Source organism: Siniperca chuatsi, linkage group LG3 (assembly GCF_020085105.1).
Source record: "Siniperca chuatsi isolate FFG_IHB_CAS linkage group LG3, ASM2008510v1, whole genome shotgun sequence".
In the NCBI taxonomy this organism is placed as follows: domain Eukaryota; kingdom Metazoa; phylum Chordata; class Actinopteri; order Centrarchiformes; family Sinipercidae; genus Siniperca; species Siniperca chuatsi.
This window is the reverse complement of record NC_058044.1, coordinates 22,338,352-22,482,530: the sequence shown is the minus strand read 5'-3', so window position 1 is coordinate 22,482,530 and position 144,179 is coordinate 22,338,352. Positions and strand designations below refer to the sequence as shown.

Here is a 144,179-nt window from a genome sequence, read left to right as displayed (position 1 = left end):
CAACTAATTGTTTCAGCTCTACTATAGCTCTACTTCATCCCACAGGATGTGTTCTTCTATTTTGTTGTGGTTCTTTTATAATCTTGTGCAATTGTTTTGTTTTGTGTTTATTCATATTTACCCTGACACACTTTGTGAAAATACTGTGTTAGACACAGTCACAACAGAGTCTTAATAGCTGGCCAGCTGACTACAGGACTCTGTGCAAGCAGGATTGTGGCTGGTTTAAAAGTTGCTTGCCTGCTTCCTAAATATATTATACTACAGAGCCACTGATATACTGAAGCAATCCTGTTAGAGAGATGTGTATGAGCTCAAACCATTGATGTGAGAAGGAGGGAGGAGAGGGAGGGAAGGAAAGAGTCCAGAAGAGAGCCAAAGAGAGAAAGAAAAAGAGGAAGAGAGGGGAGATACGCAGAGGAAACAGAAATAAAAGACTGGAGTGAAAAGCTAGTTGAATACATACCTTGTCTATCTGGCTCGTCTGGGTCTACTGTTGTTATTTACAGCTGACACTAACAAACCCCATAATGAAATGAGGGCTCAGAAACGGATGGGCCTCCCCGCTCATCAGCCATGATGTCACAAGCCCAGATTAGACTGGACCATATGGCACGCTGCCTGCTGTCCCTCTAATCCTCAGCCACCATCCAGGCATCTCTCCACCCAACCCCAATCCATCCCATTCATCTTACAGTGCATCTATCTATCTGTATTTCTATTCATTCTACCACTCACTCATTCATCATTCATTCAACTGCCTCTCTTTTTTTCAGCCAATCACAGACCGGCAGCCAGCCAGGCATAACGCCACATGCAAAATCCTTTCTCCACTACTGAATGAGACTGTCATGGCCGCAAGGGCTATCTATTGTTTTGTTTGTTATTGTTTTGTTTTTTGTCTGGTGTCTGTCCTTCTGTGTCTGTCACTGGAACTGTCACTGCGTCTGTCTCGCTGTCTGTCCATTTGTCACATTTCTGTTGTTCAGTGCCTCGCTGTGCTCCTGTAATCATTCCCACGCATTCATGCAGCAGACACAACATGATGTAACACATATTTGTTGGATTCATTTGACCAAAGAGGCTTTCAGTGCCTCTTGTTTACACTATGTATAGTCTACATTTTAAGCGTGGCTCTGCTCTTGAACCTTGAGCTTTGGTCACACTTTGGTGGGAAACTCGACCTATAAAACAAAAATAATTTCAATACATACAGTATGTGATGGGTCAGAGATTCAGATTAACAGTCAAATCAAATTGCCTGGCAACTGCTCCCAGCCAAGAAATAGTGTGAGACATAACCATAGACTGTATAAAACATAACCCCATGTAAAATGGCAAATAATCATTTTCACACTTTGGATTTTACTTATTAAACAAATTAGATATAAAGTGTTAATTAGTGAGCTTTAGAGGTGCTAGTAGGCTAATTTTTGTTACCTTTGGACAGAGCAAGGCTAGCTGTTTCCCCCTGTTTTCAGTCTTTGTGCTAAGCTAAGCTAACCAGCTGCTGGCTGTAGCGTCATATTTATCATACAGAAATGAGAGCGGTATCAGTCTTCTCATCTAAAACCTGGCAAAAAAGCAAAAAAGAGTATTTCCCAAAATGTCAAACTCAAAATTAGGATTCTCTCCAGATTAATGAGAATATTTGGTTTATAATGTGCTTTTTGGTTGAGAACCTATGAAATGAATAACAACTGCTGTGTACACAACAGTAGGACATGACTGTGCTCGTTCTCTTTTGAGTAGCATTCTTCTCCAGGTAGACATACTGTAAACTCAAAATGGTTTCAGGTGGATTAAGCGCTACAGTTACATATTTAAATCCAAACACACACACATGCAAACAAAATCCAAACACAGTCCGGATCTGCATGTTAGGATTGATTGCACGTCATGTGAGTGCCCGCAGTGTGACGTTTAAACCTGTTAATTCATTTGGGGGATTAGGCTTACATACTGAGGGATATAAGGCAGGTTCACTGGGCTATACATGGGACCAGGCGGAAGTTAGAGGTTGCTTTTGTCAGCTACATGAACAAGATTATTCATATTAGCCTTAACAAAAAAATCACCTTTGGGGATTTACAGTACAGTGGGTGTGTTACCAACTGATGAGTTTATAGTATGTGAACATAAGATATTATAGGCCTATGACATTTTTCATTTGCTAATCTATCACTGTAAATGTTACTTTTTTGAAGACCTGCATTGTCACGTCATGCTCTATGTGTTATAAATTTCCTGTAATATCACTTTAATATTTTTCTGTAATGTTCCCCCCACAAGTGTGTGTATTTATACGTGTTTGTTTGTGTGTCAGTGTACAGTGTGGTTGTGCTTGTGGCGCACAATAATGAGTTCATGTATACAGTATGTCACCATACCCACCTTTTTTGTATTATAGGGCCCGAACAATTAGTTGATTAACTGATTGGTTGACTGACAGAAAATTAATCTGCAACTATTCTAAAAATTAATTAAATGTTTAGGTCATTTTTTTAAATCAAAAATGCCAAACATTCCTTAGTTTCCAGCTTCTTAACTGGGAGGATTTGTAGCTTTTCTCTGTTTTATATCATTGAAAACTGGTCAGTGGGATTTATGGTACTGTTAGATTTTTTTTTAGATTTTTTTTAGAGTTCACTGAACTCAAACTGGAAACTGAAAATGAAAGGACAGGTGTGGGTGCTGGTAGAGCACACACAGTCATAGTAACATGAAGCACACTGCAGAAGCAGGGTTTTTATTTACCAGGACCGGGGGCGGAGTCACAGGCTAGTCATAGATGTGGGCGTGTTTTTGCTGCGATCACACCTCGCCGGTGTCCATATATGGTTCATGACGTCACGCGCCGGAGGTCCCATTCAGATAAAACTGATCGGCCGGAATCCCCTTGGAGGACATGTAGGCACAGACGCGCACGGGACTCCTCGCTCGCCCGTATCCGCCGTTTAGGAGTCATCCAATTGAATTTTTAGGCAATAATAACAACTCCTAGGCGACAAAATGAAAGTCAACAGCATAGACTGCCGGCGTCTGAGGAAAATCATCAGGAAGGAGAGTGGGAGCTGCCTTATTGTGGACTGCCGACCTTATTTCTCATTCACGAACTCCAATATCAAAGGCTCCGTCAATGTCAATCTCAACTCAGTGGTGGTCCGGAGGTCTCGAGGAGGGCCGGTGCCACTGCAGTTTGTCATCCCGGATGAGAGAGCTCTGTTTCGGCTTCGGGAGGGGAGCGTATCGGCAATCGTAGCTCTGGATGACCGGACGTCCCACTGGCAAAAACTGAAAAAGGACAGCGTAGCACAAATAGTAATAAACACTCTGTCACATCTAGCGAGCGGGGCAAACATCTGTTTCCTGAAAGGTGAGAGCTTTGGGAAAGTAAAGACTGTTTTAATCCAGAAAGCAAAAAATAAAGAGAATCTATCAGTTTGTCTAGTTGTTGTTTATAAGGATGGCGCGCTTTCAAAACAAACTGCAAGGAAGCCAGCACGGCGATTTACAGCCTCACTATTTCACATTTCAGCAATCTTTTATAGAAGAGCGCCTTTTAATCAAACAGTCTTGTTCTGGGATTAAACTTCAGTTATTTTAGCCTCGGTCTCCTCTGTATTTTCTGTTCCACAAATTTAAAAGGTATGCTGCTCTAGTAGCCTAGAATATTAATACTGCATTAAACTGTGGTCAGTGGGGTATAAAGAAATGATTGTCCACTTATTTGTCAGAGCTTTTCTGTCCTCGTCGGTCCCTATTTTTAAGGACTAACCCATTTGTTTTTTATTGGCTATAGCCTATTATTTTACTTTTCCTAATAATCCATAATCTTTCTCTCATTATCCTTCTGGCCTGTGTTGAGAGCAGCCTACATTTTTCTCTCACTTCTTGGAGAAATAAATGTCCTGCATGCGTCAACGGAGCGGATGAGTCAGTGCGCGAGAAAGGCAGGCAAATTGGTGGTGCAATGAGTTTCAGTGATAAAAAGAAAGAAAATTGAATCCCCTCCTAACTATTTCTTTTAGCAAAATAAATCCATCGGGGCTGTGATAATGTGTTGAAACACATCCATTTCCGTCCGGCTCCTCTGCGTCCTCAGGATGTTGCCCTAAAAGGATTACAGCTCCTTCAACTGCGGGCTCCTTAATTAATTACGCGCTTATAATCAGGTTATAAAGGTTATAATCCGGTGCTGAGACTGTTTCATAAACGCTGCAATTTCATAAGATGTGTGTGTGTCTGTGTGTGTGTTGGGGGGTAAAGGTAGAATTATTCTAAGCTTATTTAGCCTATGTGTTCGTGATTTCCCCTTTCTCTCAGGAGGATACGAGAACTTCCACTCTCAATACCCTGAACTTTGCACTGAGGTGAAAACCATCGACCAGAGCGGAACTGAAACCGATAAAAGAGTCAACAGCGAGAAGCTTTCTCACCACAAACCAGATTATGATCAGGTAGGCTATGGAAACACCCTTTACAGCAATATGCTTCTTCTCACTCTTCCACGCAGGGCACACATCCCCTGGCAGTTTTTATTTTTAACCTTATCCAAAAATGAAAACAAACCCAAGTCCTGCTGACATCAGAGAGATTTATATTTGGCATCAGCTCATTGAAACATTTTCTCATCATACATATGATATTCTCTGACCTTCACTGCTCCCCAGCCATCTCATATGTGGCTCATAAAAAGGGAGAGGCCACTCATTGATGCCCAGCTGACATCAGAACACCTCATAGAGAAAAATGCTCTTTCATCTCTGACCTTTCCTCCATCTCCTCCACTGCCCAGATAGAAAGCATTTGGCTGCTTCACATCTCAGAGAACATTGTGTCTGTGGTTGACATAGTGTGGGTTATTTCACTTAATGGTTTACTGAATAGGGGAAATCCATCCCTCCAGCTGCACACATTCATGTGCGTTTTGTCTGCAGATGAACGTAATGTTCTGCTCTGCAGCAAAGTGGGCTGACAGGTGTTTGGATGTTGTGGCTTGGACCACGGGTGCATTTGCATCAAGATCTGGGGTCCAGTGTTGTGTCTCATGAGGTGGCCATGAAATCCCACCGTGTTATGTATTCTAGTCCTTATCTACATGAACTCACGTCTCTTTTTCTTCTCTCCCTCTCAGGGTAAACCTGTAGAGATCCTGCCTTTCCTCTACCTCGGTAGTGCCTACCACGCCTCCAGACAGGACTATCTCAGCGACCTTCACATCACGGCCTTGCTCAACGTGTCGCGCAGGGACCTGCAGCCGGCCAATGGCCACTACGACTACAAGTGGATCCCAGTAGAGGACAGCCACATGGCCGACATCAGCTCCCACTTCCAGGAGGCCATAGAGTTTATTGGTGAGTTGAAGGGAATGGCCGTCATGCCTGGCTCTCCTTTTATGAGGTGCAGCTCTTTAACAATTTTCTGATTGACAGGGGTGGCACTCAAAGGTTTGTGTCTGAATCTGAATTGTAAAAAGTCACAGCAGGATGGAGTTTTTCTGTTTTGTTATTTATTTTATGAAGATAGTTCAGTCACCCAAACTAGCTAGGAAGGGAAATAAATAGTACACCACCACCAAGATGGAGTCTTTTCCTGGAATAACATCAGCTTCACGGCTGTATATTTATAGTGCAACATCTCCTCAAGGAGTCTCAAAACTACTGAGTTAGAGAGCCACCTATACATGGGTGTGTTTATTTTTGTCTTCAAATAAGCCCCCTTTGTCGCTGCCTCTCACCTGCTACCATTCACAAATAGAGAGCTATAAGAAACCCAGCAGTAATCAGTTTAACTCGATCGCCTGCCTTCAATCCCCCACCAACATATCCAGCCAGTCTGCTTTCATTCAGGATTTGCTCACTTCCCCTGTGCCCTTCCTACCCCCCCCGTCTTAACTTGAAAAAGACGCTCCCGTGCCGTCATCGCCTCCAAGGCCTAATCTCAGTAGCTTACTGTGCCGGGTGTGGCCAGTCACTGTGACAACTGGGTGAGCTGTCCGTGTTTAGTAATGGCCGGGTGGAGGAGGTTGGGGGCTGACTGACACACACACACAGACTCAAACACAGTTGTTTATGATGGTTGGGTGGAGGATTAAAGCTAGCTGACTGACACACAATGAGAAAGCACAGTTGTTGGTTACTCGCAGGTGGGAACCACTGATGGACTTGGATGGACACTAATGTGTTACAGAGGAAGAGAGAGTGTGTGGGAGAGGAGAGAGGTGCTGGATAATAGCAGCAGCAGCAAAAGATGTAGGCTACACAATGTGCTGGTGGCTATTTATAGGCAGATATAACCAAGGACAAAGCTCACCCACGAGCAGTATTGGGTGGCTGCTATTGTTGGTATTGTGCATTGTTTGGGGATGCAGCCTACATTTAGGGTGTCTGTGTGTAAACCTGTCTGTTATTACATAAGGCCGAAAATTGTGGGAGGGGCAGGTTTAGCCTACATTCAGAGAGGGCCTCCAAAATTCATCAACCATGCCAAGTGATTAGAAATGCGGTGGGTGCACGCAAATCCTCACCGAGCTGCAGCTGGTCCCCAAACGGAAATCAATCACCAATCAGAAACCCTTCTGACCTGGTTAAAGATGTACATTCAGGGAGGAGATAATAAACATTATTGACCTCCTGGATGAAATCAGCTGCTTGAAGCGTGTCATGACAACACCAGCCAATGAGGGCGCATCACTCGAGGATGGTCATTAAAACACCCGCTGCTGCTTTTCCACCCCTCTTCCCTCTCTTGTTGCATCATCCACTCCAGATGGGAAGTTCATGATTCATTCATGCGGTTTATTGAAGATCAGAGCTGTCAGAAATCATCGTTGTTGCCCCCACAGTGGCTCTCAGAACCAGACAGAAGTGGCCCTCAATGTTTCTATTTAATAGAAAGAGTGAGAGAGATATATATGTGTATGGGTCTGTAGGTAAATCAAACTCTAACGAGACAGACAGAAGAGGAGAAATGTAGGTGTATGCAGTACTTCTAAGAATGAACAAAATCTTGAAATGTGTCATGTGCGGCACTTATACCGATGACGAAAGTAGATTTGTGTGTAGGCATTAGAAAAGTGCATAGGCGTACTGCATCTCTAAATTAGAACACACACACACACATACACACACACACACACACACACACATCTCTGTACCACTCTGCAGCAGCACCCAGCCCCCCACAGCAGTGTAGGAGAGAGATAGTCTCATGTACAGCTGCGCTCTGTGACTCAGACAAGCCTCACAAGTGTCTGCGTGTGCACAACTGAAACTGGTATAGGATGTGTGTACATTTCTGTGTCCCTACAAATGAGGTCTACTGACAAGGTTGATGTTCCTGTTTTTCCATAATATCCTGCAGCTGTGTGTCTGTGTGTGTGTGAGAGAGAGAGAGAAAGAGAGAGAGAAAGAGAGAGAGAGAGAGAGAGAGAGAGAGAGAGAGAGAAACTAGATGGATGTGCAGAAAAGTGTTCGCATTAATTAGTGAGTGGGAGTAAGGAGTAGGCAATGATTACACAGTTAAACTGTGATTTTTAGCCTATTTCTTATTATTATCCATTTAAAACTCCCTGTTGATTGATTGTAACTCTCCACCACACAACTTGACTTTAAAAAATATCCATTACATACACACACACACACAAACAAAACATAAAACCTGACACAACACCATGGCCTATATTTTGAAATGGACAAATTATGTTTTAATAATTAAATGGATGCAAGGTTTGATTCTGTGCAACAATTTTGCTGATGATCACAGAAGGAAGTAAAAATTGTGCCCCCATCTCACCCCGATCAATAACGTTGGCTTGTCCCTTTCTTCTTCTTCTCCTTACAGATCACGTGAAGCAATCAGGGGGAAAGGTCCTGGTCCACTGCGAAGCAGGCATCTCACGCTCACCTACCATCTGCATGGCCTACATCATGAGGACGCAGCAGCTGCGGCTGGATGCAGCCTTCGACATCATCAAGCAGCGGCGGGCAGTCATTTCACCCAACTTCAGTTTCATGGGTCAGCTGCTGCAGTTTGAGTCAGAGGTCCTCTCCACGGCCCCGGCTCATGCTGCCACACCTGAACCGGCCACGCCCTGTACCCCGGAGTCCGCCTCCTTTTTTGCCAACGACTTCACCACCACCACCTTCAACACCAAAAACTTTGAGCCATCTGTGTTCACCCTCCCTACCTCTTGCCTGCAGTCCCCGGTCCACCAGTTCAAATTGAGCCCAATAACTGCACTGCCTTAAAATGAACTGTGACTGCTTGTAGTCTTAGCCTACTTGAAAAAATAAAAAAAATGATGCTCTCTGTGTGCCTGTTACTGAAACCAGCAGAGTAGATAGACTGGAAACAGAGAAGAATCAAGATAATAGTATCCAGTTCATGGGACTTGAGGCCTATGAAACACAGGGGCTACAGACATCAAAGCTGTTTTCATGTCTTCTGAACTGCAGTGATGAAACAACACAGCACAGTTATAAACTGCAATATACATGCCTTAGGTTGATATTGTGATTTATTTGCCTATTCACAAATCCAGTCAGGCATTTAAACCTAATTTATTTGAAAATTACAGTCTGTCTGATTTTTTCAATAATGTGGATGTTAATGTGTGTTTAATAAATGTTTTCACCACAAAGTTGTTGTCATGTAATCATTGCAGCATTGTGTTTGTAATGGTAGTTGATGGGTCTATAACTGAGAAGTCAAATGGGATCACAATTGGTCTTTTTCAAGTTACTGCAGGCCCGCAAAGCAGAGGAAAAATCAATACTTTAAGACTTTGCATTTAGTGTACAAATTCAGGACAGGCCCAAATACAGCAGGAGAGGCAACAGTGACACCTGCAGTGACTGAGTTGGCCTCCATCAGCAGATTTAGATAAGCATAGTTATAGACAGACTGCATATGCCTAGTACTTGGTCATCAAGTTGCATATGCCTAGATACTTGGTCATCAGTGTAAACCCCGTGTAATCTAAGCAAACTATGAATGACAACTTGCATGTTGCATTAGATTTTGGAAAACCAGCCACAGGTAAAGAATTTCAGTCGAAATTCACATTAGAAACAGAGTAATGTTGTGCTTTCTAAAGAATAAAGCATATCGTTCGTTAATTATTAGCCTTTTTCGATTAACAATTATCAATAAACAGCATCCTTTTTCGATTAACAAATTTGGTTTCGACTTGACTTCAGCTCATACTCAATGCTATCGAATACAGACCATGGACTGTAGACTCTTTTCTGTCTTTGGCGCCTTGAAGACAGACAGCTAGACTGTACCAACTGTACAAATAGGGAGGTAAAGAAATAGCACACGTGTTAAACTTGCTGTTTACGTACAAATATATAGTGACCAAAGATTGAACATACTGTACTTAAAAGTATGGCATTTTCGCCATAAATCCCGTCTAATCTATTTCACTACCACACATTATTTAGTATATGTTTATTGCTACAACCCTGTTTTCACATAGTGGTATGGTCCATTCTATCCCGCCCCCGCCGCCATTTTCCATGTTATTCTCTTTTGCCACACAGTGTTACACCGATTTTGAATGCATCAATTTTTAACATTTTGCTAAGTTTGGGTTATTAAATTCCCGGCTTCTCCAGTTTAGTGGAGGGGGTGATCTTATCTCCAAATTCAGCAGAGGAGACGCCCTGCTAAGACAGCCATGTACATCAAACAGGTAAGCTAACAGCACCAGACTTGAACGTGTTGCCGACTAACGTTATCACTGGCCTAACGTTAATTTTCTTAACGCTATTCCACTGAATGATTGTGCTCGGGATACCGAGGTTTTCCACAACGTCTAACGTTAATTGGATCGCAGAGCTAAGCGAAATCACACCAAAGGCAGCCATAGCTAGCTTGCTAATGCTAGCAAGGGCTACCTGGATTAATCTTGAATTGAATTGCCCGTCCCCCTTCCCAGTATGCTAAGCTAACGCTAGGCTAACGTTAGGTTAGCGGATTTGTCGCTTTTCTATTAATGTTGTGCAATACCATATTACAGTCGATTTCATCATATGTAAATATGAGCTTTGATACCATTTTGGTTATCTAATTTATGGTTTATCTTGTTAGCAAGCATGCAAACTCGTTAACGTCCTGAATGAAAACTGGCCCATACAGTGGTCGAGGCCCTGTTGGAAATTGTGCCCCGTTTATGATACATTTGATGCTGCGCTTAGCACACAGGTTGAGTCTTAACTTATATTGGATGGCCGATGTAGTAATATTGCTGCATTCATTAATAATCCCTGCCTTGCTACTGAAGTCTCTTCACATAACCTCGTCTAGCTACAGTATGTGGTTAATTGTATTCTGAATAGCAGGGTGTTATGGACTGTGTGCTTACGGTGGTGTCTGGGTTCTTGTGCAGGTCATCATCCAGGGGTTCCGAAGTTACAGGGACCAAACTGTGGTAGACCCGTTTAGTCCAAAGCACAATGTCATTGGTGAGTATGTGCTCACCTCAACTTTTCACTCATGCTTATGTATTACACTGCATTTATTTTTTGTGTAAGTGGGATGTACTTTGAGTACTAAATTAGTGTGCCAAAGACTTGTGTCATGTGGGTTGCTGTGAACATATGTCACCATGTCCTCATTTAGAATTTTTTGTTGTTGCAGTTGGAAGAAACGGGTCAGGAAAAAGTAACTTTTTCTATGGTATGTGAGCCTCAATTAATTTTACCATCCAGCAGTCAAACATTTTTCCCTTCTATGTAGTTATTTTTCGCTGTCTAAAACTGGCTCCACTCTGTTTTCTTAGCCATCCAGTTTGTGCTCAGTGATGAGTTCAGTCACCTGCGACCTGAACAGCGCCTGGCCCTGCTCCATGTAAGTACAGGCAAATGTGAGGCACACTACAGATCCCAGCTACTGTTTTAATAATTCCTCTTTGGTTGTGTAGAAATTTCTTGTTAGACATGCTTACACTGACAAACGCTTGTGTAACTTCCTAACAACTGGTAGATGACAAAAGTCTTTATAGAATTAGATGCAAGTTTGTGTTATAGGAGATTGAAACACAATGAGAAACATTCTAAAAATGTAAAAACATTTAAAGTGTTAATATGTTTTTCCTCTCCTGTCACTGTAGGAGGGAACTGGTCCTCGTGTCATTTCGGCTTTTGTGGAGATTATATTTGACAATTCTGACAACCGGCTGCCGGTAGGAATGACCAACATTTCATATTGATCCTATTACTGTAATCGCAGACACACTAATTGATTCTTTGCAACTTTCAGTAAGCCTCTCAAATAATATCCTGTCTTCTCTGTGTATATGTAATAAGTACTTGGTTGTCGTCTGGATTGGCCGATGTAAGCCTAAATGTCCATATTTTTATATGACCAATTAAACTTTTTACTACTGATGATTGGCTGATAGTGGAATTGGCACTTTTGTGTCCAGCACTTGTGCCAAATGAACCATAGCCTAAAAGTACAACACTTAACTTCCAAATTAGCCACAGGGAAAAAAAAAAAAAGGTTTTTAGGATAGGCAACTTACCCCATTTTACACCAGCATTTGTACCAAGACTGGTACTGGTCCCCAAATGCACATCAATACATGTGGCAAAGCACCAGATATGGCATCACCTTTTTAAAACAAGTTTTCGCAGCATCCTTAGTCCAGGCTGTGAGTGATAGTTACAATGTCATCACTATATTATTTTGTTCAGTTCTTATTGAACTGTTTCCCTAAATTGCTGGCGACTGCTATGACCACTGATTGTAGTCACACTGCCTCCTGTACACACAGTGGTTATTATTCTGATAATGAAGGCTGGATGTTTGCACCACTCTAGAAATCCAAAGATTTTTAGTCATTAACTGGGTGTAAAACTGTAATCATGCAGCCTGGTAATACTGTGACATAACCAGCCAAATCTGCTGCTGTGTGTGTGATTCTCTACTTGACCAGTGATAAATATCTCTCCCTGCAGATCGACAAAGAGGAAGTCTCTCTTCGCCGTGTCATTGGTGCAAAGAAGGACCAGTACTTCTTAGACAAGAAGATGGTGACGTAAGTATTACTGTGGATAAACTGTCCGTAGAATCACAGGAAATAACAACTCTGTGAATTCATGTAATCACTTGTTTGATGGCATCTGTGATTGTTGCAGTAAGAATGATGTCATGAACCTTCTGGAGAGTGCCGGCTTCTCCCGCAGTAACCCCTACTACATCGTCAAGCAGGGAAAGGTGAGAAAGGAGTGGGCGCCACCCTCACACTTGTTTAACACATAATAGTTTATTTTCCAGTGCTGTGTAATTGATTGCAGTATTTAAGTAGGGCTGTAAAAAGAGTGCTAACTGTCCCGAGCTGGATATCTTGGTCTGTTATGTGAAAATCATAACCTGTACAATATCAGCTGATTTAAGGATTAGTGTTAATTTATAAAATCAGAAATTAACATTGGCTAAATTTTATATAAAATGTGTCATTTTTCAGGCAGGAAAATTAAACTACATTGGACAGCAGGGTATTCCATCTCACATGTTATTTCAATGTTTCATGCAGATCAACCAAATGGCCACAGCACCCGACTCCCAGCGCCTGAAGCTGCTGAGAGAGGTGGCAGGGACACGGGTGTATGATGAGCGCAAAGAGGAGAGTATTTCTCTCATGAAGGAGACAGGTATGTTATGTTGGAATTAAAACAAAAATATTTTTGAAAAGGTTTTACAATGTTCATCAATATGTACTTAGTAAGTTTCATGAGCCTTAGGCCAAGTATGTACGGTGCACACTGCACAGAAACAAAAAACATGCGGTTGTTAATTTGGAAAATAAAGTTGTAAATATGACTGTTTTCATCTAGTAGCAGCAATAAGTCTTAATCATGACATTTTAAGTTAGATAATTATGCTATATAACATACCAATAAACGTATATGTACGTGACATTGAACAACATACAATTCCTGCTACACAGCGTTCGCCATTAACTTATCACTTGTATCAAAAACAAAATGCCAGTCCCGGTGTGAAGTTATTAGTGATTTACATTTTTAAAAAACAACCTGATGTGTGTGTTCCTTAGAGGGGAAGCGAGAGAAGATCAATGAGCTGTTGAAGTATATTGAGGAGCGTCTGCACACCCTGGAGGATGAGAAGGAGGAGCTGGCTCAGTACCAGAAGTGGGACAAAATGAGAAGAGCCCTGGAGTACACCATCTACAACCAGGAGCTGAATGAAACCCGCGCCAAACTGGATGAGGTAACAAACTCAAGAAGAAGAAAAAGATGTACTGTGTATACAGAGTAAAAGACATGTTAGACTTTGTAATTGACATCTGTTTTGGTGCCAGGGTGGGAAATTATCACTACCCATAATTCAGAATATTATATAGACAATATGACACAAAACTTTATCTTAATTTGGCTGTGACTAGTTAAACACAATTTTTGATCGCAGATATACGGCAATTTGAAAATTAGAAAGGTAGAAACATTTGTGATCCTTGTTTAAAATACAAATGAATGCAAATAACGACCAGTCACTGTGGCCTGTGTACTATTAATTTTGTTTCCTCCTCTGTTGTGTGTAGCTTCAATACTAAAACTTGATTATTTTGTTTTTTCCAGCTGTCCTCCAAGAGAGAGACCTGTGGAGACAAATCCAGACAGCTGCGTGATGCTCAGCAAGATGCCCGAGACAAAGTAGAGGTAAAGAATTCCACCTTGCAGAAGAAATATTAATATCTGGGATAGGGCTGAACAGTATGCAAAAAACAAAACATATTGCAATTATTTTGATATTGTGATATGAATCACAATTTTAGTGGGAATGGTGGGAATTTTTGCATTTCAACTTCACTGAAAAAATATAAAAAATGATGTGATTTTTGCTGGGGTCTGTACCAAACAAGCATGTTCCTTTATGTCTGGAGAAGATGAGTTGTAGTCCGTTGTATAATATTTAGTGCTTTATTCAAAATCACATGGTAAAATTTCAAATGTTTAGTGTTTGTGTTCAGCAAATCAAACCAAATAGTTAAAAGGTGATTTATTTATTTTAAATTCAGAATTGTCAAATTTTTAAAACAAGATTATTCTTAACTATTTCGCACAGTGACAGATTTGAGTAAGATTGAATTTACTCATCATGCAAGCATGATTTGTGAATCACAGTGTCACTGTAGGAATTTTGTCAGGATGTGGTTGTAAAGAGAGATGATAAATGATGTCACTGAACTTTAATCTAGCCCTTATCTGTGTCACAAAACCTAAACAGAAATAGAATACAGGAACTACTTTTGAATAACATTAGCTTTTCGTCATATGTCATCATGGTATTGCTTATTGTAAGCAGGCTACCTGCTTCTGTCTGTCCACGTATTTAATGAGTACATGAAAACAGATACAAATAAATACATACATAATTAATTGAACATAGAACATATTTAGAGGGCTAATATATTCAACTCCCCTGACAGTATGTGGCCTTGGTAAATAAATGGACAGTCAATTAATCACTGAAGAGGAAGTAAGTTGTTGTATTTACACTTTGCATTTGTCTTTATTTTGGCCCCCTTTCTGTAGGAGACGGAGCGTGTTGTGCGAGAGCTAAAGTCCAAGATCTCTGCCATGAAGGAGGAGAAAGAGCAGCTATCGGCCGAGCGCCAGGAGCAAATCAAGCAGAGGACCAAGCTCGAGCTGAAGGCCAAGGACCTGCAGGACGAGCTGGCAGGCAACAGCGAACAGAGGGTACGGAAGCCTCCCATCTGCGTCACTCTGCACACGTGATGCTGCACCATCAACACTCCCCCTCCCCGTTCCCCTGCACCATCAGTGTATGTAGAGAAGGATGGTAGTTTCTCTTTTCACCCACTCTACTCACCCCTGTTACTAATCGATCAGAGGATGGCAAGTTGTTTTTACTTGATAAATGATTAATTTACAAAATTGTCACTGATGAATTTCCTGTTGATTGACATCAACTAATCAAAAAGCACTGATCCAAATAAAACAGTGATTAAGTCTCATTCCCCACTAAACCAATCAGTTTGGCCTAATGTATAGAGTTGACAGTTTTAGTGCTGAATCTCTCAGTAGAACGTTTGCTGGTCCAACGGGGGGATGAATTGAGAACCAAAACAGAGGAAGCACCAGCCTGTGTATCAGACTCTTTGCCATCAGCTCCGCTATACATCATTCCTGGCACGAGGTTGTGTGTACAGAGCTGGCACGGATCACTCCGTATGGCCTTGTGTTCATTGTGTGTTTGTGTGCACGTGTGAGTATGAAGACGGTAATCATACATAACGGCTTTATTGGCTCAGTCTGTGAGTGAGCCATGATGGGTCCCAGGCAGCATGCTGGCTGTTGGTTGGATTAAGCCCACCTGGCTACGGCTGGCACAGCATCAGCCAAAAGTTATTGGAGCAAAATGAAAAGCAATGGGAGCAGAACTGCGTCACTAGCTGCTGATGGTTCTGATTTGAGTTGGCCTTGACACGAGGGGGAAAGTAGAGGTTTTCGTACCTCTGCTGGTGGGGAGATCCAGGTGAAAACTAAGATTCCTAATGAAGTTGGAGGATAAATGTTTAAGAATGATTTTTAAATCTTGACACAAAGGAGGCATGAATTTTTCAGAATGGGTTTACTTTACACGTTTTTTTGTTTTGTTTTTACTATTACTTACCCTCTACATTTGCTGCATGTTCCCTGGATGCACAGCCTATTAATACTTTTTGAGTGTTGCATGTGTCCAAACTAGGATGTAGTTTCCCTGTAGTATCCCAGTTTATTTACATTTTTGAATAGTAATTACCCCAGTATGAATATGGCATCCGTGCAGCATAGGATATTATTTTCAGCTTATCCAGTTTCCCGCATTCAACTTTCTCTTTTTTCTTCCCCTTCTCATTTCGAAGTTCTACATTTTGAGGATTTTTTTGTAAAATTGCCTGTTCTTGCTCTTCCAGAAACGCCTGCTGAAGGAGCGTCAGAAGCTGTTGGAGAAAATCGAGGAGAAGCAAAAAGAGCTGCAGGAGACTGAACCCAAATTCAACATGGTGAAGGAAAAAGAGGAGCGGGGCATATCCAGGTAGGGATGACTCATTCTCATTTACGGTCCCTCGAGCAGCTGGTAACCAGGCATAACTCGATGAGTCAGTCATCACATTTTGAATACATTTTGATAGCGAGAGATCAAGAGGTGAATGCACATGAAATATTTGTGGATTCTCCTACAAAGTAGTTTGATGCAGGTGTGCTACAAACATTTGGAATCCTAAATTGCAGGAAAGTGATCCTGAGAAAACAGCTTTCAGTCCTTTCTTAATGTTCCTTTGAAGGACCCAAATAAATCACACATGTTCTTCCTTTCAAAACTCTGAAATGAGGAATTGTAAATATATAAATATAAATGTTTAACTGTGCACATGTCTGCATGCACAGTTTGTGGGAAATAAATAGAATCAAGATTGCTCAAAGATGTGGCCTCCTGTGTGAACTTGTGATTTAGTTCAAAAAACTCCTTCTGTGGTTACACCTCCTTCCAGACTGGCCCAGGCAACACAGGAGAGGACAGACCTGTATGCCAAGCAGGGCCGTGGCAGCCAGTTCACCTCCAAGGAGGAAAGGGACAAGTGGATTAAAAAAGAGCTGAAGTCTCTGGACCAGGCCATCAATGATAAAAAGAGGCAGATCGCAGCCATCCACAAAGACCTGGAGGACACAGAGACTAATAAGGAGAAGAACCTCGAGCAGTACAATGTAAGACGACTCAAAACTGTTATACTACTACTGCAGTTCTCCATGAAGAAGATTTGTAGTTCAGTGGGGAGTCTGGTTTTCAGACCCATTTCCAAGATCAGTTTAAGAGGGATTCACAGTTTAAGAATGGTACCTTTTTGTAGCTGTGGTGGAAAATCACTAGTTGTGGGGTGCAATTGAAGCTGAAGGAATGAAAATGCTTCTGTTACTATTAGTACTACTATATTGTGATAATAATAATACTTGTATGTGATGTAATTTTGTTTGTGCTAAAAGTGCTAACCTATTCAGTTCTTTTTAAAAATTACATCCGGTTGCTATTGTGTGTGGGTTTTTTTTTTTTTTTTTAGCTCGATAATTTACTGAAGTTAATTCACATTGTCTGCATTGCAACTGTAAATACTTGGTTTATTTATAGGAACTTTTAAATGCTACTGTATGATGTATTTGTCATTAAATTTCTGTAAAAGCTTTCTGCAGTTTTAATCTAACCTCTTGACAGGTGAGTGTATCTGACCCACTTTCAACTTGTCTCTTTAGAAACTTGATCAAGATCTAAATGAGGTCAAGACCCGCGTTGAGGAACTGGACAAAAAGTATTATGAAGTGAAGAACAGGAAAGATGAGCTGCAGAGTGAAAGAAAGTAAGAACCTTATGTTTCCCTCTAACCTTCCCTCTGACCTCACATCTGGGACTTAATTTAATTTACAGTTCAGCCTTGGCTTGTGCTCATGCTTTGTATTTATGTTGTGTGTTGTTTCACACAGTATAGCATTGTTTGCTTTAGATAAATCTTTGCATGAGTCATGCCTGCATCTTGCATTAAGCTGAAAGGTTGAATTGTTCACCCTTCCTTTAAGGCAATATGCTGTTTCCGCTTGGCAACCTTTAGTTACATACCAGAGTATTGTCTGCTGTGAATGTCACCGGGCCTTCTCTGTCCTCTTAAACAATGAGGTTTATTTATATAACCGAGAGGATGATGCCTCAGGCCTCTTCTGCCAGACACCCTTTTGCTTTTAAAAGGTCCTCCGGGCTGGATGAATTGTGTTAGTGGTTAGTGGTGAACATCTAGTCAAGACAGCTGTTTCCCTGCCTCTTGAAACACAACAAACGGAGAATCACCATTCAAGTCTTCCCAACTGTTAGTTGAGATGACACGCTCAAGGCAAAATGTGTTTTTTTTTTTTTTTTTTTTCATTTAAAATTGAAATTAAAATCCATTAAATTCAGTAACAGGCGCTCATTACCATCACTAAATGAAACAAATGTCATGAATATGTTCGTGTTTGTCTGATATTGAATCCATCGTGCACCCTCCAGTTCACTGATCCATTGTTTAGGTGCAGCGGGTGAAAAGGCAGCATAATGACAGCTTTGATAGAAGGAACATAACAACCAGACCCCACAGCTGCAAGCTATTAGTAGTGTATGATCTAAAAATATGAATAAATTACAAAAAAAAAATAGCCTAATGGTGGAAACAAGAGGGAGACTGTTTGGGCCATTTTATGGTTTTAATTATTTTAATTTCATTATTTAACAAGAATTAAGCAAATCTATGTTTCACTTGAGGATGACAGCAAATAGGACAAAAAAATCAATTATTTGATATAATGTGAAAATCAAGGGAGTGAATACTTTTGTAATTCACTTAATATTGCATGCATATAGTGAAGTTACTATGTGTCTCTCAACTTGAGTTTTTCTTTCTTATAAGAAGTTTGTATTAATTCATAAATTATTTACATCAAAAAGATGTATGAAAGACATAACCATTTTAGTACAGTGTCTAGTTTTGGGGTGTTTTTATCACTGACTGACTTATTTTTCAGTGAGTATCATGGCTGCAGTTTGGTGTTGATTTTTCTGGTGACATAAGTGTAACAGTGTGTGATTCTCTGTGTCTGTCCAGCTACCTGTGGCGTGAGGAGAACGCAGAGCAGCAGGCCCTGGCAGCCAAACGAGAGGACCTGGAGAAGAAACAGCAGCTCCTTCGAGCGGCCACCGGCAAGGTCCGTGTCACTGTGTATGACTGCAGAATTATTGACTTGCTTAACGCAACTACAGGGTACCTTATACTTTCGTCTGGGCACAAGTGAAAGATGTCTGTGAGCACAGAAATGGAAATTCCTTTTCAGAGGATTGAAATTTATGGTACCACATTAATCGTTGTACTTGCATGTGCACACACATTTACCTCCCTTTTTTCTCAGGATGACACTTGTAAGCCAGAGGTAGAACTGCCATGACACACATCTATTAAACCTTTACACATGCACTTACTTGCTGAAGTACTGTGAGAGAGGAAATGGACCGCTCTCTCCAAATAAGCCCACCTGAATACTGCGAAGGACTCACTTTGTGACTCAGCCAGTTGTCAGGATAGGTATATCAAATGGAATCATTCATCTGCCTCGCTACTGGCACCTTATCATAGCTAGCTAAATTTACATATGACTCACTCCTGTCTTCCCTATCCAGTAGCTGACAGTCGTTTCTTCTGGGCAGATACATCAATCAAATATCACTTCTGAATAATGTCTGCTGAGATGAAAGGAGCCTGTTTTGTGACTTCATGGACAAATGTCCTGCATTTATTTTTCTTTCATGAGTCCAGGCTGACTCATCCTGTCTCCGGCCTTTGATGGACTTTATCTATCCTCTCTCACATTTTATATTTATAGTGTACAGTTCATAGTGTTGCACAATATTGACAAAATGCTCTTTCTGGTTTTGTCTATACCTCACAACATGAGCTACAGTATATTTGAAGGTGGCACACAGAAATACATTTCATTGCGGTTTTCTCCAGCATACAACACACATTCTACACAGCACAGAATTTTATCTGTTATGAAATCATTCTGTAACAATGTTCTACTTTAGAAGAGATCATGGCTGCTTTAGTAATTAAAAATGAGATGAGAACATTATAATAAGGATTTGGTATGGTTTTAGGTCTGTTATACTGCTATACGTTATTTTCTACTCTTAAAGGTCCAGTATGTAACATTTAGGAGGAGCTATTGGCAGAAATGGAATATAATATTCACAAGTATGTTTTCATTAGTGCATAATCGCCTGAAAATAAGAATTGTTGTGTTTTCATCACCTTTAGAATAAGCCGTTTTTATCTACATAGGAAGCGGGTCCCCTTCCACGGAGGTCGCCATGTTGTTACCGCCATGTTTCTACAGTAGCCCAGAACAGACAAACAAATCACTGGCTTTAGATAGGGCCTTTCGCGACCACCATAGTTTCTCCTGTATGGTCGGAACGGGAGGATGATCCAAGCAGTATTCATATGGTTGCAAACTATAATTTCAACGATTTCAAATGATTGATTAGTATTTTTTTTTCTCCTTTTTTTGTAATTTATGTGTGACTCATTATTCCTCTTCTTTCTCTTGTGGTCCTCCAGGCTATTCTGAACGGCATTGACAGCATCAACAAAGTCCTTGAGCATTTCCGTCGGAAGGGCATCAACCAGCACGTCATCAATGGTTACCACGGCATCGTCATGAACAACTTTGAGTGTGAGCCCGCCTTTTACACCTGTGTAGAGGTGACTGCTGGTACCAGGTGAGGGCTGCTTTGTACATTTTCACTGCTAGCTCCTTGTGTTGTTTTCAATGAAAATGTCACTACCAAACGTTTGTGATGGTTTGGAAAGTTTTGCAACAAAACACACGTAGTCTGATTTAAAAGCAACTGTGGCTCCACCTCCTGCGTGCTGATACAAATGTGTCCTGTGGATATAAGGAGCAGGGTGTTGCTCTCTGTTGCATGGGAAGCCAACAGACCAGTTAAAATATTCAGAGTGCTTGAAATATTGTGTAGATGTTGTGTATATATATTTTGTACAGTGAATGTTTTCACAGATATTTGTCGGTTGTTTACAATGATTAATTTGTAGTTAGTGACAATGTTGCAAACCCATCCACTCTGTCTGCCTACCTGCTCTCATGTTTTCCAGACTGTTCTACCACATTGTGGAGACTGACGAAGTCAGCACAAAAATACTAATGGAGTTCAACAAAATGAACCTGCCTGGAGAAGTCACATTCCTACCCCTGAGCAAGCTGGACGTCAGGGACACTGCCTACCCAGAGACCAACGTAAGGAACATGCATAAATTGCATCTGAAACTTTGTAGATAGTAAATTTAGACCCTTACAGCAAATGGGTGTAACTAACTCTGGAACAGTTAACATAAAATATACTGTATTCATGTATGTTGATTTTGCTACCTTGAGGTGTAACTACCATGGCGTGTAGTATTTGCCACTGTGTTCATACCAGCATGTTTTTGCCCCATAAGGATGCTATCCCCATGATCAGCAAGCTGCGCTACAGCAACAACTTTGACAAGGCCTTCAAGCATGTGTTTGGAAAGACCCTGATTTGTCGCAGCATGGAAGTGTCCACCCAGCTGGCCAGAGCTTTCACCATGGACTGTATAACTCTGGAAGGTAAGCTGACCCTGGATACAGAATACAGTATATACCATTAACACAAGAACATAAAAGGAAGGTGGCAGCTCTCACAAAAAAACATAGCGTTTTAGACTGAAAGTGAGTCAGCAATCATCTGTTGAAACAAAAATATGTATGAAAAGCATCCATTGTCAGAAAAAGTAGCTAATACTTCAATTTGTACTGTGTAATGGACAATTCTATTAGGTAAAACCTATTTTCTAGAGGGCCCAAATCTAAATACAGGCTGTGGAACAAGTGTTATTTGAACTATCCACCCTGTCTGAATCATACTCTCAGTTAAACTATCTGCCCCTTAGTAGATGTTAAGAGGTTTGGCAGTGTCTTCTGACGGCACACTAAATCAGGATCTTTGACTCGCCTTTGTAATGCTAAACTGGATGCTTGTTCATTTTTTAGCATGTTTGTAGCATGAATTACATTTTTAGGACTATGTGTCACAGTAATTCCAGTACTGTAGTACTGTACTCCAAAAGCCTTTTATCTCATTTATGCAGTGCATTGTGTTGTGACCTCCTAGGTGACCAGGTGAGCCATCGTGGAGCTCTGACAGGAGGCTACTACGATACCAGAAAGTCTCGTCTGGAGCTGCAGAAGGACATGAGGAAGGCTGAGGAGGAACTGGGCGAGCTAGAGGCCAAGCTCAATGAGAACCTGCGCAGGAACATTGAACATATCCTTTCTATTAAAACATATAATGGACATTTTTTGTTCCATGTGCTCTCCATTGGGAAGTCAGAACCCATAATTGAAATAATTTTCATTGTGAGATTTGTATTAGTTTTAAAAAGTGCCTGTAGGCTAACTGTGCTGCAGTATTACTGACAATGAAAATCTGTGGACATTTCAATGTAGGTCTTACTCATTCTCTCTCTGTTGGATGATGGGCTGAGTTTGGGCTTATTTTACTCAGGAGTGAGTCATGCAGTTTCTTTAAAAGCTTCACCAAATGATCACTTCATCAGAGAGACAACCCCCCCCCGTAAGATATATTGATGTGTGAAATGTGTTGAGTCACATGAATACCAAACAGTTATTATGTCATCCCACTGAGTATACAGGAAGGAGGACATGACATGAAAATGGTTGTACATTTGAAAATGAGTTATTTACCTTTTTAATTCAACTAAACAGACTTCATCCCCAATTAGTTTTATGATATTCAGAAACATTGGATAACAGTCAGAAGTCAGTTTCTCATAACAGTTCCAGGAGTGTGTTTCAGTTTTCGCCTATTTTTCTGAAATGTTAAAGGTGGGGTATGCGATTCTGGAGAAATTCAATACCATGGCAAATACCATAATATAGAGTGAACAACGACACAGCAAGTAATATAACTAACGTTAACTAGGTTGTGGGTTAGCAAACTGCCCCTACAGTTGCTGCTGCGAAGCTAACAGCCAGAGAGGATGAAACAGTTTCCCAGAGCCAGCAAACCAGCTCCAGTTCAAACTAGTTTTTCCAAATTAGTTTTCCCGTTGACATATTTTAAAATTTTCATAAAATGACATATTTACATATATTTTATGGACAGCAGGCAGAACAAGGCAAGTTGTAGCTTGCTGGTGTCTATAGAGTATACTGAAATAAAACAGCAGGTGTGATAAACTATAGGCACTTGTGATATTGGCATCCTGGAGAAACGGAGGAGGAAACATCATGGTCATGTGCAGTCAATATTTTGGTATTTTCAATTTCCACTCGGTAACAGTCTAAAAAGACAACCTTCGCACCATCAGCTCCTGTTGATATAAACATATTTTAATTAATATGCCGCAGTGCATAGGAGACTTTCCTCTGTCTAGGAACTCTATTGAAAGAAGTTATAACACCCTTGCGTGCAGCCCTCACTCAATTACAGTGTGATGTCACATGGCTGAGCCTGTATTTTTAATGTGGATTAAATCCATCTCGGTTATGTAGCTACCTCAGCCAGCAGGATGTTGACTCGAATGTAATGAGAGGGTCTAATCAGGTCAAGAAGGATTAGTGTATGTTAGGTCATATCGGCCAGAGCCATGACTAACTGTTGGACAGCCCATGAAGGCAAATCAGGCGGATCAGAGAGGATTTGTGTTTGCGTGTACAGTATGTTTATGGATATGGTCACTTCCGCCCAGGTATGATTATCTGTGTGTTTGCACACCTGTATGATTGTGTGCGGCTTCTCAAAGTCAGTACTGTGTATGTGGGTTAATATGTGCACTTGGCGGTTACGTATATGTGTGAGTAGGCAGGGGAAACAGATGACTGAGCCTATGACATGGCGCTCGTCCTTCACTCCTGCAGCGGTGAGTCAGAGGAACAGATCAATTATTTAAACACCTCTTGTTGTTCACTCTCCACCTCTGTCCTGTCGATAAGCATGACAGTTTTTCTGTTTTAAGCTGCTGTCTATTTTTTTTTTTTGCCACCAGCACCACATTGCTGTGGAAGTATTGCGGTCAAGCAGTTAAGTGCACTTGCATTGTGACTGCTCATAACTGCTACAACTCTTATTGACTTGGTTATGTGAAATGCACCTGACTTATATTTATTCAGAAGAGTTGAAGTTGTCATCACAGAGATTAATGCAGGTTTCTTTTTTTTAATCATTTAATTCAGGGCAGTTAGTAGCCTGATGTCAGCTGTTCCCATTCAAGAAAAGTATCGGATGGTCTTAAACCATCTATTTTCTCCATCTGCTCTGGGCAACAGTCAGGGCAGTCCTCTAACTTTGAGTAGCCCTTTCTAAATCAGCTGATTGATTGGCTTCAGTGTATATTGAGTCCTGTTAAACCTCAAAGGCCTGAAGGAGTGTTGTAGTCCTGGAAGATCAATAAGCCTGTCTGTTAAATTAGCTTAATGATGAGTATGTGCAGCCCTCCTTAATCCTCCGCCTTAATATTAATGATGACACAGTCTTCCCTTGGAGGCCCAATCACATTACTGGAGCACTCTGAGTTGCACTAAAAAGCCTACAAGCTGTCCAGTGACCTTTTTATTTGCTAATGAGAACAGCCTCTACAAATGATCTCTTCTGTTTTTTGTTCATTAGTGTATAATGCTTTTTTGTCCTACACTATACTGAGGGGAAAGACAGTATGCAGTTTCAGCAGTGCGAGTCTTGCATAAGGTGAATGCAATGTGCCCTCACACTACTAGGCAGTACAACAGAGGTAATATGGACAGCTGTAGACACTGGGTACACCGAGTACATGAGAGAGAATGAAAATGCTCATCCGTAATAAACACTGGTTTATACGTCCTTAATCGCTGCCTCCACGCATCAACAATGAGATCGACCAACTGATGAACCAGATGCAGCAGATCGAGACACAACAGAGGAAGTTTAAGGCATCCAGAGACAGTATTCTGTCAGAGATGAAGATGCTGAAGGAGAAGAGGCAGCAGTCAGAGAAGACGTTCATGCCCAAGGTGATCATATACTGACTTTATCACAATATCATAATTTAAACTTGTGTACAAGCCCAGAGTTCAAGGTCACTAAGACCTAACTGAATTGAACATTTTTCATGGTTTTGCATGATCTATGACTGGAGTTCTGCTGTTCCCAGCTCACAGTCTGTTTGTACTATCCACTGATATCCTCTCCAGCAACGCAGTCTCCAAAGTCTGGAGGCCAGCCTCCATGCCATGGAGTCCACCAGGGAGTCACTGAAGGCCGAGCTGGGTACAGATCTGCTCTCTCAGCTCAGCTTGGAGGACCAGAGGCGTGTCGATGACCTCAACGATGAGATCCGTCAACTCCAGCAGGTCAGCAAGAGGATTGGACAGAGACATGTGATGCAGTGACTAACTGCTCACAGAAGTCCTTGGACCATTCATTTTAAAACCAACCTCAAAAACCTTTTGAGTAGGATTAGTCTTGATCAATACTTTCACATGCTGCTTGCACAGTTGATATATTTTTACATTTATTTCTGAGATAAATTATCCACTATGATAAAACATTGTAGATTCACAGTACAGATCTCTTTTTTTATTTTTTATTTTAGGCTCCTCGTTTGGATTTATTCTGAACTAAGTTGTCCACACCTTTGTTATATTTATGATATTAAGAAACAGTGCTACTCCTTTATTCATGTTTGCAAAATTGACAAAAATCCGGATTTGTCGTGAATGTTTTTATCACAGATTTATGTTTTGTTTTTGATTTTGATTGACTTTTTCTTTTAATCACTTTCTAGATTTGAAAACTTACATGAAAAAAAAATTTGATAATTTGAATTTTATGACATTTCAATTATATGGCGCAATGTTTGATTTTAATTCAGCTATTTGAATGATGGATCTGTCTTTTCTATTAGTTCCCCCACAGATTGAATCAGACACCTTTTGGAATAGCACTGTTAAGCTGAAATAGTGCATGCATACGCATCCCTCCACCTGCTTATATGTAGTTCAGAGTATACGCCTGGTTTCTCTTTTTCCCCTCCCTCACCGCCTCCTGCTAGTGTATTCAAATGACCTGACTGAGGTGAGAGTAGCAGGCAGCAGCTGTGTGTGGGATGTTCCTGTGATCCAGCGTTGCCTCCTTTCTCTTTCACTGCCAGCTGCTCTCAGCTCTCACCTAAATGAACTATCAGCCACTTCCTGATATCGCTGCGCAACAACTCTGCCCCCACAACACAGAGCTTTTCATGTATGGTTCTGCAGTGTTGGCGGTTGTCAAATGATATTGCTTGCGACATAACACGCGATGCCACAAGATGCCAAAGGAAGATATTATTCAAAATTGACTTTTAGATATATTATTGCTAACATTACTCACATTTCTAGCACTCTGATGGCATTATTCTATGCATCAGATTTCTTTCATCTGATACACAGAGCAAGAGAAAACTGTTAAGAGCTTTTAGATATTGAGTTGCTGTGAATGTAGTATTGTCTTGTTTGTCTGCACTTTGCAAAGATCTAACAAGAGTTACTGTTTGTGTGTTGATCCCTCTATCCATCCAAAGGACAACAGACAGTTGTTGAATGAGAGGATCAAGCTGGAGGGCATCATGACCAGAGTGGAAACATATCTAAACGAGAACTTAAGGAAGCGTCTCGACCAAGTGGAGCAGGTACGCTGTCCCTTTAAACTCCCTAGAAAGCTGTCATAAGTCTCATTGTACGGCTCTGCATACAGAATATTTTTCTATAACTTAAAGTAAGATTTATATATAACTGCTGCTTTGTTCTGTTTTGTTATTCTTAAAGTAAATTATACATCATTACTTGCATAACCAGAAAGTTCAAGGTTTTTGTTTGCAGCTGTCATATGATTCAATTAATGTAATGTGTTGAAATTATGTGCTGTTGTAAATGGAGAGTCTTGGATTCAATGCTTTCATTCATACAAGTCTGAAGAGGGGTGATTGAATTTGCATGACCCTCTTTTTTTGATGTGGCCTAATTTGCATTGACACAGGAGCTAAACGAGCTGCGAGAGACTGAGGGAGGCACAGTGCTCACAGCCACAACATCTGAGCTGGACGGCATCAACAAACGTGTCAAAGACACTTTGGCTCGATCAGAAGGTACACATTGTACTAAAGACACAACACTGGGATGGTGGTGGTAGCCTAACGTTTAGAGAAGCCAGTTCGTAACCACAGGGTGAACTGTCAAAGTCCACACAAGCTGGAAAGCGATTTAAAAAAACAAAACAAAAAAAAACAACAACACTTTTCTCTCAGAGCCCTTAAACAAAACATAAACCCCAGTTCCCAGCTGATCAGAAGCCAGCATTGGTTTATTGTTGGTGATGGTTCCCATTCAAAATTGTATGCCTCAGTTAAATGTGAATATGTATCTTCAAGACATAAAGTTGGTTTAAAAAAACAAACAAAAAAACAAACACTGCTGAAACAGTGGGTGACACCAAACATATTTGGAGTTGTCCATTTAAACTAATATATATATATATATATATATATATATATATATATATATATATATATTAAATTCAACATTTCCCACTATGGTTTGTAGCAAAGACCAACAATGATACAGTGAAAGATTAGAACGTCGTCTGACCAATATCGTCGTGTACCAGTATTTTTAGCTGTTTTTTTTTTTTTTTTTTTTCTGATAAGATCATCACATACATACACATAACATCTTTGGGGAAAATGTATTTGACGTGTTCTTTATATACCTTCTTTGAAATCACTACATGTGAGTTGAAAAGGAATGTTTTTTTCTAAATAACTTAGACATCATATTAAAATATTCTGATGATACAAAGTTGGTACATTTCGTTTATTTCGGAAGATATTATACTGGTTATAAAAAAAAATATATTAAAAAATCAGAGGGTGTCAATAATGTTGACCAGAGGTAAATGTTCTGGTGGTGCAATGACTCAGACGAGGTTGATAGAAAGCACTTGTTCCTGAATAGAATTAATTTGCATGGATTCATATTTAATCAGTCACTAATTTATTGAAGACAAATTTACAGCATGGCCTTATTCTTAAGTAGTCATTATATTCAATCCTTTGTTCTAAACTCTTTGCATGTCAATTTTCCATTTATGATTCAGTGAACAATCGGATTTTCTTTTGTCCCTCTTTGTGGGAGAAATAGCCTCCACATTGGTAGGTTGTTGATGAAGGCTGTAAAGCTAAATGGAGTAATTGTAGCTGCTGAATGACGATGAAACTCATACATGTGGGGGTATATTTGTCTGTTGAATATATTATATAGGCTTATAATATTTGAAAGAATATATTACCCTATTTCTAGTAGGTTATTACTTATTTCACCATTTTATTTCTACTTAATTCTCCACCTTATTTTAGTGTTTACTCACACATATACACACACACACCTACACCTGTCCTGTCTCACCGGCTTTCCCTGCCTCCCTCTTTCTGTTTCTCTCTCCTTGTATGTGTTAGCCCTGTTCACTTTCTTCGTCAGCAGTTTTATGAAGTCACCCAAAAAACACAACTCACGTTTTGCTTTTTTTTCACCTGCAGTTCCGTTTTCACAACAGCAGGTGAGTCGCCTGTGGAGGAGGCTTGTTATTATCAAAACGATCAAAACCAACTTGGTACCGAACAACATCGGCACCAACAGGTGCACTTACAAGCTTTTACAAAACAACGGCATAACAAGAGTCTCTCTCTAGTCTAAAAATATATATACTAAAATGCGTTAATATCTACAAGGCAAAAATGTATTGAATAAAAAAACTTCACTCGCTCTCTGCTCGTACATCTTGGCTCCCGTGGCAGCTTGACTTCCTCTCCTCACCTCTTGCCGTCGCTTTCTCTCGTTTGTGTGTATGTGTGTAGATCAATGGATGAGCAGAGGCAGTTGTTGAGGTCGAGAAATATTCAGAGATGTGTGGTCTTTCTGCACCATTTGTGTGAGGGGTGGCACTTGATGCGCCACGGTGGCGAGTGTTTTCTCCACTTAACTATGCACTAATGTCTCATCTGGAATGAAACCCATCACTTCTGCTGCACCACCCTTACCATGCCCTCCCATGTCTTTCCCAGATCTGGATTCTCTGGTTGACAAGACAGAGGGGGAGATCAAGGACCACATAAAGAGCATGGAGCGCTGGAAGAACATTGAGAAGGAGCAGAATGACGCCATCAACCACGACACCAAGGAGCTGGAGAAGATGACCAACAGGCAGGGCATGCTGCTCAAGAAGAAAGAGGAGTGCATGAAGAAGATCAGAGAGCTTGGCTCACTGCCTCAGGAGGCCTTTGAGAAGTACCAGACCCTCACACTCAAACAGGTACACACACAAACACACGTTTGTTTCACTGTCCCCATGGAGACAGTTGTTGCCATAATGCCCTCCCTAACCCTAACCGTAGCCTAATTGTAACCTGTACCCTAAAACCACGGTGACTCAAGTCCCCATGTCCTCTTAAAGGTAAGTATGTCTTAAAGGTGCCCCTATGAACATTGCAACATGATTTGCTTGCTAGAATCATTCCTCCTGTTTAAAGAGCCGTTAAACCAAAACAATGAGCTGAAAGATGCTGAAATGCTCCGTAGAGCTGAGGGGAAACTGCAGAGGGGTGATAATTCTCTGTGGGATCGTTACATTACACATAATCATTTGAGCAATTGTTGATATAATAAAAATTAGGGCAGCTTTAAGGTGTTAGGTGCTATGAAGGAGAAAGATTAGAGTGCCAGAAGTTTAGAAAGCCAGTCCTGGCTTCCGCTTTGTAGTCCAAAAGTTGTAGTCCCCTTAACCCTCTTGTTACCACAGCAACATGAACGTTGATAATCTGTTTGACTTCACATTGACACTAAAGCCATAACAACAGCAACACTAACAATAACTAAGTAGGTCTACTGAAGGCCATTTTTTCTGTGCAGCCTATCTTACTCCCTGAGCCAAACGTATGTGTGCACATATACACACACAGATAGATCCAGGTCTCATAAGGAATATGGCCTGAGGCCATCACATTCCACCTACTCACCAGTGACTCAGACACTAGTTAGTGCTCTGTCTCTGTGCTCCCAGAGGCAGCTGGCTGAAAAATCAGACTGAGTTGAGCGGACTTGGTTGCATCTTTCATAAGTGTCTGAGTATGTACAGAGTGTGTGTGTCATCTCCCCTCCTCGACAGTGCTGAAAATAGCCTCACACTTTCGCATAAACACTCCACATAGTTAATCTTTCGCCACAGGACTCTGCTCGGGGGCAAGATGGTGCCATTGATTGCAGAAGTGGATGAGAGGGCCAAGTAATAATGGCACTTGCTCATGTTCCTTCGGTCATTAGTGATTCAGATGGATGAATTTATAGTTTGAGAGTTTGGAGAGTGCATGTCACTTTTGAGCCAGACTAAGCTTCTTCTTAATTAATTAGGTCATGTCATCTTCAGACATGAATAGAACCTGGCAAAGCACTTTTACAGACTTGTTCTGAGATGCATAATTGATCTGATTTTATGTCCCTGTTTAAGTCAACAAGTGGTATCAATAGACACGCTTACTAACAGGGATTCGAAACTTTAGATGGGAATCTTTAAATCAAGCGTGCATGTTTTTTCCCTATACCAATCCCTCTCCATGTGTATATCTTAAAACATTATATAATTAAGGATGATAATGATGATGATTTTAGTTTTTTATAGTGTATTTTAAAACCTCTTTACCAGGGAAAAATGAACAAATTATGTAGAGCAACCCAAACAAAATACATAACAGTCTTACAAATATAGATAAGAATGGAATAAATACTAATTAAATCATTAATATACTTTAAAGCCTCATTATAGACACGACTCTGAAAACAAGTGTCTTTTGAGAAGTATTTTTAAAGATACTGACAGACTGCCAGCCTGACTTCACCCAGAGCTAATGGTGATTTTAATCTTTCCTTTTTTCCTCTTCAACAGTTGTTTCGAAAACTCGAGCAGTGCAACACAGAGCTGAAGAAGTACAGTCATGTCAACAAGAAAGCTCTGGACCAGTTTGTCAACTTCTCTGAGCAGAAGGAAAAGCTAATCAAGCGTCAGGATGAGTTGGACCGTGGCTACAAATCCATCATGGAGCTCATGAACGTCCTGGAGCTGCGCAAGTATGAGGCCATCCAGCTCACCTTCAAACAGGTACGTGGCACGTCAGACCCTGTTCAAAGTGTCCAGACATACATGCATCCATCCATTGACATCAGTGTAATATATCAGTCAGCTAATGAGTATTGGGTACTCCTTGCTTGACGAGATCAGTCTGGTTTTGTCACAGCAATTTTTTTGTGATTGGTACCAGACTTTCTGTGTCTGTAAACTGGGTTCCTGAAGATGCCTTATTGAATATTTCTTACACATGCAAGTTTTTTTTTTAATCCCCTTGGCTGTGGACTACAGTGGCACTCTGGCATAAGATATAAGAGTCGGTGCAATCCCGTATTGCCTGAAAATATGACCAGTAGGGTTAAAATTGGGCAATATCATACCAGTGTAAAAGAGAATTAGTGGCGGCCAGTTTTCAGTTTGCCAGTCAGCATCTTATATGGAAGCTTTCAATGATCCAGCTGTTGCAGAACATAATGCCATACTGTTTAGCAGTAACACAGGTACTACTAAAACTGTGATTTTTTTTTTTTTTTTTTTTTTTTTTGAAATCTGCATTTGCACTTAGCTGCACAGTTAATAATATAAAAGGGAAACTCTACAGGTGGAAACTACTACTTTGTGTTTTACAAGCTATCAGCCTTTCTTTAGATCAATACCCATCCATCCATCCATTTTCTACCGCTTGGTCCCGTTAGGGGGTCACGGGTGACTGGAGCCTATCCCAGTGACTTTGGGCCTTAGGCAGGGTACACCCTGGACAGTGGCCAACCTGCATGCAGGGCTAACACAGACACAGACAAGGACAGACAACCATTCACTCTCACTCAGGCAATTTTAGAGTTATCAATTAACCTACACATGCATGTCTTTGGACGGTGGGAGGAAGCCGGAGAACCCGGAGAGAACCCACAGTAACACGGGGAGGACATGCAGACTCCACCCAGAGAGATTGTGTGATGTTGGTCTGGTCCGGGAATCGATCCCACGAACCCACGATCTCCTTATTGGGAGGCAGGAGCTTTAGCCGCTCTGCCACCGTGCACCCCTAGATCAATACCATTATAAAAATTTGAAGTAATTGTTTATTAGTCGAAAAAAATTACTTCTTTCTTTTAGTTGTGCTTTTAGAAATCAGTAATATTTTTCTTCAGCTTCACATTAGATGCACATTTTCTAATGTGACTAATGTTCACTCCTTTTCTTGACACATTTTCTGCCCCTCAGGTGTCAAAGAACTTCAGTGAAGTTTTCCAGAAGCTGGTGCCGGGTGGCAAAGCTACATTGGTGATGAAGAAGGGAGATGCTGAAGGCAGCCAGTCTCAAGATGAGGGTGAGGGCGGTGCAGACAGTGAGAGGGGCTCCGGTTCACAGAGCAGCGTTCCCTCAGTGGACCAGTTCACTGGAGTCGGCATCAGGGTGAGAGTCTTTTTCAGTAGTTCATTTTATCCCTTTTGACTGAGAATGCTTTCCCTTTTCCAATAGTTAAACAATGTAATTTCTTAAGCTATATATTTTATTATTTATTATCAAAGGTGTTGACGTTAAGTTTTTAAACTCAATATATTATAGTTTAATCTAATGTAAAAGATTAAGAAAATGCAGTGAGCAAAAACTCTCATGCATTTCTAGAATTATTCACATTATATAATCCACACTCAGCTATGATGAGCATTACAATGATCTCCTTCTAGTTTTTTTGTGTCACCATGTGCCCTTAGTGTATGAGAGCTCCCTTGAGTTTTTGTCTGGAAACATGTGAATGTGTATTTCTGGGTACGTATCCTTGGATAACTGGTCCATCCTCACAAAGCAGAACCACGGTGAAGTTGGTCATGTAATACCCGATTCTCTTCACTCTAAATGTATCTGTATCATTATCAAAGCTTTCTTAACAGCACAGAAGCATTCTGGTCATCTGTTGGATCATCTGTCTTCCCAAAACAAAGACTCTAATAATAATTAACCATCAAGTGAAAATAACAGATTTCTCTGTGTTTCTGCCTCGGGTCTAATACACAACCTCCCCTGTGCTGTGTAGGTGTCGTTCACAGGGAAGCAGGGTGAGATGAGAGAGATGCAGCAGCTGTCTGGAGGTCAGAAGTCTCTGGTGGCTCTGGCCCTGATATTTGCCATCCAAAAGTGCGACCCTGCTCCTTTTTACCTGTTTGATGAGATCGACCAGGCCCTCGATGCCCAGCACAGGAAGGCTGTCTCAGGTAAAGTGCTACTATAAATATAGGTAGAGAGGGACTTAAGTGAATCCCATACATGAATTAATTTCACTGAGTAGCAAGAAAAATAGAAACTTCTGTACAGTTTTATACAATCTATATCATATACTACAGTAAATATTATCTTCATGAATCTTAAAATGATCAGTGTTGTCATTGTGTCAGACCTATGTTGATTTGAAATGTATGGCTGCAGTTTGTGGTGGAGTTGTATTGGATACATATTTTTTATTTTAATAAAAATCACTAATGATCGTAATGGTTTCCATTCTTTGTGAGAAAATTAGGACTCATCCTTCAATCTTTCAGCCTTAGCAAATGCAAGAAAGTCATAATCACCATCTTTGTTTGCGTGTCCATTTCAGACATGATCGTCGAGCTGGCAGGCCACGCCCAGTTCATCACCACCACCTTCAGGCCTGAGCTGCTCGAGTCCGCTGACAAGTTCTACGGTGTCAAATTCAGAAACAAGGTGAGTCTTCTGTCAAAAGGGCAGGATTTGTCCACAAGGATCATTCAAGTTTAAATTAATCTGAAGAGGTTTTCTCACAGACAGGCTGTGGGGGATCTTATTTTGCAGATTGTGCTGTTTTTAAGATTTAACAAGCAATATACAATAAGCAATAGTTTAGGAGAACCAGCTCAACAGTGCATGTGCAGCAGAAAATATCCAACTGAACATGAAAATCTCTTATTGATTTGCAAAGCAAAATGTAATGGTAGTTAACAATACTGTATGTTGTAAATATCACATTTATCCTGCATAACACTAAAATAAATGTCCATTAGTGCTGTTCTCTGACTTCTGAGATTTGGGGCATGTAACGAGCGAAAGATAACTTCATTATTAGGGACATGGATCGACAGGGACTCGTTGTCATGATCCGGACAGACTGCCGTCATTTTATCTTTTTCATGATATCAACAACGAATTTAACCTGCTGAAGTGTTGTCTGTGTAACCACAGCCTGATACACGTTGTGCTTCTGTGCCATGTTAACTCCACTTTTGTCCAAAAACCATTAAAAACCATATTGTTACGTTAGCTGACATAATCTGTACCTGCTTCTAAGCATGAGATCGAACATGCAGCTGCAGAGCTCTTTGGGTTAATGCTGAATTATGCTGGGAAGTTTAATTTCTAACATAATGATGTGTTTCAAAAAGATCAGATCAGTAGTGTCTGTGATGGGCAAGTCAAAATGTGTGTGTAGTGAGAGTTGCGTAGTGTGGCAAACAAAAACAGCTGACTTTACTACCAAATTAATTCCAAAATAGCACCAGACCCTGAATTTAAAAAGGTTCTACTCCAGTCAGCCAGTGAATCATCATCATCATCATCATCATCGTTGTCGTCCTTCTTGAGTCTTGATGTCAAAAGAGAAATGTCAAATTAATTGTGATATATAACAGAAACAAAGCAAGTTCTCCACAGTTCTGTTGTCACAGAAACAAGCATCTTCACAGGAAGGTCATTATTTCCTTCGGCAGTGAACAGACCGGCTCCCACAACTTTCCAGGCGAAGTGGTGGCTGGTGTTAATTTCTCTTGTTGCTGTTACTGATTCTGCTTTAAGTCCACTGTTTTCTGTTGACTCCTTCACACTTTCCCCCTGTAGACCAGGTTTGTTTTCTGCTGAGCTGCCTTAGTGAAAACAAAATATTTCCTCTTTATTTTTTGAGGTTTCATAACATAAATGATTACTGCTTAGTCAGAGCAGCTAAAATGAAGGCATTGATTGGTCATTAACTGTGTGTGTGTGTGTGTGTGTGTGTGTGTGTGCGCGCACATGTGTGTGTGCACATGTGTGTGTTTTTAGGTGAGTCACATTGATGTGATCACAGCGGAGCAGGCCAAAGACTTTGTGGAGGATGACACCACCCATGGTTAATGGTCTTCGGCTCTTCATCATCCTCCTCCCCCCCTCTACAGTGCACTGCGTAGGTTGAAGCCTTCCACAACAGGGCCCAAAGACAGAAATATCTCAATCCACCAGCCTTTTTTAGTCCTTCTGTTAGAAATAAACAGTGCAGCAAGTCAAAACTCTGAAGTAATTATTTGTAAGAAATTGAATTGGATATGTTGTTTTGGTAACACATTTACTGTTTACTTTTGACATCATTTTAGGCTGATAAAATTTGAAAAAAAATGTGGTTTTAATTCAAATCTGCGAGCAGAGGACATTTTTGTTTTGTCACATTTTCCTGCTTTGCCGTGTATCGGCCGCACTGGATCCGACAACTTACAAAAGTGTAGCTCTTACACACTGAAAGAAATCCTCGTTTTGTCTGAAGAGAGCACTTGTTACCTTTTGTGTTAATGTTGAATTTTTCCAACAAACAATAGTTTTGAGCTGAGTTTTGGTAATTTGTCATTTGAAATGGGAAGTGCTAGAGACACTCTTAAAGGTAACAAACCTTCAGGACCTTTTCAGGAAGCAAATCATCTTGTGTACATTTGAGTTTTGATATGACTTAGATGAAGATTGTTAAATTGAAACCTTTAAAGCTCAGTGGAGATGGGAGGGTCTTAAACTGATCTGGATGTTTGTTTTTGTTGCCACCCTTTGTTCACTCTGCGGTTTCTGTAATGTATACTCTTTGTACTAACTTGTATCTGTCATAACCAGCCACGTGGCTTAAAATGTTTGAAGGTTGTGGTTCCTTTTTATGGTTGTTACTGTACTGTGTAATTTACTTTTTTTTTTTTAAGTCATTTAAGTATATGAAGTTTAATTCTAAAACACCAGATATCCATTTTGGAAATCAACACAGCTCCCTGAATTTGATCAGTTGATATTTAAAAAACACAAGTGATTCAGTGGTAGATTACCATATCTATTTGGGTCCTGAAATGACTCATAACTTCAGAAGTAAGCCAAATTGCGCTTTTGGGGAATGACAAGTTCTATTGTTTATCTTTTGTTTATTTCCTTACTGGATTTATTGTTTGGGATTGAGCTTCTCATATGTTGTACCTAGTTTAAAGTATACTTTATAAATGTTTTGGTTCCTTTTTATGTAATTAGAAAACTTACAAAAAATAATAAAAGATTTAAAAATACAAACTGTATGACAGTGTCAGTGTTCATCCCACTTAATAAGACCACTAGGTGGTGCTGTGTCACTGATACCTGACATCCTCACATGGTTGAAGCAGTATTTATACAGAGAAAAGGTCTGTCTTAAGGTGGAAACGAGTATTGTAGTGTTACATGATTGAGTTACTTTTATGTTACATTATGTTTCTCAACATTTTATCCAAAGTACAGCAATTTGTGAGAAGTTGAAGCCAAATTTACTGCATAATTATTAGTTAATCTAAAATTGTGTTGCTGGGAATTTTCTTTTATTCATACGTAGTGAAAATGTTCTGAATTCTAACCCTATTTTAACTTGTATTTACATATAACATTTTTAAAACAACTGATACTTTTTAGAAAAATATTTTAATCCACAAACAGTAATCCACATATTTACCAAAGAGTTTGAAATATCAACATATGTTCTCATGTTCCATGATTTTATTCTATCATATTGGTTTTTAAATATCTGTATTTCTGTTGCCTATACTTTTTGTATTTAATCCTTCAATTTCACCACCAAATTAAGCACTGGGTCAATTATAATTCATCTTGAAATATCTAGGGAAGGAAACTTCATCATGCAACTTTAGATGCAGTGTCAAGGCACAGGTGACACAAGGTCAGCGATGTCTGGCATCAAGGTCACAGTACACAGCCCTCACACCTTGTTTTTTGTTTTTGATATCAGTGATCCTGTTGAATTACAGCGTGCCAGGGGAGATCCCACATGTCACACATACCTGGCTGTCATTCTAGTGTAACATCACCTTGCACTGACAGCGTATCTGAAAGGTCGTGACCTCCTGTGATGGATTCGTAGACCCCTGTTGTAATACCGCAGACTTTCAGAGCATCTCGGTCTGGTGCATTCGCCAGGACCCACATGGTACCTTACGTCAGAGGTTTGTAACCTTTGAAAATAGAGTACCCACAACTGGATATTCATAAGCATTGAACTCTACACTTTATTACACCAGTTTTATTGTTACCTAAAGCAGAAATACATTTCTAGCCTGAGTTAACCGGTAAGATTGTAGTCAGTTTCTACAAGATGAAGCAAAACAATCAGATATTTTGCTTAATACTCCCTGGGCCTATTTTATCTTGGTAACCACTGCTTCACATCACGCTTTCTCTGCTGTACTGTACTGTTCTCCTCCTACAGCTTCCTCCACAACTAATTCACACTTCTGAAGTGAAAAATAGAAATAACAACTCCCCCCATCTCACTCCTCAGCTGCTATTCCTCCTCTACCATACACATTATTCTAGTATATAAGGGACTTTTATTTACATTTTTTCACATCAGGGTGTGAGGAACACTAATTTACAAGTTAATATGGCACCTTTCTATTCCTGTTTGATTGTCAGACGTTTATAACACAATGACAATGATTCTCAGTTGTTCTGGATTTTTTGTGCCACTATATACAAAATAACAAGATTATTTTTATACAGTAGAGTGATGACGTATGTTAGAAACTAACTAATGTAGAACAGATTTCGTTGTTTGAATTAATGACAGTGAATGTTAGTATCCTTTTTGTAACCTGTCACATTTTTATGTCATTGCACCCACTAGCAGAAATTGAAAAAAAACAACAACTATTGACACATTAAAAATCAGAAGGAAATAATACATTATGTACAGTATGTAGCTATATAGTACACTATGTGTTATGTGACTTTAGTTGTCTTTTGTCTTTTGTCTTGTGACTTTTACATTTGACACATATCACACATGTTATCTGCAGCATTTCTGATTCCATCATCAGAGCCTGGTGTGATACTGACAGCACACCTCATCCTTCTGTGTCTGGGCCTGCCAGCAGAGAGCAGATCTGTTGCTCTGGCTGCCAGATATTAACAACCCTGCAGCTATCTGTCACCAAGTCAGCTGACAGATGAGGAGGATCAGGAAGACCTACGCTTCTGTTCCGCCTTATTCCCAAAACTCATCTCCTACAGATTTCAATTTCCTTCCATACATATATATCAAATTGTCTCCTCTCGTCTGCTAACCTCTCCTCTCTCATAGACTTAAAATGTGTGCACAAGCTCATATTTATGTCTTGCATTTTTTATTATTTGAATAGACAGGAAAGCCATTTTCCATTTGGGGTGGACAATTCATCCCATAAAATCAACAGCTTTCCCCATAGGCCTCATTCACGGCATTGTGACTTGTCATAGCAGAAAAAGCACAGGTGTTACTAATAACATTAACGAGGGCCCTGTTCTATTCAAGTGTCCCAGTAAGCCGTGACAGTGTGACAGGGAGCCAACATCCACAATACCAGGACCTTGAAACTGAAGCAGCTAAATGGAATTCAGCCATCATTAATGTTATTATTTACACCTGTGCTTTTCCTACTGTGACATGTCAAAAAGTCTTCTGGCCAATTGTAGGTCATTTAGAGACAAATGGGTCTTGTCACATTTAAGCTAGCTGGCCTACTTAGCTTTGGCTAGTAAGATAGCTAGTTAGCTATAACCTTCTTGGTAAACTACTTATGCTGTAGCTTTGCTAGTTAGAGGTCACATTTAGAGGAAATGAATGTGTCTTTTGCCCATTATAGCAATACATTTTTTAAATGCCATGGCAGTAACTTTTTTAAATTTAGACAATTGTTACAGCTATATAGCATATATATATATATATATATATATATATATATATTTTTATAGTAATTTGTAAAATATACCAAATAATATTCTGTCATTCATCAATCATTGCTTAGAATCTGTTAATGTAAGTGTGTTTGTAAGTTTTGTTTTTTAATGATGACACCTTCTCTTCTTATCGCCATATCGTGTTTCCTCCACTACCTAATCCACCCCTCCCTCCTTGGCATCCTCTCTTCCCTCCATTCTCAGACAGTAAACACCATATCTTTTCAACCGTCCGCCCGCCTCTCTGCCCTTTGGTATCAGAACAGTAATGAACAGATAATACCAGCTCCCATAATCAAGCTCCTTATCATAAAAACAAGCATAAAGCTGTCCTGGTTTTTACAGTCAACAAGTTAATTTGTTGTCTAACAGGTGCTTATTAACTGTGGCGGAGAGTGGGAGGAGGAGAAGGAGGAGGAGGAAGAGGAGGAGGAGGGTAGTCTGTGAACAGACTGGCTCTGTCCTTGCACTTCATGGTGGTCCATCTGCCATGCAGGCCTGACTGGCTGACTGACTATCTCTCTGCTGCTCCATATCCATCTGTTTTATCTGCCTGTCTGATGATCAGTCTGTCTGTCATCTGTCTGCTTGTCTCACTGCCTATCGCAGACATGTGATCCTGGTCTGTGTTAAAGTTCCTATATAAACATGTTACTGTCCCAAAGCCTGAGCTGGAGCCTGAAAGTGGTGGTGAGGGATGAGTTGCAGACTGCCAAACAAAGAATCACTGATGAGAGTTGTGATTTTATGGGCATGTTTTGCTCTGGGGAAAAATAATCCCATTCATTAAATTAGTAAGTCATGCAGTGGTGGTATGTGTATGTATGTTCGCAGGTGGGGGTGACATTAAAGACCAATCCCCCAAACTCACAACCAAGGGGTGCTGTAATACACTATGGAAGTCCAGGGCGAACATGGGTTTTTTATTTTGTTGTTTGGCCACCTTATGCTAGCTTGTTTCCATGAAAATGTAATCAATAGCATCAGTATATATAATTTATCCCTGACTTAATTAAGAAATACAGGAATTAACAAAAATAAAGTCCAACTGGCACTGGGCTTTTCAAGTCACTCGTGAGAATATTCACAATTGTCCCGATAATGGAAATTTACCACGATCAACATATCTTGGGTGTTTTTATCCTGATCCGCGATAAAATTATATCTCATCCCAACCCTAGTTATTGGTGGTGAGCTGGCATATTATACACCACTTCAGATAAGTTAACAGATAGGAGAAAACAAGGAAATGTCCTTTATGCTCTTATGCAGTATCGTGTTATGTGATAAAATAAAATATGTAATATGCATGAACAGTGAACATGAACGCAGCATCACACTTCTGTCTTGTGAACTGCTGCGAATCTAACGTTAGCATGCCTGATTGCTTCTCTACATGAGGTAACAAACTGAACTCTCCACTTATCATATTTAAATCACTTTAGTGAGAATTTGCCAAATACCCCATTTTGTTCTGATCTCCTAGCTAAATGATTTAAGCTGCATTTTTATTCACGGCACCTCTACTAAACTAGCTAGTTAAGTTACCTTACCTGTTGTAACGGTTGTTACTGCAGCATATTTGCTAGGACAAGTGGGTCACACTGCCATTTAACGTTAGCCAAAAAAACAAATAAAAATGTTATTATTATTGCCATAAATATTCAAATGAAGTGTTTCAAGAGGCAACAGCCAGTCATCCCAAGGAAAGGACTCTCGAGACCAAGAAATTAATTCAAGTCCTGGGTAAGTTGTAGCTGCTAATAACGCTTCTAAAAAAACTCACTTCTAATGGATAACTACACATTTAAATTTCCATTTAACTGCTGCATACATGTTTTGTTAGCTTACCTAAAGTCCATACCATTGTATGACATTAGAAGAGGTCAGTACCATACAGTGGTTCCCAACCAATCCCCAGGCTGCAGTCTGTACCTCAGCTCTGGACCAACTAAAAACTTTTTGGTATTTATTTAAACATTTTCTGCAAGTGGAAGAGCGAGCAACACACTTATGCTTCATCAGGCTTGCTTGTCTAACTGTGAAGAGGACAATTGATTTTCTAATATTTAATTTTTATGCTTTTATAGGCTATTTGTGCTGCATTTTGTATGTGCTGCATCTTTCCTCATCAGTATGTGTTAAGCTCACAACAACAGGATACTGACTTCAACTAACGTAGGTCCTCAGTAGGCCTACATGAGGTCCGTCATCCTCATGTAGCTCCACAATGTGCTGTGTTTCCATAGGCTTTATTCACATTTTGACTTGTCATAGTAGGAAAAGCACAGGTGTTGCTAATAACATTAGCAATGTCTCAGTTCTGTTCAAGTGTCTCAGTTAGCCATGACAGTGAGCAGCACACATGCACAATACCAGGACCCTGAAACTAAAGCAGCAAAATGGAATTCAGTCATAATTAATTTCATTATTTTCACCTGTGCTTTTTTACTATGACAATTCAAAATGTCTTAAGTGAAAAAGGCCTATTACTGTTGCAACTAGCTTGCTAACATGAGTAAAAAGCAAACGCTTTGAGAGTTTGAGAGAGCTTTAGAGTTTCTTCAGAGGAGGTAGGTAAGATAAAATACCTGCTGTATGTATTGTAATATGCAAACAGTTCACCTTTATTTCAGTCATGTTGTGTTAGACCAAATGCAGGTGGCTTTGGTGGCAGATGTGTGTGAAGGATTCAAGTATTTCACACAGCAAGCTGCAAGCTGGTGCTCACTGTGGAGTTTGAAGGTTTGTTATTTCTTGTATTTAACATTTCTTTTTGTCTGTATGGTTCGTCAGCTAAGTTAACCTAGTTAGCCCAGTTAGGTTTTGGTAGTTTGGAGTTAGCATTTAGCCAGACTAGCCACACTAGCCACACTAGCCTATAACTGGCTTAGTAAACAATTTATCTTACCTATGTCCTTCCAAGATTATGCTGGCTAGTATGTTAGCTAGTTAGCCAGACTAGGCTTACTAGCCCATACCAACTCTGTGTCTTGGCTGTTTCTAAAATTCTCAGTAGTTTTGTAGCTTGTAACTCAATCTCTGTGGTTTTGAGTTTAGTGTCACTTACTGTCTAGGTAAGTATGTAGCTAGCCTCGTGGCCCTTCCAAGAGTATGCTGGCTACAGTAGTAAGTTAGCTAGTTAGCCACATTAGTTACATGGGCCTGTAACTGTTTAGGTAATGTATTTACCTAGACTTTTGACCTTCCAAGATTAATCTGATTTCTCAGCATTTTGTCAAAATCTGCTTGAAGCTTAAATATGAATATACCTATAATGGATATGGATAAAAATACAGAGTAGGATTTTAATTAAAAAATAATATTAGTTGACTCCAGGGATCCTCTTAGAATAATGTTTATTTAGCTGATACCAATCTGCCGGACAGGCAGACAGACATTAACCCCTGTTGTCCTGCTGTTGAGCTGTTGGAGCCATGCAGGAGGCCCTGGCTTAGACTCTGTGGTCCAAAGGTCACCGGCCGATCTGGCCCATGATTTCGCTACATGACCCAAGCTGATGGCCTGAGGTATGTGATATGCTCGAGTTAGATCAGTGTTGTTTAAATAGCTTATTCTGTGATTTGCATAACTTTTCAACCTTTTGTAATTTAACCTGAATTGCTGTAAAATGATCCGGGGCTTCTTTGAACAAAAAACACAACTGGATGTATTACAGGAATGTTTTGAATTGGTAATCTTAAAGATTTAGTTTTTCATTTCTATTATTTTCTAGTTCTAAGCAGTCATTGTTGTAGTGTTTTTGCACTTCATTTCCCAGAGATCACTTGTCAATCAAACAACATCAGCAGCATTTGTCATGAAATTTCTTTAGTTCATATTTTAGATTTCGAGTGTGATGCTGTAGTCTGTGCCTGTTCAGTCACGGTGACTATGGCTGCTCACGTTAACTATGAGGTTCCTCGTTCATCTCTGATGATGCAATTTGAAATGGAAAAAAAGGCGGAGTGTCCTGAACATCACAGGATTTTTTAAGGGAAAGACCTACCCCATACCAGGTATTTCATAACAGCAACTGTAAAACCTTTGATAAACTGGGAATAGAGGCTTACATTTCACTGTAAGTGATCTCTCTGTCTGCAAATAATGTTGTGTGGTTTATAAGTAAACAATTAGAAGTACTGTTGTTGTAACTGAGCGGCATTTTCACTACTATAACTATAAACTACTATACTATAAATCTGAATTTCTTCTTTCCTTCGCCTCTCAGTAGGTTTTTTGATTAAGTATTTTACCCATTAACTGAAAGGTGAAATTTACAGAGTAGCCTGTAGTTATGCTCACGACATTGGAGAGCATCTCTGAATTAGTGAGGGATGGTTGACATTGCAATGCTTACAGTCAGGATTCCACTTTGATGGTTTCATAGAAATCACATGTAACTAAGTAAAAGTAACAGAGCTACTTTCTTAACATAATAGCTTTTTACACTTCTTTTAATTGAATTCTGCTCGAGTAATGTCTAAGTAATAGTACTTCTGCTTCAGAATAATGTCCTGATATTCTTTTCATCCCTGACAGGAACCATGACTGAGTAAGCTGTTTTACTCGCTTTTGCCCATCAAAGGATTATTATGGCAATTTTAAGGTAAGTGTGAAGTTGTAAATTCACACTTTAATTTGTAGTTAGACTACCCATTTAATTACAAGAATCTGTACAGCCTCAGTTATTTAGTTGGTGTGGGTGCTGTTCAAGTCTATAAAATGTGAACGTGTTAACAAACTGTGCTTATCTCAGCTGTTTAAAGCTTCTCAGGTCTGGGACTAAATCTCTTTACACAGGATCTGATGCAGGTTCCACTGCTGGTGTTAGTGTTGTTCACGTCTATAAAACCTTAACTGTTTATAAACTCTCTTCCAGTTTTGGATGTTTAAAAGAGGTTTGTCCTCCATAAAGCCAGTAACTTGATTGGATGATAGTGATTCTGTATGCTGTGGCACGGCTGTGTGTCACAGTGTAATTTTAGTTCAACAAAAAAAAAAAAAAAAATGCAACTGCTGTCATTAACAATGGAATTTACAAGCTGCTGTTGTCAGTGATTGCTGGTGCCTCATTCCTTTTTTAAGCTCATTTTATGAGGTCATATGTTCTCTGGATCCTTGGCCAAATGCTGCTAGCTGGTCATAACTTCTCTGAAGTCTGGGTTAGCCGCAAGGGCACCAATGTCTATACTGCAAATGACATTTGCCAACGTCTCTTTTTGTAGTGATTTAGATAAAACATTTTTTAACATTTGTGTCTATGTCTTTCTGGCTGTGTGTGTATGCAAGTGCTTGGGTTGGACAGATCTGTAAGTTGATCAATTGGCCCACATGTGATGTGAGAGAAGTGAAGCTATGTTTTAAGTTGAGCAGCTTCAGGACATAAAAACCTGCAATTAAATCTGCACGCCCTTACAGTAATGAGATAGCAAGAAACCTAAAAACTTTCTTGTCATGAGATTAATGGCCAGTTTTAGTTTTCTGTGATTGTGAAAATGCTCTGTCAGAGGCCTTTTCCACCCTGCAAAGTATACATGTCTGGGAGAAATTTTAAATCCATTGAAATGTTTGTTCTTTTTGACATAAAAATTAGTCATTTAAAAGAAACAATTTATCTTAAACAGCTTCAACCCAAAACCAGATAATAACTATTGTATGTTTGTGTATGTCACTGGTGCTAGCTGGTATGCCTGTTCAAGTGTGCACGCAATAAAAGAGGCCTGCTGAAATAGATACCTTCCTCTCACGCAATGGCCATAACCACATTTGACCTTCAGTGTGTATGTGTGTGTATCTAAGTGTCTCACATGTGTTCGTGAATGAATTTGTGAGCTTTGGCTTGGCACATAGTGTCGCCTGCTCAGTTCTCAACATAGCGGTCTCACTCTAATGAGGCTAAAGGTAGAATATTAGAATGGCTTTAATTAACAGACTAAGCCTGCTTAATGGCTTCACACATGTCAGTTTAAATCCTCTGCAAAATACACATTCCCCTCTTCATGGGAATGCTCAGCTCCAGAGTGGCATTCTCAGCTGCACCGGGAGCATTTTCTGGAAAACTGATTGCCAGGAAAGGGGGTTACTTCTTACTTAGCACAGTCTTCAGCATTTGGCACATGGTATGGATTGTTAAGGTTGTCTTTGTTTCACTGAATTATTGTGTCACAAAACATAATAGTGACACTGATACAGAGAAGTTCTGGTGTCATTACATTTTTCATCCAACTACATTAGCACAAGGGAAAAACCATCTCCTGTTCCCTTTATCCCTGTAAAACTAGAGACACTAGTCTAAATACCTCTTAATTTCCTAATAACTGCATGCATGGTAAGATATACTGTAATGCTTTCAAATTCACACCAACCAATTTGGACACACATACTGTACAGAGAGCTTAAGCACTGACACACATACAAATTCTGGCCTCAAATCTTTAAAGTCAATCATGATGATTTGCCAAAATATTTTCTTAAATAAAATACTTAAATAGTTTCTTTCACACAGACATTTACAATATTTTAGGCAGTTAGATTTCATCATATAAGTGTTAGTCTATATGACCCTAAGTCATTAGACTGGACATTGATCATTACATCTCTGCAATACTTGACAATATTCTGTGTTAATATTCCTGTGCAATATACTCTTTTCAGTTTAAAATTCCCTATTTATTGATATTGTCTCATTATAATCTTAATAAGCTACACTTAACTTGACAGTTCATGCACTATTATTTTATACCGTATTATTATCATCAACCGGTAAACCCACTTTGTACTTCACACTTATTTTGATTTTATACTTATACCCACTTGGTACTTAATTTATTTTCTGACCTGTATTATAGTGTATTATATTTTTTGCTTAGTACTTCTATTCCTGTGTGCACTGACGTGATAGTGAGCTGCTGTAACAAAAGAGTTTCCCCTCGGGGATCAATAAAGTATTTCTGATTCTGATATTTTCAGATGACAGAGCCAACTTCTCCTGTCATGTAAAACCTGCCAGTCTAGCTACTAAGGCTGTACATTACTATTTTTAGTATGTATCAGCAGTGCTAGAGAGGTTGGACGTTAAGTGGCATACACAAATATTCTGTGGCACTGACAAAGCTAAATCCTAAATCTTTAAAAAATTTGGTTTCTTCAAAATATTAATTCTCAGCATACAGAGATCATAATTTCAGCTGTAAAAAACAGACTACCTCAATAAACGCACTGAGTCAAAGACTGAAACAATTTAAAACACATTAACAAACAAATATTGTTGAGTAATAAATATGTTCAGTGATGAATATAGTACAAGAGTCGTAAAGGACAAGCACTTGTTTACTTCCGGTAAATCCTTTTGCAGCTGAGAGCTGGATCAGTAAGACCTGGCTTGCACACTTTATCACTGGTTAGTTCTTTTGCAAGGCCTCTTATTGCCACTCTCAATCATCAAAAAATTACTTTTCATCACTCTGCTTTTCAACCACAGCTGACAGATCACTTCTCAGCGTGTTCTCAGTTCACACAACTGCACTAATGATAGCTGGTGAGGCTGCATTAATGAATTATGGGAAATGTGGTTTGATGGCACACTTTTAGAGTAATGAGAAGACTTTACTGACATTCTGAGTGACTAAAAATACCATAATGATTAGAACTACACAGCGAAGACACACACACACACACACACACACACACACACACACACACACACACACACACAGAGACTCACTCAGATGCATGATTGTGAAGTTCTTTCACATGGGTGTCACTGTGCTAATTTTTTATGGTTGGATTAGCAGCAGTAATGTCTGCTGTGTGTATGTAGGTGTTAGTTTTCAAAAACGTTTTTCCATTCCTTAAATTGCTGCAGCGTAGTGGCTCGTATTTTTTCATTTCCAAGACGATGGTTTGCAGTATGTGACAACGTATGAGTGCCCAAAGCACTTTTTCTATTAACATGAATTTTTAAATGGAGTCCCTTCCATTGTCAAGTCCTGCCACAATATCCTATTTAATGTGGATACCTGTCAGACCAAGGAAGGAAATTACAATCTGCCATTACCTTTTCTTGTCCATCTCCTGATTTTATTTGTAGATTGGTGCACTCTTCTTTGGAAAGCTCTTGAGATAAAATCCATTTGATAAAGCATTTTCTGAATAAATTAAAGAGAGGGGAAGTGTTATGCTGTATGCACAGTATAAGAAACATCCTTTCAGAACATCCATCCATCCATCCATTTTCTACCGCTTGGTCCCCGTTAGGGGGTCGCGGGTGACTGGAGCCTATCCCAGTGACTTCGGGCCTTAGGCAGGGCACACCCTGGACAGTGGCCAACTCGTCGCAGGGCGAACACAGACACAGACAAGGACAGACAACCATTCACTCACACATTCATTCAATACGGGCAATTTAGAGTTATCAATTAACCTACACATGCATGTCTTTGGACGGTGGGAGGAAGCCGGAGAACCCGGAGAGAACCCACGGTAACACGGGGAGGACATGCAGACTCCACCCATTGTATTATAGATGTGGAGTTTGATGGTTTTGAAAGATTGCAGGAGATTCACTGGACAAACAGTTTAATTGTAATTCGCCTCTGTTACTGCCATGCACTACACTGAGTCATCTAGGCATGCACCATTATAGAAACCACTTCATGCTACAGTGGTATCTGCTTTCTCACAGGGCCAAAAATAGGTGGGGGGATTGTTATGTAGAGTTGTCACATGAATATATGCACGTGCTTGCGCACACGCAATGCATAGCGAGAGTTTCCTAGTGGTTGTCAGCAAGGAATCGGTCAGATATTTTTATTATTTTTTTATTATGCCATTTGTCATTCAAGCAGACAATGTGAAGATAGAGAGAATGCCCCCTATCTTGGTTGATTAGGAAAATACCCTCTGTTTTACCATGATTTATAATTCAGGTCCTTGTGCACTGCTGGGAGGGTGGCAGCATGCTTTTGTCTGCAGTCGGCTAGGATTTGAGTTGATCAACAGTGTCCCTCTATAGAAGACAGTAACTGCACAGCGACTGTTTGTGCATTCTGTTTATTAAACAGTGTATCAACAGACGTTAGCTGTAAGCTAGCTAGCAACGTACGCACCAACCATGTGCGTTGTATGTGTGTGTGTGTTTGTGTGAAAGTCCCAGGATAAGTCCAAATGTCTGATTACACCATAAGAATGCTTGAGTTATGTGAACTAAAGCCACTTGTCAGTGTTTTGTTCACATTTGAAAATTCTAAATCCATTCATTGATTTTTACACCACTTTTCTAGGTTAAAGCAAAGTAGCCAAATCTCTTTCTGTTTTGTGAACAACTGGATGTATATAATATACATATAAATATTAAGTCAACAGTCCTTTTTTTAAGCAAATATCTAGTTTCAAATGAGTATGTTATAGTATATTCTACCAATCTGAAGAGGAAATTAAGACTCAGATTCTCAGACTGGTCCTTTGGAAACAGTCTAGGTTCCCAGCCACAATATTAATCCCCCTGCTAAATGACAATTTCCTATGCAGCCAAAATAAATAATTAAAAATCCAACCAGGAAATTCTTTAAACTAGATCTTCCTTTTGAGGTGTGGTGTACCCGTTCAAGGATTGCTGATGTGCTCTTACTCAGTACTATTCCTCCCCTAATCATGATTTATTGCCAAACATACCCTACCTTTTGGCTCACAGATGTGAAACCTCAGACTGCCAGACCATTACAAAATGTGAATAATCTGACACTGTGTTCCAGGACTGGAGACTGGACCCCTCCAATGATTCAGCAGCTAAATTGATCCCGACACCTACTGATTGACTGATGGCATTCCCAGAACCCCAGTGCATCCCTTCATTGGCCAGACTATGTGAGGGTGCATGTGTCTGTGGGTATGTGTTTGTGTGGGACTGTAGAGGTGATAATCAGCAGTGGCAGGAGGGACTTTCTTGTCCCTGTTGTTGTGCCGCATAGAGCTGTCCCGGGCAGGGACTCCCAGTTGGTCCCTTTCAACTCACCCCCCTTCTGCCATCCCCTGAGCCCACCTCTTCTGTTATTCCCTCTTAAACTTCACTCAGTCAACCTCCTGTTTCCCTTTTGAAGAGACTCTGCTCTGATTTCCCCATCTTTTGACACTGGAGAGAAGAGGGGAAGTGAAGGAAAGTCTTGTAAGGGTATAGGGGGTAAAAGAGTTTGAGAGAAGAGGCTAAAGAGGGGCTTTGCTGCCTTTGCTGCTGTCGATCAGGAGTAGCTGAGTGGAAGAGCCCCTGCTGAAGGGCTCAGCAGCCGGTCTTTTCCCGCCTGCTGGCCTTTCTGTCATCTGTCCATTCAGTAAGGGGAGAGAAGAACAGAGCAGGCTAGAGAAAGTTGACTCATCAGGATTTGCTGTCTTTGGACTGTGGTAGTTTATTTTTGAGGGGGGTGTTTGGGGAGGTTAGGGGTGTTAAGGCTGCAGGTGGTGCTAGGGAGTTTGTTTGCCCATGCCAAGCTTGGGATCGGACAAGTAGCACTGAGCGTGTCAAGACAGGCCATACAAAAATGCTGGGAAAAGGACAAAGTGGCGGATACCCCCCTGAGACAACGAGTGAACTCTTGCAGAGGTAAGAGGAAATTATGTCCACCAGAAAAATCAGATGGTATATCAGTATAAGCACATGCCTGTTTCACTGGGACTTGGTGATGGCATTCATGAACACACTGTAATTTACAAAAGTAGCTGTGTTGGTGGGAAGTATTTCTGAAAATGAATTATATCTGTGCTGGAATGTCCGCCCACATGAGATCTCCCGCAGTGTGTCTGGTCTGAATTAGATGTCAATAAAACTATTATCTACAGTCTATCTCAAAACTAAGTATTTGGATATGTCCTATGAAGTAGTGTTAACGTTAGGATTAATTAAACCATATAAAACAACAGATATTTTTTTCTTTTTTAACAAGGTGTTGACTAATTTTGAATGCTTATTCACACTCTCTGAAAGAGACTCAGGGTTGCCTAAAATACAAAAATTATAATAAAAGCATTCTTTTTCACTTAACTGCATTAACTGGTCATTTATGTTATCTAATATTTAGTGGTGTTATATTTTTGAAGTAGTGTTTTTATTTTTAAAAAGAAAATTAAATAAATGTCAAGTTAAACATAACATACAGATGTTTGTGTAAAGACTGGCCTGAGTACTCCTCTATACTCACTGAATCCAATCTTTGGTCGTTTTTACAAAGAGAAGAATTTGGGACAGTTTGCAAAGTTGAATCTTACCATTTTCAGCTGTTCCATGCATTGTGTCCATCAAAGAATAGAATCACAATTGTTTTAAAAAGCTATATAAATGAAAAATGTTACAAGCACATTTTTTGGAACAATTATCAAATAAGCAATGTAACATTTTGTGTGAATGTGTTGGTGGCGATATTTAATTTGATTACTTGCTAAGCGACAAAGTAAAAGGGCACAGCAGGCCATACATGGATTTTCAGTCTGCTGCTTCATCAACAAATTAAGAATGTGCTGCCCCACCTGATATCCAGCAGGGTTGTTTAAGATTTTGTGTTAGCCAATCGGATTTCTTCTGAGAAATATTTTTGTATAAAGGTCCATTAATACACAAATGCTTAAAGCCATATACACTAGGTTACATGTTTATTCCATTATAATTGCAGATAGTGTACATTACCATTTCACTCTAGTTGTTACTGTTGCATATATTGCAATTACTTTAGTTACTCTCAAATGAATTGATTAGCTTTAAGTCAAATTAATTTAATCAAATCAATTTTATTTATATATCCCACAATTTGCCTCAAGGGGGTTTACGATCTGAGCAGCATACAACACCATCTATTCTTTGACCCTACTTAGTTTCAAGATTTTCTAAACTAAACAAATTCCAAAATTAATAGATTACAAATGCAGCTGGGCTTCATGCAAGAAAGGACACATTTGAATTGTTTCACTGTGTAATAGATTGTATGTGTGTGGTTGTTTTTTTTTTCACTTTCTAATTAAGTCAAGTTTATTTTTATAGCCCAATATTATTAGGCCCATGTTAACAATGGTGCCCAGCCTTCTAAAGCAAAACTCCCTAAAAAATAAATAAATAAATAAAAATAAAGCCTTTTGGTAGAGGCTACTCAAACAGATAGCCAGTTGGACAGTTGTGCATGCAATAGGTGTTGTAGGTAGAAAAGGGCAATTACAAAAAAAATAACAACATGAACAGAAAGTTGTAACAATAATTGAAATACAGTCAAACAATAGGATTATAGTAAGTCCAAAAGGGGTAAGATATGGGGTGGGTTGGGCTGGAGTGGATGGGGTAGCTTGGAGGGACCAGCTTTCTTTTTTTAACACTCTTTTACCAATCTCTTGCAGTTTTCTTGAATCCTCTCTAAATGTCCTTTTTTAAGAAAAATCAAGACTCATATGAAATATATATTTCATACATTTTAAATAAATAACAAGGACCTTGTTTGTTTTGTGTGAGTCAGAGTTCTAATGTAGTCATAGTTGCCGTCTCAACACCTGTCAGGGTCTTTTCAGTTATACTGTTACAGGATAGGTTGTGGTTTTAAGTTCTTCTGTTCTGCTCTTAAGTGATATTAAAACTCATTATCTGAACAGGTCATCAAATATTAAAACAGTGTCAGTTGCATTTTATTTCTGTACATATATAACTCTAGAAAGGAACTGATGTGCAGTAAAGAAGAAATCCAGAGTACAAAGCAAAATATGAGATGTACAAAGTGTTGGATAAAAGGAACTTGTTGCATCAGGACTGCTACTACATTATCAAATGTCTCCTATGCAGTCAGTTAGACAAGAGTAAATAAATTAACTTTTCAGTACTATTCAAATATTACTTTATCCAGTTTAAAATGCAGATAATCTAAGGCTAGGGTCAAATACAAGGTAGTCACGTTTGGGCACAACTCTTAAAAGTAGTCCAAACAGGTTAAACTAAGATTATCTAAAAAGACTATCTATGTATCTTTCTTATAGAAAGTACGATGCATTAGCCATTGCCTTAACATGTCTTTGTATACACTTTGCTGACTTTCTGTGACTGTTAGGAACGTGAACCACTGTGTAAACTTGTGCAAAATAATCAGCGAAAGTTGTAAGGTCAAGGCTAGACAAAAAAACAAACTTGTATCATTACAAGTCAATCTACTGGCCTTATAATGCAGGTCCTTATTGTGGACCTGGGCAAGACAGATGTAAAGTATTCAGAGACAAATGGTCAAAGAGATTAGTTAGGCATGGTTAACATGTTTTGTCACATCATTTTCAAATTAGCATTCATTCCTTCCCTCTTTTTCCTATTTCACTTTGCTCATCTTACCGCTCTTTCCCACCTGCTGGCCTATATCACTATAAGTTGTCTAAGCAAATTTGACCTTGTACGACAGTCCCTGCAGCTCTTCATCAGTACACTTCCGTGTGATAATGCCACAGGAAGGGTAAAGAGTTGTGCTTTTCTGTAATTCACCCTGCTTTATTGGGGGGTCACGCTTCATGTGTTTACAGGTTTGATTTTTTTTCTTGAACTGTGGTGCAGCCACAGCTACATTTCATGACATAACCTGAAGGCACCAAATGTTATATTGCTTCTCTGACACTCTACTTTGTAAAAGGTGCCTTTTGCTGCAAAGCAATATAAAATAAATCCTTTCAACATTATGTGGCCTTTTCTTTTTGTGGCTATTTGTAAAAACTGCTAGTTATTTCTCATCACTCCTGTGTCTTATGCCAGTTTCAACAGCATTAGGACAGATACGTAATGGCTAAGCAATGGCCATATTACTGAAAGAATGGAAAGACATTTATTTTCAAATTTTCCATCCCTCCCATATTTATTTACTTTTTACCTAATTTATTTTTTATTTTATTTTCATTTTGTGCAGTTGTATTCTACTCTCTTAAGCCAAAATATTTGTTAGTTAAATCTTGCCCCTTTAGTTTTGTTATCATGAAAAAAGAAAAAATCTGCCTAGAGCAGGAGGTATGAATTATTATTATTTTTAGTTCCATAACTGATCTGTGACCTATCTGCCCATCTACCTTTCAAAATATTAGAACAAATCTTCATAGTGAGAGTTTCAATCCTATCCCACCAAGGTCATTAACAAGAGCTAATTTTGCTGGCTTTCCCACACCTCATGTGGCTCTGCCCAAATGCTTGTCTGGACTTAGTTGTGACGATTGATCAGTGAGCTGGCTTTACAGCTCTGTGACACTGGGGGACTCTTTTGAAATCCATGGCATTTGTTTGAACAAGGCTGAGCAAAATAAATGACGTGAGTATTTCATTTTGTAGTTTCAGAGAAGGACACAGATGTTTGTTTCTTTAAATCCTGCAACTCAGGATGGACTCGGGCAGTGGTTCATAGTTTACTCATACAGGCTAGGTGGTCGTAGGAAAAGGAAAGGCAGTTGCTTCCTATAAAATGTATTCTGAAATACCATTAGGAGGTTGTGATATTAACATAAAATCTTCACTGCCCCAGGGACTTGATGTTATCTCTTCTTCGGCAACAGTTCTTATCAGTACAGCTAACTACGGAGGCAGTAGATTAGTTATGTCCTGGCCTTACTTGTAGGTGAGAAGATTTTTCTGTCTTTGCTTAAAGTAATTGTGTATTTATTGTGCCACCGTCTCTAATCTTACTACCATCTCCCTCCGCCACCACCACTTTAAGCATGTGTTCATTGCTGTGTTGACACATGGCAGCAACTGTGGCTAATCTTGATGTTAAATGGCTGACAGTTGCATGACACCAGGCCGGGGCCTCTGAGGCTTCATAGTTACCATGGCCATGTTGCCGTCTTCTTTCCTGGTGACATAAGTCAAGTCTAGGTGTATCCTGTAATTAGATCATTAAATCAGCATAAGGTTGTTATGTAAAATGATAGCCTAAATTACAACGTGTTGCCATAACGAGAAGAATGTCCCATTCCCTCAAACTTAGACATAGTAAACTTGCCTTTTCCGTCCAAATGAAATTCTTGTTGCAGGTTCGTAAACCTCTCTGAGTATAATTTAAAAGTTACAAAGCATAACAGCAACTTACAACACAGCTCTCTAACACACTTCTATTTGGGAGGGTTGCACTTTGAGTTTGAATGCACGTACTGTAAGTAGCTTTGGACAATAGTGCCGAGTGAATGTAATTTGAGCAAGCACTCTGTCTAGGAAAGCTAACGTATGTTACCCATTGTGATTCATCACTCCCAAATTTTTATTTGCACAAAAAGTGTACACGTATGGCGTTGTAGGTATGGTGGATGGAATAATCTTCTCTACTGTAGCCCCACTTTGTGATTTATGATTACAAGGTACAGTGCTTTGCTTAAGCTCTGCGGCATATTGCTTCATTCAACACACACCGTTTCACACAATGATTCCATTGCCAAAACTATTACACTGTTTTAGCATACAGTATATATAGTAATATATGCTTATTAAGATATGTGGAGACACCCCTAAGATGGTGAGAGAAAATACAAGAGAAGGTTAATTTTTAAATAAAAAATCTTGGCTAATGCAGCTTTAAAGGTGCTGTAACTCTTACTTAGATTGTTTGATTGGTTTCAATTGGTTTGCTGTATTATTGCATACATAGAACAGTTTGAAGTCAGGTTTGTATTTGACATATGGCTTTCTTTTTACTGTTATACTAGAGATTGTGCAACCTTGTGATGTCTGATTTCATCAGTAAACTTATCACCAAATAACCACCAGTACTGTAGATTTTTCCCCTGTGGTTCTAGTCCTGCAGTATACAATATTTTGTCCTAGTGGAAAAGTGTTTACAGGCGTTGAGTTGGTAGACTTAGCAGAGCTAACTGTCTGGAACAACTGAAGTGGACAGAGTTAAAGAGGCTTAAATGTCTCTACACACTCTATCAACATTTAAAAATAGCAATGAGAAAAGAGTGTTGTCAAATATTTCCATCTGTATATATTAACCAGTGAGGTTTGCAGGCTTGAGGGAACACACCAGTTAATCCTGAAATCATCAGTTTCAGGGTTTTATTCTGGGGCTGTGATAAATGAAGCTGCTGTAATGTGACTCAAGTGATGAAATGGTCTTCTGATGTGATACAAAAAATAATTCAGCTTGTACAAAATAATAAAATGAGAAGCTGTGTTATATTTTGTATGGCTTGATTACAATTGCCCAGAGTCATCAGTAACTCACATACAGATGAAACACATGGCTGGTCAGCAATGTATTAATGCTAGTGAACTCCTACAAAACTCTCGTATTCTATCAGCTACACATTGTGTATCCTGCACACTTTTGCTCTTAAAACTGTATTGACTGTAATTCTATAGTACTGTCCTCTGCTCTTTGACTGCTACCACAAAACTGACAAAGATTAGCAGGATTATTAAGTTACACTATTCAGAATGTTACAGTTTTCAGTACAGGGCTCCAAATAGCCAATAGCTTCAATATCTTTCCATAGTGAGTTCGACTTTATTGAATTGAAGTAATTTGTAAGTGCAAGTGTGACATTTTAAGGTGGTGAATAAAATGAATGACTGTAAACATCTTTTCTTTCCATTTACTTTTAGACTGAAAAAGCATAGTTTAAGCAATGGGGACAAAGAGTTAACTATGACATGATTCCCTGGAAGCTTAACCAAGAGTTGACCTTTGCTCAAACTACAGGAGACAATCAATCAAGTCCTTTGGGATCAGCTCTTCATCGCTACCTTCCCAGTCCTTAATGCTTAAATATACGAGCTGGCAGAGTTTAAAGGTATTGGTGTAAACACAATCTAAATTTAAAGGGTTGCTCATATGAAACTAGTGATGTGCACTGCCCCCTGAGAAATAGAAGGTGCAGGCTGCAAGATTCTCTTACTGCAGACTCTATTAAAATGAGACAAATATGCAAGTGCAAATCTTTTTTTTTTTAATTCATGTGTTTGTTTTTGCGTGTTTTCATGTGTTTGTGTGGGTGTGATGTGTGTTTTTATATGTGCATGTATGAACATTCTATACATTTTACACTTAATTTAACAAGAAGTTATTGTACAATTAACTTTCTCTATGTCTAGTATAATATGAGGTCCCAACTGACATTTGTTTTGCATTTGTCATTGCAAGGCCATCCCTTTGGACTCTAATAGTACTAAGGTCAGAAGCATAAGACAAGATCTTATATGGAATAGGTATTCCTCATGCCGCATGCACAACTTCACGCATTGTCAGATTAACGGAAACCAGAAGTTATTCATTCTAATAGAGGGTGAATGACAGACAGTAACAAACTAGTGCCCCTGACATGACTGGAAGCAGGAAAGTTGGTAGAGAGAGAGGGGGGATGACATGCAGCAAAGGGCCGCGGGTTGGAAACAAACCCGGGCCGCTGCGGTAAGGACTCAGCCTTAATGGTACATGCTGTACCAGATAAGTTACCAGGGCGCCTCAAAAGAAAACTAACTTTTTTTTCCACAATGAAAACTTTTTGATTATGGTTTATACTTGTTGTTAATGATGATTTTAATATAATAATGAAATCAAAACTGAGTCCAAGGTTTGTACATGAAGTTCTCCTGTTCATGTAGTCTAGTGTAGTTCTCCCATTCGTCACCAGGAACCTCCCTTTCTTGTTTCTTTTATTCCATATTTATTTGTAAATCATGTATTTGTATGTGTATCCTTACCCTCAAACTGGAAAGGTCAGATCTGTTAGTGAGTTTTGAAAAAATAATGTACACAAATTTAAGGAATGCAAAGGTCTTTTTTGTAGTAAAGTATAAGGATGGAGTAGGTTAATTATATAGGGGAACATTCTCAAAAATGTCTACTTTTCACCGTAAGTTGATCATATACTGTAGCTACTAGGTAGTGTAGGTAGGTTGAGGTCCGTGGGCACCTGAATTCAGCATTATTAATTCCCACCTTTGTTCCATGAGTCATAGGTGAGTCAGGTACTGTTTTAAAATCTTGTCAATACTGCCACTGCTGTGCTGTTTTCCTCTGACACGGCTAATATGAGTAAGAGGCCTCTGCTCCTTTTTGTCAATCAGATGCTTATTGTTTTTTGTTCAAGAGATAGTAAAGGGAGGGAAGAGGAAGGAATAAACACTGCTGCTACTTTGCATGCCACATACAACGTTCCTTTTTTGACACTTCAGACAGTATGCAGAAGCCCATACTGACATTTTTGTCACTTTCCAAAACCAGCTTTTATAAAGGTCACTCCCTAAGCTGCTTCACAGTAAAATCCTTTCCCCTCTTAGGTGATGTTCAGGAATTTTGGTCTGTAGCCAAAATCTTTTTTGTTTACTTCATAGCTGTTGAGTGCACGATATTGACTTTTTTTTCACTGCTATGAACACAAAAGCAAACCACTACTTCAGCCTGGAGTCTGCCTCGCTGTGCAGAGCGTTTTTGTGTACAAGGACGTGTTCCACACATTTTTAGGTGGCGTAGAAGTTCACACAGGTGGCCTGCATGTGCAGATGACACAAAGACAATTTGGGAAATTGGGAAAGACAGTAATATTATGAATAATAGGCCAACCATCAGCCAACCATCCCATCACTGAACCGCCTCGGCTACAAATTTGGAGAATGTACTGAAAGCATGTTGCCCTCCAGGTTTAACAGTAGGAGAGTAAGGGTGTCTAAGTGACACATAAACCCATCCCCTGTTTTAAGTCTCACGCAGCCACTCTGCTCTGCTCTGTTAGGCCGGCACCAACAGCTGAGGCAAGGAGAGATTGTAGCACGTGTGCTCACCCCAAAGGCATCTTGCTTTCGTCCACACGGTGAGAGGAAATCAAATTTACTGTACCTCCGCTAAACACAGGTGCAACACAACACAAAAAAGAAGTGTGCCTTTTTCGGCACAGTTCTCATTATGCCTGTCCTCCAACCCAAGATTATTTTCTTTTGTAATCTGTGTATTTGCTAATACTGACTAATGCTTCAAGCTGTACCTTTTAAAGTATTCCATGAATCATTTGCGGTGGCTCAGAGGGGACAATAGGCAAGGCAAGTTTATGTGTATAGCACATTTCAACAAGGCAATTTTAAAGTGCTTTACATAAAACATAAAAGCAACATAAATATAAAAAAACATTTAAATACAATTTTTAAAAAGAGTTCAATAGAAAATAAAAATATAACAGGATATAACAGGAGGTTACAGTGCAGTGTAAGAAATTAATCATTTGATTTAATAAAAGGCAGTGGTAAACAGAAAAGTCTTCAGCCTTGATTTAGTTTTGACTCTGGTGACAGAAAACTTCATAACATGGCAAAAGATCAGAAATGTACTTTGGCCCAAAACCATTCAGTGCTTTATAAACCAACAGTAGTATTTTTAAATCAATTCTTTGACAGACAGGAAGCCAGTGTAAAGACCTCAGAAGCATGGAAGCATGTAGACGTTAAACAGAACAGGCTCCAGAATGGAGCCTTGGGGAGCTGTAATCTTTGTCCGCTCAGATTACCTATAAACACAAAGTAGATTTTACTTAAAAACGGGAGGTTTGATATGGGCCTATAATTGTTCAGTAGTTATCTACAAGCTCACTGACTGAGACCCAAGAGAGGGCGGGTGTGGAAGAGAAAACCTGAATAAATATTTTGCTGGTGTTTTCCTTGACAATACCGTTTTGTGATTACCTCCATTTGAACATTTGTGTGCACGGAGCACTCCCAAAGAAAACACAGGAATAATCGGGGAGCGCAACAGCAGTCACCACAACCTTAGAAATGTTCAGACCCTTGTAGATGATTAAGTCCAGTCCAAAGTTTAGGTGTATTTAGGTGGCCTGTAGATTTTTTTAAATATTGCTCGAGAAGAGGAGTTCAACTAAAGAACCACATCTTCAAAAGAAGCAATGGGGGGGGGGCAAGTTTGGTTCCAGCAGTGACCAGCTCTCTTATCTGGTTAGTTAACTCCAAGAGGGGGGAGGCGGGACAAAGGGTGACTAGAGATGAGGGTGACACGGATGGGGTTTGGGTGGGTGAAGAAGGTGAATCCTCACCGGTGGTTGTTGGTGAGGGGGGTGAAGACTCTTCCTTTCGGCTCTGATGTCTCTCATGATTAAAGCTCTCTTCAGGCAGGGGATGAATGGCTCTCTTTCAAGGTTTCTGCTGTGCTGTGTTATGTCTTCCTTCTGTTTTGATTCTTCTCGTCTCCTGTCCTTGGCAGAAGGAACAGATGGGTGACGCAGGAAGTAAAATAGGTTAGAGATGAACAATTTTACTCCTGACTTGTTAAGGCAAAGTTCATCTGCCTTAAAAAAGTTGAAATTGTCAAACTGCACTGAATGCCATGTGTTCACTGCCAAAAATCTGCTGAGTCTCTCAACCCCTCTGACTTGTGGTAGAGGGCCACTGATAAACACCTCAGCAATCAGAGAGCTGACTGTGTTCAACAGATCAATCATTGGTCCCTATGTACACAGAGATGTTTTTCACATCAGTAGTCACTTTCACATATAAGTGAGTAAATTAATTACATTTTTAACAAAAAAGCACTCCTTTGCCACTCTATTTTTTTTTTACATTTCATATATATTTTATAAATCTCAGTAGCATTTTTATTTGTGTTTTCCCCGTCAAAGTTGATGATTCGAGTCATCAGTTAAGTAGACTCGCAATTTCAGTCGAATCACTGCACTTTTTCAGCTGCATCATTGTACACAGAGCTATGCAGAAGCAATAGCATGGCAGGCTGTAAACTTTACAAACTGAGTCTTGTCTCAAACTGACCTCACCACAGTGTGTCGACTCTTAGTCATCTATGAAAATCCTGATTCGGACAGCCCTCATTTTTATAGCTTAATTCATCTGTAACAATCAGAAATGCACATATCAGGTTTTTGTTTTAGCTGCGCAGCATAAGTACTACTATCACTATCATAAGAGTATTTTTTCTCCTCACCCTTTTTAAAAAATGTGTGCTACCAGTGATTCATTAAAATACTATATCACGCATAGTGATTCCAGACAGTGTGTGATTATTTAGTTATATATATATTTTTTTACATGTCTATTTTGTGTGTGCAAAGCACTCATGCATTACCAAACAGACTTGTTTGTTGTTTGGGTAGTAAAGCAACATGTGTAGGTTCTAAAACAAGCTTTTACGTGCTTCTTCTTGCTTGTCTTGGGGTCCGCAATGTTCCACAAGGACATAGATGTTCTTTTCCATCAAAGGAAGACCATTGCCACGATTAGTGTTACTCAATCTAATTAACTGCCTCTGTGTTTTCACCAATTATTAAACTATATGTATGAGACTCATTAACATGTAGCAGATGAAGGCTACATTGGCACTGTTCACACTTCTATACGCTTTTGACCATATGTGGTAATGAGTGACAGCTTGAAGAAGCTTGGTGATTTGTGGTGGCATGCAAATACAGTTAGACATGTGATAGGGTTGGCTCATGTTGCTTTTTGAACTGTTCCTATTTCTTTTCCCCCTTCTGAGGCAAAAGGGAAAGCTAGACTGAGGCAGTAGATGGTAGAGGCTGTTCTCAGTCTGGCACATTCAGAACATATCTGGAGGGCACCAGGTGGGCAGTGTATAAATTATCAGACATGCAGACATATCCTCAGTCCTCTGTCCTGTCCCTGCAGCTGAAAAAACACCCCCACAGCATGATGCTACCACCACCATGTTTCACTGTTGGGATTGTATTGGGCAGGTGATGAGCAGTGCCTGGTTTTCTCCACACATACCGCTTAGAATTAATGCCAAAAAGTTCAATCTTAGTCTCATCAGACCAGAAGATCTTATTTCTCATAGTCTGGCAGTCCTTCATGTGTTTTTTGGCAAACTCTATGCGGGCTTTCATATGTCTTGCACTGAGGAGAGGCTTCCGTCGGGCCACTCTGCCATAAAGCCCCAACTGGTGGAGGGCTGCAGGGATAGTTGACTTTCTGAAACTTTCTCCCATCTTCCTACTGCATCTCTGGAGCTCAGCCACAGTGATCTTTGGGTTCTTCTTTACCTCTCTCACCAAGGCTCTTCTCCCACGATTGCTCAGTTTGCTTAAGGATTATGGCGATCACTGTGCTCTTAGGAACCTTGAGTGCTGCAGAAATTCTTTTGTAACCTTGGCCAGAGCCGTGCCTTGCCACAATTCTGTCTCTGAGCTCCTTGGGCAGTTCCTTCGACTTCATGATTCTCATTTGCTCTGACATGCACTGTGAGCTGTAAGGTCTTATATAGACAGGTGTGTGCCTTTCCTAAGCAAGTCCAATTAGTTTAATTAAACACAGCTGGACTCGAATGAAGCAAAGGGTTTGAATACTTATGACAATGTGATTTCAGTTTTTCTTTTTTAATAAATTTGCAAAAATGTCTACATTTCTGTTTTTTTTCTATCAAGATGGGGTGCTGAGTGTACATTAATGAGAAATAAAATGAACCTTTTTGATTTTAGCAAATGGCTGCAATGAAACAAAGAGTGAAAAATTTAAAGGGGTCTGAATACTTTCTGTACCCACTGTATCTATGTACAACTCAGCAATTGCAATTGTAAATACAATCTACACCATTGTTAATGGACAGAAATGTCTGATATCCACTGTGGAGTATTGGGTCTCGATCGTGTGACCACCCTCTGCCAACAGACAAAGCAGGTGAACAGGACTGCTGACATTATGCAGAGTTGTTGACAGTTGAGAACAGGCCGCCTTGTGTCCTGTGTCAAGATAAATGAAGGTTGTTGCTACTTTGGTATGGTAGCTAAATGAGATGTCAGAATGTTTTTTTAAAATAAATAAATAATAAGAATAAATAATAAATCTTTACATGCAGTTCAGTCAAAAAGTATTGGACAGTGATAAAGGTTTTATCTTTTGGATCTACTCCAGCACATTGCATTTGAAATGAAACAATTATGTTTGAGGTCAAAGTGCTGACTTTTAGCTTTAAGGATGTTTGTGGGTATTCACATACATACAAGGTGAGCAAAGTAGGACTCATAGCTGGATTCTAGCCCCCAGTTTTTGGAAAATCCTGGAAGACAATAATCAGATAATCAGAAATATAAATTACATTGTGCTGGAGTACAAAATCAACACAACATGAAATGTGTCACTGTTTTACAATTTTCCAACTATACTGTCTGTTTCTTCATATGGAGTCATTAGCAAATCCATCTCATTTTGCATTTGTCTTTAATTAGATTTACCCCCACTATAAGATTCACTATATTTTGGCCTTGTTTAGTTACAGTTAATGTGGACAGTTTATTATTATTATTATTTTTTTTTTTTTTTACTGTTCAGAGGGGTTAGGGTTAGGCTGTTAAACTGTGACCTGAGTCCTTTGCTGACTAGGATGGTCAAAAGACTAACTTTATTTAATTGCTAGGGCTGTACCAGTCAGATGTTATTAAGACCTTACCAATTATTTGTTTGAGGTTTGCAATTTTACATCTTTTGCAATGAAAGTTAACACCTTTTTTGTTACGCTTTGTAATGTTCAGGACCCAAAAGCAAGACTCAGACAAAGGCTCTTAGATAGTTCAAATGGATTTACTCACAAGGCGGGGAACAGATGAGTTTGAGAGGGCTGGTTCGGAGTCTCACAGTGGAGCAGGGCAGGCAGACAGACAGAGAGGCTGGTAATGGCACTGGAAGAGAGAGGCAGGCGGGCTGGCAGGCAGAGAACACAGGTGAGTGGCAACCTGAGACACAGGGAAAACACAGGTTAGGCCAAATACAACTAGTCACGAGTAAACAACAAGTAGGAGATTTGTCCATGTGTCTGTACCACACTGGCAAACATAACAATCTGGCAAAGATGGGAGAGGAGAGTCGGCATCTTATACTGCAGGAGCTGGATGATTGGATGAGTTGCAGGAGTGAGGTGGAATGACACGCCACAAAGGCACAAGACACAAGGACACGGACACACACACACACACACACACACACAGAACAAACGGGACAAACAGGAAACACAAGGAAGAGGAGAGAACAGCTGGAGACACAAGGAATAAGGGAGAGGCAGAGCCGGACCATGACACCTTTTATTTACATTACATTACTTTTGACTCATTTCCCCCTTATTTGAACAGACATTCCTTTTGATGTGCCGCACGACAATTAACTTTTCATGTTGTGTGATGATAGTGGCTTTTGGCCTCTTTCAGCTTTCCCTCTGTACATGAGTAAATGTACATTTGACTTGTGTAGTTTAAGTCATTTCTGTAGATAAAATGTTGATGTTGTTAGTTGCTGTGGTGAGAGGAGAGTTTTATGTTGCAATTTGTGTCTCCTGGGTCCTGTAAAGAGCAACTTTTGCAATAAAGGAACTCTATTTTGCAGAAACACTGCAGCTACAGTTACACATTAACCAAACCACTCTTTCCTTAAGCTAATTCACACTTTAGCCGCAGATTTGACACCAGTGGGATACCACAGAACTTTGGAACAGATTTACATTTAGGGATTAGATTTAAATGGGCTGAGTAGGATGGCAATAGGAAGAGTGACTCTCATGAGACATCATTGCCACCAGTGAGAACCACTCAATCTGTCACCAAGACCACTTTGCGTTATCTTTCCTGTAATCAAAAACCATGGCACTTTCCCAAACTCTCTGCACCATAATAGTATATGAGTTAATGGCAGTCATTTATGAATATGTTTTACAAACTCAAAAACTATGAACACAAACCAAAGGACGCAAGCCAGACACAGACATTGAAGCTGGGTACACAAAATAAACCAAGCGAGGACACAACTGGGAGAGTATCAAAGTTTGGTCCATGAACTGGTTTCAGTGATATTTCAGGCTGACTGTGGAGCCGTTTGACCGATCTGATTGCCGGAGTGGCCACCACAGCGTGACATCAGGTTGTGTTTCTGAAACCATAGTGCTGTCTATTCATTAGTAAGGAGAGCTAATTGTCGTTGTTGATGTTGGTTGTCTACTTATACATTTTTTTAAACAATGTTTTTAATTCCTATGTCCTGTCCCTTTCTGTTTATTCACGCTAGGTCTTTCTGTTCTTGTCAAAAAAACAAAAACAAACTACTGGTCATAAAAAAGTGCATTTAAAGTAATGTTCTATAATTACCTGTAGCAAAATATAACAACTGCAACTTGAAGATGTTTATTTTTGTCTTTTTGATCAGAGCATTTAGACTGACGGCTCAGTGACAGGACAGGCTCTGTAGTGGGAGAGCACAGAGTTTTTATTTATACTGTGTTTGGATTGTACAAATATTTTACTGCTCTCTCTTGGCTGTTCTCATATATGGAAATGTACTTATTTACTGTAGATTTAGATTCTGATTTCTCCAGCAGAAATATAGCTGAAATCTTTTAACCCCTTAACCTGATAAAGGACACAAAGTTTATCTTCAGATGAAGAAATTGACCACTGACCACTGGATGTTAAATGGCTTTCTCAAGAGCTCCTAAGGTGTGGTGACGAGGAAGGTGCATTCTTCCGCTTTACTGCCCAGATTTATACTGCTGGTCTGGGGATCTTTCAGGCACAAACTTGTTTCTCTAACCTGAAGGCCGCATCATCAACTGTATTTATTCACTGTATCATCATAAACCATATGCAATGATTCTACAAATATTTCAGATTAGCTTTCACAGTAGATACCACACAACTGCACTTAATCTTGGTTGATGACTGTCTAAAGCACCCGCCTAAATTCAAATATTGACCAGTAACAATTCTTGCTGTCAGCACACGGTTTCCACATGACCCATGTAGCCTCGACATACAGATTTCTAAGGATCCTGCACCCTGATGCAGAAGCATACATTTACCTGTAGTCTACAGTCCTCCCTCAATTGCAAGTCTGATCTGTGATGAAGCTCAACCTCCTCTTAAATTTAAGTGCCATTGAGTATCTCAGTGTGGAACGGCAGGGGTTCAAAATGTAGTATATTTTGGGTGTAGTGGTGAGTCATGTAAAGGTTTGTGGGTCTGGAGTGAGTCACTGTCTCTCAGCACAAACCTTACATAACACTAAAAGAGTTACTTTGGAAACCAGGTCAGCATTGTGTTGATGTAACAAGTTTGAAGCTCAAAGTAAATCAGATTTTCTTTTCTGTTGTTAGTGGGGGTAGTGATTATTATTGAAAATGGTTTGAGCTCTTAAGCTTTAATAGCAATGTTATAATTCTCACAGCTCATTGGTCATGAAGGTTAATGGCAAATGAGTGAGTGAAAGCAAAATAATCCTCTTCATTTTATCACTACACTTGACTCATCTCTGTTATGTAACTCTCTGTCTTTTTCAGTCTGTTACACATTGTTCTTTTCCCACCATTATCATCTTTTTTTCTCATTTTCTCTTCCCACATGCATGCACATTTGTGTGCACATGCAAATACTCACCCACACTGGGTTAGATGACTATGTAGAGGTGTGATCACACCTGTTCTTTGGTCCAATTTGTTTTGCTCTGCTTTTGGTTTGAGATTTAACATCCATATATGATTCCAGTCCATCCATGGACTTGTCATATGTTCACCCTCTCTAGTGTTCATACTGGACAAGACAGGTATGTGATCACCTGGTAAAGTGGCAAAGAGTGGTAAAGAGCTCAAACCATGCTTAGTGTTAACATGGAAACAAGAGTTTAATGAGATAACTCCTCTATATCATAAAGACAACGTTGCATTCTTAAACTCCCCATTTCCAACATTAATCCATGGTGCTGGCTTCAAGGTAGAAAGAATATTATGTCAACCTCTATTCCTGGCTTCTGCTATCAGCCTCACTACTACCGCTATCAGGGAGTGTCAGGGACGAATGAAGAGATGTCTGTGTGTCTGGGGAGGCATGGCTAAAGAGAGGAAGAAAGTTGGAAGGCAGAGAGGGTGTAACAGAAAAAGCTTTTAGCAGGAAGAGAGAATGAGAGAGGGGTGTAGATGCATACACAGACAGAAAGAGAAAATGATAGAGCAGCGCTGTCATGCCTGGCAGTTTGTGGAACAGATTAGAAATCAGGCATGCTAATGGGCCACCTAAAATATCCAGTGTGATGAGGGAGGGGGCCTAGAGAGTCTCTGTTTGTCAGCACAAGGTCAAAAGCCATACGAAAGAGCTCCCTGTTGATTAACCTCACAGGTAATCAACTGCACCTCAGGGAGGTTGGAGGGCACAGGGGATGGCTTCTGACTTCCCCTTTGAGATAGCTGTTATTAAGTAATTGACTATAATTGCACTGTTGATATGAATCTGTTCTCTCCCTTCTACTTTTCCACGTTTTTGTGTGTGGTTCTGGAGCAGCTCAGATAAAACTGTCGATGTCTCATCAATGTGAAGATAGCGGGGCAGTGCCTTCCTGCCTCCCTGCAGTGTGTGGATTTGCCAGTTCCCCCTTGCATAGAGTAAACTGAAGATAAAACTTCTCTATCTTAGATTGGTTTTGTAAAAGTGTATTGTCTTGCACAGGCATTAAAAATGCCTCCCCATATAATGCATGAGCACTTTCAGAACAAATAAGTCAAAGATCTTTAGTTCTGACACGCTTGCCCCTCCTCCTGGCAGCTTTGGTTTCCCCAGTCTCAGATGCTGTGTGGAAAAATGCTTATGAATTTTTTGTTTAGTTTAGAATTAAATGTGCATAAAACTGAAGCTAGATTTTGATACTGTAGATTTGTAGCCATAAAACGATAAAACACCAAATGAATAGTCTTATTTTATTGTTTTTATTTTATAAGTGTGTATTATGTCAATGAACAGGCTCCACAGAGAAATCCCTTGGTGGTCATTACTCCAGGGCATGGCCAACCCATTCTGTCCACCGGCTTTGAGGGGGATTTCTCACTTACACTGGAGTTTTGCTGGACGACTTTCTCTTTTTCCTCCCCCCCCCCTTTCGTTCATTTGTCATTTTTGGGGTTCTGCAGAGCAGCTGTTCACTTGCTTTCATTGTTTGTGTAATTTGTACTAATGGCTATTTGAGCAGCCTGTGATGCCAGCAGCTTCCCGGGATGAGACATGTTGAGCCATATGGTCGCAGTGCAGCCCTGTTACTGTCAGACCTGTAGTGTGTCCACCGTGTGTTCATGCGTGATTGGCTGTTTTCCCCTAAATGTTTCATACATACATATATATGTGTATGTAAATATACATTCATAATAATAATAATAATGATAATTATTATTATTATTAATAATAATAATAATAGTAATTATTATAACATCGACAACATTATTATTATTATTATTATTATTATTATTATTTATAATAATGATGGATTACATTTATATAGCGCTGTATCATCAATACTCAACTAATATGCAACTGAAAGGGGGAAACTCACCTCAACGACCACCAGATATAGCTAAAAGCTCATTTTTGTCTGAAGTCCCTGGGCTGAGGCCACTTGTACAGTTACAGAGATAAAAGGTCAGTTGTAGTAAATCAAAACCTTACACTTTGTAAAGAACATTCAATCAATTCAGTGCTGTCTTTACTTTGAACAAGACTTTCATCTTCATTGCTTTACGTTGTAGTGTTCCTATTGATTTATCATGCTAATGGGATACTGTATATCAACATTTCAAGACACTTGAGACAACCGTATTAATCCATTTTCATTGTTATTTAAAGATGACTGAACTATCAAAGACATTTTGGAATCCATCTTAATTGGACAGGTGTTTTGGAATAGCAGAAACGAACATCGGACACACGTAAAAAAGACAGATTCTAAAATATTAGCATTATTGATCTTTTATTTACTCTATGATCCTCATAACCTCTCTACTATGTCAATATTGACCATCTAAATGTGCCAAACTTATTTATAGGAATCAACAATAGGTCATACATTCATCGTATGTCTTTGTCTTTCTGTCTTCTCTGACCTATTTGCATGGTGCCAATATTACCAAGGAACATGCATAAAAATAGTAGACATAGTCCACTATGTCTGTTATTTTAAGTAGAAATTCAGTTCCAATCACTGTATTTTGTTGAACCCGAGGTCCCCTAATAATCTCATGCAAATATACTCACTCAGATATAAACAGTTTTTGTTTTTCTTGATAACTGATTTTGCACCTGTGGCTTCACAAAATTCAATAGCGTCATATTTTAAATTATTGACCATAGGCATCTTGTGTACTGTTTCTTTTCCCCCTCACTCTGAGTTCAGCCTTACCCTCTTTCTAATTGCTTGACAAGTGGCATGACAATTACTGTATTACTATACCTGATTTTTTTTTTAATCATCAGATATATTTTTAAAAAGAGTTTTTCTCCTTCACCCTTCTCTTTCCCATTTCTCTTCTGCTTTTTTCTCTGTCAGATTTTGTGCAGGCACCTTCATGTAGGGAATCCTGTGAATGCTTGCCTTGGTTCGCTATCATTTTCATCACATGCTTGACGTAAAAAGAGAATTGCTAGGGGTGAGTGAGTCCACCCTGAAATTCATACCACAGGTCTTACACTATGGCTCAGGCACATGGATATACTATATAATGTAATTTTGCCATGTTAGGGAATTGGAGTACGTAAGTGTAAGATGGTGGTCATTTTTGAAAATTATTTAAACTACTTTTTCTTACATGTTGTATGTATGTACACTGAGTGAACAGGAAAGCGTGTATTGATTGCTATTGCAGCGATTTTATTGGTGATCTTTCATTTCCTGAACAGTCTCTTGAACCACAGGGCTTCCCTTGGCAATCATGCTCAACCACCTGTCACATTTCTGCTGGGCTTGGACTGTTTGTTTACTCTCAATACATTTCTTGAATCACCAATGCTATATTTTGATTTTCTTTGAAAATGTACACTTCAAATACACAGTATTCTAAAAAATGGGGCAGGAAACCCCAAGGCTAGCCTAAGTACTGCTCAAGGGCAATTAAGTAATTTTAAAAAATGATGGGAGGTGAGAAGGGAGCTGTACTACCATTGGCTAGGAAGTCAGTGAGTAGGATGACGCAGCTGGGTTTGATTGGTATTTGTAAGCATGACAGCAGTGACAGATGGCTAAATTCAATGCTTGCTTTGGACAGAGATGGAGGAGAGTGGGAGTGAGGTAAGAACGGAGAGAGAGGGTGTTAAAGGAAGGAAGGAGAGAAGGGCTGGAGGTGGGGTTGTGGGAATCATGGCTACGTCACCTTGTTCACCAATATAGCTCCGATGTTGCTGACCACTGTCAGGGAAGACTCCAGTTGCGTGTTCCTCACTGTACCCTGCAGCTATTTATGAATAGAATGAATAAGTAAGCCTGTGGAAAATGTATTGGTCCATTTTTTATGTTTATATTTGAAACTGCAGAATGTCATAAAAAAAAAAAAAACATCATAGACTTTTAATGTGTCACTGGACAGCACAGTAGCAGCCAGTGAAAAAGAAATTTACTGTCTACACCCGGGCAGCAGCTATAAATAACCATTTCAGAGCAGCAGGAAAAATGGCTGGTCGGGCTCAGTTGTCAAAGCCAACACAATCCTCCCCCACTCCTCATATTACTTCACCTCTGAGTCCTTTGACGCCTCCTGCTTGAATCCCTACCTGGCAAATATTTCTCTAATCCAATTTAAACTACATTAACTCCCTAATGAAATTCTTTCTTCTTTTAACCTGATTTGGGTTGTAATTCTCCCTCTTATGTAGCTCAGTCAGTTTTTTGACTAACTGGATTATTTAAGGACAAACTGTTTTTTGTCAAACTTGTGGCAACTGTGAGAGGAGCTATAGCTGCTGTAAATTTAGACTTTCCCTTCAGCCTGTGCGATCTCCATCCTTCTTTTTGCCGGCAGCAACTTTGACAAGCCAGAAGGATCTCTGATGTCACTCTGTCAAAAGTCCAAGCAAGCTGTTCGGAGACTAAGTCACCTGGCTCCCAGCTCCCAGCACCCAGTTTGACACTCAATGTCAGCGGATCCCAGGTAACTGGAGGGCTTTTCTTAGCTCTTGTCAGCACTCTCACATCAAAACTCACCACAGAACACCCGATAGATCAGAAAAGAGGGGCAAGTGTTGATAATCTGTCAGAAAAACGGTGGTGTTGGAATTTAAGGTTTACATTTGAAAGCTTTTCTGGGTTTACTTTAGAAAATTGCACAGTGAGCACATTTTTAGTCCAGGCAATAAATCTATAGATTGCGTGTTCTACGTATTGTAAAACATTGTTTCTTTTCATTTTTTAGAGGTCAAGCTTCCAGTGATAGTGGTTACTATGTCAGCAGAGCTCTAAAGACTAATTGTAGTTTTCCTGCTACGGGACATATTTGTTGGAATGCTCTTAAAGTTCCTCAGAGGCAGCTGTCAATTTGGAAGGTTACTTTTGACCTGTATGTTTCTCTGTGACCCCAATAATCCGTGTTACGCTGTCCTAATGGTTGAAACAAGATGATCTACAGCTACCATGTGTATGTGAGAGAGAAGTGGAGGAAAATGTTTCTCCAGCGTAAGCCTCTCAGGATTAAGTTGCTTGTCTCTGGGTCTAACGTGTGTTTGTGTGTGACTCAGTCAGTAACTTAATGTCAGGCATGTGAATTTATAGGCTTATTTGACAGTGATAGGCCAAGGCCGGGTACATGCGATTCTAGTTACCTCACAAACTTTAGTTTACCTTTTGATATTACTTCATAAAACCCTGTGACTGATCCCAAGCATAAATCTAACTGTTTTACAAGCATCATCAGAGAAACATGGTATGAATCAAAGTGATGCCTTACTGTGTACGCGCCGGCCTTATGGTGGTCATGAGGGGCCAGACCCTATGTCTCTGTGGCCAAGATACCTCACCCATTGCTAGTGTGCCATAAATCAGGAACCACCCCCATTTGCAGCTGTGCCAAATGTGGAGCAAGGCAAGCTGACCCTGCTTCCTCACCCATACCTCGCCCCATGAAACCGTCTCTCATGGCATGATGGTGTTGACTATGCAGGCGGTGGCTATGTGTCTGATTTGTTGAAAAGTTAAATTAAGGCTCTGGAATGTCAGTAACTGTTAATGCCATATTGGGAAGAGTAAGTGTTGCATGGTCACTTGATTAGAGTCACTAATGTGTATTTGCATGTATCTGTCCATGTGTTTCTGTCTATGAATGAAGGTGTCTACATTTGCCTGTGTGCATTTGTTGTCTGCAATGAACATTCTGTCTATATGGCTGTAAAGCAAAGTTTTAGCCAACTATGTATAGGGGTTGGAAAAAGTATCTCTTAAACACTTTCATCCTAGTCAGAAGGTGACTAACCAAAGTGACATTACGTTAGTCACAGTATGTAAATCACTACCTGCAAATGTAAACAGCTCAACTCCCATTCTAGCAGGAACTGCTGATCAAAATGAGTACAGTGCCCTCATATGGCAGGCTGATACATCCCTGTCAGACCTCCTGGGGCCAGTTATGGCAATATGTGGCACCACCTAGTGGGCCACGGAAAAAGTGTTTTATAAGACACCTATGCTGTGTCTATTTTTCCCTTTCATATGATCATAAACTCTGTTGTTTCAGCATACATCTGTACAGTGGCAGGAAACAGCAGAATTGCTAAACAACAAATACAAATAAACAAAAACTATACTAAAATAATAAGTGCAATTTCTACAGCTTCATAGAGTGAAATCAGCAAGGAGATCAGTAAAGGTTTAGGTAAATACCAGTACACCATATCTGTGCGTCTAAGATTTCAGGCTTTCAAAACTCTGTTTCCAGCTGTAGTTTTGGATCAAGCATCCCATTGCCAGAGGTGGTAGTTCCTGTGAGTCCACATAAAAAATATCTGCATGTTAGCATAAAACCTGGCCGGGCCTGATTATTGTTATTATTGATGTAACCCAATCCCTTTCTCCATGTTTGAAATTAGTTGCCATAATAATAATAAATATATGCAGGTGATATCTCTTTTGATTATCGCATTGCATGTATGTTATTGGCACAGAATAAAAAGCGGCTTATTCTCTCTTTGCGGTCTGGGTGTGATGCTAACAGACAGCGTGACTGTAAATCTGTCAGGGTGATACCTTCCTGGGAGCTGAATGCTTGTGTGCTTAGATAAAGCGCTTATTTACAGCTGCTAAAAATGTACAGATGGAGCTCTATAGAAGAAGACAGAAAAGAAAAATAATTGATAAAGTAGATGAAATTTTGGGCTTACATGTATTTTGCTGTAAGATCATTTTTATCGTGAGAGACCCGTCTGTTTTACACTGTACACTTTTGTTTTTTGTTTTTTTTTTTTTTTATGCAACAAACTGCAACAAACTGTATTGTGTAGTTCTGAAAAAGGTTGTTTTGCTAATGGTAGTACCATGCCCTAAAATAACAATAGAGAGAAAAAGATAATTAATTTTAATTTAAAGTAAAAGAAAATATAAAAAGTGAAATCCAAACAGCACATTTCTAATATGTTATATAAAAAACAAAAATGAAATGAATGAATTACAAATTTATCCAAACATATTATATTTTTGTAATTGTATTATATTGAATGGGAAATACTTGGTATTCACCTGAAAAGTAAAGAGCCTCATATTATTTTCTACACATAAAAAGGAGGAAATCCTTTGAATGTAAAAATAGACATAAAGAACACAAAAATAAGGTTTGCCACACCCCCGCAGGCAGCATCCTAAATAGAAAGCAGAATTTAGGGATGTATTATTCACAATTGAGTTATTTCAGTAAAGCCAAAATGACTATATATATATATATATATATATATATTCATGTCATTGCATGGTCGTTCGAAATGTGGTTGAACAAAAAGATTTTAATGTGACAATGTCATGCTTTATCTACCTAACAATTTTATAGCTTCATCTTGCCTAATGCGTAGCATGTGGTATTTGTAAATTTTATTTTAAAGTATTTTTCTGTTGAAGGATTTTCTTCCCACTGGCCTGAACTACCATACAAACTACTTTGCTCAACATTCCTATGGACATAGAAATAATAAGTATCTTGTTTAGTCATTCATATGGAATAGTCATCAGTTGGCTTATTGATTTGCCTTTACTGTGAATAATTTATCTTAAAATTCTGCTTAAAAATAGCTTTTTTGTTTGAGGGTATTTGCACCATTTCTGGTTTATCAAACAATCCTTTTTTAAAGGTTTGAATTAGTTTTATTTGTTCAAAAGAAAAATAACTTCTACATACAATTAAATGGAGGGCAGCTTCTGGATACTCTAAAAGTTGATTTGAAATTTTACAAGCACAGCAACGTTCTCATTAACTTATGAAGAGATATCTCACGTAAAATCTTGATCAGTAAAATATATTCAAACACATCAAGTTAATTTCACATTAACTTTGCATGGTAGTTGTTTAAACCTATAAAGAGTAATGCCAGCATAACTTGATAAATTTGTGCCAGTCATCTAGACTCTTCACCTTTACATTTTTCCTTTTGGAATAGTTGGTGATATCAAAGCATTTTTTCCAAAGTACAGAAGAAGCCAATTACAGTATTAACACTTCTACAGAGCAACAAAATCCATTCCCTGAAGCCTTTTCATTATCTAGTTCGCTGTGACTGAGATGAGTGCAGACATTACATTATGCTGTGTCTGTCAATCACCAGGCACACTCAGGAAAAAATTTAAATTTCTGCCATGAAAGAGTCCATCAAAACCATTATGCCTCACCATTTAAATTGGCTTTATCTGTGAGTGGCATATTGTTTGGTGTTTTTTAAAGAACATGCAATTTACACAGCTTTGAGAGGAGGGACAGAATATTTAATTTAATATATTACATATATTACAACAAAAGATGGATGTGCTAGTTTTAGAGGAAGTAGTTATGTGGGCTAAAACTGCTGCCACTGTGGAAGCAGCAGCTTCTGGATTGCACAGCATTACCCCCAAGGGCCTCCTCTGTAAATACTTCCTCCCTTTGTTTTGGTCTGCCCCCTGTCCTTACACACACACTGACCACTTGTGACTTTTAATCACATGCGTCTGCTCTGCCTGTCCAGTGGTCAGTAACACAGGGAAGCAGCGTCACTCACATAGGGTGAAGACCACTAGCAGTCATGTTATGCTAATGTACATGTGGTAGCATTAGTCGTCATGCTAGAGGGTAGAGACATACGTGAGTCTCAGCTGCTGGGCAGAGGTCAGGGTATAGAGAAGCAGTGCGGAGTTTAGTGTCAGAGGTGTAACTTGGACCTCCGCTGCCTGTCTTTTCAAGGTTGGTGTGTTTCTTCAGTACCTCCAGGTGTGCTTTTCAGTATAAGCCTGTTGCAGTGCAGTGTATGTGGTGGTAAGTCTTGTCAGCTGTACTGTGTTTGGGATCCGCATAGAGGCGGGATTTATAGCTGTCTGGTTTGGACGTTGTAGGATTTTTTGCTGGATGTTTCATTGTACTCAGTGGAGGGCTGTTCTGTAGCTGGATTGGACTTAAATCCTTACTCTAATTTGTTTCCTCCTCCAATGAGACTGTGTGACTGAAAATGCCCATGTGGCATTTTGTTTTGACTATGGAGCTGTCTTTGATCTTTGTGAAAGTGCATGTGTTGGGTTTTTTTGCGAGGACAATGTGACTTAGAATTAGACAGTCAAAACAGAATGTGTTTGTTCTCCCAAGCTGACCTGAAACAATACATATTTGATGCATTTTGCTAAAAGTGTCATCATAAATTACATTGTGTTATTAGGCCACTGGGCTTACATTTGTTGAGATGTGTACAGAGAGATGTTGAAAGTTGGGGATGTATCCTAAAAGCTTTTAACACATGATAACAAAGCATTATCCATCAATATCTTTGATGTTTATCACTTGCATTTAGACTGTATTAAATCACAGATGATTTACTTGTTTGCAAAATGAATGATGAATCACGCTTGTCTGTAATAATTGTCAATTGTTGCCAGTCAATGTTCACATTTAATTGTAACCTTTTAGTCTGGAGTTTTATGAAAAATGTTAATACTTACAAGTTGTTTTTCTTAATGTAAACATACTTTGTTTCTTACCTTTTATTAATGCATGGCATTCTGTAGTTTTATCAGTCAGTTGTATTTCACAAGTATTGTATTGTTAAGAGCTGTTTTTTAAATCATTAATTAATATGCAGACATAGCTGTACATCACGATGGTGTGCTTGTACGATACTGTGTTAAACAGCAGCGTTCCTGCTGGACGCTAAGACTATCACATTTTCTTGTCAGACTTTGTACCTGGGGCTCGGCGCTGGATGAGAAAGCCAAGTCTCAGGAGCAGACAGGAGTTAAAAGTCATTTCAGATATCGCAGCCATTTTTCCATTATATATGATTATTTACTTAACAGATTCTGAAAATTTAATTATAGTTGTGTTTTCACAAATTGATCAGTAGACCTACACCTAACAGAGTTCCAATCCAGAAGCTTACACATTACCACTTAGCAGGGTAAAAGTTTACACTTCCCATTGTTCTTTTAGTAGATACTTTGTAAAACCTGGTCAGAGTAAGAAAAAAAAAAGTAGTCTGGGCGGGCAGAAATAGCAACAAAAGAAGTCGCATTGCCGAGCCAGAATGGGTAAAATAAAATGAGACCAATCAGAAAGAATACAATTTCACTCAGGTCTTAGAGATCGGGCTTCTGAATTATCAGTCAAATTTTAGTATTATAAGTCAGCCTGAAGCTTTGTTTTTAAATTTGTTCTACAGATAATTTGACCTATAGTATTTTTCTTTCTAAGCCTCAAGAGCTGCAGGTACAGTACTCTGAACACTATAGATGACTATGACTATAGATGAATGTTGCATGATTTTTTTTTATTTAACCTGTTCTTTATACTTTGTGTACTTAATTACTTTTTAATTGTGAAACAAAATAGAAATACCTTGTTTTACCAATACCAATTTGTTTATGTGCATGAGTTTTTAAATGACCGCATGAAGCTATTCTTAAGACTGAGCTAATACTGTCTGTTGGCAAAGAAGATCTGCTATGACATGGCTTTGACTGTGAGAGGCTTTTTTTGTCCGTCAAAGCTACAGTCCCGAAGAGCAGGGCAATAGTAACACATGAAAAACAGAATGGCATTATATTTGAAAAAGAATAAAAACTGTAAATGACTGTATGTGTCTCTGAACATGTTAAAATAAGTTTGTTTCCTTCCGCATAGTGTATCACTACTGACAGATTCCATTCTTCAATAATTTGTTTTTGTGTGCTACTGAATGCCTAATAGCAGCCCTGGTTTCCAAATATTCTAGAAAGTAAGCTTTCTGGGTCACTCAACAATTGACATGTCAGTAATGACATTTTTAAAAAGCCATTTATATTCCCAGTTGAAGTGTATGGTTAAAAAGAGAAGATGATGCATAAATAACGTGGATACTCGGCTCTCTACCCAAATGCAGAGAGCAAACAATGCTCTTGATTTAGCACATCTTTGTTAGGTTAAAAGAAGAGTCCGTTTTGCCCAGTTTCTGAACCTTGATGTTATCAATGTGTCATTTGCCTTAAAGAGCAACAAAGTATGTACTGGAATATTATCTAATTCATTTTTGTGTTATTAACTAGATATTAGAAGTACTACTCTCTCTGGTACTTGGAGTGCATATATAGTTGCAAATATTCTAACAACACATTTTAACTTGCATTTTTAATTTTATCATAAATTATAAATATAGAATGAAATGTAAATAATAAAAGGTTAATATGTTCTTTCAAAGAGGTCAATATCACTGCAGTTGTAGTGGGGACATGTCCTGGTGGTGTGGCTGTGTGGACTGTTTCAAAATAAGATCATTAAATCACAGTGAGACATCATGAGACTAATTTTCTTCATAATTTCATTAGCAAGCTTTTCTTTCTGTTGACAACATTCTTATTTACAGAATCTCCTGTGTTACTCTTTTAAACTCTTCCCTTTCACACCTGGTTGCAGTTTGACACCTATATTCCCTATCTTCATCACAAGATTGGTCTGAAGTGTCTAGCACACTGTTCCAGCTGCCCAAGAGTCCATATTAGTCTATTAAGGACACTGTGTGTCGGGATGGCAGAGGGCAACTCCAGTATTTATAGCTTTGAGTCATAAGCTGGAATGGTGTAAGTGTATCTCTACATGAGCATGCTTGCTCACTTAAGAGTGTGTACAATTGGCAGTGAAACTAGGGACTGTCAATTGTCCAAAGTGAGTCAATTGTCATAATTACATGTGTAAGTCCAGGTGATATGTGATTTAGCACGTGTATAGGTCTGTTTCATGTTTTTGCTATTGTATGTATTGCAAATACATAATACCTAAACCATGCAGAAACACCTATGTGAACCTTTTATTTTAGTTTTGGCTTTTTTCTAATAATAAATAATAATAAACCTTTTTTTGTAAAAACTTTTTTGAACAAAGTTACAAATTGCTTTACAGGGACAAACATAGCAAACAGTTTTTTTTGTTGTTGTTGTTGTCTAAAACATCTATTAGATGTTTGTTCTAAAACACCTTTTAGAGTTGGGTTTGACTAAAATTGAGTACCCTAAATATATTTGAAATGTAATTTGAAATAGCAGTTTAATGTATTTTTCAGCATACATCTTTTATATCAGTAATATGTTTAGTGATTTGAAGTTGCCCTAAATTAGGTTTCTGTGTTACGTTATCTACTATGTGTGAAATTGGTGGGGCAACAATAAATAAAAGTGATAAAATGGTTAAAAAGGTGTTTTTAGAAAATAAAAAATTAGGTGTAATTTTATATGAAAGCAGTGGCTTCAGTTTATTTAATATCCACTGTTGCCCTAAAATATTTTTAGTATTTAGTCAAGCAAAATTCAAAATTATCTTGTTATATGAAATTGAGTGTATCAGACTTCTGCCAAGTCTTAAGTCAGTTACAATATTTAGGCTTTTCAGTCATCTCAAAATGCTAAACAAACTTACATTGTTTCCTTGAGTTTTAATTTTCTACCTCAGGTGTGATTTCAGGACCATATGTCTACAGCTCAGTAGGAGTATGCGTGATGGTTGTGATATGATGAGTTTATGTCTATTTTATGTTTAAGGACAACCACAACCCGTTTTATAATCCATCTCTCCACATGTGCAGTACAACCTTTTAAGCAGTGTTCGAATTACGTGTCTTTCGGGGTAGCCTTATTTTTCTGGGGTGGGGGGTTGGGAGGGTACCGTACATATGCACGGGCATGCATGAATGCACCCGTCTATGTGCAAAAAATACTATCAATAAATTTCAATTCATACAGAGAATATTGAGCCTGGGACATTGAGGAAAAAAATTATTCACCATTGCAATATTTTTTGGAATCGCTCGCCACCGAGAAACAATAAAAATGCCAATACACAGTGGACAGGCAATGGTTTGCATTACTTTGTTAAACAGACCAGACCTAGGTTGAACATATAAATGTATACAGACAAAAATTATGACATTTTAGAGCTCCCCCTAAATTTCTCAAATGAGGCTTTCTGGGGAGCTCGTGTCTCTTTCTGGGGAGCCTAGCTCCCTGTAGCTCCCCCATATTCCGAACCCTGCTTTTAAGAAGGATCTGTGTAAACATGATCACAAATAACCATACTTCCAGTGCATCAATGTCTTTGCCTACAAAACTTCATGGCTGACAAATCTGTGTCTAGAACAATTTGGGATTTCACCATGTCTAATCTGATTGACCCATCACCTTTCCGCAGGGTTGGTAGGAGCAGTGGCTAGATAGGGCAGTGTCAGGTGCCTAACATAGATGATGTGATGAATAGTTGAGTAGACTAAGTTTAGACAGCATGTGAGAACATCAGAAATTGAAAGGACAGACTAGTCACAGGGTCACAGAACCAGTGGGTGATGGGGTTCTAAGTGGTTCTATTACAGCAGTTTGTGCTGTAGAAAGCTGGTGTACAGGACAGTATAGCAGTATGAAAATGGGTGCTTGGGCAGCTAACCTCTTGATATTTGAAATGTCCCTGTTTTACTTCAACTACTCTCTTTTTATTCAAGAAATTAATATGATGTTACACCACCCGTTCCATGGTAGAGGTGCTGTGACCTTTCTGTGGAAGATGAAATCCATAATTTTCCATATGTTGGTGAGAAGTAACTAATGTTAAACTACAAAAGATTTCTCTTGTTATATCAGATCACAATGTTGTGTGTAAACAGCTGTCTAGCTGGCTGAATGTCCTCGACCTTCCAGGTAGCCAGGTAGGTGTTATAGAGATAAAATTACACACTAGCATGAACTGTTGTAGATTTTGCAAAGTTATTTCCCAATAACTTACATTTGCATTGCCTTTTATGTGATAGCTCTAGTTTGAACAGACTATAGTGACATTGATGTTGGTCTAGGGAGGCTGCTGTGTACTTATCTTTATGGTCTTAAAGAAGAACTTAAAGATGAATAGTCTCTCTAGGAGTTCATTGACCTAGTAGGGGATTTTTCTTGTCAGTAAACTGGACAATCATATCTGTGAAACCAGGAGACAGACCTGGGTTGAGGACCCTAGTATTCAGTATTCTTGAGTCCACAACTTTTGCTACATCATGCCCTCTATATTCACCTCATTCCCAGTTTAGTATACCGAAACCATTGTCCCAGGTTCCACTGCTTGCATATATTAGAGAGTTGCCATGGATAGCCTTCTCACTGTCACTCTGTAGTTCACGCTATACAGCAGAAGCTAACATGTAGCTCATGGGCAGTGGTTGATAGTGACTTACCAAAGAATGTGTTCAAAAAAGAAACTCTGAAATTATAAAATTATTCTTGGCACATTGCCAGTTGTAATAATGAACATTTGCTCTGCTTACCAGCTGACATAATCATCTTTTCTAGCTACTTTGAACCACCAGACAACCAAAGGAAAATGCTTTTGCTGGCTATAACCAAAGACATTGTTAGGTTAGAGAACAGCTTCATCAGTAGCAAACTGCTGTGTAATACTGCTTGGCACTGATTATTTGGTTTATCCTAAACCCAGCAGCACTGACAGCCAGCTGATGGCTGTGCCCAACTGCCAGCCATCTGCTGGTTGATCGCTTTTAAGATTTGCCTCGTGAGGAACACAATCCTGTGAATATGGGGAGCTGAAACTTTCTAACAGCTAATGTAAACAAAAATAAGAAAGCAGTGGAGTACTAAGTAAATGTCTCTTTGTAATACCAGTATTAGATTTTTTTCTGTAGTTCTTTGGTAAATAGCTAATAAAATAGCTAATGTAACATAGCTGCTAGTTTACATAGCTGCTTTTGTAAGAGTATACAATACTTGTATAAAGCATAAACACTTGCTCCAGCCATCACATCTGCGTAACATGTGAAAAATGTATGCAGAGCCACAGTTGTTACATTAGCAGTCAATAATGGTATTGTAGTAATTTATTGAAAACAGTGTGAACTGAACTGTAAGCAGATCAATGTTATTTTGTTTGTTGGATATTAAGATAACATACTTCCGTATCCTGTTCAACCAGTTGTTGTCTTGAAAAACAAATGTCTTTAACATTAATTGCTGGGTTCCAGAATAGACATGCACAGCTTGTATTGTATTGTTGGCACCACCCAACCTCAGTCCGAGTGGTTCCTGCTGGCATTGTCTCTGCATTCATGTTTCCTCCAGTTTACACTGGCTGGATTCATGCAACTGGTTGCTGTGTATCAAAACAGTTTCTCAACTGTTGGAATCCTGTTCGTGATGCCAATTTGTTGAAGAAAAACTTGTACTGAAGAGATATCCTCAATTGATTAAAGGAATAACTTGATGAGCCCCAGTTGGCATTACATGAATATATGTTTATTACAAACAAATCTGTCGACAGAGAAGCAATGTGGCAGCGTGTACACACAGACACAGCCAAAACTTAACCTTTATGTCACCCGAAGTATTTCTCCCACAACTTTTCAGCTATTGTGCCACATTGTGTATTTGTCCTTTGAGATTCCTGAGGTAAGTGATTTTTTTTTTTTCTCTATAGCATCAGTGCGGTGCCTGTCGACAGTGCCGATAAGAAGGACTTCCCGGTTGGGGGCCAGCTGCCAGGTGGTGTGCAGGCGGGGCTTCAACAGCAGAACCAGCAGCTCCTCCTGACCCCAGCCAGCCTCCAGCTCGCTCAGCTCCAGGCACAGCTTACCCTCCATCGCCTCAAACTGGCTCAGGGGGGCAATACAGCCACTGCTGCCACTGTTCTCAATCAGGTCCTTTCCAATGTCGCCATGTCCCAACCCCTGTTCAATCAGCTACGGACTTCGACTATGGTTGGGAACCCTCAGGGTGCCTTCCCCACGGGGGTGCTAGGTTTTCCCTCTTCAAATTCAGCCTTGGGGGCTTTGGTGGGTGGGGGATTCAACCAAAACCCAGGTAATGTGAGACTGAACCATCCTGGTGGAGGGGGAACAGTGGGCCAACAGGGTGCGGAGTATGGTAAAAAGTCAGGGTCAACTTACCCTTTTGATACTGACAGGCGTCTTCAGTACAACGTAGTTGGGGGGACATCTGCAGCATCAGCTACTGCCGGTGATGGACAGTACTCAGTGATTAACACTCAGGCAAAAAACATGAACAATGTTGGTTTTCAGAGAGATTTCTATGGGCATGATATACTGGGGCAACAAGCTGGATTTAGTGTCAATGAGCAGAACATGAATGTTTATAACTCTACTGGGCATAAGGAGCAATGGAAAGGCCCCGCTAACTTGAGTCACACTGGAAAGGTGGATATAGTTTCTAATGCTGCCAATGTGTGGACTGCAGCTGGGAAGCCAATTTGGCCCAGAACGGAACTGTATAACCCAGAGGAGCCAACCCCTGACCCCAAGTTCAATCCCAATAGTGGGGTTTCCTCATTTGGTTCAAGTGGCACGCAGGGGTTTGGGGGCTACCAGCCCCTGCATGGAAGTGAGGAAACCCTATCTTCAGGTGCCAGGACACTTCAGCCTTACCAAGTCAACGATTACCATGCCGTCACACCCACTCAACTGCCACACCAGTGTAGCATCTGTGACAAGAAGGTCTACAACCTCAAGGTCAGTAAACTGATCAGTCAAAACGTAAATGCATGTATTTAAATGTATGAGGAGTTGCTTGTTTTGTAAACATAACTGTAGCTGTAGAACACCTGAAGCTAAACTAAATTATTCACAATTGAGAATGGAACAAGCAGGCAATCCAATCCCCACGTAGTTTGTCTTCAAATAAAACAGGAGGTCGTGTGACGCTCATAAGATTTCACTAACAACCTAAAACCCTAAAATTTGTTAATATCCTGGCTTTGGATGAAAAAATGGGCATTTCAGCCTGAAAATAGCTGATATACTGTAGCTAAATGTTTTGATTTGACAGACAGTCACTAACTAACTGATCCAAGATGTCGTCTCTTTAATTGCTCTCAGCCATGAGGGCAAGCAGTGAACTGTTTGTTTGGATGGTGTGTGGGTGTTTTTAGGACTGGGACCAGCACGTGAAGGGAAAACTACACCTGCAGAACCGAACATTGTATACAAACGAAAGGTGAGTTATGTGCAATTCTAAAATTCATTGGACAGAGTTTAAAGTAGATTGTAAATGCGAAATGTGCTCTCCCATGCATGTCATTTTAAGTGACAATTTAATTGTGTTCACAAAGCTAGTGGCTTCACATGTTTTTTTTCTGGTTTCATTGTTGATTTTAAAACAATGATAAGTAAAAATGTTTGCTTTTATTATTATCCTTAACCATGGCTGGCTCACTTACCAGCTGTGTTTTAAATGTGAATTTATTTTTTTTAGCTATAGCAAAATATTGATCAGTTCAGTGCAAATATCTCTCTTTAGTGTTGGAAGCATTTTATTTTCCTTTTCCTTGCTCTACATACAGCTGTCTTAATGTTTCTATGAATATGACCTCTGTCACAAGATATGAGTGAGCAAGGCAGGGGAGAGGCAGCTAAAATCAGCCTTCTATGATTGTTGCAGCTCCGCAGTGGTATCAGCTGGAGCTGTTCACTACGCTGTCGGCAGGCCTTCTGATGGAGGTCTGAACACCGGTACGACGAACTCCATGGTCTACTCTGCTGCAAGTCAAGGTAGGATAACCCATTAGTCACCACAAGTGTCCCTGTTTGCTAGCAATGTTAGAATGATGTTATTCTGATTGCTGGAATATGTGAAACAGAGTGATAGATGGAGTTCAGGGAGTATTTTTAGAGTTACGTGAGGGTATGAGGCAACATGTTTTTATAACTTGACACTGTGTATTTTGAAATCCAAAATATGGTGGACCACAATACTAACCCAAACCTTAATTTGCTCTTGTTGGGGGTTTATGACTTTTGGTTTACATATTATAACAGCAAACCCACATGATGACATGTGTGTAATGCTTGTCTACACAGAAATAAATTGAGCACCTGTTCTCTATCATGCTGATAGTATCTGTCCATCCTATATCTATATCCCTTTCTATATCCCTTATGTATTCTCTTATGTATAATTACTTTAAGGCAAACCACTAGTGGGTGGCTGCGGACAGCATGAAAGACCCTTTGCGCCTAACCCTCATTAGTCACAATTTTCATGGAACGGTTCTATGAGCAGCCTCAAGTTGGAGAGATAGTCTCTTCACTCAGAGAACCATGGTTACATATGTAACCTTTTGTTGATTCTTCTTCTTTCAGTTAAGTATTCAGTGTTTAGAAATGTTGGTGAACAATGTGTCTTGTGTCTTCTTTTGAGCTATCCAAGACACAGCTGTTGTAATAAGCCAGCACCATATTGAAATCCTGAAGCCATATCATTATAATTACAGCACATTCAACTAACTATAAGTTTAGAAAATAAATCTTTAGACTTTAAATAAACCTTGATTTAACATTCCGATGTATATTATAGAGGTACCCCCAAACTTCCAATTAAAAGGAGTTTTCAAACTGTCCGTTGTAAACACCAACCCATTGCTGGAAAAAAATCATAAGGTATAACTGAGAACCTAAGTATATTGACATCACAGAGTATCACTTCCCAGATGTTAGTTGTTAGCACTGATGCATGTTTTGAGCCCTATTATTCCAACCTAGTGTTTTCAAATTCCATAATTATAAACCAAAGAAACTAATGAAAAGTGAAAAAGCTAATGATTTTGAATTATACACTTTGTAGGTAATATTTATAACACTGAGCCATGAAGTCAACAAATGTAACTTTTTTTCCTCAGTTGGTCTACTGTATGAGGTCTACTGTATCTCTGTATTTTAAATCCAAATTTCAAATTGTTTCCACAGATGTATCCTCAGGAGCCAATACATCATACTTGCCAGCTATAGCCATGAAGACTTATCCCATGTCAGACACAGGATTTGCCTCACACCAGCCAGAGTCAAAGGTCAGACAAATGTATGAGTTATATTCTCAGGATTATTAGAGTTTGCCCTTAAATCAAATTTTGTGACAGGCTATAAAGAATGCTAGTGGTAAAGGACCAGCTGTCATCTTAGAACATGAACCTGGCTATACTTTGATTATATATTGTTTCATGAATTTTTTTAAAAAGTGATTAATAATTAATATTTGACTCATATCAATGACTCCTACAATGATAGACTCGGTGGGCACTGGCCAGTTTTCATTGCTGTTCTTTGGTGCATAGTGTGAGTGTGAGTCTGTAAGGGTGATACGTTATTATATTTAATCTCAATTACGTTGTTGGGAATCTGGTAGGGCAGGTTTGGTTATTAGCAAATATCAAAAATATTTATTAATATCAATACAATTATTAATATCAATACAATTATTAGTAAGAGTTAATAATTACGGGGCACCACCCTGGAATCAGGGACCAATAACCAAACTGTGGATGCAGTCTCAAAAAGGGTTGTTCACTTAAAAATGCCAATATTTAGTCACTATTTTACATAAATAAGGTGAACAGTGAAGGATTGAATTCGAGCACTGACCATCGCAACCAGCTGTTATTACAACACATACATTATTAATCACAGGCAACTGCTATTTAAAGGTACAATAGAGTTTATTTAACTTTAACACACCGATCAATAATCAATAAACTTCAATCAATAAACATCAATGGTCCGTCTATAACTACAACAACAAGCATAAAGCATTCAGTAAGTATGTGGTGCATGCAGGTGTGTGTTAGCCTGACAAATTTGCCGAGCTCATGCTTTATTTGCTCTGGCAGATTCGTCTGGCCCCTCTCCCATTCAAACAGATTTCCAACTGTCCTGGATTCGGTCGGGCCAATCACAGCCATTTATCTAATATGGGGCGGGTTTGATACGATGACTGACAAAGTAGCATTACTGATCCAGATTTGAAGTCACACGTTTCTCTGCTCTGATTGGTTGATACAGCGTAAGGCACCAGGCTTATGAAACTCAGATCAAACTGTCAAACTAGGCAGTGCTGATCAAATATAAATCAAGATTCTGTTACTGCATTGCCTATTTCCTGCCTCAAATGTTTTCAGAAACACATTTTAGTGTACTGTTTAGCTGTAATTTGAGAAAGTTTTTTCCTGCTTGAATACAGACCAAGCACTGTCCCAACTTGCATGTGTCCTTCAGCATGTTTCGTTGCTCTGATTGGTTGTAGGTCTTTGCGGTTGCGTACAGAGGCATTTTGGTCTGTGCCTGTTGATAACTGAGAGGTTCCAGACTAATACGCATTTGCAAATTATTCTGACAATGCCAGGCTAGGTGTGTGTGGGTGTGTGTGAGAAAGCAAGATGGAGGACGTGGCCACGTGTTTGACCACGTCACGCGAGAATTCAAGATGGCGCGCAGGACCACGAAACTCAACAAGGGGATGAGGAGCAATTGGAGGACATATTTTAACTGTCACCAACCACAAAATGGTGTGGAGCAAAGCTGAGTTATGCTATCACGCTATCTGTGTGTTTGAGGTTTGAGGGCATGTAGGTGCATGTGTAGGTTAGTAAAAGAGAGAGAGAGAGAGGAAAAGGCACACAAATCAATGTACAGAAGATCTTAATTGCCGCGGCAAGACGCAATAACTGTCCCTTTATCACTCAGGAACCTGGCAGGCAAACTTTGATTTGACAGCCGTGGCACTGGTCTTGTGCAGTTATTGGTTTCACACGCAATGGCAGAAACACTAACACAAGCAAAGCCCCAACGGCATGGGACCAAGACAAACAATGGAACGTGCTAAGCACAGAAGCTAACAGCAGTACACAGGACACAGCAGTCCATTACTTCCCAACAATAAAGCAAAACTTGCACAACAATAAAGCTTAATTTACAATAACACTGTTATTAACCTATCTCTGCCCAGACAAAAGCTTCTTACTTGGGATCGCTTTTAGTAGCAATTTAAGCGTATTTAGTCTGTCTGGCAAGTCTGGTGGAGTGTCCTCAAGCTTGGATGATGACTGGGCCATGGGAATGCTTTGTCCACGGGTTAAATGGCAGGCTGGTCCTCGTGTGGCAGTGGAGGAAACAGCAAAGTCGCCTTAGTTGAAAGAGAGCAGGCGTAGAAGTTATCCTTCTCTTTCTTGAAGAAAACGGTTGATCTGTGTCTTACTTCTGCAGGCAAAGTGAGATTGCTAGTTGCACAGCGATCTCCTTCAGGATCCAAACGTGTTCGATGAACACAAAACAGTCTGTTGCTCATCCAGTGAGTTGGAGAACGTCACCTAGGTTAATTAGAGAACAACGCTGACTAGCAGTGGAACACCTCCTGTAACTCATGTCGCAGTGGAACGACGAGGCAGAAATGGGTATGCTGTATCTTATATCCTTGGTGACGTCATGGCCACTTCACAGGAATTCCTTGAGTTCCTGTGGGTTTCGTCCAGTGGGAAGCCAGGATTTGGATTCAAACCAAATTTCACACTCAGGTGCGATTTGCAAGGCCTTATGGGGATTTTTTATTTTTCAGGCTTTTGTTTCTACATGTAGGCCTCTCTTTGTTCACCCACATGGTGAGGTCCCAACATTGACGGTTCCTTTTTAGGCAGGGGGACACACATTTCACATTTTTAATTGCGTACTGTAAAAATGTGTTTAGACCGGACACAACTCATCCGTGTTTTTAATTGTCTGCCTTTCAGAACAGAAACAGTTTCATGTTAACTAAAGAAGTTGTCTACACAGGCTCTGCTCAGGCTAATGCTCCTAACTACATCGCTCAAACGCAATGTTCCTGCAGAGCTAACTAAAAGTGTTTATTTGCACTTCAAAAATCTTTTTCTACTCTACTTACACATGTAACCAAGCCATCATGTAATCACTGTGACTGAATACAACTCTTGTGTACACTGATGGAGTATTTGAATAGGCTGCTAAAGGACTGCTGCAGTGACGCTTGAATGACATGACATGGTAAAAATAAATGGATGAAAATGATCAGTACAGCAACAACAAATTACAGGGACATTACAAATAACAAGCATTAGTCCAGAATGTTTTATTCATATTGTAAGCTTATTTCACAAGTATTAAACTATACATTTTTTCTCCTGTTAATTTTTTTGCAAGACCTTACAATCTGCAAACATACTTTAGTTGCTGCCGTATAGTCGGTTTGCCTGTCTAAAAGCGTTGGCTCTTGACTCGGGTTGAAAAACAGCACCTGTTGATAGGCGTCCATCACCGAGGCAGGTCTCTTGAAAAGCACAGTGCAGAGATGATGAGCGAGGTGAAAATTAGCCTCAATAAACCTGAGGAAAGCCTACTTCCTGTATGCATTATGTATTTTAGCTGCAATTTTCTGAACTGACAACAACCCTTACTGTAAATTTTAAAGTTATGTCCAAAAAACATTGCATAATGTGTATCTGTATCTACTTGTTCCAGCTCTTTAATCAAGCCACAGTTTATCACACTTACACTAATACACTATTAAAAGATGCCATTTTTAATGTTGCACAACTGTATTAATTGAAAAACCATAAATGTTTTGTGAATCAATTTATAAATGTTTTTACCTGTATTTCAACCTGATTTGGTATCTTTGGACATTTTGAGGTTTCCACAGGAATGTAAAATGATGTGCAAAAGGATTACACTCAAAGAGAAATAAATAATACTACACACATTTATACAGACAAAATAAGAAAAGGAAAAAGAAAAAATAATAGTAAAAAAAGAAACAACACAGGACAATTTGGGAATGGTAAAGAAATGTGTTTAAAATCTGAGAATACAGAATTGTATGGTCGAGGGATGTTTCAGATTCTGAGGCCATGTTTTTTAAATTATATCCCTTCCTCTGTAAAATCACACAAACAAATGTCCGTGACTCTGCTTTTTTTGTATCAGCCATTTGTTCATTGCCAGGGGAGCCTATTTAACAGGAGCCTGAACTCAGTGATGTGAAAGTCATATGCTTCATTGGTTGGCTATTGACAAAGGGTTTTATTGTATCAGTGGGAAAGTATTTATAGGCTGTGTTACATGAGATAATGTTAGTTGCTATAAACACACACCTGTCTAAGCAGAACAGGTGGGGTTTACTGTTTTTTAAAGCCCTGTGTTGAACAGAGAGCACTACCACAATTGCACATGCACAACCACATGCAGTGATAATTTGTGAACTTATTTTTGATGTATTTGTTTTATTTGTGTGTACACATGAAAATTATAAGGTAAACACTAACATATCATTTGTAGAAACACACTGTAGAAATCAAACTAAAAGATTCCCTTTTAGTAAAGTGAAATTGAACATAAATTTAATTACATCATTATTATTATTATTACATTGATTTTGTGATCAAAATAAAGAATATCATCAATTCCTACATCCTGTATGCAGAAGCACACACACATATGCATAAGCACATACATACAAGCATTCACAAATGCATGCTTGCACATACACAGCAGTCCTTAGTTTGGACTGCAGTGTCCAGCAGCCCAGCTTGAAGTAACACAGTAGCTTCAAGTGATAACAGAACTCTAACGGAGATAAACACAGGATTACAGCTAACTGCTGTTAGGAGCACAGACCTAAGACCCCTGGGTCACACCCCCAGGCAGCGGTGTAAAGTTTCAGACTAGTAAGAGACTGGTAAAGCGATCTGAGGGATTGGCGTGCGAGCGCTCTGCAAAGGAACGTGGGGAGAAACTGTGAAACCAGACTGACCATCTCTCTGTATACTCCAACATGGATCCTGCTTTGCACAAATAAACAGACATGTCATTAGGAGAGATTCCAGCTAATGTCAGTCAGCATGCTGTCAGTGAAAACGGGACAGCAAAGTGTGAAATGGTTGTTATCCTTTACACCATTTGGCCTTAGGTAGGTAGTATTAAGAGTGTGATTTAGAGTTAATTTAGAAAGACAACTAAAATTTAGAAGTGTGATAAAGCCTACGTTATAGAGAAACTTTAATGAACACAGGGGTTTAATTACACAAGGTATATTTCAATCATAGTTGTTTCCTAGATTAATTAAAATATTTTTGACAATTATTTGGGGCTGACCAGGCAAATTGTCCTCAGTATGACTGCAAAATGTATTGTACTGTATTTCTTCCTGTAGATGTGTTTTTTTAATTCTTAGAATCAAGCTATCATCAATGTTAGTACCTAACCTGTTTTGTGTGGGTGATTCAAAACCTAAAACTTTGACATTTTTTAGTTGAGGTGTTGTTTTAACTGAAAATGTCAGTTTTTCCAAAAGTTTTGTTTTTGTTGGTCCATATATTGAAAGTCCCATCTACAGCCATTTAAGGAGGCCCTTTTAGTGTGAGTAGGCAATGACATGGCATAACTCTGCGCTGCTGGTTTGCGGTTAACAGAAACAGCTACTGTTCAAAGCCCGAGCCAATCTTGACAGTGATATCAGTGCTGTGGTCAAACTGTCTGGGCTTTCAGACACAGACGACGTTTTACAGGTCAGACATTAGTGAGTGCAGTGAGCAAGACTTTTGTTCTCTCTAATATTCCAAGGGCATAAACACCTTATTCCTGGATCTGTTTATTGAGCCCATCCTGCATTGACCTTTATGTATTGTGGTGGCAGTGGCACTGGCACGGAGCTGTTAATAGAATTATCACTGATGTCAGATTGCTGGCCAGAAACTATTAAATTGTGGCATAGAAATTCAGTAATCCGGCTCATCCAGATCATCTTTTGATTGGGGTTGTGTGAATAGTAATATAGCCTGAAATAACTGTCCAAAATGTAGACTATCCAATTTGTAAAAGAGTTGTCATTAGCCAAAAGTAGGCTTTTAAAAGAAAGCACGAGACCTCTGTTTATTTACTACTTGACCTTATTTATCTAAAGTTATCAATCAGGTTTTTGTGAGATACAATCACATGTTATTTATGGACTATTTGTGATCAGTGCTTCATGTATGTTTTCAATACTGATAACACGTGAGTCTGATTATGTTTCGACATGCATAGTAAAGTGACTTTGACATTGTAAAAGCTTCCTCCTCCGCCTGTATACATTCTACACTTCACGGCTGTTGGACCCAGTGTGAAGTGTATGTTAGTGTAGGGCTTTCCCTGAACAAATTCCCTGTAAAAACAGAGACCCTGGCTGCTGGTCAGAGGTGGAATTAGGACCCCAGTCTGTCCCACACATGGAACTGTCCGTCAGGTCTGTCAGCCAGAGAAGCAGGAAGAGGAGGAGGGGCACTGGAAAAACTGCAGTTGCAGCACAATGGTTGCAGAAATAAGACTCCGCGATATGGCAAGCTGAATTTACAACTGCTTTCCGCAATGATGCTAAAGGAACATGAGGTGTCAAACGGTATGTCCTCCGGCTAGTTTGATGATGAGTGGTACTTGCCTTTGCGTTTTTAAAGTTGCGATATGTAATAGGTAAATTGTTCAGGGGAACTAATTGGAGGTGAAACAACCACTAAAATGATAGTAATAAATTTTATTTATACAGCAGTTTTCAAAACAAAGTTACGAAGTGTTTTACATGGTTGAACCAGGATAAAAAAACATTTCAGGACTGCAATGAGACAAAAAAAAACTGACAATTAAAATAATACAAAAACAAAATAGAATAAAATACCCAACAATAATAAAAGATAAAAGGAATAATAATAAAATAGATAAGACATGTTGGAAATAAAACAGTGTGTTAGCATTAATAATAAGCTTTTTCTAAAAGATAAGTTTTGAGAAGTGATTTAAAAGATGTCACTGATTCTGCAGCCTCAGATCTTCAGGCAGAGAGTTCCAGAGCTGAGGGGCCTTGACTGCAAAAGCCTGGTCACCTTTAGTCTTGAGACTTTCTAAGGTCTGCTGAATGGGGTATGTAGCTCATCAGAACAGTAAACAGGGTGCATACAATGCATGATGGATGCTAGTCTTCTTCTCCATGTGCCTCTGAACCACAAGATCCAGAATACCTGCTATAGCGGAGCTAGTTCTTTATATTATTTTTGTTAGCTTCTTAGCATGTCTGTTCTCTATATTCTGCTTTGGACAGAGATAGAGGATGAAAAACTTGTGAGTCAAAAGAGGGAAAGTTGGAGGTAAAGACAGATTTGAGGATAAATAGTTTGGCAGGGAGTTGGAACAGAGGGGGGTGTGAAATATTTGCGCTAGGAAAAAGAATGTATGAATAATAAGAAATCTGGGAGACTGTGTTAACATTACCTGCCTTAAAAATAAAGGCTATTTTAAGGCAGATAAATAGATTGTCAGAAATATTGATAATAAAATATCTAAAATCAAAACAGATAAAATTACTTTCACCCTCTCTGTACTGTCTCTCTGCAGCCTACTTACTGCTCATTTTATCCACTCTCCTTTAAGTTAAGAAAGGGGTCAAACAAAGGGATGTTGAGCAATGCAGGCCACTATACTTGGCAGCCTAGAGGGATTTGTGTCAAATGTGTGAAATGTCTGGGGCCAGTCAGCTGACAAGTCTCTAAATCCAAACAAGAAAACTTTGATTATCACTGCTGCACTACTGCCAAGGAACTATTAATAGATGCAATGATGTGGGCTGCATCAGGGAGGGAAAATGACATGACATCCTGTGTGATAGTGTTACATTGATGTTAGACAGACCTCTTTCCTGCAGTATGATTGACTCTGATGTGCTGCACAGATTGTTAAAAATATTACACATTTTTGGTAGTATTCTTTATTGCTGTCAAGCCCACTGTTTGATGACGTCAATATCAATTTAATCTCTGTGTATCCAGTCGAGAGTTACACCTAGCTTCACAGAATTACTGGAAGCAGGGGGGGAACTGCTAGCCTAGCTTTGTCAAAAGTGGAAAGAAAAACTTTGAAACTCCACTTTCGTAGTTACATGTCATCTTGTATATTTACCCATGTAGAAATAGAAAAGGAAACGTTGTGTTTGGAGCAGTTAGCTTAAGCATTGCAACTAGATTCCTTGACCAACACCAGCTGGGTTCAGTGACTACACGCAGCATCTCAGCTGTCCTGTCCTCATTATGGGGTTGGCAGGTTAGTGCACTAAAGTTAACCACGAAACAAAACCAGATGACTACTCCAGTATATACTAGTCATGGTTTTAATGGCATTGTAAGCAGGATGAAGTTATTTTGATTCTGGTTTGGTGCTAGTTTGACTGTTTAAATATTGATATACTGGTATGAAGGTTGTTGACTCAATTCAGCAAGTTGTTTTCAAATGTTCAGTAGATTTTTGCCACTGATCTGTGATATTTAAAACAATATTCACGGTTGCTCAAAGATTGTAATTTTGTTGATTATTTGCAGCCATTCCCACCCAGAAAGGCCACAGCAGGGCGAGTCGTTCACATCTGCAACCTCCCTGAAGGCAGCTGCACAGAGAATGATGTCATCAACCTGGGACTACCCTTTGGCAAAGTCACCAACTATATCCTCATGCGCTCTACCCATCAGGTACAATAACATTATTATTTATCAGTTATTTGTTATTCACGCTTATCAATAAATATTTTCATTTTCATTGACTTTCTTGGTCATTATAAAGGCTTGGCTGACACACAGAGTGACATATATTACATAAGTACAAAAAGATTAAAAAACAATTTTAAAATAAGCACCATATAGCATCCATGGTTACAGTCACTTCTTTATTTTGGCATTTGTGCATGTGTTATCAAAGTAGAGCTGCTTGCCAGCTTTTACAACCAATGGCAGCATCTTTAATTACTACTACTCTAAATCATCTTGTGCGTGTTTGCACAGATTTCTGTCCTGACGAGCTCATAAAAAGGTGTTGATCCTGTGAATATTTCCGCTTGGAAGAAATGTGTCAATATGCAAATCAGCAAATTATCTATATGCATTTTTATGATTATCAACAGCCTTTTTCTGCTGCAGCTGTTATGTGATACCATGTACTTTGTCATAACTTACCGGCTGTTAACCTACCCGTACATGACAGCTAACTCAGGTTCCCAGGTTTCAGTTATCAGAATTTAACTGCAATGTTAATATCACCCCTACCAAATTTAAAGAATTCATACTAAAATCATAGTATTGGTTACAGGGACTAAAGTGACTGTTCTGGTGATTTATTATGGTAATGAAATGTGATACCTTGTGATAATGATTTTCAAAGATTTGCTTGCATCCAGTCTGACATCTGAGATGTGAAATATGTTTGTGCAGATGTCCTGCAAGAAAGACCATGTAACTGTGAGAAGGGGATTATTGTGTACAGCAATTTTCTGTTCTCCCAAAAGGCATTTCTGGAGATGGCGTATGTTGAAGCAGCTCAGGCCATGGTTCAATACTACCAACTTACTCCAGCTATGATTAACAATCAGAAACTTCTTATACGAATGTCTAAGAGGTACAAGGAGCTGCAACTTAAGGTAAGACTGAAGAACAAAGTAAACAGCAAGTTATAAGCTGTGCCAATTACTAAACTTGAATTTCTTTTCTGTATAGAAACCAGGTAAAGATGTTCAATCGATCATCCAGGATATCAGCTCTCAGCGGGAGATGAATGAGATGCAAGAACTTGAACAGTAAGGCAACTTTTCATTCTCCTTTCAGTCTCAAATGCTTGTTTTTGTGTAGCCGAGTTCTTTGAGTCCCTAATCGAGGGAAGCAAAATGCAGGGAGGTGCAAATGTCACTAATGATTATTGCTTAAGTTGAATCAGTGTTTTATTTCTGATCTCAAAAATTACAATACAAAGTACAGCTTCAGAAGATTTCTCCATGTAATCTACCTATCCTCATAATCTACCTCCAGCTACGTGCCAGAGAGAGCACGCTCCCGCAGCCCCATCAGCCGCTCTCTGAGTCCTCATTCCCACAGCCCCAGTTTTACATCATGCAGCTCAGCCCACAGCCCCCAGGGGGCACAATGCAGGGGTCCGGAGAGAGGCAGCAATGGCCTGGGCCCCCGCCAGGGCTCTTGGGATTGGTCATCACACTTAAGAAGGGGTGAGGACGAAAGGGAGAGGGATGACCCATGGAGGAACGGGGGCAGCGCAGATGACGATCGGTCTAATGGACGGGCATCTGACCGTCGGAAGGCTTACCAGAAACCCCTGGATCATATCAGCTTGAGATCTGGAGATGAGCGAGGAGGAGGAGGAGAAGGGATGAGGGGCAACAGAGACTGGCACCCACGAGCCAGCCCTCAAGGCGTGTCCTTTAACTCTTACAGGAACATGGAGGACGACTTCTACATGAAGGAACAAATGTACAAGTCTGACAAGCAACCCAGACCGCCATACCAAAGGCACGATACAAAGCCAAAGCGGAGGGATGGTGGTGACTACCACAGTAGATCGAGGCATTCTGAGTTTGAGATGACCGAGGAGCCACTTCGCAGAACACTAGAAGACAAGAGACAGAGTTCACCAGACAGGGGCAGGAGCAAAAAGACAAGCAGGAGGCACACCACTGCGGAAAAACATGAGAGAGAAAATGCTACTGAAAACACTGTGAGTAACTTTTGTAAATGTACATTATTGTTGTATACCTGCTTTACGTGGCACATCCTTCTAGCTGCTAAGTCATTTATTTTCCCAGGATCGCCAGTCAAAAGAAAAATCTGTGTCACCTCAGCAAAGCAATAAGCCAAAAGAAGCTACTGAGTGTGGTAAAGGCGGAGACACTGTAAGTACGCATTATGATCTTTATTACTCATTCAAACTCCTTCAGGCTCTTATTTAACCCCACCTGTTGTTGGACTATTAACAGCTCTTTGTTTGATCCATTTTCCAAGGTGAAGGAGTGGGAAAGTGGAGCTGACACTGATGAAGAGTGTTGGTATCCTAAGAACATGGAGGAACTGGTCACTGTAGATGAAGTGGGGGGAGAAGATGATTCCATTATTGAGCCAGACCTTCCTGAGCTGGAAAAGTATGCATCCTGCCCAAAAGAGTCTACAGAGAAAGAAGCAGTGGAGGAGCATGCATTACCACCTACCTCCTCCTCCTCGGAGGCACAGGAGACATCTAATGAAAAGTCTAACCAGGAGAAGTTCTGTGAGGATGCTGGAGACCAGGCAGAAACATATGTAGCTGAGAAACCAGGGAATGTTTTAACTGCAACCAGTCCTGAAGACCAGAAACTCAGTCCAGTGGCTCCTGAGCCACCAATCACCAACCTTAGTGACTTCCCCAGTGAGGAGTTCAAGGCTGCACTAGAGGAGACATGTTTAGAGGATAAAATAACCAAAAGCAGGTCATCTGAAGCGCAAATGGAAAATCAAATTTATGTATCGGAGGACAGCGAAACCCTGGAAGTAGGACAGGTCTCGGAAACAATCAATAATGGGGTTCAACGCAAGAAAGGTACTTTTCAAAAGAGAAGTCAAATGTTTGCAGTAGAACCACACGAGATCCAGTTTTCAGTTACATTAAGCATCCTTAAGGAGAGATTTAGATTTTTTCAGGTCTCAATAGGATAGATTAGTCAATTGATCAATTAGTCAATTGTCCCAAAAAAATTGATCTGTGACTATTTTGCTAATCTATTAATCATTTAATTATTAAATTGTGGTCTTTTTAGTACCAAATTCCCTCCTTGTGTTTCCTGGTTGAGCTGTGGTGACGGGACAGTAGGAAAAAGACTAAGCTTGATTTGACTTATTCACACTGCTGAGGCCTCATATTAGCTTCAGATTAGCTTTAACTGAACTTTAGAAAGTATCCTTACACAGAACGAGGACTGTGGATTTTGTCCTTCATCTCTCACATTGAAATCTCTTTAGGAAGGGATCTCTTTTCGGCCACTATGGTCAGGTCAAACAATTATAGCAGTCATAACATACATAGTCACATATAATTGTTGCACAAACATCCTTAGCTTTTCTTTGTAAAATTTGATTTCTTTCCCTATTTTCTCTTCCTTATTACAGTTTACCCTTTGTTGAACGTAAGTCATGATTAGCTGTTAGTTCATCATCAGCTACAAATCAAAGTTAAGCCTGTGGTAATTATTACAACTGTAGAGTATATATATTGCCTGCACGAATGATTGTTGCAAACAGCTTGGTATTTTTTTCTTCAATAAGAAAATAGTTTCAGATATTTCCTGCAAGTATGTTATGTAATGTCCTAAACTTGTGTAAAAAAAAAAAAAAAAAAATATATATATATATATATATATATATATATATATATATATATATATATATATATATATATATATATATATATATATACTGCGTTAAAGTCAATGCGTTGTGGTTAAACGCTACTGTCTACAAAGCATAATTTGTGAGGTTTTCTCACAGTTGATAATGCCTTTTACAGAGATTGAGGCCCCCTCGCCATCTCATGAGCAAGACAAAGCTGTCAGTGAACACAGCATCTCTTTGGGTAAGCATAATACGTTTTATTATCACTCTGATTCTAACTTGAATGTTTTAAAATACACTAAGAATAAATAAAATAATTGAGGATCTCAAATATAGTCCGTATAGTTCACATTTTGTCAGCAAATATCAGGTTATGTAAAAAACCCAGTCCCATAGCCCTTGAACTGGTCTATATTTAATCGTTGTCACAGACACAAGTTCATGGAGTCTTGAGCCTCTGGTCTTAGTCCTAAAGATAAAGTGTTATCATGTACACCATTAATAAGTGCACTGACAACCTGTTGCATTAACACTCTAATTGACTGGAATTGCTTGGCCACTTGCTGACCTATTTCCGTGAGCAGGTTGTGAAATGCACCCCTGAGAGATGAGTATTTATATTATCATTAGGGCTAGAATGACACGGCCAAGCACATGGCCAGTGTTGGGCCTGCTGCATGGAGACTTACATAAGCCCCGGTGCACTGTGACAACAATAGACCACAGTACAGACACAAGACAAGAGTATGGCTATTTCTGTTGTATGGTGTGTGTGTCCAGAGCAAACTGTGTCCATTGATAGCATGGCTGAGACAAAACAGGTTGTTGTTGCTGTTGCCATTTTGTTAATTTTTATTGTCACATTTATCTGGAATGGGAATGCTGACAGCCAGATACATGTTGTTCTTATGTCTAATTTCATGTAATCAAGGGATAATTGTACTGGAATTCATGCAGAGTACACACATAGCTGACTCAGCTCAGATATACTAGGTATTGTTTTGTTTTTTTGTTAAAGGGTATTCATCTTATCTAGAATAGTGTCCCATCCTCTCTAATTCATTCAACATAGAAAATGGTAGTGTTTTCATGGACACTTTTCATGTGCAGTTTACTGACATCCAATCTCATGCTTTCAGTGTTTTGAAGTTAATTTCAGATACAGTACATCTTGCTGTCAAGTTCCTCACTGAATAGAGTTCCCTTTGAATTGTATTTTATATCTGAGTGACATGAAACACAAGGGTGCTGAAGTGAGGGGTGCACCCAGAGAGGTTACATTATTTAGCCTGCCATTGACAGGTCAGGTGTGGTTTAGTTTCTCTGTGTCAGAAGAAAAATGGATTTGAATAAATGAGAATGACAAAAAAATGAATGAGGGGAAAAAAGATAAACAGTAAATGAAAGAAGCTGGATATTTTTACTTTCAAAATTTGGATTCAGTTACAGATTTACAGTTACAGAAGACACAAAGTGCAGCATGTAATCAACCGGATTGCCTCAAGTACTATCACTGTAAACACTTGTGGGGACCCTCATCTGTCAGGTGCTGGTTTGTGGGATTGAATCCTAATTGTTGTGTTCGCTGTCTAATAGGAGTGGAGTTCATTGTGCCAAAGACCGGCTTCTACTGTAAACTCTGTGGACTGTTCTATACAAGTGAGGAGACTGCAAAGACCACTCACTGCCGCAGCACTGTACACTACAGGAACCTACAGGTACACACTGCACACTGGTGACACACCCGTCCTTCAGGTGATGAGAAGGAATAAAATGATAATCTGTAATTAAACATTTCCACATTTTATTCATTCTTTCCTCCCTGAATTATAAGAGCATGCTAACCCTCGCTGAAGTCGACATGTGTATCTGACAGTAAATGCGTTTGCGTGTACTGGATGCACATGTCCGCCTGTGCATTTGCGTTACTCCTTTTATACCTGCCTGCATGCTCCATTGGTCCACAGTCAGTGTGGTCTGGTAGCAAAATTCAGGAGATGACACCACCTGTTGCTGGGTTGACGAGGAATCTCTTCACACTCATGCGTTCAACACATGCATCTTATTTTCATTTTCTTTGCCTTTCTTCTTATGTTTGACTGATCTTTTGAGGAGATTAATCTTACTTTACTAAACCAATCTTTACTTTCTAAACAGGACTGCAAAAAACTGAAAATGTATGACCTGTCTGTTAGTCGACATGAGGATCAAATGAGTGTGAGCGTCAGTAATATACAGTACTGTACCGTATAAGCTCTGCGACTTTTTTACGCACAAAGCAAAAAAAAAAAAGAAAAAAAAAAGCAATTTAAAGACGTCACCTTTGGCTCTGGGAACTTTTGATGGACTTTTTTTTTGTATTTTCTGACGTTTTATAGACTAAACGGTTAATTGAAAAAATAATCAACAGATTAATCAAAAATGAAAAGTCAGATGGGCAAACACAAACTCAGACAAACACAGCAACATATACTGACACATCCTAGCACACACATACACACACACAAACCAACATACACATTGCATGTAAACTTGCAACTGTATTAGATTTCTGATTATTGGCCATTCAGCACCAAGACATCTTGCATTTCTCTCGTCCCCGGCAGCACAGCTGAGGCAAGCCGGAGGAGCAGCGATTCCCTCACATTTGACGGATTACATTCCAAGAGGAAAAAAAGTTTCTAACAGTTGTGCTGTCCGTCAAAGCTCTGCATGAATATGTGTTCTGGTGTTTAATAGTTTTAGATCATTTTTCTGTCCTTTTATTGACCATAGATTTCTGTTCGACTTCACTTACTCATCTATATAGTTTAACTTCAACACTTTTGTTGTTGTGTATTTGTTTCTGCGTTTTAAGAGAAGTACAGTATATATTCATTTACAGATATTTGTTAGATTAATCTTGTTTTAAAATTGGATATATTCAATTTAGTTTCAGTTTAAAATCCAATGCTGCATGAGCTATTGCTTTGCTTTAATTGCTGTAAAAAAAAAAAAAGAGGAAGAAAAAAACACGGCCTTCGAGTGAGCGAGGCTCCCGTTCGCAGATATTTGAGTCAAACTAAATGGATACGGTTTTACCGACATGGCTTTTTGGGGACTAATGCTGATACTTCTCGCACTGAAGCTGGTAATTGCTGATATTATATGTAGATACATAAATCCTTAATTTTACAGATTACTATGTGTCACTTCTTAATTGTTTTTGTGGAAAATCCTTTCAAAAACGCATTTGGACTACTGGTGACTGCAGTTTTCATCACTAACACTTATGATCACTTAGCTGAAAACCATTTTTATCATTTTTGAGTAGCCCTAAAAAATGTTTGGTAAAATCATAAATTACCTCCAGCATGCTGATAGTGGAAAAGACCGGTCAGATGGTTGTTTGACTACAATGCTGATGTTTAACAAGATGCTGCTTTCTCGGCCTGATATATTTTGGATTGTAAATCTTTTCCTTCCGCTCGCCCACAGAAATACCTGTCCCAGCTGGCAGAGGAGAGTCTATCGGGCGCACTTACTGAACCCTCAGCTGCACAGTGACATCAGCTTGACGTCTTATGTCTTGTGCAGCGAGCAGCAAAGGAAAGATTCATGTGTGTGTGCTGTTGGTGCAAGGCTATGGACAACTACAGCATGGATAATGTGACACATGGAAGCTAGAGTATGTGGACGATTGCACTGGTTTTGATACTTGGGGGGGATGGATGCTTGGTTGTCTTGAATGGCACTGACAATCCCAGCCATAGACGGTCTCAATTTTGTACATGTGTAATGTATAGTGAGGCTACAATATTTAATTGGAATTTTTTTGGTTCATCGATTTTCTTACAGTTTATATCATTGGATTGTGTGTGATAAAATGTTTTTTTTTTTTTTTGGAAGGGAAATGTATTTGCAATGATGTCTAATTACTGAGAAGACAAGCTATTACAGCGTGGGCGCATGTTAGTCCATTTGCTGAGTTTAAATACATTATACTCGTCCTATCAATAATGATACATTTACAGCTGCAAAATGACTTGAAATATGTGCCAAGAAATATTTTACTCAGTTAATAAACTGAGGCAGATTCTCAGGTTTGTTGTATTTGTTGAACAGTTTTCAATGTACAGCTCAGTACACAACATTTACACTTTTGTTTATATCTGGGGCTTTAAAGGCTCTTGCTGTTTTTTTCACATTTTGCCAGTTTGTTCACTACAGTATCTGTCTGTCAGGTAAAATTGTACATAATTTGGATTGATAATGATGCAGCTATGCAAAAGATCTTTATTTTCTTTCTTTTTTAATGTTGAATTTAATTCATAAAACAATCCCCGGTCACATTTGCCAACATTATGTAATGCCTTAAATATTGAAGACCTTACACTGGACCATGTGTTTTAATTTATCAGAGTTAAACATGCAATGTTTCATGTTACAGTGATTTGATCAAAGGGTTATCAAGCCAGAATTTGTTTTTGTATACTGTGAATGCTGATCCTTTGACATCAATGATAGTGTTTTTTTTGACAAACTTTTCATATGATTTTTGATGCAATAAAACTTGAATAAACAACGTGTTTCAACTGATATTTTTGCTTTGTTTCTCAAATTAACATTGTGTAGAGTCTAACATATTGTTTATGCTATGTGGTATAATGGTAATACAGTCATGAACACCCCCACTGACAGGGTACAGTACACCATCCATCCATACATTTTCTACACCAGCTTATGGTCGGACTTGAGTGGGAGTGTTGTAGAAGAGCTCCCCCAAGCGTTGAGGCAAGAAACACATCTGGGTGCTGAAACTAAATGTGTAATGTTACATCTAAATAGATGTGTAAAAATCAGTTTAGATATTTTTGTTTGCTTGAACATTAAACATTGATCTGGTCCAAAATTATTGTCCTTTTTATTACATTTTTTACTGTCATACATTTTAACTGTCTGCTTACTCACACAGTAGGTTTACACAACATAATAACTGTTCAGGATGGTGAACATGCTTTGGCCAAAGGAACAAATTCTGATTATTTAGACAGAGTCAAACAATCATCATCACCATTGACGAACCAGAGTGTTGTAGCTGTGATACACAGGCAATCTCCCAAAATAGAAAGCGCTGTTCCACAGTACCACAGATAGTGGGCAGCGCATTATAGTACACACAGACTCCACAGAACGTGCGAGAAGAAAATCCCATGTTGCATTTTCATTGGTGCTTTGTTTTAAAACCCCACATACCTCCAGCCAATCAGATAAGGAAAACACAGGCCTACGTGCCTGCGTTGCTGGGTAGATCAAACAAAAACAGTGTTTGTGTCAGAGTTTGAAGCTTGGACACAGCAGACGGTCAGTGATTTTATTGTGAGTTATTTAATCGACAAAGCCATGGAGCATATTTCACATGTCAGTGTTGGGAAGGACTCATCGATTTTATCGATGTAGCTAAAATATGTAGCACCGAGCTAGCGGACTGTGCAGTTAGATTTGATCTTTTATTGACGTTGGGCTTCAATAACAGATAAATGGCGAGTCAGCGATGTATAAGAAGGGCTTAACAAACTGTAAACTGCAGATATAGATGTTGTGTTGGCGTTGTAATCGTTTTATATGTGCAGTTAGGTACTCTGGAGTTTGGTACTTTGACGCAGCTCTTTCCTTTGGCAGTGAACATTCAAGCTAATGTAACGTTAGCCATTGTTTATCAACAGTGACTTTGAATGAATAGGGGGAGGGGAGGCTGTTGCGTTACAGCATGTCTGGGCTTGTTATTAACGCATGTCTGCATATAACATTTCTGTTTCCTTTGCAGGTATCATTAGAAATTTAATTTGCACGCTGTTTTGCTGCAAAATCTCTTTTTCTATTTTAAAACATGGCAACTGACTGCGAGGCCTGGCTGAACGCAAACCCCGTTGGTAAGTGTGAGCCAGTCATAGCAGTTTAAATGATCATTCAGCTGTATCTGATGTGGTGCACTGGGACTTTTTCATGCGGAAGTGGTTGATTATGTATTTTCTTGCACTGGCTGTAGATTTAGTGATGTTGAATTTGGCATTGATTTAATTCTGCTACTCATCCTCCATTTGCTGGGTGACTGCAGATAGAAATTAGTAGAAATTATAGTATATTTCAGTCTGATTTAAGGTATCTTTTACTGAGTTTACTGTATTTGCACAAAGAAAAATGTATGTATCAGCCCCAGTCTTCCTGATCTGTTCTGCACATAAAGCCTACTGACTCATAGTTTGTCAACTTAAACATCAACTCTTCCCCCATTTTCCCCCATAATCCAACAGAGGCGGAGGACCTGAGTGACTCCTTTGTGTCTGGAGATGAAGACAATGGAAGATTGGTCATCTCCAACAAACATATCAACAATGAGATCAACGGCAACTGGCTATCCTCATCTAGCAACAGCATCCATGAAGCACGCCTCAAGGCGAAGGCCAAGAGGCGGCTGAGAAAGAACTCTTCCAAGGACTCTGGCAGGGGGGACTCTCTCAGTGACAACGGGGATGTGGTCAAGGGAACCTTGGTGGCACCCACCAGCCCCAAGAGCAAGCTGTTGGACAGAAAGTCCCGATTGGGAAAGGGCAGAGGTCTGCCAAAGAAAGGTAAGATTTAACATTTTAATAAATGAAGAAGTCAGTCCAGTTTTTTGTTGTTGTTGTTGTTGTTGTTTTTGTTAAAAAATATGACCATATGATAATGTTATGTTATCATGTAACATTGTGATACCAAAGAGATCAAATGTCTCAGTTTGTCTCATTTTCAAAGGATAACCTTTTTCTGGTCGTTACCACAGGCGAGTAAAAGTTAATCAAAGAGCCACTGGTGTTTCAGTGCCCAGTGCTACAAAGGGAAGGCCCTTATTACTGTGTGACCTACTTTTGTCCTCACCTGGGAAGTGTCCATCTAGGAGCCGTAAACCAATTAGCATGTACACAAATGGCTAGGTGATCTTAAGCAGGTCTCACCCATTTAAAAGCACCCTTTTCTTTTGTTGCCATCTGCTAAGGCAAGCTTCTCTGGAAATGTCCATTAGCGGTTAAATAATAAGCAACAGTTGTGTATAGTGTACTAGTACTGTAATATTCTATCAATGCATAGGTGAATATGTCACCTTTTCAACTGCCATGAGTGTCTACAGAGACAGCTGGCCATTATTTTAAGGGAAATTAAGTGTAAAGTTACTTTTATAAGGTTTATGGAGCCTTTGTTTGATTTGCTGTCTGGTTTTGTGTCGCTGAAGTGTGATGATCTTGTGTGCCAGGGCACAGTGCACAGGCACATATATAGGCTTTCTTATTGTGTGTGTGACCCTACTGATAACAGCTTTAGGCATTCAGCTGAAAGTGTTGCATACTGGTAATTCCTTATCCAATTTATATCTAACCAAAGAAGATAGCTCCTCTGACGTGCCTTCTCCTTGCCCCTAACTGTACTTTACGAGTAACACTGACACATCACAAATGTATAAGTAGATCAGAATTTAGCAAGTGTCAACATCTTCTGATAGTCCAGCTGTGTCTCACTGCAGGTCCTCATTCAGTGATGCAAGCATGTAATGCCTACGTACATGTCCCAGCAGACTGCCGTACAGTTTAGTCACTTTGTTCTTCCCATGGGCAGTGGAAGTATGGTTTCTCCTGATACTACGTCTGTCCGTTGTTCTGGTTACATAACAGAACTGCCACACCAGTGGAGCCCTGTTATTTGAGCTCCCCTGCATTAAAAGTTCATGCATTGTAGTTTTGAAAGACAAATGCATACACAATGTTTTCACGCCGAAGTGGGATGGGTTCCCATGTCATTTGCCACAAACTGGGTGCGGCTAACAGAGGTTTCAAAGCATGTCACAAAGGCTGCTTTGTATTGGGCTTCTTAAGCTGTCTGCAGTCTGGTAGTGCTGACATCAGACCTCAGTGTTTGTGTAATACATACAGTTCCTCCCCAAGAAGAGGGATTATACAGCATGTTTGGTCCTTGGGTTAAAAGATGTAGCATGGGAATTGGTACAGATTACACACACAGGTAATGATCCATATAACAATAGTAACATAAATATAACAACCATAGTATTATTTTTTTGGACCACTGGACAAGAACTTCCTGAAGTCTAACTCATGCTGTGAGCTACAGCTGAGAGATGTGCTGTGTGAGATAAGGAAGTCCGACACATGTTTGTGGGTGTTTGTGAGCATCACCGGTTAAAATCTGTTGTTGTTCTGAGTAAAACACTGAGCACCTGACTGCACACTGAATGTAAAGGCCTACTGGTTTACCTTTTATAAGAATGCCTCTCACATGCCTCTTAATGAGTGAATTCTGAAAATCTGTCTGGAACTACTTCCATTTTATAGTGGGTGTTTGACCCTAAATTGCTCATAAGATTTTATTTGGCAAATATTACAAAAACACTTGAGATTTAAGATGTTTCGCTGCTATAGGTCAGCATCACCTTTCTGTTTCTGTGTCTCAATATTTTGATATGACACCACGCTCTGTAACCCTCACCACCCCATCTTCATAATTTGTCTTTTTTGAAAAGGGTTTGACATCATGTTAAGAGACCCTCATGCACTCAAAAGCTGCCACTTTTGTTACAAAACAACTCATGTTTCAGGTAACCAAGATATGTGTGCCGCTAAATCTTTTGAAAATTAAATGAATGAAAATTCAAAACATTTTTTTAGCATGTTTCTATGACATGAGTGACCGTGATGTTGTCAGATATCATGTCTAAACATTGTCACTTTGTCCACAGGTGGGGCTGGAGGGAAAGGTGTGTGGGGCCGATCTGGTGAAGTTTATGAAAAGGAGGAGGTAGATGAGAAAGACCCCAACTATGATGAAGCTCAGGTACTGACTGTGGTGTTGATATTGTACATCTTCATTATACACAAGTGTTTGGAATAGCTTGATCACTTGTAATATCTAATGCAATCCAACACACAGCAACTTTTCTCATGTTGAGCTTATAATGTGTAATTTTGTTGAGACTTTGTTGTGAGATAGTCATTTTTGAAGGTGTTAGTTTGTGATGTTGCTGCACTAAATTGCATAACATTGTAAGTTGTTTTTTTCCCATTATTTGTCGGTGGATAAAATAACAGATATCTTATTGATCTGTCATGTGAATACCAAAAACTCTACAAGTGAGTCATTTACCGTACATGTGATTGTGGTTTCACAGGAAAACTGTGTGTATGAGACTGTGGTTCCCCCGCTGGATGAGGGGAACTTTGAGAAGACAGTCATCCCCATAGTGCAAGAGTACTTTGAACATGGAGACACGAATGAAGTAGCGGTAAGTGTGCAGGAAACAACCTGCGTAACGGAAGCAGAAATCTACATAGAATTTTATCCTCTGCAAAGAGCTCTAAAAATAACAAGACATAAACACAACCAAGCCAAGTCAACGTCTCTCTCCTCATCCAGGAGCTGCTTGAAGGACTGAACCTGGGACCCATGCGGAGTGAGGTGCCCTCGCTGGCTGTGTCGCTGGCCCTGGAGGCCAAAACCAGCCACCGGGAGCTCACCTCCAGGCTGCTGGCTGACCTGTGTGGGCCTGTTCTGTCCCGCAGCGACATGGAAAAGTCCTTCGACAAACTGCTTCGAGAGCTGCCCGAACTGGTCCTGGATACACCAGGAGCCCCGCAGGTGAGTCTCCTGAGATAAGTGTGTGTACACCTGTATCTCAAGTAGTGACTTATCGTGTGTGTGTGTGTGTGTGTGTGTGTGTGTGTGTGTGTGTTATGGTGCTGCATATAAATCTTAAAATTAACTTAAATTTTAGTGAATTAAGGATGAGTATTTATTTAAAAATCCAAACTATGATACTGAATGAAACAACTACTGCTCAGGTTTGTTAGAGGATAGTGGTCACTTGTCATATTTAATGCAAACAATAAAGCAAACCCCTGGAGCTACAGTAAGTCCACGTCATATATATTTTTCCCATTTATTTTTAGGATATTTTAATGTTAAACACACAAGACTCGTCAGCCTCGTGTATGCTTTCTGTTTGAGTTTTTATACAGTCTGTGGTGGAGCACAGACTTTTCAGCCTGCACAGACATGAGATCTTTGGCCATTGTCTGTGCTTGCAAAATGCAAGCTCAGCGAAGCACGCTCAAAGGGTCATTGGCTGTCCATCCCCCAACTCCACTACTTTCACTGTCTCATTTGGGCTCACTAGTCATTTCTGTCCCACTCTCAGTTCTCTGTGGGTTTAAAGGGGCATTACGACTTTGCCCTGCCCCCACCTCCTTTCCTCTACCCCTGTCACCTTCTCTTTCTCAAGCCCCTTTTACACAGCCTTGCCGTTCTGTTAAAACGTATGAACGTGGAATTGGGGGGGGGGGGCATTGTCGTTCCGCGTCTGAGCCGGCAGCGGAGGTAGTAACAGAGCCAAATCGATGTCTGTGTAAATGGGGGAGCCAGCAGGATGGGTTACACACACTGACGGCGACGCTGTTGTGTTACATGTCACGCCTCTTTTGCTCCCGGATCACCAGCATGTTATCAAGCAAATCACACACTGGGTCAGCATTATGCCGCTATTGTTTGGTTCAGTGTAAAAAAGCAAAGCCAGAGTAACGGCGGCTCTTCTTTACACCACTATTGCAGGATCATTGTTTAAAAAGGGCTTCAGTTTCTCTCTCTCTCTCTCTCTCTCTCTCTCTCGCACACAGTGCACACTCTTCTCTTTCTCCTCATGTGCCTGCCTGTCTAGGCACACCCATGGGTCAAATGAGACGTAGCCTCTCATCTGAAAAGGAACAATGATCAGTGATGAGTGCAGGCTTTGTGGAGGCCAGAAGAGCAAAGCCAGCTCTTTAGTTTCCCTAAATCATGTGCTCACACTACTGTAAACAAAACACACACACACACACACACGTGCCGCTGTCAGTCTGTAATGTTAGTGTTTTAGAGCTGGGTATTGCCACGGATTTCCTGAATCGATTCGATTCAGTATCAATTCGGTTAGGGATATTTTAGTAACAATACCAATTTTGCTTGGATATGAAAGAGATTCTCAGAGAACTAATGTTGTAAATTGTACAAGGAACCCTCTAACCTGGTGCATTAAAAATATACATTTTTACATTAAGAATTGGCCCTTTAAATCACCTATAACAGAGCTGATATTTCCACTCAGACGCCCCAGTGTTTCCCCAACCATTACATTATAAATAAATATATAAATATTAAGAAAAAAACTCGACATTTAAGGTTGAAATAATGTCCCTTAATCATCAACTACTGCATTTCCAAATGTGCTGCTGTTATTTCCGCGTTAAAAGAAAAAAGATAGATTGTTAGAAAGATTAGACATAGATTGTTTGACTGCTCAGTCAGTCAGGTGATCTCGGGAAACTGTACACATGAATGGCAGATTTTCCCTCAACTCAAAAAACCTCCGTGATACATGTCAGTTAGCATAATATGTTGTAGAATTTTAGTGTTATTTAGTGCTTTAATACTGTGTGGTTATGTATCAACATTTATACACACTGTTTGTGAACTTCCTTTGTCTTACGTTCGGTGTATCTGTGCTGTTTTTAGCTCAGAGAAAGAGTTCAAGCTAGCAGCACAACACCTGAAAGCAGCCAAATCTGTAAAGTTTCCCCAAGTATTCCAGTATTGCACCCTTGGTACGCCTTCCGATCCGCGGAGCCCAACTCACTGCACTTCATGGCCGGAGAAAGCTTCTCCTGGAGAGGAGCAACTAACACTGGTGGCTGGGGTCCCGCTGCAGCTTAGGGGAAACAGGCTACATCCCAGCTAAAAAATACGAGTAAACATCACTTTCTGACCTGGGTGTTTTGTTCCTCTTTTTAAATACCTAGCTAATGCCAATCAGCTTGTCATAGAAACAAAACCCACGTGCAGCGTATTTGTCTCTCACCACACAAGCGCTTCACTCCAGCGCTTCTCTGCTGTATGCTGTATGGACACAAGCCCTAACAGGATTAAAGCTTCACGCATCCACGGGAAAAGGCATATATTAAAAGATTGATCTCGGATTTTATGAATCGATATCGGATCATTTAAATGAAGATCGATTTGAATATCGCATCTATTTTTTTTTTTTTTCCCAGCCCTCTAGTGTTTTTGTCGGGCCTCCAGTTCTTCAAAGTGGAAGACTTTTGTAATTAATGTGTTACAGCATTGTTGCAGGTCTTTGCTAATTCACCTGATTTTTACAGCAGATATTTAACACTTGTTTATTTCACTTAAAAATATAACTTAGCATTATTGATTTTTAAATATGCCTTTGGCCTGTCCTTTTCTACGTAAAAAACACGTTTCCCAGATCAAAAAAAAAATTAAACAAAAAATAGTGAGCCATACATATACTAGTGACTTTCTGAACAAATGTTCATTCCTCACTGCATTCTTGAAATGTCCCTGCAGAAAAAAGTGAGGTGTTTTGAATGTCAATAATTCGTGAACACGAGGCCCTTGACTTTTGGCTAGTCTACATCTCTCACCTTCTGACTTCCTTACATTAAACGAGGGGGCTTTATGATGCATAGACGGAATAACAGTTCCAAGAATCAAGTTTCTATCAAACTGTGCAATGTTCTATGTAATTTATTTTGGTTTGTTTATATTTCCCCTTCTTTTGTGTTCATTTTCCAGTTGGTGGGACAATTCATTGCACGTGCGGTTAGCGACCAGATATTGTCCAGGAGCTACATCGAGGGCTACAAAGGCAGAGTTGACTGTGAATACACAAGGTATGTGATTGTTGGCCGTGATTTTAGTTTCCTGTTTTATGCTATTATAATGAAAATCTTTAGAGATTATGTCTAGGGTTTGCAAGTCAGATTATAGTGACTGCTAAATATAAAAGGGCATTCAGTCCATAATATCCTACAGAAGCTTTCTTGTATGTATATAATAGTAATTTCATTAAATATAGCATTAAGTACAACAATGTGATTTACAAAGGTTCCTCTAACATTACATTTACCTTTGGTAAAGGGGCTCTGGGTCTAGAGGAGAAGGGACAGTAATGAATGTAGGGATGAAAGTTAGTGTTGCAGTGTGACAACATTGCCCCACAAACCTTGGCTGTTTTTTATCTTCCAGGGCAGCACTAGACCGGGCAACAGTGCTGCTGAAGATGAGTATGGGTGGCTTACGCATTGACAACCAGTGGGGGACAGGCGGGGGCCAGAGACCGGTCACACAGCTCATCAAAGAGGTAAATTACACAAAGCAGACTTGAGAAGACAGCGGCAGTAGACCTGTTCTTTGTAAGCAATAGTCTAGTATCATCTGTTTATTCTTTTTGGGGTTTTTTTCATTTCACCTTTTCCAAACAAAATTCAGTAGAAGCATTTTTTTCCCAGACAAGAAAGAAAATTTGGTGGCTGGGAAAATAAACATAGTACACAGGTGAAAAGCTGTGTCATTAATTCAACAAAACTCTTAACTGAACCAATGATTTCTGTGCAAACACTGCTCTAACTTTCATCAATGCAGCGCCTCTTGAGGAAAACAGTTTATGTTAATACTATATAAATGATATAATTAAAACTGTTAGTAATAATAGATTAATAATTTTCATTTCCTATTCTCTGTCCTGTCAGGTGAACCTGCTGCTGAAGGAGTACATCCTGTCTGGAGACTGCAAGGAGGCTGAGAGATGCCTGAAAGATCTGGAAGTTCCCCATTTCCACCACGAGATTGTCTATGAGGTAAATCTTTTGCTTTAGTTTGAAGCAGAACAGCCCAGTCTTTCCTTAAATCATCACAAAAGCAGGCGTGTCAGAGGCCAAACAGGAGAAAAAAACTCCAGAGAAACTGAGACAGAAATGTTTATTCTGTATCTGAACAGTATTGTGTGGGCAGATGATCCTCATCTGATCATCATTTAAAACATTTCATCTTAGTTTGAAGTTTGAATTTTTTTATTTTGAACCCCTGTTGAGTGTAAACACCTCCTGGTCTTAACTAAAATATGTAAATGAAATAACTGTTTTGTACTGCAGTAAGTGCTTCTAGTAGACAGTAGCACAGGTTTTGAGTATTAATAGAAGGCTGAATATTTCTGCTATTTTCCCTCAGGCAATAGTGATGGTGCTGGAGTCCAAAGGAGAGAAAACATTCAAAATGGTTCTGCAGCTACTGAAGTCTCTCTCTGCGTCCTCGGTCATCACTGTGGACCAAATGAGAAGGGTAAGGTGCCACCTGGTGTTTGAATTATGCACTGCACATAATTTTTTTCACCAAGCACCAGCTTATTTGTTTGCTAGCCTTATGAGATGCTGTTTTATATGCAGTGTGTTATTTTTCCTTCATAGGGCTATGAAAGAGTTTATATGGATATTGCTGAAATCAACATTGATGTCCCTCGAGCATACTTCATCCTGGAGCAGTTTGTTGATAAGAGCTTTAGTATGGGAATCATTGATGTAAAGTTAAGAGATCTTTGTCCCTGTCGGTAAGAGCACACTTCTAGTAGTTGACTACATGAGCACCTTACGCTCATATCTGAAGGGAGATGTGTTTCCCTGTTTTTTGTTTGTTATTATGGCTTGTTAATGTATTCTGTCTCTTTTCAGGGGCCGGAAGAGATTTGTCAGCGAGGGAGATGGTGGCGTTGTCAAACTTGAAAGCTACTGAGGAGCCCTTTTCATGTGCCAGATTTCTTGAAAAGAAGAGGATAAAGCTACTTTTTTTACTTTCATATTTTTCAAAATAGCTGGATACAATTTTCCCCTTTCTAACAGTCAAAAGAATGTACATTTCTGAAGTTGAGGTGGGGTAAAAAAAACAAAAACAAACTAAAAATGCACTTTCGATTGAAACTCAAGTATCACGTTCTCCAAAGTGTTTCAATATAAATATTTGCATAAGCTAACCCTTAAAGTGCCACACCCCTCAGTGTCAGTCATTCCATGTTGTTTTGTACAGTATTTTCTTGATTTTACTGCCACTCCTTTTGTGTTTTCTTGAAAGCAGTGTTTGTACAGAGATGACTGGTTTTGTGTCAAGAGCTTTATAAAGGGGTATTAAAAAAAGTTGGTTAAACACAATACTGGCTCCCTAACTAGCTGCTGTTTCTATGCTGTGCTTGACTTTTTTTCTTTTTACCCTTAAAATTACACAAAGATGTCATTATTGACGGTATCAAGACATGAGTACAGTGCAAAAACAAATACCAGTCGGGTAACTTCACAAAATGGTGTTTAGAGTGTTTATTTTTATATCTGGGGAATACTGGTGTGTGAAATGTACCATGTATTGCTCCTTGTTTGTTCATTAAATCACTATTAAATAATCCAAGACTGTTTTTGTGAATGTCACAATAGTAACACACAGTACTAACTACATGTTAAAATTTAACTCTTTGACCTGACACATTAATTGCTGTGCCCTACAGTCACTCAAAAATTAAGCTGTTAACTGCCATTTTTGTGTGTGTATTAATGCCAAATTACAGATGTAATACTACAAATAGAAAGTCTGGAGAAGTACACATCTTAGTAGCCAACCACACTGGAGCAACCATAGATATAGTCCTTACCAATGACATGTAGTAGATCATTTGTCAATGACTAGTTAACAGCAAGACTTTTGAGTTTAAGAGTGGTTCAGCTCAGGTGACTCCTCTCCCACCGCTTCCTTAGCTTATCTTCTCTACAAAGCTTAACATCAGTAACTCTGACATTACACCTCACTGTCCATACAAATACTTATTCTACCAGTGCAAGTTTATGCCATCCATCTAAAGGAATTTTCTGCCAATTTGACTATTCCTGCTGTTGTGACTCCACCGTTAGACATCTATTGCAACTGCTCCTTCATTGCCAGTTCCTGCTGTTTGACAGCCTCTTGAGCCTCCATCTGCATCTTCTCCAGTTTCTCTAGGGTGACTGATTTGAGTGGGAGTAGCTTTGGCTTACACAGAACCATGGTAGGGACGTCTTCCATGGAAAGTTGCCCTGCGGATGTTGCCAAAAGAGAAAAAAAACAAACAAACAAACAAAAAAAAAAATCACTCAACTCCAACTATATTCTAACATTTCATCAGCTAATCCTTGCTTAAATGCAAAGCTAATGACACTAAATCCCCGAGCACAGTAGCAGTGAGAAATGTTCTACCTACAATTATACTTTTAAATAAAGTACCACAACTGTGAGAGCAGCGCTGCCAAGCAGGTCTGCTAGTCATTCTAGTAGCAGGCCTCTAATAGGGGTAAATGTTATATTGGTAAGCTTGTTATATCTGTAGGCTCTCAGTTGTGACTCATTATGCAATTGCTAGCCAATGTTTTTAATTTCTGTTTGACTTATGGTCAGTTTTTACCAATCACTTTCACTGCATAAAACATCTGGACATTTTACACATCTGGTGCTCTGCCCCTGAACAGCTTGTTCACATTAGAAAGCATTACATTTTTAACACCAGAGATATACTATGTTATCCAGCTATGGTACAGACCCAAATGATATAACTGTTTGTACAGCAACAATGTCAATGGTGTTGAGCTGTAAAAGAGACTGTAAAGAGGGAGCACACAGCACAGAGCACCCACTGACTAATTTTGCAAGCTTTTGCAAATTTCTAAACAGTTCACATGTTGTATTGAGCTCCACAAACAGTCTTTTGTTTGTAACTACTGCTGTCCAAATAGCTGACTGCTGTGGTACAAACCTTGTTTAGGCAGAACTTCTCTGAATATTGACTTGACTTCTGGCATTGTGTCTTCTGAGTGCTCGCTGAAAGGTAAACATATTAGTTTATTACATACAACATATTTATCTGACATAGATTCATGAAACCAAAGTATTATTAGCAGTTGTACTTAAGTTTTAGGTTTAGGTTTTCAGCCAGGTGACATCAGTTAGTTACATGTCAGTATACTATAGATCAACAACAGTACCATCAGTAACTCAGACGCAATTAACACCAGATCATCCTAAAGGAAAAATATTTCAGCATCAGTGCTGTCTTGTGGTATATATGTAAAATTTAGCTGTTGCAATATGTTGAATGTGCACATTTCTATTCTATACGGCCTCAATTTCAACAAGATGGTTTTGATGGCGTTAATGTTAATCGGTTAATGTCCTAATATATTTCCATGAACTTTAAAGCAAAGTGACAGACTGAGTAGCTTGGCTAATTTAAAGATTGGGAGTAAAATTCGGAACCCGTTTTTCATAATAGCTAGAGTTGGCTCGCTAGCTAGGTTTAGCATGTAACTAAACGGCACAGCACAGACCCAGCTAAAGTAATGGTAGTTTTCTTTTAGCGAACTACCTCTACTGCTGACAATACACTACTTTATATTTCCATTGGGCGAACACGTTAAATCAAAACCATTGTTTATAAAAATTAATTGTTGATAATCCCACCTTTAGCGCCAGGAAAAGATTACAGCGATTGTCAAGACAACGCTTCCGCGAGAATCATGTGACCTTCTTCTTTTCTTCTTCGCTTTATTTCTCAGGCTGCGCATTACTGACATCTACAGGCGAACAACAACTCAAAATCATGACTATAATGTTTAGTTTTTCCACTGTTAATTTGTTTCTTTTTGCTGTATTTGTAGTCTCCTTGTGGGATTTTAATTAGCATGTTTAGACAGTGACTGATTACAGTCACATAAAACCTATAATTTCCCAGTGAGGAATAATCAAAAGTGCCTTTGTAATTTTAGTTATTGTACTATACAATCATTCAAGTACATTTACTCAAGTACTGTCCTTATGTACAATTTGGAGGTAATTTTTGATTGATTTCCATTTTATGCTACTTTATATTAACACTCCACTACATTTCAGAGGAAAATATTGTACTGTTGACTCTTATACATTTATTTGACAGCTAAATTTAATAGTTGCATTACAGAACAAAAAATGGTATACTAAAACATATCATCATAAAAAATGTATATTTATTGTTATAGATGCAATTGCCCAACACCATAATAAGTAGTTAAAATTTGCTCCAGCTGTGACATGAAAATGCCACTTGAATGTTAATGCATTAACAATAACAATCCAATAATATAATATATAATAATATAAACCTCTGAAAAGAACAATTCCGCATAATGAGTACTTTTACTTTTGATACTTGAAGTATATGTTTGCTGCCAGTACTAATGCACCTTTACTTAAATCCCCCTCCACTCAAAAAAGAGCTTTGCTTAAAGTTACTTGTTTGAGCTTCACTGTGCAGAATGATGTATGCGATGAAATTTACCCAAGTGTGATGAGGAATCGTGAAACCCCCAGGTCACATACACTGAGAATGGACTTTTCAGTGAAGTAGAAGACATCTTGTTTCCAGTAGTTACGCTTTTGAAAAGAAAAATATTTGCATATTCATATATTCTGGATTTTTCAATGAGGGAGGACACAAACACTAATTATTATTCCAAGCAGAGTATTCTTTTTCTGTCCTAAAACATTTCTGGAGGGGGGGGGGTCAGTTAAAATATCAATGTAGGACTTATATTTGAAATTATTATTATTATTATTTCTATTATACAAAACTGAAACAACACAAGTCATTTACTTGTGTAAGCTATATATGTGTAAATAAAGTCAATGTTTATCCAGGAATATTTGATTGTATTTCAAAGTCTCGTGATAACATTGGTTAGGCGTGAGAATGACGCAGTTTGGTGGCAGGGGAGGGAGGGCAGCAGAGCAGCAGTGTAGGAAAAGAGGAGGAAGCAGCAAGGATGGCGGAGTCACACCTCTGAAGGTAAAACAGTTATATTATCACATTAACATTAACCGTTTTACCCCCCGCAGCACGGTTACGCATCACTCCAGATATAATACACTCGCTAGCCTCTTGTTACGGCGTGTGTAACTCTAAAGTGTCATTTTGCGGTGGTGAGTACGAACGCACTCTTTTGTTCAGCTTCGGAATGGCCGCTGTTTTTCAGAGTGTTTTCTTTTTTTCCTCGGCTAATGTTCAATACGGGGACGGCGCTTAGATGCTGTTTTACAGTTAGTCTGCACCTTGTGTGCCTTCAGTGGCAGCTCTGCTGGGATATCAACTGCCTCCCCCGGCTGTTCTCTTTAGGTGTCTGCTGCCCGATTGCGCCCAGCTGGCTGCAGCAGAGGTTTCCCCTCTCGGTCGAACTCACGGCGGACGGGGCGGTCTGCGTCCGACAGCCGCTCTGCTCTGGCCTACACACACAGTTAGCTCTGCTTGAGATAAAGCTAACCGCTGGATGTGAGTAAACATGTCAGGGAAAACCTCGACACCATTTGCACAGTATAATACGTTTAGCACTAGACGTTTGTTTTATTTTTCCATCTTGGCCGTGCTGTACTCTTCCTCGTTTGACTCACGATCGCTCGCTAAAACACTGTTAGCTGGTGGGCTAAGTTGCTCGCTAGCTGACGTTAGCAAGTTAGCAGTCTGGCATAACTGACGTTTGCTTTGCTGTTGACGTTTAGCTTAGCTGCTTTTATTTCCTGCCTTGTTGTCAGTCGTTTTTGTAGCCAGTGTATTGTTCTCTTTTGGAAGATTGGTCGCTAGAGATGTGTAACGTTATTGTAGATATGTTCTCCCAGTCAGTTTCAAGGCTGTCTTAGCTTAGACATTTTCAGCGTCTGTGAGTTGGGTAACGACAATTAGTTAGCTAGTAGATGTTAGATTAACAGTCACAATGTAACGTGTAGCATTATAACTGTCCGCGCCAAGGTAACGTCATTATTGTCACACCAATGACCATACAGTGGCACCGACCCGGAATGCTTTCCTTGGGTGTTCATATTATGTAAATTAATTGATCTCGAAAGGCGACTTGACTTCCCGACCTGGTACCGTTTTATCGGTAATCTGTTTTCAAGGATTTGTCATTGGCACACGTAGCCATCAAGCTAGCTGCCTTCCTGTGGAGTGCTGTGTAGTAGCAGTAGCTGATAGTTGCCACCTCACCTCTGTTTTGCAACCCCCCCAATATTACACGGATAACCATTTAGAGGCCATTTCTTGTACTTGGGTAGTAGCATACTGTCAAGCAATAACACAGGAGCTGGGTTTTAGGTAATTCCTGAATCCGAATCTGTAATGCAATCTGCCATATCATAGCACTTCAGTTTGTTACATTTGCTTTACACGTGTTTTATTGTATTCTCTGATTAGCTAACGTTGATACATTTCTTATTTGATCCAAAAGGCGTTGTAATGGATAAACAAACGAAAGCACGAGAACAGTTGACAATTCTGCTTAGGCCTAAATGCACTGGCATTATCAGATGGGCCCAAGACATCCTTAATGGAAACTTGATTAGTCTCTGTGTGGGTTGTAGCTGCCTTGAAGTCCAAGTGTGTAATAGCACTTTATGGTGGTATTGTGTGAGTGTTGATGGACATGCATTAGCTTTTCTTCAAAGCTGTATATGAGTTGAACCTCACTTTGTCTACTAAATGAGTAGTCCTAACTTCATGGAACTCATAAAATGCTTGCAAGTTTTTTCATAGCTGGATCACTTGCCTGCTGAATTAACATTATCCAATGGTTTTGGCCAACATACGCCATGAGGACATCTTGAAAATAATCCGCCCACACCTGGATAGTAGACAGTTGTGAAGGCTGATGTAAAGGCTGTAAACAGATACAGAGCACCCATCAGTAGTGCAGTTTTCTGATCAAAACATGTTTAATTGTATGGCCACCAATTGATTCTGCGTTTTGTGCACAGCTAATGGGTTGTTTACATCTCTGCATATCCCTTCCCTTATCAAGGGATATGACAGACTGTTAAGGCTATCCAGTCATTACATTCATGCACAACAAGTGGGCACTACCTTTAGCTTGTCAGGGATGGAAAAGTAACTGAATATCATGAACCATTGGTTTTGTGTTATTTTAAAAAAAAACATTGTACCCAGCTATTACCCACTGTTTTGTTGTCCTCCTTTTCTTTTTCTGAAGTCAGAGCTTCTTTAGTGACCTGAATATTACAACTGTTGTGCTGTTTTTCAGAAACCTCTGCATGCATTTGAAAGACGCAACTAAGAGTATGTCTGCTTTGGTTTGGTCAATATTTTGTTTTCTTGACCTGGGCAAACAATAACAGAGTTCCTGCATGAGCTACTAAGCTTGTTTTCTTTGCCAAAAAATTCAGTATTGATATGATAGTCTTAAATGATATTACAAATAGTAAAAATTAACTAGGAAATTAACTCGCTCAATTGAATGTTAAGTTTTCTTCTGGTCCCATTCGGCCTTTTATTAGGTCTAAGCAGAAAATGTTAAGTCCTTAAATACAGAGATAAATCTATACAGATAACGTTTACATGCAGTTTGTTAAACAGAATGATGTACTAGGGCAGGGACATAGAGTGTACAACCATAAAAGGAAGTTGCTTGCACAGTTTGGTTTAGATGGCCCCAGCAATTGGGCTGGCCTGCCTGTTCTTATTTTATGTTAATAATTATTTTGTACACAGATGCGCCCATTACAGCCAGCGTTAGATGTTCACCCTCTTATTTATGACAGACTGAAAGAGCAGTGGATACCTTTTTTATTTACAGAACACACTGTCAAGCATTCTATCATGTAAGGGGTGCTGCTATTGACCCAACATTTCTTTTACCCAAAAGGTTATATGACCTGTTGTTGTGGGGGCTTCATGCTTTGAAGGCCATTTCTAAAGATTACTCTCAGCAGTCCTAACCTTTTCACTTAGCTCTGATCCTGAGCCAAACCTGCCTCTCTTTTTGCCACGGCTTAGCTTGTACTAGTGCAGGAGAGCTTTACACAGTCACAGAGGTACAACAGCAACAGAGACTAAACAGAGACAGGTCGCCAGAGACATTCTGGCTCAGTTTGTCATGTGTAAAGATCCAAAGGGTTTTGTGTTTCGTCTGGATGTCTTTGAGACGTAAATACTCACTGTGATTGTTGCGTTACAGACTTCATAGGGTATGGCTAAATAGCTGAATGCATGTTTAGGTGGGGCTGTAGGCTTACAGTAATGTCAATACCCGCTGGGCCATGTTTGTTTAGTAGGAGTAAGTTGGTGAGGTTATCCTTAGTACATTCAACAGATTTGCTTAGACTAGCACAACACACCAGTAATACCATGTATAATATGGTACTGACAGCCCACCAAACCTGTTAGTGTCTCACGTTTAAGGAAGAATATTGTCTAGTGTATTGCGTATTAAGGCTCCTTTTTTTATTGTATTAGGTTATTTTTTCTACATAATGTATCTTACATTGCACACTCAGCCCACAGTAGGTCCACCTTAAAATTTGTTTATATGATAGTTTATTAAATACTATAGTATTATGCATAATATCTGTTGAGCGAGGAGTGTCAGTGTGGTTTTGTTGTGGCAGGAAGTCTTGGACAGGCCCTCTTTCTTTTCAGCATGAAAAAGTTTTCAACTGACAGCAGATCTTTAGAAGTGTGGTTCACCTGCAAAATGTGGCATCGCTTGCTGCTGCAGGTCGTCAGTGTTAAGTATTTGAAACTGCTTATTTGCAGTTTGTTTTCACTCACTCATCGTCATCAATGTGCAGTATCGGTTTTTCAACAGAGTGAAGCGGGGAATTTTTGAAGGCTGCCTACCAGCGCAAATAAACACTGGATCGGAAATTACTTGGGCTTAACGTAACCGATGCTGTTCTGTTGATTCTGATCCTGCGGACGAGCTTGTCAAGTTCCTCGTTATGATGGTGGTAGAGGGTCATGCTCAATGACGAGGTTATTCACTTACATTTCCAACAGTGTCAAATCCTTTCAGTATAGATGCCACCTAAATAACAGACACACAGGTGAATCTGTTTAAGACAATATGCAATACATCTAGCAAAACAATCAAACATTTGCATAGTAACTAATCATCATCCAGTGCTCAAAACAAGGAGGCGGCTTAAGACTGACACTCTGTAAAAGTGTTTGTGCGGATAAGTACTAATGCATCAAATGACATCATTGTCACTTTTTTAAAAATCACATCAATCAAGTTGGTGATATAAAAAAAATCACACATTTCTTCCATTTGCCTAGTTGGCCAGGTTGGTCGAGCATGACTGACATTGGAGACCAAAATAAAAAGATCTAGTTTATATAGGACTCATTATTTTCATTTTTTAAATTTGTGAAATTATCAGTGTTTATTTAAGGGAATCTGATGCAGTATAGGCATCTTATTTGCATTGTCTTCCCAATTTCTTCATCACTTTCTAACAGTGGAAGCATATTCTGATATGTGTTCGCCACAAGAAGTCTATGTTTACTGTAAACTGTGGTGAGTAGTGTCTTTTTTTAGTAGGAAACACAACAAGTTTTGGATGCATGAGGGCAGAACATTCAGATGAAAATAGTTTTGTTCCTTTTGGAACAGATCAGTTTATTTCTCTCCGTAATTTGGCAGAAAACGAAAAGGATGAGCCTTAGGAATATACTGTTAAGTGTTTGAAATTATAGAAACAAGTGACAAATACTAAGACCAGAAACTTTTTCAGGCAGGCCTGTTGAAATTCAAAATGCTGAGAATGTTTGTAAAAATGTCAAATGAAATTGTAAATATGAAGAAAATTTCTTTTTCTTTTCCCCAACAGCAAATCTTCGAGGGATTTAAAAAAAAAACCTTGATGACCTTTGCAGCCTGAAAGAACTTATAGCCGAAGGTCTTGGGATTGTATGCAGTTCAAACACTTAAGCATGTGGCCCATGGGTGCCACAATCCAACTACTTCAAAGGATTTTTTCTCCCATGGCACTTTAACAAAGGAACAAAGTAGTAAAAATATCCAAAAAAACTTTGGATCACAAGGCCTTTATTTCAAGGATAATCATAAATGTGTGGGCCTGCACAGGGATGTTTTCTTTAAAAGCCTTCTTGGCAGTCCGCGTCCCTTTTTTCCCGAATAAGTAACCTGACGAGAGACTCCCATGAGCAACTCTGCAGGAGGCCCGATAACGTCGACATGAGTAGTACTTTAGGCAAAGAAAAAGATTCGAAAGAAAAGGACCCCAAAGGTGGTCCAGCGGGGAAAGAGAGGGAAAAGGAGGCCAAGGCTCTAGCCAGCTTAGTCAAGGATGGTGGCAAAGAAACGAAGACCAAAGGGAAAGATGCCAAAGAAGGAAAGAAGGACACCAGCAGCTCAACACCGGGTGTTGCCTTCTCTGTTGACAACACGATAAAGCGGCCAAACCCTGCACCAGGTACGCGTAAGAAGTCCAGCAATGCTGAGGTGATCAAAGAGCTTAACAAGTGCCGGGAGGAGAACTCAATGAGACTGGACCTATCTAAACGGTCCATTCACATGCTGCCCACCTCCATTAAGGAGTTGACGCAGCTGGCTGAACTCTACTTATACAGCAACAAGCTGCAGAGCCTGCCGGCTGAGGTGGGTTGCCTATCAGGCCTGGTCACTTTGGCCCTAAGTGAGAACTCCCTGACCAGTTTGCCTGACTCTCTGGACTCCCTTAAGAAGCTTCGAATGCTCGACCTCCGGCACAACAAGCTGAGAGAGATACCGGCTGTTGTCTACCGGCTGACCTCTCTGACCACGCTGTACCTGCGCTTCAACCGCATCACAACAGTGGAGAAGGACATCCGAAACCTATCCAAGCTCACTATGCTCAGCATTCGTGAGAACAAGATTAAACAGCTGCCCGCAGAGATAGGTGAGCAAATCCTACGTGTAAAGACAGGACACTTTACTCAAATTTAGACAGGGCAAGAAGCCAACCTTTTTACCTTGTGGCCACAAGAAGTCAAATAATTGTGGGAGGTTGTCAGCTACTACTGGGTTTATAGCATTTAGCTAGTGTTCATTTCCAACCAGAGAGCAGGTCATCTTGTGTGCGTAATGTAATTTACACATCTTAGTCTGTTCAGTACAAATTCACTAATAGCACTAATGGTCATTGAGTACACACCCTTCTTCAGTTCCAGCAGTAATACATATATATACATCTGAATTTGGTGTGCATCTTTCTGCAGGGGAGCTATGTAACCTCATAACTCTGGATGTTGCCCATAACCAGTTGGAACACCTACCGAAGGAGATTGGGAATTGCACACAGATAACCAACCTCGACTTGCAGCACAATGAGCTCTTGGACCTCCCAGAAACTATAGGTAATTTAAGAATATTTTAGGACTCAAAAGCCAAGTTAAGGGGCGATCACACAGAGATGCGCTGCTAGAAACTCGTCGGCAGCAAAACCGTTGCTTTCCTATGATACGGCACGCCTGGCATGCGCTCCTCTCTTGAGTCGCGTTTTTCTAGCGGTTTTAGACGCAAATAAAAGTTAAAATAATCTCAACTTTTCACTGCAAGAATCTGGTGAGTATAATGCCGTTTACTATGCCGGTAAATAGGCTAACTGTTGGACAGCGGAGCAGGGGCGCACGCAGCCTTGCTCCACAGGCGCACCAGCTGTTTTGGCATTTTTGAAGTGGCTGCGCCTGTAGCGGTGCGTCTCTGTGATCGTCCCTTTACGTGTGCTTTTGCTTTTTGTTTTATTTTGCCAGTCTGTGACTCCAACTACGTTTGAAAAAACTGAGAGTATAAACAAGTTTTCTTTAGATACATTTTTCTTTTGTTGTTGCAGGCAATCTGGCAAGCATAAATCGCTTAGGTCTGAGATACAACAGATTGTCAGCCATCCCCAGATCATTAGCCAAATGTCGAGAACTGGAGGAGCTAAACCTTGAAAACAACAACATTTCAGTGTTGCCAGAGGTAAGTAGAACCAAAAATAGACATGACATAGTCATTTTAAATATAATTGCTACATGATAACAAATAATGATGATAATCATCACTTGCAGTCTTAATTTCAATTATGCTGACATCAACTATTTCCTGCAAACAACAAATTCATGTTGGAGCCTCAAGCTCTCTGTACCCGTGTTACTCCTCTAAAATACTTGTTCTTTGACTTGCATTGAGCTAATCCACTTCTTGTGTATGTCCAAGGGCTTCTAGTGCATCCAGAGTAAAAATCACAGCTTACAGTGATAGAGTCCTGTCCTGATCTTATGGTTTCTGTCATGTCTCTGTTTCTGTGCTTGACCAGGGCCTACTGTCAAGTTTGGTCAACCTGACCAGTCTAACACTGGCGAGGAACTGCTTCCAGTCGTACCCTGTGGGAGGACCATCCCAGTTCTCCACCATCTACTCCCTCAACATGGAGCACAACCGCATCAACAAGATCCCCTTTGGTATCTTCTCCAGGGCCAAAGTGTTAAGCAAGCTTAACATGAAGGTATATATGCATGTTTGTCCATGAAATTAGTGACATAAATTCTTATGTCAACAGTTTTTACAATTTCTAAACAATGTACAAAAGATCATGAATACAGTCTTATTTTTTTCTGCTTTCTACTTTTATTTTTGCCAGTGCCAGGTATTATAAAGGCATCACAAGATTTTAAAATCTGTCATTAATAGGCCTTTTTAACAGCAGACATATGACTTGTCATAGTGTGACATCGAGCCAGCATGCACAACACCAGTACCCTGAAAAGAAGCAACTAAATGTAATTCAGCCATCATTAATTTTATTATTTACAGCTGTTCTTTTCCTGCTGTGACGTGTCAAAATATCTTGCATGAAAAAGGCATGTGGGAACATGTGAGATTGAATTGAACTGGTCATACCTGAGCTATACTGTGTCAAAAATAAAAATTATGCACTCACATGAGTAATATATAAGTTCTAAATCTTAAACAAATCATACGCTGTGAGGAATGTAAATCTGAAGTGGTAAATCCACTGTTTTTTAGGTGTTCAGCATTGTGGACTGTTGACTTTTTAACACAACCAAGATGGTACTGTAAAAGCTGATATAATCATACACTTAAACAGAACGAGGTCCAATGATGTATCTTTCATTATTTTAAAGAAGCTAAGTTGAGCATACTTTTTTAGAGCGTCTATTCTTGAAGGTGGGGTGAGAATCTTTCCATCAGAGCTGCATCTCCTGGTGTGTGTTAAATGCCAGTTGTGCCACTTTAGTTCAACACCATAGAGTGGAACTGTGTTGAAAAAATGCAAAAAATTAGCTCATATTTATCTCAACCGTTGTTCAGAACTGAGGCAGCCTGAACAGCACCTCTGATGAAGTTTGTATTGGCCTTAAGCCAGGCATGCACAGTCAGGCAACTTGTTACTTGGTGTATGTCCATACTGGATGTAGTTTGGATTTAAATCTCAGCTGGAAACATTTTCTCCTGGTGCCAGGTAACAGCTGGCATAGTGCACTGGTCTACTCGGCCTCTTCCACAGTCCTTGTGTTGACCCTCTGAATTGTCACTTATTTTGCTAATAATGGTATGCCATTGTCTTCTCCAGGACAACCAGTTAACGTCTCTGCCATTGGACTTTGGCACATGGACTAGCATGGTCGAGCTTAACCTGGCCACCAATCAGCTGACAAAAATCCCAGAGGACGTTTGTGGTTTAGTCTCTCTGGAGGTGAGTCTTGCATAGACAAATAGTAGGAATTCAGCTTGCCAGTCCAGAATACAGTGAGTTTATTGAAGAAATAGGAAGTCTCATTACATAAATCGTATATTTAGTGCACCCAGTAATTAGGAATAGAAGTGTTGAAGCCATTATGCCCAAACCTTAAAACTCTTATCGTCAAACCTATTTTCCTCTAAACTATAGTGACCTAAGTAAAATATGGCTGAAAAGCATAACACACTTTTTCTTTCTCAAGATGTTTGAATCATTACTGTTAAACATGAATATTAGATCAGCACAGTTGATACTGCAGTGTGATGTAGCATACCTTTTTAGGCTTTTTAAAGTTTTCATGGTTTCACTTGATTCATTTCATCATGGATAATTTGATTCAGGAGGATGTCAGGAGTGATTGCTTTATTGCTTGTGTCATGATGCTAGACTGTCACTCTAGATCTGTTTCTTATTGTGAAAAACATTACTGTCTTCATAGGTGTTAATATTGTCCAATAATCTTCTCAAGAAGTTACCACATGGTATTGGGAATTTGAGAAAGCTACGGGAGCTCGACTTGGAGGAAAACAAGCTGGAATGTCTACCCAATGAAATTGCTTATCTTAAAGATTTACAGGTAAGGTTTCCAGAAATGCACTTCTCTCCATTATACTTGAGGCTCTTTGTTTTTGGTTGTTACAGAATTTTGTTATATCTGGTTTGTATCTGTTGCCATGAAATAGCAATTTTTAGAGATACAGGAACATGTTCCATAAGGTTTTATCCACCTTCAATTCTCACTTCCTCAATCTTAGCTGTTGCTCTTTACTTTTAAAGGCATTTGAAATGGCTCATTATCAGTTCATGGCTTAGGTGGCCTGTAAGTGGATTTGAAAAAAAATCAGATTTTGGAAACTCCTGTGGTAGTATCATAAAAGACACTGCAGCAGATAGCGATGCATGCCTTTTTAATGTTGCTGTAAATAAAGGTAGATTTTGTTTTCTTACTCTAATAACAGGCCAGTAATTAGAACCAGGAACTAATGAGAACCTGAAGCAGAAAGCAAAATCAGAATTAGTATCAACACATTTTTTAAGCAATACCCAATCCAAGGTTAGTGGGTTAAAAGATACTCAAACTCATGTAGTGTCATTACAACAAACAAAAAAATGTGAGAGCCTAATCCTTCGCTATATGCAAATAATTTTAGTTTTAAGGAGTTTAGGTTAGTGGACATGCTGTCTATGTATGATATGTAGATAATCATCCACAGTTGGTCTCTGTGAGGAATGGACATTGGTGTTGGATATAACTGGGTGATAAATGGTTTGATTGTATCAACAACCAGTGGGATATTTTTATTTCCACAGTATGTTTGGTAATTTAATCTAAGGTGCCATTTTGTAGTTATACTATCTGATTGGGAAATGCAATTCTCAGTTCAGCAAACCTTTTAGAGCAAATTGTAAACTTCCTGTGCTCCTACTCTCTCATTAGAAATTGGTGTTGACAAATAATCAGCTGACTACGTTACCCAGAGGCATCGGTCACCTCACCAACCTGACTCATCTTGGTTTGGGGGAGAACCTGCTGCAACACCTTCCAGAGGAGATTGGTAAATAAACTAAAACCTCCAACTACTTGGATCAGTAACATGCTCTGTTAAACTGTTCAGGGCTGGAAAACTGTTGCTTTACTACTCAAAGGACAGTGTCCTTCATTGATGGTGGGAACCAGAACTGATCCAGGGATGCTTCACTCTGAGTGAACTGGATTGTGTGTGTGTCTAGGAGATGAGAGGAAATGGAAATTCTTACTACTTGGCTGATTTTTTTAAAAACCCAATCTTGAATTTTGGCACGCGATTCTGTCAAAATTGGTTCACGACTTCAAAATACTTTATTACTTAACTAAACACATAATTAATTAAACTAAATGCAAAAATAGAATAAAACAATAATAGAAACTCACTATTTTTTTAGTGACAATGTAAAACTGAAGTTATTCTAGCCACGATTTTCCCGCATGGAAAGACCTGCACATTGTATGTTTATATGCATTTAATTAATCTTTTAATAAAGAGCACACATAGGAAAACCTCTAATATGTTATTTTTATTTATGCTATCAACAATATTTGAAGAGTTGGTGCCATTTTTTGATCTAATTTTACAAATTAGTGGAGGGGGGGGGTTCTCCATCTAAAGTGTAACATTGTTTCCTTGATAAAAGCTAAACTTAACTGTTTGGATTTAAGAGCTTAACAGTCCACTGTATGTCCCACCTCTGACCCTTCCTCCGAGTGATTGGTCCAACATGGCTAGGCTGGTTACTGCTGAGGTTAAGAGTTAAGCCAAAGATTAAAATGGATGGAGAAAGGAGCTAAAGGTGGGTGTATTTTTAGAGTATTCAGACTTGACCCAGAATTTAAGTATACCAATGGCTTGGAGGTATTTAGGTTGCCATGAGAAACAACTATATCTCAATACATTTTTAGTGTGACAATGTAAAATGTATAAACATCATCACTCATAGTTTGTCATTAAAAAAATAAAAAGTTTCCTTACTAAAACTGAGATGATATACCAGAGCGTTGAGGAAGACCATGGCGGTCTCTTCATCATCCCTTCAGGGCCATTAATGATTTCCCTTAGCTGGTGCTACAATACATGTGGTGGGATGTGAATGAAAGGACCACTACAGTGTTTTTTAACCATATCATGTCTTTCCAGGAGTGGTACAAATAATTGATTCAGCAATACAATATCATTGGGGCTGAAACGATTAGTTGATCGACAGAATTAACCACCAACTATTTTTATAATTGATTAACCCTTTCATTAATTTTCTAAGCAAAAATACCATACATTCTGCTTTTCTTTGCCACGTATTATAGTAAATTGAATACTTTTGGGGTTTGGACTGATGGTCGGATAAAACATGTAATTTGGAGACTTCACCTTTGGTCTTTGAAATTGTGATGGGCATTTCTGCATCTTTTTTGACATTTTTTTAGACTAAACATAAATAAAGAAAAAAAGGCAGTTATCAATAATAAAAATAATAGTTACATGCAGCCCTGAGCATCATGATTCAGTAAGTAAGAGTGATGAGGGGCACTTTTTTTCTTCCTGAAAATCCTATTTTATTGACACGTATTGCTCGGAGGGTGTTAATTTCAGACCTCGCTTCCCTGGATGACAGCATCAGCTACAGTACGCACCTCAACTAACAGTAACTGATGTCTGTCCTCAGGTACACTGGAGAATTTGGAGGAACTGTACCTCAACGACAACCCCAACCTGCACAGCCTCCCGTTTGAGCTGGCCCTCTGCAGCAAGCTGTCCATCATGAGCATCGAGAACTGTCCCCTCAGCCACCTGCCGCCCCAGATTGTTGCGGGAGGCCCCTCCTTCATCATCCAGTTCCTCAAGATGCAGGGACCATACCGTGCCATGGTCTGAGCCAAGAGCAGCTCAATCCCAGTCCTACTTAACTCCAAACCCTCCACTTGCTCTGCACCCTCTCGCCTGCCCGCCCCCATTACGTGTATCATACACTGTAAAGAAAACAGACTCGCCACAATCAGTGTCGGGGGCAAATACAAGCAGAGGAAATCAAAGAAGAAAATGTTTCTTTCACCATCCTTGGGCAGAAACAAAGCGAATCTCGGGAGGCTTGACTTCTGTGTAACTCCAGAGTTTATCACGGTCATTTTAAGACCCCAGCCACCCCCGCTCATCTTTCATTCCGAATCATACAAGAGGAAAATATTTCCATCCTTTGCCAAAACTGAAGATATATAAAGTTATATATATTGAGTAACTGTGAGCTAAGTGGCAACCATATAAACCGTGCTCCCATTGCCAATGTATTTACAGTAATTACAAGCATCTATTATGTGAGCAAGGATACAATTGTATGCAAAAACAAACAAAAAAAAGTCTTTGGAACTTCACATTTACTGCTGCTGCTGTAATTTTAACTTTGTCATTTTGTTATTTTCTTTTGATATTCCCTTTTTTTTTAACATCACCTTTACTCAAGATAACTTATGTCAATTGCTTCTTGACCATAGAGAACAAAGGTCTAATGATGGCGTGTTTAGATTTCCATTTTTTTTTAAAACCTTTTTATGTTTTTGTTTTGTTTTTTAAAAACTGTGCCTATGTTTAGAGTGATCCAGTGGTTCATTTCTAAACGCAATTGTCCATGAGAATACAAAGATATAAATTATTTCAATAATTCTTCTTTATTACTGCTGTTTTTACTTTTGTTTTTCCCTTTTCTTTGTGTTCCTTTTGTTGTTGCATTAATCTGTTAAAGCAAGCGATATCAGTTGTAAAATAGGGTGACTGGAGATCTTTTTAACAAAAAGCAGCAGTAGTTGTTAAACATTAAGCTAGTAATGTATACATATGAGAAATGCCAATCATACATGCTTGAGGAAAAAAAAGCAAGTTGGACTTTTCTCCAAAACGGGTGGTGCTGTGACCCCCCCGTCTATATTGCTTTTGTGTGACAAAAAAGTATTGAAAAAAGTCAAACATACATAGGTGATGGGATAAATGATAGATGTTTTTATATATGTATACAAATCCTGGTTGTTGCCTTGAGTGCAATTTTTAGTTTGTTTACTTATTGGATATTATCTTCAGTGTTGGGCTGCATAGCTGTCATTCAGTTGATCATTGACCAACATATCAAGCGTTTTTAAAAAGACGTTATCTGGATCTCTGGAGCAAGTGGTTAGTGTATCAGAGCTTCAAAAAAGGTTTGATTATAAAACATTGACAGGTAACACTTCCTTTTTTAGTTAATATCCCTCATTTTTCTGTAGTTGTTTATTTTATTTTTTTGACCGGGTCTCCTAAGAATCTTAGTTACATGATGGAAAATGTTCCCTTTTATTTAGATTTGTAATTTAACTTTTTTTTTTTTTTTAAATATCCTCTTTTGTCCCACACTGTCCCAGCAATGCTGCTGCTCTTATGCACTTTTTAAAAACACATTCGGCATCCTCTATATTAAGAAAAAACACAGTAGCCTCTCATTGGTTATTTCGAATGGGGGCATTTCGTTTCATAAATAAGTATTTTATCTTTTTCACAAACGGTTTATCATGTAAATTTGTATCAATTAAATATAAATGTCTCAGAATATACTTGTAACTTTCTTTGGGGAAGTTTTATCCTGTCAATCTTAAAGGAACTTGCTCTGTTGAACTGTAAAAGGGTCTGTGTGGCTATGAGATATTTTAAGATTCCCATATCCTGCTTTCTTCATTGCAAGCGAAATGGCTTATTGCAGTTCAGATCAGGATTGATTATTTTAAATCAATTTACATTGAGTGTTTTCTTTTTTTTTCTAAATGATGAAATGTGTATTCAGTTAGTATTATTTCAAGTGACTGTACATTAAAAATCCCAACAAAAGGTAATCAAACCAAACTTTTTTTTTTTCTTTTAGAAAATGTGTTGCATCCCAGCTCTATATTCAATCATGATTCTGTTTTGTATTGAAATGTGTGGGTCTACTTTTTTTTTGCAGCAGCTTGGTGTGTTTTTAGTGAGCTGTGGTTCGCTCTCCTACACAGGGAGGCCTGAGTGATGAGATCGCCACAGCTCACCTCGGGGTGGGGCTGGGTCGGGGGAACGATGTACCGCTGCTTCTAATTTACCAGCAGAACCTGTTGCTGCTTTTCGTGGACTGAAACATATGCTGTACAAGACGGGGGAGGGGGGGAGGGCAGGAGGCGGGATTCGATCCACTCCAACACTGATACAGACTTCACTCGAAAACCTGACGAGGGACAAATCCACTGACCTTTTTGATTTGGCGTCAGGCCTGGTGGTTTTCTCACAGATCAAATCGTTTGGACACAACGATGAGACAACACAACAAGGTGCATATTTGAGCTTAACGCAGTTACAGTACAAGACTGTCGGAAAAAGACAAAAAAAAAAAATTGTAAAAAGGGCTTTCTGTGTTCACGCTCAACAACACACCGGAGGCATTGCATTCCTGGGTTTTATATAAAAGCTTTGGAAGTTTCTTTCTTTTTTTGTGTATTTACTTTTAGCTGTAAACAATTGTGTGAAAAATGCCTTCAACGAGTACTCAAAAGTGAGATGTGCATTAGGTATGCAGCGACAGTGCTGTGACCCATTTTTACATTCAGTCTGTTTTTACTTTTTTCATGTGCCATTTTGCAAGGTTGAGAATGCCAGTGTATGAAGACGCAGAGGATGATGGGAGGTGGGGCAGAAACTGGACTGGGCTGATCGAATGTAGTTTTAATGTGGAGGAGATGGAGATCAGCGACTGGCCCAGTCAGTTCAAAGTGTGACTCGGATTAAAATGACGACCATGTATTGCGTACTGGTGCATCCAAAATAATTGGAGAATAGCTGGTGTTTATTTTTCTATTGTCTGTGATTTTAGGCCATGGAGAGCATCGCAGAATCAAAGTCATTTTGCTCCTTTTGCTTTTCTTTTCTGGATCATACAACTTGTCTTTTTCTTGCCTGGTTATTTTGTACAGGAAACAAGCATGTTGAACACATATTTGACATGATTTCTGGGTCAGAATCGGGCGTTTTTGCATAGAGGACTTTGATTTAGTGGCTATTTGGTGTATCTGCAAATGCTCCCTTTTTGTATATTGCAAAGGGTATCGAAGCATTGTGTGGCAATGCTTATCCTACTTAATCTACATTGACAAGCAGCCTTAATGGTCTTTTTTTATGTGTTTGTTTGGCTATTCCTTGTGTCTATGGCCACTGACTGTACTTGATGACAAGCAACTGGTCGTTACAATGTAAATTTGGGTCTAGTTTCTTTCTGTCTTATTTTTCCTTTTACTCTGTACAGTAATCTGACGTTACGGTAGACTCAGTATTACAAAATCTGTAATGTGATGAGAGTTTTACAAAAAGACAAGAGTGCAATGGAAGATAATGCCATTATGCTACCAAGTGGATGTGCATTAGCTTGCGTCTCACTTGTCTTAGGCATTAAAGGGGAATTCCACCAAAACTGACTTGCTTTTTTATTCTGCAGAAGCGGGGGCTTTTCCAACAGAAATGACCAAAATCTTTGTCTCCCCCCCCCCACGTTTTCTCAGAAGGCATATCAGGTTTGAGTCATGAGATTGCAATATCAGGGGAAATAAAATTATGTGACATCAACTTAGACTATTAACTCAACTATAGTTAAACTAAGATTGGTGAAACTTGAATAGACTTTTTTTTTTTTACCACATTGATATCAAGAATCTGCTGTTTTGGACAGGAAGGAAAAATACTCTTGTTTTCAGAAAAAAACACGACTTGCACTTTGTAGATAGTTCAGGTTGATGTTGTAGGATCACATGTTCATCTTGAAAGCACATAACTACGTAAATGTCCGTTTTTTGCAATTAAACCAAGTTAATTTTGGTGGAATGGCCCTTTTAATGTGAAGCCGCTCTTTCTCTTACCTGAAACCCTGAATCCCTCCCACACACACATGCCCACAACCCCCCACACCCGCGCTCTAGTATCTCCATACATTTACTTGACTGCCTTATGCGCACCAAGCAAAACCTTTATGACGTTTGATTTAATCAACAAAGATGGATAATCACTTTTCTTCTTTTCCTTTAATGTCAGTAAAGGGATCTGTGTCCACGGATTGAACCGATGTTGAAAGCAAAGTTTTTGGGTCAGTTGTCTCTTGACTGGATGAGCAGATGCAGACATGACTACCTCTATGTGAGTCTTCATTGCTAACCACAGTGACCAAGATCCAGTCTGAGGTGTTTCTACCTGTGTACATACGAAGCCGCGTGTTGGCAGCAGGAACTTGGATTTGGACCAGCAATTCAGTACCAATTTGTTTTACTAAGCATCCTTCTGTTGTTTTATTTTGGTTATATGCCTTTACTAAGTATTATTTTGCAAATGAAAAAGAGGAAAAATACATTGATTTGTGTGCTTGGTTGTAAATGACAAACTTAATCAATGCCGCCCCGTTGTAAGACAGTTATCCTGAAACCAATAGTTGCAGAGGGCTACTTTGCAAATGGGTGAAAATGACCATGTTTGGTGATGTTCTGTATGTACATACATCTTTTTAACTGTAATAAACCGATAAATATTTACAAATTTATGATGTGTTGCATGTGTATATTTCAGTTTCACTAAACACCACTAACAGCGCATGAAAACAGGTTTTCTGTTGAAGTTTTCAGGTATTTTGCACTACCTTGTCCACATCTCTATTAAGATGGACACAACAGCATGGAAATATTTATTTCAAAAGGGATAGTCATGTGTTGTTATTTATCACAACACCATTTGTGTTTTGAGAGAGATTTAAAAATAACAACTTTAACCAAGATTTGGATGGATTTGTCTTCTGGATTTTTCCTTTTGCGAAAGTATTCTGATATTTGCTGATGAAAAAATGATCATCAAAGCTTTTTGTCATAATTCACAGAGAACAGAAGGAAATTTACAGCGAAATTCTTTGCCTGCTGTTCTCACGTTTCTATCATCGAAAAAAAGTAAACTTAGTTGGGGGAAATGTACATATATAAATGTAACAATGAAGACTAAAACTAAATTAGGGTCAGGGACGAAAACACAAAATTACTGAAGCTGAAAACCACAACATAGCTGAAAAATATGAGTTTTTCATCTTGGCATGTAACTGAAAATATAGCAGCTGAGTGAGATCTCTCAAACTTATTTCTTATTTAGGTGTTACTACTGACCTGTGTTAGAGCTGAACCTGTTCCTCGCTACAGCTGCTTTTGGAAATATTGTTGTCATTCATTATTTTCCTTTTTCATTATTGCTCAATTACAAAAATATCATTCAGAGAATAAACTTGCAAACACAGAATCATATGTAGAAGTAAAAAACAGATTGCTCCTCTCCTGTTTGTATTTTATATCTTACTACTATTATACCTTTACTTATTAACAGACCACACAAATACGCTGCCTCTGGAGTTTTTGCCCTTGACGTTAGTGACCACTGTCCTGCCGAGATACTAGATTCCAAAATCTCAAATTATCACCACAAGACATACAAGCATTTTAATCTTTAGGATTTTTTAAATGAGTTGTCAATCTCATGACATTGGTAAAATTTACTGATCCTGCCTTGGCACTGGTAAACTATACAAAATCTTTTAATGTTATTACTGACAGACGTGGTCCTCCCAAAAAACCTAGAATTAAAAACAGATTCAGTCCTTGGTTCTCCCCACAACTCTCCAATGCCATCCACAACAGAGAGAAAGCCTGGGCCGAGGCTAGATCCAGTGGCACCCCTGAGGACTGGTTAACCTTTAGGCAACAAAGAAACATTTGCACCGGCATGATTAGGAAGGCTAAATCAAATTATTATCAGTCAGCTCTCTGCCTGTGATAGTTCCACTAAATTTTGGAACACCATAGCATCTCTCAGCAGGGTCACAGCTCCCATCTCAAGTCAAACAACTATTCAGTCATATTACTGATAGATCTTCTATCAGCTTTTAATCACCATTTCCTCTCTGGTATTTTATTTAATATGTCTGCTGATTCATCTGCAGACAATTACCATATCTGCCCAGCAGAGGGAGACCCCATCGCCTCAGCTTCCTCAGGGTGTAATTTTTCTTTTAATCTGGTCAGCAGTGCAGATGTTTACAAAACTCTGTTTAGGTTAAAAGCTTGCAAAAACACTGGTGCAGATAATCTTGACCCATAGCTCCTTCATCTAAGTGCCCCCTTAATCTGTCCACATTCAGCACATATTTTTAATCAAACATTTTTAACAGGAATGATTCCAGCTTCGTGGAAAAGCGCCTCAGTAACACCCTTACAAAAAAGTGGTGATGTCTTCAATCTCAGCATCTATTGCCCAATGTCCAAACTTCCCTTCTTAGCGAAAATCCTAGAATCCTTGGTCAATTTACAGCTACGTGCCTTTATTGACTTATAAAACTTACTACAGCCACAGCAGTCGGGTTTCCACTGGGTCACAGCACAATAACAGCTGCAGTTTCAGTCACTGACAACATTGTCTCCTTAATTGATAAAAAATTTTGTGCTGCCCTCTTCATTGACCTCTCTAAAGCATTTGATACCATTAATCACAAAATCCTACTCCACAAACTACAGTCTACAGGTCCAGATGAACCCACGCTTAATTGGTTCCACTCTTCCCTTACAGAGAGAACTCAGACTGTTGTTGCTGATGGTACTCAGTCAAGCCATCTTACAATCAGAAATGAGTTGCCACAGAGGACTATCCTTGGTCCACTGCTGTTTACATTATACATAAATCACATAATACATCCAAATCAATACTTGAATGTAAATGTTTTTTTAAACTAGGTTTCTTGTACAGAATTAAAGGATGTCTGTCTTCTTCCAACTGTAAAACTATTGTATAGTCAACCTTCATGTCTGTCCTTGACTATGGAGATATTCTGTACTGTCATGCTGCCCCATCAACACTTCAGCTGTTAAATCCTGTATATCACAGTGCTTTAAGCTTTATCACAAATGTCAAATTTCACACTTATCATTGTTCTGTGTCACCTGGTTGGATGAACTTCCTTACAGTCAAGAAGAAATAGCCATCTCATGTTATTCATCTGTAAAGCTCTACTGTTGAAGCTTCCAAACTACCTCACATCTCTTCTCTTATTTAAAACGTGTAACTACAATACACGATCCAGAAACTACCTTACCTTAGATATCCCTCATGTATGCACTAATGTTGGCAGAACTGGTTTCAGGTACTATGCACCTTTTAAATGGAATGAACTGCAAACTGCCCTCAAATTACAGTCTTACATACCTCTTGGAGATTTTAAAGCTTCTTTATCTAAAGTTTTCAATGATTCTTGTAACTGTTTTAATTAATTACCTTGTTTATTGTGTATTTTTGTTGATTCTGTATTTGTTTGTGTTCTTTTGAAAGTTCTTGTTCTCAGGTCTCTCTTGGGAAAGAGATCTTAATCTCAATGAGACTGCCTGATTAAATAAAGATTAAACAAAAAATTAAAATATCCAGCATTTCTCACATATAAATAGACAACTTTTGTTATCATTTTGTTCGATCATTCTAAGGTAATATAATCACAACCACGTGTTATTTTATTACATCAATACAGAATCTGTAATGAAAGATGGTATAAAGGGCAGTAGGCCACAGGTATGTTTTAAATCACTGTTTTTAGGAGATGTCCTGTGGTCGTCCTGTTATTTCAGTGGCCTGAGCTGTGTGTCTCTGCTCCAGTGCAACACTGCCCCCTGCTGGTGAGTTATAGTCTTATTCTTGTTGAAGAATGTATTCCGCTCATACTGAGAGCTTTGACATTTTGCCATGGAGTATGATGACTATTAAAACACTACCATCTGAAAGTCAGTTCTGTCAGGCAATTGGACTGAATCTATCATCAGCTGGGTGCAGTTGCGGATAAATTACCCCACCTGTTCGTCCTCGCTCTTATCGCCAAAGGTGCCTCTTAACCTGTAAAAACAAAAGTAGGTAATTTAAAATAGAAAGCCCTGATCGCACCGACCTCCAATTCCTCATCCTCTAAGTTGTCATACCTCTGTAAACATCATCACCCCCCCGGAGTCGTCCTCCTCCTGAAACTGGGAGGCTCTTGCAGAAGTCGACAGGTGTCACTGTATCCTTGCGCTTCGTCTGCACGCTCATGCATCGACAGAATGATTTTTACCAAAAAACAATCAGTTTTTTTTATTGGTTATCAGGCCGATATGAGCTCTCTCTCTCTCTCTCTCTCTCTCTCTCTCTCTCTCTCTCTCTCTGTGTGTGTGTGTGTGTGTGTGTGTGCCCCCTGCCTCACAGGTGGGCAGTTTGAATATTCACTCACTCCCAGTTAAAAGCCTTTCATACGTTTCACGGATACTTTGTCGTTTATGAACTAAGCTGGTATTCATCACAGGGAAAATAAATATCAAATAATCCATTAGGCTATATTTTCTGCAGTGTGTACATTTCTGTCAATTACAGGTTTTGAAAGTCCATATCTTCTAAGTAGGGGAGAACAGGGTCAGTTGACACGCCTCCGTTTCCGCAGGTGTGAGTGACGTCACTCAGCCCAGTCATGCTCAGGTGTGTCCTGCTCACACAACCAATGGGAAGCCACACTCACACTCATTGTAAAGACAATGTGTCTACCTCAGTGTGTCACGGAGGTAGTCCTCTTATATTTTTTTTTATTTTAAGGTATAAAATGTATTAAATTATAATTGTAAGAATTAGAAGTGATGCTTTATTTCACGGGTTGTAATTTCCTAATTATTTCTTCTCATCTAAGTTTTCTTGAAAGAAAAGCTCCAGATAAAACGTTAAATGTATGGGTGTTTTTTCAAACATTCCTACATACCAATGCGGTTATATAACGCAGATTAAGCCATATTTTAAAATCATATTGCTTTTCATAACTTATTATTAACAATAACAAACACAAAAATACACAGAGACAGACAGACTGATGTGGCAGAGCTTTTGGAAGTCGTGGTACCCCTTTTGTTTTCACCAGCCACGGCCACAACAGCTGAAGGCCGAGGTTTTCCAGGAAAGTGCGTCGCCTGTGAGATCTTCTGGCTTCCCAAGTTGGAAATTTATCCAGGAAAAACTACTTGCACGTTTATAGCAGCAAGGTTCGAGGTAGTATTCCCTTATCAGTCCTAACTTTTATCTAAAGACTATCAAACCACCTTTAAATTTTGTAAATGTATTATGAATGGAGGGAATAGACCAAAATGTGTGTGAACGTAGCAGGAGTTAGATGGCACCAATTGGAATCACCATCACTGCAAATCTAGAGGACACTTTGATTCAGTGGAGCCCGTCCACGTTCCTTGGGATTTCCTCCTCCAAGTGATTTTAAATTTACCAGAGAAGTAGAACATAAACAATGTATTACATTATGTGACTGAGAGTCAGAGCTGTTGTGGTAAGAAGAGGCTCCAGTTCCAGGAAGACTCTGAGAAGTTTGGAAATGATGAATCCCCCGATGGATGAAGTCTGACGAAATGTTCTTTCTTTTTTGTTGATTTGCTGCAAGGATGCAAAATAACAGTCAGTGTACTCCGTCCATAAAAGAGAGGGGGAAATAGTGTTAAAGTGAGTATTTTCATGTCCTGTAGATTTTGCAAAGCTGTGTGAGTTTTTGTGATTGTAATTTCAAAGCGATATTGGCCACAAGCTAAAGCAGTTAACTTGTGTCAGAGGTATGAAAAGACATTGCTTTTTCTCCTGGCTGAAAAAACTGAATCTGTTTATGAGTTAAAATTTACACTTAGCAGTAACTATTAAATGTACAGTATGTATTTCAACGACCAACATCAAAAAAAGTGTATCGTAAAAATGTGGCTTGAAATTTGATAAAAAGTCAATTTATGACAGCTTCTGGCAGACAACCACAATGCTGACGCATGCGCAAAGGCGATATGGTGCCACTGACAGACGACCAAATGAAACGCACCGTTACCCTGAATAAAATGACGTATTTCTCTGGGTTTGAACATTGTTGGAAACATTTGGAATAATGTAAGTGCACAACTCAACAAAATATGTAACATAGGTCTAGTTGTTTTTTAGATATTTTAATGCATATTATACCTTTAAGCTATTTTGTTATATTTTTAGCAAGTTTTACATTCTCTATTTTATAATAACTAATTTGTTTAAAATGAATCTAATCAGCTTTAATCCAGTTATCAACTAATGAAAAAGACAGTTAATAAACTTGCTTTTAAGGGTTAACTGATGTGTGTCTACCATCACCTACCACACCTTATTCATGTGGAGAAAGTAAACAGGATAGTGCTTGTTTTTCACAGGCATGATGTACATTTGACAGCTAAATGTGATCTAATTAAACAGCACTGGGCAAACTAATGTAGGTGTCTGGTAAGGTTAAATGTTTGCCTTGTTACAAGTGACTGAATTCACATCATGTTATGCTGTTTGTACACAGAGAAGACATACGCTGCTATATAAAATGTATTTATAATTATCAAATTTAGATGGTGAACAAAAATGTTGCAATTGAGGCCTTGCTCCCTTTGGTCTGTTCGAACACGAGGCTGTCAAACCTGCAGGTTTAAGTTTTAAGGCCACAGAGGGAAGCTCCAAGTCTCCCCAACAAGAAGTTAGTTATATTTTTTATACTATAAACCTCAGTACAGTGAGGATGAATAATAGCCTGCACCTGCCTGTGTCACTGCTCCCAACTCATATCTGGAAACACCAAAGTACCTTGTCAGCAGTCTGAGGTCTGCTCCTGACAAAGTTTGGGGACTCCCTCACGTGTTGGACATGAAGTGTAGAAGGTGGCTAAATAAATTTAGTTTGGACAAAGTAATAAAACGCCTCTGTTGATATCCACTTGGTGTGGCTCTGGCTGCTGCTTAGCAACAGAGTCTAACAGCTGCACTGAAAAAAATGTCTTTCTCAACAGGTTGTGTAGTTTACTCTTTAACTATTGTCTATTTTTTAAGTCTGCAAAGAGAACAAATGTCAAAAATATGAAAACTGATTCCAGTACATGTTGTTTTCAGCCACTTTTTATGGAAAATAAAATTGAAGGCGAGAGTGTAAAGAGATAAAAATGGAACCAACTTAAAATTCGGCTTAACCTGATCAAATTGATAACAAAGGGAAGCACCTTCCTCATGACTGCCCAGATATAATTAGACTATTATGATCAACCACAGGACATATTTTATTCTGCTTTAATTACAAACTTAGTTTACTTACTAACTAACTTCCTCATTATCATAAAATAAACCCCATTGTTACTCTCTTTCAAATCTAAAAATATAAACTCCTACTGCTCTACTGTGTCCTTGATTGATTCATTTCTCTACTGCACTTTTACTTCTGTCACTCAATTTGGATCAACTTATTACAGCACCGTCACTGTATTTATCTGTGAATTTGTATTTTATCTTGTTTTTTTATCCAATCTATATATGATTTTATTTTTTAAATGCATTTCTTCACCTTGTGTAAAGCACTTTGAATTGCCTCTGTGTTTGAAAAGTGCTATACAATTAAACTGGCCTTGCCTTGATCATCTAACTAGCTCTTCTTTTATTATTTTTCACTGCGGCTATAGTGGTACAAGTATGTACAGGGACAAAATAACACACTGATGCAAACCATTGTAACAAAAATACCAACTATAACCTCAAAGATGACAACTTTACTGAACACTGACTGTCAAAAGAGGTAGTTATTATTGCAAACTTATTTTTATTATTATGATTATGTCAGTATTATAGGCTACATGTTAAACAGGTTGAGCATTGATACTTCCTGATATACACAAGTACAGTTAATATACCGAGCAATTTAATTTAATATTGTTTTGGATCACATTATAGGCTATATGTGTACCTTATATTTTGTCCAACACCTGTACCTGTATGTAAACATATGTATGTCCACCTGTGTATGAATACATTCAATGTAATTTTTCCCGCTTGCTCTTTTTTTTTTGCGTCATTTGTTACGAGCTTCCAGCTAATGTTGTTGTCTGTGGTGGCACATGTTGTCAGACCCGCATGTCTGTCTATGTTGACACTCTGTGGGCGCACAGTGACCCGGTGAGCGCGACACTTTTTGCAGTGTGCGGGCTATAAAGAGAGGGAGTTGCGCACTGGTTAACACTGAGGAGAGAGACTCCACACGCAGACAGCAGCACGGCAGCGCCCGGGATAACATGATTAGCGCTCTATTAGGTCCGCTGCCGAGCACAACTAGATGCAGCACAGGGATCATTGTGTGGGGAGAGAGGAGACACACGTTTCATCCGCCACATGGATCTTCTTTGCTGCCTATTGATCTGCTTAAAGAAGTTACCCACTGACAGTTTTTTAATGCCCGTGCGTCTCTGGCACCGGAGAGGTTGTGTCACTGCTTTTTTTTTTGCCTCAGGTAAGATTATTTCGCACTTTATGTGGCTTTTTTGCTCAATGTCATTCAGGGAAAAGAGCTGTCATAATGCTTGAGCTAAATATAACACTAATAATATAAAAGACATGTCATAATTGATTGAAAAAAGTGTAAATATTATTGAAGGTATCTGATTTTTCCTCTTGTTGCCTCATATTTTCAGATGAACTGACAGCCTTATGAATAATAAGAGCTAACCTTGAGGAGCCTTGACCCTGTACATGATGAAAGAGAAAAATCTGGTAAAGCCTCAGAGGAGTGATTCAGTTGCTTCGTTTGTCAGTCCTGCTGTGAGCTACTAGCTCTGTCCTTCCTGGTGATGATATTTGTTAACCTCAGGTGAACTTGCGTAGGAAGTGGGCCAATCTGCTCAGATGGGGTTTGACAACGAGACCAACCAGACTCATCCAGATGTGGCCCTTTACCGCCTCCAGATCTCCCTGCCGCTCACTGTGCTGGTGGGGATCATGATCCTGTTGACAGTGTTTGGCAACGTGCTGGTGGTCATAGCTGTGTTTACAAGCCGGGCCCTGAGGGCTCCGCAGAACTTATTCTTGGTGTCTCTGGCGTCTGCAGACATTTTGGTGGCTACCCTAGTGATGCCTTTCTCCTTGGCCAATGAGCTCATGGGATACTGGTACTTTGGTGAGGTGTGGTGTGAAATATATCTGGCACTTGATGTTCTTTTCTGCACTGCCTCCATTGCACACCTCTGTGCCATCAGCTTAGACCGCTACTGGTCCATCACGCAGGCCATTGAGTACAACCTGAAGAGGACGCCGCGACGCATCAAGTGCATCATCTTCATCGTGTGGGTCATCGCGGCGGTTATCTCCTTCCCACCTCTAATCACCATGGAGAAAGAAAACAGAGAGGAGGACCCTGTGTGTAAGATCAATAACGATAAGTGGTACGTCATCTCCTCCTGCATTGGCTCCTTCTTCCTCCCCTGCGTCATCATGGTCCTGGTCTACGTGCGGATCTACCAGATTGCCAAAAAGAGGACTCGGGTGCCACCGGGAGACAGGAAGCGGAAGGAGATGCAGAAGAAGGCCACCATCGCTGCTGCCAACCAGAAGGAGAACGGCGTGGGTGCAGGCGACGCTGAGGCCTGCCTCTGCCACGAGAAGCTGAACGGCGAGCAGGACATTGAGCTGAAGGAGGGAGAGGGGGGAGAGGGGGGAGAAGGAGGAGCAGATGAGGAGAAGGGCGAGGTCAACGGGGTGGACCTGGAGGAGTCGTCCTCCTCAGACCACAAAGTGAACAATCCCTGCTCGATCAAAAAAAAGGGGGCCAAGGGGAAAACCAAACTGAGCCAAATCAAACCGGGGGACAATGACGTCCAAAAGCGGGTGCCGAGCACAAAGGGCAGCCGCTGGAAGGGCCGACAGAACCGGGAGAAACGCTTCACCTTCGTCCTGGCCGTGGTCATTGGAGTGTTTGTCATCTGCTGGTTTCCCTTTTTCTTTACATACATGTTGATGACGCTGTGCGAGTCCTGCCCGGTGCCTGACACCCTGTTCAAGTTTTTCTTCTGGTTTGGCTATTGCAACAGCGCGCTGAACCCCATCATTTACACTATCTTCAACAATGACTTTAGGAGGTCGTTCAAAAAGATACTGTGCAGGAGGGACACTAGAAGATATGTATGATGGACTCCATCTTTACATGCATACTTTTTAAAAAACTTTATTGTACATAAATTGTAAAGTACATTGACCGTTGTGCATGGGTCACTGGCTTGTGAACGCTCTAGGTGTAACTGCTTGGAAAGGCTTTCCCAGGATGAGCTTTACGTGCAGCATCTTCTCAAAACATCCACCGCCCACAGCTTCAACACCGACCACACAGGGAGAGGTCTTAATAGAACAGATTGCCACAGTGAAACCATGTTTTTATTGTAAATGTTCTTTTTATTTTTATAAAAGAAACCAACATAGTGAAGTCTTGATCTTGGTCTTGTGTTGTCCTTTACGACAGTATGTTGTACAAAAGACCTGTCTGAATATTTGTCTCTATTTTCTTTGTTATGGATACAGTATTGTGCCATTTTGTATGATATGATGACAATGATGGTTAGGATGACGACAATGATGATGATGGTGATGATGACAAAGTGTTGGAAAAATACTGGCTCTTTAAAGAATAAAACCCATTTCCTGAACTGGTCTCAAGGCTCCACAGCATGATCAAGCATCAGGTTGGTGATGTCGTCTCATTTTGTATGTTACACTCTGTTGACACACACATATTCACACACTCACGCACACAATAGAGGCTTGGAAACAGACAGTTCTCAAAATGAAAATCAGTTTTACCTGTGATCCGTGTGAAGGTGTGAAAACTTTGGGACCAAGAGTGCAAACACACAAAGCCTCTTGTGCAGTGGAGACTCTCCCTTAGGCTGCACTCCAACAGAAAAGTGCAAATTCACTGGTCTGTTGAATCTGACCTTTGCAAGAGATTAATAAGGAGCTCAGCTCTTAATGAGCCTGAATGGGTTATGTACAAATGTTGTTTGGTCCTTGGATTAATCGTGTTTGTGATTAGACGGAGGTCTTTTGTCTGAGATGTCAGATTCCCAAAATTAAATTAAATTTTTTATCTTTTTTTCCCTTCCAACTCTATGTTTGCTTAGGCTTCGTATTTCCACGTCAGTTATGAATCAACTGTGGATGCTGAATGCAGTTGTAATGCGAGGCACAGGAAGTGGAGAAGTAACGGTTCATTTGCCATTTTCTGTTACCACGGTATGCATCATTAAGTAAAGACATGGAGCCTGTCAAATCAGAACCTGATTGACAGTTCTCTCTCTCTTTACTCTGCTCCCTCTATCAGTCGAGGATAATGGGTGAATAAAACAAAAGATCATCTGCGCAGTGAATACAGAGCGTATAGCTTTTCCCAGCGGAGGGAGTGTAAGTAAATGCATTCCTTTTGCCAGTCAGGAAGGCACTTGAGCTGCGCTATCCTCAGAAAGCTAAATGGTTCGTCTGGGAGTTTATCTGACAGTATATCCAGCACCTCATCTAGCAGAGCCTGGCGTGTGCTCACTATTCAGCTGGTGGAGTATTTGAGAAAGACGGCGCGTGTGTGAGAATGTGCATGTGTATTTGCAGCACATGTAAACACATGAGGTGAGCTCCCACTGAAGACAGACAAAGTTTGCAGTCGTGCTCATGCTCCATGTTCAGTTTTGTATAGAGAGAATGATGATCAGTCGTCGTGAAACATCCCCATTCAAAAAAGAGAGACCATGTCAGAAAATTAAACTTGAAAGTAAGGTGCATTCATGTAGGAGTAAAGGCCTTTAAATCTATTCTTAGACTGACAAAGCTGCATTTGAAGAGTTGTTGGTCGCTGTGATCATGCTTCCTTTCCATACTTGCAGTGACAACATCTCTTTCCAGTGCAACTCCAATGTAAGAGATGAGGGGCTAATTTGACAGTCTTTGTTCTGTGCAAATAATACACATTTAAAGCAAGGCTATGTGACTTTTGAGAGTAAAAATAACACCTTCTTACACTTACAAATCAATCCTCCCTCAATTTAGTAGATTTGCCAATACAGCCTGGGTTGGTCTGGTATGACCAGTAGCTAATGTTAGCCAATGTTAGCAAACATTAGATTTAGCTGTGTAACTAACATTAGTGAGTCATTTTGCTGATTTTATAACTTGTGCTACGTGGCAACATAAAAAAAATTGAATTATAATTTTAGAATTTTAATATTGTAAAGCAGCACAGGGGGTTTGTCAGTGGACATTCAGTGATAAAGAGGTGTATGTTTGTCTCATCTTATTGCCCTCCTTTTCCTCTCTGCCTGTCTTTATGTGCCTCACACATCAACATACAGCAGTGATATCATTACGCGGATGTGCTTGCTGACAGCCTATTGGAAGAAGCCAGCTGTTGAAGCCAGCAGAGCCCTCTCCATACACACACACACACACATACACACACACACACACTTAGTCTCTGGGAATCGGGGCATGGATCATCAGGTTAGAGTGCACATCCGTCTCCAAAAGGCTATACATGGTGGCTAAGTGCAGCTACCATTCAAAGAGACAGGGACAAAATGTCAGTAGCCACAAAAATCATACAGGACAAACAATCATTTGCAGTTGGATGATGTGGGCGTCAGGGGGGTGAAGTTGCATTTGACTTGGCTGCCTCGCATTTGAGATGACAGTCTGTGTTTGTTTCTGTGCATAAGCTTGTGTGTGGGGGTATTTTTATATGTAAATGTGGGAGGATGGGCGTGTCTGCACTGCGCACATGTATTGTAGGTGGCTGGGGTGAAAAGGTCATGATGACGATGAATATTGACTAAAGCACCCACATGCTACAACCAGTACATCTTTTAATTTATTTTTTCAGTGTGACATCCGCCTATTCGAGGTGGCTGCAATATACATGATTATTCACACTGTTACTGATGACTCACTGTTGTTTTCCCCTACTTTTATTTGCTTGTCTTAAATGCGGAAATTTCACAGGAGGTGCATCCAAATGGTGCTTTACACCATCCAAGAACATATTATTGAAGTAGGATCATATTTTCTAACAGTCAGCC

At 39.5% G+C, this 144,179-nt stretch overlaps 6 protein-coding genes across 24 annotated transcripts; all 6 read left to right on the top strand.

Moving 5' to 3' along the window:
- The first annotated feature begins 2,896 nt into the window (after window positions 1–2,896).
- dusp5 (dual specificity phosphatase 5) lies at window positions 2,897–8,644 on the top strand. The gene is made up of 4 exons (XM_044190653.1): window positions 2,897–3,376; window positions 4,327–4,460; window positions 5,138–5,357; window positions 7,846–8,644. The coding sequence occupies exons 1-4, from the start codon at window positions 3,013–3,015 to the stop codon at window positions 8,250–8,252; spliced, it is 1,125 nt and encodes a 374-aa protein (XP_044046588.1). The 5' UTR covers window positions 2,897–3,012; the 3' UTR covers window positions 8,253–8,644.
- Window positions 8,645–9,506: 862 nt separating this feature from the next.
- smc3 (structural maintenance of chromosomes 3) lies at window positions 9,507–36,104 on the top strand. Of its 2 annotated transcripts, none has more exons than XM_044190173.1 (29): window positions 9,507–9,700; window positions 10,397–10,472; window positions 10,648–10,686; window positions 10,790–10,857; window positions 11,120–11,191; window positions 11,970–12,049; window positions 12,150–12,228; window positions 12,548–12,665; window positions 13,070–13,245; window positions 13,614–13,694; window positions 14,571–14,735; window positions 15,956–16,077; window positions 16,535–16,748; window positions 17,289–17,392; window positions 18,665–18,764; window positions 20,174–20,334; window positions 20,729–20,870; window positions 21,074–21,224; window positions 21,769–21,921; window positions 24,514–24,665; window positions 24,846–25,004; window positions 26,213–26,320; window positions 26,668–26,776; window positions 28,748–28,995; window positions 30,622–30,834; window positions 32,026–32,217; window positions 32,840–33,017; window positions 33,398–33,504; window positions 34,965–36,104. In XM_044190173.1, the coding sequence occupies exons 1-29, from the start codon at window positions 9,686–9,688 to the stop codon at window positions 34,974–34,976; spliced, it is 3,594 nt and encodes a 1,197-aa protein (XP_044046108.1). In that variant the 5' UTR covers window positions 9,507–9,685; the 3' UTR covers window positions 34,977–36,104. The 2 variants fall into 2 exon arrangements, with proteins under 2 accessions (XP_044046108.1, XP_044046107.1); XM_044190172.1 differs by having other exon boundaries at window positions 34,852–36,104.
- A 5,086-nt stretch (window positions 36,105–41,190) lies between these two features.
- rbm20 (RNA binding motif protein 20) lies at window positions 41,191–100,969 on the top strand. 12 transcript variants are annotated; one of them, XM_044190639.1, is made up of 16 exons: window positions 41,191–41,363; window positions 41,441–41,535; window positions 42,217–42,320; window positions 80,661–81,708; window positions 82,128–82,192; window positions 82,637–82,746; window positions 83,941–84,041; window positions 92,373–92,519; window positions 93,329–93,460; window positions 93,537–93,616; window positions 93,846–94,545; window positions 94,634–94,720; window positions 94,830–95,400; window positions 96,364–96,429; window positions 97,785–97,906; window positions 99,666–100,968. In XM_044190639.1, exons 3-16 carry the CDS (start codon window positions 42,298–42,300, stop codon window positions 99,732–99,734), a joined length of 3,321 nt encoding a protein of 1,106 aa, XP_044046574.1. In that variant the 5' UTR covers window positions 41,191–41,363; window positions 41,441–41,535; window positions 42,217–42,297; the 3' UTR covers window positions 99,735–100,968. The 12 variants fall into 12 exon arrangements, with proteins under 12 accessions (XP_044046574.1, XP_044046569.1, XP_044046576.1 ...); XM_044190634.1 differs by lacking the exons at window positions 41,191–41,363; window positions 41,441–41,535 and adding exons at window positions 43,333–43,399; window positions 57,502–57,579 and having other exon boundaries at window positions 42,199–42,320; XM_044190641.1 differs by lacking the exons at window positions 41,191–41,363; window positions 41,441–41,535 and adding an exon at window positions 43,333–43,399 and having other exon boundaries at window positions 42,199–42,320; window positions 99,666–100,967.
- A 416-nt stretch (window positions 100,970–101,385) lies between these two features.
- On the top strand, window positions 101,386–111,486 carry pdcd4b (programmed cell death 4b). 5 transcript variants are annotated; one of them, XM_044190553.1, is made up of 13 exons: window positions 101,386–101,531; window positions 101,995–102,100; window positions 102,482–102,799; window positions 104,737–104,811; window positions 104,953–105,047; window positions 105,382–105,495; window positions 105,627–105,848; window positions 108,837–108,934; window positions 109,290–109,404; window positions 109,793–109,900; window positions 110,271–110,381; window positions 110,507–110,646; window positions 110,768–111,486. In XM_044190553.1, exons 2-13 carry the CDS (start codon window positions 102,058–102,060, stop codon window positions 110,826–110,828), a joined length of 1,500 nt encoding a protein of 499 aa, XP_044046488.1. In that variant the 5' UTR covers window positions 101,386–101,531; window positions 101,995–102,057; the 3' UTR covers window positions 110,829–111,486. The 5 variants fall into 5 exon arrangements, with proteins under 5 accessions (XP_044046488.1, XP_044046491.1, XP_044046489.1 ...); XM_044190554.1 differs by having other exon boundaries at window positions 101,435–101,546; XM_044190555.1 differs by lacking the exon at window positions 101,386–101,531 and adding an exon at window positions 101,570–101,588.
- A 3,308-nt stretch (window positions 111,487–114,794) lies between these two features.
- Window positions 114,795–131,768, top strand: shoc2 (SHOC2 leucine rich repeat scaffold protein). 3 transcript variants are annotated; one of them, XM_044189894.1, is made up of 9 exons: window positions 114,795–114,927; window positions 119,760–120,830; window positions 121,150–121,287; window positions 121,764–121,894; window positions 122,232–122,420; window positions 123,510–123,632; window positions 124,117–124,254; window positions 125,116–125,233; window positions 126,873–131,768. In XM_044189894.1, the coding sequence occupies exons 2-9, from the start codon at window positions 120,128–120,130 to the stop codon at window positions 127,079–127,081; spliced, it is 1,749 nt and encodes a 582-aa protein (XP_044045829.1). In that variant the 5' UTR covers window positions 114,795–114,927; window positions 119,760–120,127; the 3' UTR covers window positions 127,082–131,768. The 3 variants fall into 3 exon arrangements, with proteins under 3 accessions (XP_044045829.1, XP_044045831.1, XP_044045830.1); XM_044189896.1 differs by lacking the exon at window positions 114,795–114,927 and adding an exon at window positions 114,932–115,061; XM_044189895.1 differs by lacking the exon at window positions 114,795–114,927 and adding an exon at window positions 115,188–115,407.
- Window positions 131,769–139,186: 7,418 nt separating this feature from the next.
- Window positions 139,187–141,769, top strand: adra2a (adrenoceptor alpha 2A). The gene is made up of 2 exons (XM_044190919.1): window positions 139,187–139,582; window positions 139,764–141,769. The coding sequence occupies exon 2, from the start codon at window positions 139,975–139,977 to the stop codon at window positions 141,250–141,252; it is 1,278 nt and encodes a 425-aa protein (XP_044046854.1). The 5' UTR covers window positions 139,187–139,582; window positions 139,764–139,974; the 3' UTR covers window positions 141,253–141,769.
- Window positions 141,770–144,179: the final 2,410 nt, after the last annotated feature.

Excerpts from the sequence above, each read along its gene's own strand:
- shoc2 (XM_044189894.1), top strand. The coding sequence starts at position 120,128 with ATGAGTAGTACTTTAGGCAAAGAAAAAGATTCGAAAGAAAAGGACCCC. Across the intron at positions 121,895-122,231 it reads ACATTTCAGTGTTGCCAGAG|GGCCTACTGTCAAGTTTGGT; the intron begins GTAAGTAGAACC and ends GTGCTTGACCAG. Across the intron at positions 122,421-123,509 it reads TAAGCAAGCTTAACATGAAG|GACAACCAGTTAACGTCTCT; the intron begins GTATATATGCAT and ends TGTCTTCTCCAG.
- rbm20 (XM_044190633.1), top strand. The coding sequence starts at position 49,326 with ATGCTGGGAAAAGGACAAAGTGGCGGATACCCCCCTGAGACAACGAGT. Across the intron at positions 81,709-82,127 it reads AGAAGGTCTACAACCTCAAG|GACTGGGACCAGCACGTGAA; the intron begins GTCAGTAAACTG and ends GGGTGTTTTTAG. Across the intron at positions 84,042-92,372 it reads CACACCAGCCAGAGTCAAAG|CCATTCCCACCCAGAAAGGC; the intron begins GTCAGACAAATG and ends GATTATTTGCAG.
- dusp5 (XM_044190653.1), top strand. The coding sequence starts at position 3,013 with ATGAAAGTCAACAGCATAGACTGCCGGCGTCTGAGGAAAATCATCAGG. Across the intron at positions 4,461-5,137 it reads ACAAACCAGATTATGATCAG|GGTAAACCTGTAGAGATCCT; the intron begins GTAGGCTATGGA and ends TCTCCCTCTCAG. Across the intron at positions 5,358-7,845 it reads GGAGGCCATAGAGTTTATTG|ATCACGTGAAGCAATCAGGG; the intron begins GTGAGTTGAAGG and ends TTCTCCTTACAG.
- adra2a (XM_044190919.1), top strand. The coding sequence starts at position 139,975 with ATGGGGTTTGACAACGAGACCAACCAGACTCATCCAGATGTGGCCCTT.
- smc3 (XM_044190172.1), top strand. Across the intron at positions 16,078-16,534 it reads GAGGAGCGGGGCATATCCAG|ACTGGCCCAGGCAACACAGG; the intron begins GTAGGGATGACT and ends ACCTCCTTCCAG. Across the intron at positions 26,777-28,747 it reads CACTTTGGCTCGATCAGAAG|ATCTGGATTCTCTGGTTGAC; the intron begins GTACACATTGTA and ends TGTCTTTCCCAG.
- pdcd4b (XM_044190553.1), top strand. The coding sequence starts at position 102,058 with ATGGCAACTGACTGCGAGGCCTGGCTGAACGCAAACCCCGTTG. Across the intron at positions 104,812-104,952 it reads CAAAACAACTCATGTTTCAG|GTGGGGCTGGAGGGAAAGGT; the intron begins GTAACCAAGATA and ends CTTTGTCCACAG. Across the intron at positions 110,647-110,767 it reads AGAGATCTTTGTCCCTGTCG|GGGCCGGAAGAGATTTGTCA; the intron begins GTAAGAGCACAC and ends GTCTCTTTTCAG.